Here is a 125,132-nt window from a genome sequence, read left to right as displayed (position 1 = left end):
ATAATGAAGTAACATTTACGTAATTATTTAACATATGTTTTATCATGCATTATTAAGTACATTTTATTTGATTTTATTAGGTACGTTTTACTTAAAAAAACAAGTACATTTTACTTCAAAAAAATTCGTGCAAATTGTTACTGTGGGATTTGATTTTGTTTTACTAATCGTGCTGTTTATAATCTTAATTCATGTGTATTATTACAATAATGGTTCCTGTGCTGAGTACAAGAAAGCTGTCTGTGTGTAAAGTTGAGAGGCTGTGGTTTCGGTTGGGGGAGAAATCAGCAAACGCTGATAACAAAGCCCTGAAGGGAAAACACGCAGAACAGATGGTTTCAATAAACAAGTTGTTTGCTTTATAACTATGTTATATTTAGAGAAAGTGAAAATTAGTATGTTTAACTAATGAATGCATTTAACCAATTCATGAACAATGGAGTACTGTTGTGTTGTTGAATAATTATGTTTTACATATTTACTGCCTACATTTCATGCTGATTGCTAAAAGTGTTAAAGTTACAAAGATGTCCAAATAAGGACTGTGGAAATTGATTTTGTTCCATTTTATATTTCTTTAATTAATCATTTTATTCTATAAACATTGTGTGTTTCATATATGCACTGAGCTATTATGTAGAAATGAGGTGTTTGTGTTTGAGAGTGGAAAGTTACCAGCTTTTGTGTGTGTGTAAAAAGCTGCAAGGAGGATTAGCGAGGAATTTACGCCTGGAGATGATCAAGATAAAAGAGGCCTGAGGGGGGAAAGTAAACAGGCAACCATGTTATTAACCAATGCTTTAATATTCACAGGATAAAATATGCAATGTATTTCTTACTTAATCAGTATTAATCATTGAATAATTGATGTAATTAATATAAGATGTTGTCTTTGATAAATTTGTATTAACCAATGAAATGAAGGTTGCATACAGAATAACTTAATGGGGGCATGGCAGCTCAATCTTGAAGAACAGAATCTCCTGTGCTTGTTCTTTGTGTGTGTGTGTGTTTTCTTCCCTAACAGATGGTTTTTAATAATGATTAGAGTGTTTGCTTAGAAGTAGTATTGCAGTAAAAGATTTAATATGTGTTTATCTATCTAAAGAAGTTAATGTGTGCCTTATTCATATAACCAATTTTACGAATAATGAAATGATGTCATGATATTGAAATGTGTTTTACATAATAATCACTTTTATCTTACAGCTTATGTTTTTTATGAATAAATGAATGTTTTATTAATTATTTGTTTTTAAGAAAGCATTATAACATGCTATGTGAAGTCAACCATATGTGAAGTGGAGGAGTACTAGGGAGGAACTGCAGGGCTCCCAGGGATGAGCGGAGAACAGTTTGTTTTTTCTTTGTCTGTGTGTCTGTCTTCACCGGTAGGCTGAAACTGGGTGTGGTAAGGGAGTCAGATTCACGAGGAAGAGCAGCCTTTGTGGGTGGAGATTCTCAGAAGAAGATCGACGTCACATATTTTATAAATATGCATGTTACTTCCTGAGCTGGTTGTTCGCCACTTGAGACGACCCAGCGCGCTGTTAAACTTTTTCATATCTGATCAATAAATATTTGAACTTAGATATTTGTATCTTGTGCCTTTCCTCTAAATTATGAACATGCAATGGACGCCTTAAAGTCCAACATTACGAGGATTTTTTAAAGTAAATTTTACAAAACACAGCGTGTTTTGTAAAGTGTTTTGTCAGTGTGGAAGAATTTGATTGACAGTCGGCGGGCCCTATCACATATTCGTTATTATCCGCTGTTCCCAGGCTTGACTTCATGCGGCGCCACAAGAACCCGCAGCCGGATGATGTCAAAATTCCGCGAGAGCAATTTAAAAGCAAACTCCTCAGTATGGTTTCGCAGATCACTTTTGCGGTAGTTTGACGTCACCCGGCTGTCGCATGAAGTCGAACAAGCCATCACCCAATGAAATCACCGCTAGCGATAGAGCCCAACCAACCACAGCCCAGAGTTTCTGTGCACGTTTGAATTCGGCTGGTTTGTATCTTTTGGTTTCTTAGCACAAACAAGAAATGATAACGCTTTAAATACCCAAACACTACAGCAGACACTTAAAGCAAAGTGCAGCAGTAAGTAAACACATGATTTTAAACGGTATGGATTGATCCTGCATATGTAATGATTGAGCTGTGTTTTGTCTGAAGTTTAGAGCTGCTGTGTGCATCATGCCATCCAGAACTGAAGCCCGGAAAATGCCGCTATAAATTATAATGTGGTTATAATGTAACGCTATAGCCTATAATGTAAGTGAGCATCTTTTTTATGTAATTAGACCTATGTGTATGTGTGTGTAGTCATAGCAGGGAAGACAGTGAAGTTATTTATATATTATGTCTTTATATTTAGTGTACTGAGTGCACTTTTACGTCCAGCCATACAACTAACTGGCTTAGCGATATTTCCAGCAATCACTGGATAGCGTTGTTACACAAATTTGACGCTGTGAGAATGAAAGGGACATGTTTTTATATTGACCAAATTAATGTATCTTTCGCGCTCTATTGCAGGCAGGGTGGACAGATAATTACTCAACATGTTTAAACTGAGTGATTTCTTAAGTTATTTACGCCTGCCGGCTGTGTAAAAACGTTGCTTTGTTCCGCTATTTTGTATGGAAGTCAATGGGAAGTCTGGTCTGTTTTCCCCCAAAAAGGGGCGGTGACGAAATTTACAGTCAAGTTCCCGGATGTGCCGGTAGTCCGTATGGTGCACTGTCACCAGTGCTATGTTTTTGTTGTGGTGCGCGTAGGCTATTTCTGATTTTGTCAGTCATCTAATGTCTCTATGATCCTATCCTATAAATTGTAGCCTGCTTGTGTCACGACTCGCTCACACAAAAAGTAAGATCCAAAAGCAGTTTTAATAGGGGTGATCCAAAATCATAATCCATACAGGCAGGGGTCAAAATCCATAAATACAATCCAGAACATAAATCCAACATGACACAGATACAGAAGGCGATGTGACTAACAACAAGGAATCCACAACAAAGACTGAACAGACAGGGCTTAAATACACAGACACTAACAAGGTGAGTGGAAACAGCTGAAAACAATGATCAATGATGACAGACAGGATTATGGGATATGCAGTTCATGGCACATGTGACAGTGAAGACAAGAGACATCTGGTGGCTAACTCGGGGAACAACACTAATACATATTACCAACACAGAGCACAGTTTGACACTGTGACAGTACCCCCCTCTAAAGGAGTGGCTCCCAGACACTCCAAACGACAAAACACAAAAGTTCAGGTGGGTGGAGGAACGGAGGTGGACCTGGGGGAGGGATGGAGGGTCTAGAACCCAGGGCGGGGCCGGCAGAGCAGGAGGCCAGGGCGGGGCCGGCAGAGCAGGAGGCCAGGGCGGGGCCGGCAGAGCAGGAGGCCAGGGCGGGGCCGGCAGAGCAGGAGGCCAGGGCGGGGCCGGCAGAGCAGGAGGCCAGGGCGGGGCCGGCAGAGCAGGAGGCCAGGGCGGGGCCGCGGGCGGAGGCTGGAACCAGGGCGGGGCCGCGGGCGGAGGCTGGAGCCAGGGCGGGGCCGCGGGCGGAGGCTGGAGCCAGGGCGGGGCCGCGGGCGGAGGCTGGAGCCAGGGCGGGGCCGCGGGCGGAGGCTGGAGCCAGGGCGGGGCCGCGGGCGGAGGCTGGAGCCAGGGCGGAGCCGCGGGCGGAGGCTGGAGCCAGGGCGGAGCCGCGGGCGGAGGCTGGAGCCAGGGCGGAGCCGCGGGCGGAGGCTGGAGCCGCGGGCGGAGGCAGGGACCCCAGCAAGGCAGGAAGCCAGGGCGGAACCGGCTGGACAGGAACCCAGGGTGGTGCTGGTGGTGTCAGGAACCTGGGTAGAGGGAGACAATAGAAAGAGGCCCTCTGGACCAGGTTAAATAGGAACGAGAGTTCACCCCTGGCCTTCTTGGACCAGGCAGTGAGGGCTGAGAGCTTGGGAACCGCCATCTTGCAACCGGCAGAGAGTTCAGCACTCGGCTCAGATGACTCACTCGGCTCAGATGACTCACTCGGCTCAGATGACTCACTCGGCTCAGATGACCCACTCGGCTCAGATGACCCACTCGGCTCAGATGACCCACTCGGCTCAGATGACCCACTCGGCTCAGATGACCCACTCGGCTCAGATGACCCACTCGGCTCAGATGACTCACTCGGCTCAGATGACTCACTCGGCTCAGCATCGTGCTGAACAAAAGAGCAAAAGAGCGACCACCCGCACCACAGAGCTATAGCCAACACGGGAAGCACGGAGTTAAAAGCACATACCTCTGGTGCCTCTTTGAGCACCGGTGCAGGTGTGATGATGGCTCTCCTGAGAGCAGGTGACTGTGAGGCTGTGGCCATCTGGAAAGTAAAGGCCGGTATAACCGTGGCGGTCTCAAACGTAGGTGTAGGCATTGTGACGGCCATCTTGAGAACAGCTGCTGGCTTAGTGGCGGCCATCTTGAGAACGGGTGCCGGCATGGACACAGCCCTGTTGAAAACAGTCCCCTCTACCACCGTGACCCTCTGATGAACAGGTGCGGGTTTCGTAGTGGCAGTCTCCAAAACAGGTGCATCCCTGTAGACTGCCATCTTATGAACCACTGCTGGCTTGGTGGCAGCCATCTTGTCTGGCATCGCGGGTGTGGCTGGATTATCCCACTGGCTGCATGCTCTAAGTAACGGGTGAACCCCCAGAAATCCAAAATTTCCAGTCCATTCATCTCCCACCTAGGTTAAGGGTCATCCAGGCAGGAATTAAACAGGTCCTTCAGTGCTGCATCATTATAGTTCAGGCCCCGAGCCAAGGTCCAAAACATTTGGGCCAGACAACCCACCGGTTGACCCTGCTGGCGTAGGGCCCTTACGTTGCTTATCCGCTCGACTCTCTCCCTAGCAGTAGTGGGTGGACTGATCCGGATCCCCAATCCGCTGGATCTTTTCATGGTGGATTCCTTCTGTCACGACTCGCTCACACAAAAAGTAAGATCCAAAAGCAGTTTTAATAGGGGTGATCCAAAATCATAATCCATACAGGCAGGGGTCAAAATCCATAAATACAATCCAGAACATAAATCCAACATGAACACAGATACAGCAGGCGATGTGACTAACAACAAGGAATCCACAACAAAGACTGAACAGACAGGGCTTAAATACACAGACACTAACAAGGTGAGTGGGAACAGCTGAAAACAGTGATCAATGATGACAGACAGGATTATGGGATATGCAGTTCATGGCACATGTGACAGTGAAGACAAGAGACATCTGGTGGCTAACTCGGGGAACAACACTAATACATATTACCAACACAGAACACAGTTTGACACTGTGACAGCTTGTGGACATTGCGTCATCACGTGCTGTAGTAAAGGGCCCGACTTGATAATCCTGCTTAGGGGCCCGGTGTTGGCTCGTTACGCTGCTGTGCTTGTGTATTTTATTATTAAAGAACCCAAAAAGAAAACCACAACAATATACACTGGATGGGTTAAATGCAAAGGTCACATTCCAAGTATGAGTTACCATACATTGGCAAATACAGTGAGGAAAATAAGTATTTGAACACCCTGCTATTTTGCAAGTTCTTCCACTTAGAAATCATGGAGGGGTCTGAAATTGTCATCATAGGTGCATGTCCACTGTCGGAGACATAATACAAAAAAATCCAGAAATTACAATGTATGATTTTTTAACTATTTATTTGTATGATACAGCTGCAAATAAGTATTTTGAACATCTGTCTACCAGCTAGAATTCTGACCCTCAAAGACCTGTTAGTCTGCCTTTAAAATTTCTACCTCCACTCCATTTATTATCCTAAATTAGATGCACCTGTTTGAGGTCATTAGCTGCATAAAGACACCTGTCCACCCCATACAATCAGTAAGAATCAAACTACTAACATGGGCAAGACCAAAGAGCTGTCCAGAGACACTAGAGACAAAATTGTACACCTCCACAAGGCTGGAAAGGGCTACAGGGAAATTGCCAAGCAGCTTGGTGAAAAAAGGTCCACTGTTGGAGCAATCATTAGAAAATGGAAGAAACTAAACATGACTGTCAGTCTCCCTCAGACTGGGGCTCCATGCAAGATCTCACCTCGTGGGGTCTCAATGATCCTAAGAAAGATGAGAAATCAGCCCAGAACTACACGGGAGGAGCTGGTCAATGACCTGAAAAGAGCTGGGACAACTATTTCCAAGGTTACTGTTAGTAATACACTTAGATGTCTTGGTTTAAAGTCATGCATGGCACGGTAGGTTCCCCTGCTTAAACCAGCACATGTCCAGGCCGTCTTAAGTTTGCCAATAACCATTTGGATGATCCATAGGAGTCATGTGGTCAGATGAGACCAAAATATAACTTTTTGGTCAAAATTACACTAAATGGTTGTTTTTTCTGCACATGGGACAGGGCGACTGCACTGGAGAGGATGACCGGGGCAATGTATTGCGAGATTTTGGGGAACAGCCTCCTTCTCTCAGTTAGAGCATTGAAGATGGGTCGAGACTGGGTCTTCCAACATGACAATGACCCAAAGCACACAGCCAGGATAACCAAGGAGTGGCTCTGTAAGAAGCATTTCAAGGTTCTGGTGTGGCCTAGCCAGTCTCCAGACTTAAACCCAATAGAGAATCTTTGGAGTGAGCTCAAACTCTGTGTTTCTCAGCAACAGGCCAGAAACCTGACTGATCCAGAGAAGATCTGTGTGGAGGAGTGGGACAAAAGACGCTCAACGCACTTACTTGTTTCTCCTTTGGCCTGTTCAGCAACATGGTGGATGCCACCACGGAGCATTTCTCGGAGGCGGTGAAGAGCTCTAAGGCTATATAAGGCTATATATTAAAATGTTTGTGTATTGAATGTAATAAAAACTGTTACTTTGTCACAAACAGAGCGTTCTCCCCCTTAGTTGGTTTCGGTTTTGGGCCGCTCGCCCCAGGGCAGCGCCTGTCCTCATCTAAGCGTGCACAGCAGGCCCCCCTGCTCGCAAACGCGCCCATGACGTACGAGTTGTGGAGAGAGTGGAGGCGGAAAGCAGTCCTCGGTGGCCAAGATGCCCGACACGCATAGGATACTTGGCAACACGGAGCGGATTAATCATTTTATTATCCAACGGCTGTTGCAGTGCTAAGACGAGTGGTGTGGCATCCCAGGAATATTGGATGATGAGCATCAATGGATACTCTCTACAGTTTCAACACAGACCTCTCCGTTTCAATGGCATGATAGCATCAATGGTCCGGGCGCAGGAAATCTGCAATCTCCTCGCCAAACAAGTGATAGATTCGGTTCCAATGCAGAGCAGTTTTTAAAACCAGTCTTGAAAAGAGATGGCTTCTCAGCACTTTAAAATGGCGACAGGGATTCCCCCGAGGGGAAGTGTTTAGGGGAGTTTGCGAGTGCATGTCTGAAACTGGAGTGGAACGCAGGACTAGTGGTGGGCAGAGCGAGGCTTTGTGCAACACTAAAACAGTTGAATCAATTGTGCCGTATGTTTCGAGGCTTCGAAACATCAATCCGAAACTAGGTTACTCGGTTTGTGATTGGCCATCCCCCCCCCTCTCTTTCTCCTCTACGCTGTCATGTGATGACAACCACGCATACGCATTTTTAGGCATTAAATAAATTATATTTAAAGTCGCCATGAAACGGAAGTATCAAATGCCTTATTTTCCCCGTGGTGACATGTATCCGAGTAAAACTGGCCTCTGAAATGAAATAAGGCAGGGCTGGATTTTAATTTGTCCATTGAGATCTGATTGGATCATTTGAAGTTGGGTCGTGTTGCTAATTGCTAATCGCAGCGATATTCTCCCGGACCCCGTCCACCTGCCATACATTATGACCGTAAGTAAAGAGAGATCGTTTTTAGAAGGGGAGGAGATTTGCATTTTGATTAAAGATTATGAGGGCAGATTAATTTTTAAAAATCATTTGTAAAAAATAACACAATATTACAAAACAAATTAGTTTTTTATTTTACTTTCATTGCGACTTTAATAACTTTAATATTTGATCCTCGTCTGCTATACATGCATTGTTTTTATGACTGTATGACAGTATTGAAACTGACACCTTTCCTATTTTTAGATCCCGCTGTATACCGTATTACTGCCCAAGCCTAGGTCTTAAAAGACAAATTTTTTATCACAGTTAAATTGATATTGATTCATTTTAATACTTACTTTTTAAAGAACTCATTTAAGTAGTCTACATAAATTATATAAAGTAAAATAAATTTTCCAGCATTAATTAATTCAATTTATAGTTTAAGGAGAAAAACGTCTGTGTCACGGTCCTGTCGGACATCCGTGCTAGATGTAGGTCTGAGTGCATCCGACAGGACCGTGGCAGTATCATGTTCTGTGTGGGGACATGTGGGATCACATTCTGTGTGTGGCTTCCACATGTTCCCGGTGTCTTGTTGCTGTCGTGATCTTGCCAGACCTTAGTATAGGTCCAGGTCTATGTTCTGAGGGCAAGGTCAGGGCAGCATTGTGTTTTGTGGGAACACGTGTGTTTCACATTATTTCTGTGTGACACGTGTTCCCCAGTGTGGTGTGGCTGTCATGGTCTTGCCTGACCTTGGTTATTATCCAGAGGGCAAGACCAGGGCAGCATTGTGTTTATGTGGGAATACGTGTTGATTCACATCATGTATGTGTAACACGTGTTCCCAGTGTCTTGTCACTTTTACCCTACTCCCTTATGTAATCATGTCTTAAGTGATTAATTATGTTCACCTGTTCCCCATTGATGTGCTGTCTATATAATGCCCTTGTGTTCTCTGTGTGGTGTGCGTGCGTTGTTGTAAGTTACTGTGTTGATGGTCCCCAGTTACCCATCCGAGTTATTCTCGTGTTCTGTTTATTTTGTGTTTCATCACAGTGTTTTGGTTCCTTTCTGTTTTACCCCCTTGAGGGTGTTTCAGTTTATTTGTAAATAAATCTTAGTTATTTTATACATCCTTTGCGTTTGGGTTCTCCTTTTGGTTTTCACTTCCCGGTGTAGAACCGGTCGTGACAGTTTGTTAATTAAAAAAAAGGTCAATCGGTTAATCTGATTAAATAATTAATGATGACTTTCTTTGATAGACGAGGAATTTGACAGAGCAGTTTCCTAAAGATTGAAAAAAGTAGGAAAAATCACCTACCAGGAAGTAATTATTTTACCTTATGCATTTACATTTATTAAAGGATAATTCCGGTATTTAACACTTTGAGTCTCATTTCTGGTTTGTTTTGGATGAACTACAATGATGGACACAGAAATTTTGACAATGGGTCGTGTCTTGATGGCGACAACCACTTTGCCGTATAGACGGTCACAATCGAGCTCAACTTCAAACCTAAGGCTGGTCACTGAGCCATCAAATATGGGAAAAATGTGTGCGGTCAAAAACTGTGGTACAATCCCTCGAACACGGTGTTGTCATCGGCTTCCTTACCACAACCTTGAACGACTAAAGTTGTGGCTTTCATTCCTCGGGTTTGAGATAAACACCCCTGTAGATTTTCTTCGAGAAGCTGACTATCGTGTTTGTGGCTTACACTTTCGGCACGAGGACTATGTTCAATATACAGGTACTCGAAAAAAGTCTCCGAAGAAACTATTTCTGAATAGGGCAGCTGTACCGACGATTAGTGGACCAACGCTAGACGAAGACGACCTCGGGGTAAGCTAAACAATATACAATGTTGTTATTTGTATGACTAGTTTAGCATGAACATCTGACTCAAAAGTTATACGGACACAAACTAAACTATAACGTACATTTTTGGAAAGGGTAACTTATTGTAGAAGGAGACAGAAAATCTACATTTACATTTGTCCAGATAAGAATTGTAAAACACGTCAGCCCCACAATGAGCCAAAAGCCGCTAATGTAAACATTGCTCCTTCTACAATAACCTTTCCAGACATGTATAGTGTAGCTAATCTCCCTAAATGACCCAACAAAAATAATTAGGGTTGCATAGCAATTCATCGCAACTAATTGTTTGTTAGAATACGCGTTTTTCTATACTTCATATATGTATATAATAATTATGTATGTATAAATACACACACACATACATGTATAATTTTAAGAAAAAATATATTTATAAAGCATTTATACTTGTATGTAGTATTAATTATAATTAAATAAATATAATAATGTATATACACATGTAATTATTTCTGATTTGTGTGTGTGTACCTGGTAATTATCACGTTGTGGGGACCAATTGTCCCCACAAAGATAGGAATACCAGTGTTTTTGTGACCTTGTGGGGACATTTTGAGGTCCCCATTAGGAAACAAGCTTATAAATCAAACAGAATGATGTATCTTGAAAATCTAAGGTAGCAGTAAGGTTTCTGTGATGGTTGGGGTTAGGGAATGGGGTAGGTAAGGGGAATATAAAATACAGTTTTTACAGTATAAAATGCATTACGTCTATGGAATGTCCCCACAAAACATGGAAACCAGAATGTGTGTGTGTGTGTATTTATATATACATAATTATTATACACAGTAAACATATGTAAATGATGTAAACAAAAACTTTTATTCTGTAAACGGTTAGTTGCGATTAATCGTTATGCAATCATAAAAATTCATAGTTTCTCTGGCAAATGTAGATAGGTTAACAATATTTCTCTAGAAACCATTCAAACCACTATTGAAATGGCAAAGTCTGAGCCATCATTACAACAGTGCTTCTATCAGTAAAGCTTCTATCAGTAATATTGATGAGATAGTGTGCTCTGCAACATGTTACAGGCTGTTGGTGGTGAAGAGCCCCTTGTTTTCAATGCTCCCCTTTCTTCATCTCCTGTGAAGGATCTGCCTTCTACCTCCAGCCTGTCCTTTGTTCTCACCAGCCCACAGCAACGGCCTCAACACTCCACAAAATTACCAAGGAAGTCCTTATCTGGCAGTTACCTTGCTTTCCCTGTGATCAGGGAGAGGCTGTCACCATCTGTAAGTTTGTATATTGTTTTGTCTTGTTGTGATGCAGTGTTTATTATCGCTAGAATTTTAAGCATTACTTTGTTTCACTTTTCAACAGCCAGATGATTGTGAAACTGAGATGCTTCAGATGGCTGACAGCATGTCCTCAGTCATTGAGGATGACCCAAAAGACACGAGCTTCAGCCTCAGTCAACAATCAGCATCAAGCGCAACCTCCAGTTCATGTTCCACAGAAAGGCAAGGGGAGTGGGATAAAAGAAAATGGATTGTGAACGAGTCTAGCCTCATGACACTGTTTAGAACATGCCATACATGTGCCGTACCCATCACTGATAAAAAAGTCACAACTGCAGGCAGCCAAATAAAGATTGAATGGACATGTATGAACAATCACCATGGCAGGTGGGCATCATGTCCTGATACAAGAGGAATGGCACAGAATAACCTGCTTGTTTCTGCTGCTATGCTTTTCTCTGGAACGACTTTCACTGAAGTACACGACTGGGCCAGAATACTAAACTTGCAACTCTTGCAGAAATCGCAGTACTACTCCATCCAATCACACTACCTTATTCCAGTAGTACACTTTGCATACAGGAATCATCATGAGAATCTCATCAAGCGCCTTATGAGACAAAAGGCTGAAGGCGAGTCAATAGAGCTGTGTGGAGATGCAAGGTCTGACTCACCAGGTGAGTGTTTTTTTTTTTAATACATGAAATTATGGATTGTAAGACCATTTTAGAAGTGTTCTCCTCCGGATACTAAGAAGGACTCACATGTTGTCACACTATTACATTCTACAGGCTACAGCTGCAAGTATTCCACCTATTCGTTTCAGCTTCTATCCACTAATGAGATCATCCACTTTGAACTACTACAGGTAAAACCAAAATTCTTCTTCTCTGATTTGTGAAACTATACTCTGGGTGACAGAAAGTATAGATAAAGCATAATTCAGTGAGTATTATATTTGTTTTCCCTTATCCTTTTAGGATCAAAGAGGACTGGGTGGCAAATGATCTCTAAATTAAAATGTATTGCACATTCATTCATTCATTCATTCATTTGTATTCTATTTCTTCAGGTAACGGAAGCTAGCAGTTCAGTTGCCATGGAGTCCCAAGGCTGTAGGAGAGGCCTCAACCATCTAATTTTTAACGAAGGACTAGACATAGATCTCATCACTACAGATCGGGCCCCATCAGTTCGGAAAATAATGAGGGAGGAATTCCATATGATTCATCACGAGTTTGATACTTGGCATGTGGCAAAAGGTTAGTAGTTGTATCAAATTGTGAGTGACTCAATTACAATTACTATCAAGAACCAAAACATACAAGCTTCGGCTTCATCTTGCTCCTTTCGGACTTTTTTTTGTTGTTGTTGAAAGTGTAATGGGAATAGCACATTTTTATTTTTTTATATTATTTGTAACAATGGATTGATATTGTTATTTTTCATTGGAGTATTGCTACGCTTTTTTTATTTTGGTTATGTGTATGTGTGTGTGTATGTATGTATGTGTATATTACATACACATAATCAAAATAAAAAATCTCTCTCTCTCACTCTCTCTATTTATTTTATTTTTTTCAAATAAATAAAGACCCGCCATGTCTCAAGACACCACATTTGGCACACCCACATTTCATTTGTTAATTTTGTGTTTTTCATTACTATTATACAAAGGCATAAAGAAATAACTACTAGCACTCGCCAACAAAAAGGAAAATCGGGAACTGAAGGGCTGGCTTCGGTCGATCCTCAATCACTTTTGGTTCTCGTGCTCCTCTTGTGGTGGGAGTGCTGAGGTAATAACCCAAACGTATAAAGATAACCAAGTGGCACTGAAATCCAGTCAGCAGATGAACAAATAATCTTGTTACAAGTTGTTTTACTAATATATTCTGTAGGAACTGAAGCGACGGTGGACCTCAGTCCTTCACCACAGCTGTGGGGAGCACACATGGGAGCAAGATGGTAGAAAGTGGGCATGTTTTCACCCTGCTTTACACCCAGATGAGCAAAGGACAAAGCGATGGCTACACCCAGAGTCTCAGGTGTTCAAGGCTTTACGGACTATTGTAGAAGATAAAAGACTTCTGAACGACTTTGAGCAGTTGACTCGCTTCAAACACACAGGTATGTAGCTTTATGAAACAAGTATGTAACTTTTCAACCTGTGTAGTCAATGTCTAATGAAACACTTTAATTTACAGGTGCTTTGGAGGTGTACCACAGCATTATGCTAAAGTATCTGCCTAAACGACTGCATTTTGGATACGACACCATGGTAGCTCGAACACAACTAGCCATCCTGGACAACAATTACAATGTTGGCCGAGAGCAGGCAGAAACTTCTGAAGGTATTGAGATTTCATAATTAAAGGAATAGTCTACACTTTTGCCATATTAAACTATGTTATTACCTCAACCTAGATGAATTAATACATATCTATCTTTTTTCAATGCTTGCACTGTACAGCGTGTCGTGAATGTGTTAGCATTTAGCCTAGCCCCATTCATTCCTATGGTACCAAAAAAAAGTTTTATTTTGTGGCACCATACTTACTAGTATAACTAAATGCTAACACATTCACGACGCGTTGTACAGTGCACGCATTGAAAAAAGATAGATATGTATTAATTCGTCTAAGTTGAGGTAATAACATAGTTTAATATGGCAAAAGGGTAGACTATTCCTTTAAGTCCCTAATTGTGTTTGTGTAACAAGTTGACTAAGAAGTGATGTTCTCTGTCTAGGATTTCCAAGATACAGTATGACATTCCCAAAACAAAGCAAGGAATGGATAGTCAAGAAGATCTATGAGCCTACAAGTCAGGACTTCACGAAACACCTCATGGAACGCGTGTTGGAGAGAAAGGAGGAAAGAGCACCGGAAAATATGCCACATGTCCAGCATCCTCCTAACATTGCCACTAAGGAGAGACCCCCCAAAGAAGATCTCATCAGGAAACATAAATCCAGATTCCCTTGCCACACTGATGCTTGAGAAACTAAGGGCCTCCTTACATTAGGGATGGGCGAACAATTACAGTTTGTGTTTGTGTCCTGTGTGTAATTAGTATGTACAATAGAAATACACACATTCATGTATGTATTTAAAGGAACACGCCCACATTTTGGGTATTTAGCTTATTCACCGTATCCCCCAAAGTTATATAAGTCCATACATACCTTTCTCATCTCTGTGTGTGCTGTAACTCTGTCTGACGCAGCCCCCGCTAGCTTAGCTTAGCACAAAGACTGGAAGTGAATGGCTCCAGCTAGCAAACTGCTCCCAATAAGTGACAAAATACCGCGAACATTTTCCTATTTATGTGTTGTGATTTGTGTAGTCACACCATATACAAATAACAAGGTCATATGAGACACAGCCGTCTTTTAACAGTATACATACTGGGAACTATGTTCTCAGAAGGCTAAGCACTGCTACTTGGGCAGAGTGATTTGCTTGCAGCACCCGAGAAGCCACCTGGTGAGGAGCAGAGAGTTCGGTCAGAGTTGTGCAAATCACTCGGCCCAAGTAGCAGTGCTTCGCTTCTGAGAATATAGTTCCCAGTATGTATACTGTTAAAAGATGGCTGTGTCTCATATGACCTTGTTATTTGTTCACGGTGTGACTATACAAACCACAACACATAAATAGGAAAATGTTTGCGTTATTTTGTCACTTATTGGGAGCAGTTTGCTATAGGCATGGGCCGGTATAAGATTCTGGCAGTATGGTAACCTTTAGCAAAAATACCACGGTTTCACGGTGTTACGGTTTTGCCATTGCAACACTAAAATGTGTTTATTTTTTCAATGCCAGGTAAAAATAAAGCCTTTAAATTATAATATGCTTTCAAAAAATATAAAATTTTTGTAATGTATATTAAATGTAAACATCAAATCAATCACATGACTTAATGATTTAATGAATTTTGTATAAACACAGCTCATACCTTGGAGACGGTATCACAGAATATTTCAGTGGTTTTGAAACCTTGACTGTTTAAAACCTCGGTATACCTTGAAGCCGGTAATCGGCCCATGCCTAGTTTGCTAGCTGGAGCCATTCACTTCCAGTAGTGTTGTTTTTGGCGGCCTGTTTTAATTTTAGTTTTAGTCTAGTCTTTGTGTCAAGCTGACATTTTAGTTTTTATTAGTTTTAGTCCGTTCATACTCTTTTTAGTCTAGTCAAGTTTTAGTCGACTAAAAGTCTGGGCATTTTAGTCTTATTTTAGTAGAATTATCCTTGACTATTTTTGTCTAGTTTTAGTCAACGAAAACTGGTGACATTTTTAGTCTAGTTTTAGTCAATGAAAATTGTATTTTAGTCTCTTTTTAGTAATGGAATTCTATTTAACCCAGTCAATATAGTATAAGTACCTAGCAGTAGTATAGACAAAACTAAAATTTTCTTTTAGTTAAACCCATTAAAAAAAGTTATCTTGTTATATTATACCTTATAGATATAAGAATACATCCATTTCAGACATGGAAGATGCTCTGATTGGAATTTACTTGATTTGAAGATATATATTTTACTTAATTTTATTTAACCTCTGAGTGAGTGACTTGACTGTAGGTAAAGAGTCTACATTAAAGTCTACATAATCAAAACAGAGTAGTCTAAGCAGAAACACACACACAGGGCCACTGCTGGTCAGATGGGTGCCATAAGCTGACTTTTACGGTGGTGCCACCTTTAGTTAAAAAACAACAACAAAATCACAACTATAGTAGGCTATGTGTGAGAATAGCACTTTATTAAAATGCTATAGCACTTTATTAAAATGCTATTGTTATCATTTATAATTGTATTTTGACAGCAACACAAACTACAATTATACAAATATGCAATATAGTATATCTGTATTTGTGTAGCTAATGGCACTATAATGTGACAAAGCTCATTTTACATGTCAGTATAAATCCAAGCAATTTTGGAGAATAACTAAATATCTTTCTTGTAAGTAAATTAAAAGCCAGCTTTAAGAAACATCAGATGTCTATTAACAAAAGCAAAAGTTTGTATGTATGGTTATGTTCTTAATAATACAGCTTTTTGATTGATTTAACACTCAAGCATTCAGTTAAGCAAGTTTAGTTAATTCAAAAAATAAATAAGGACACAGACCCTTGTTGTTAGCATATAAGTTATAAAACAACGTCTTTAGCATATATATATTTACCATGCTTCAAAACACAACGCAGCACATGTCATTTAAACGATTGAAGATGCAAACTGGTACATTGTTATATTATTTAAATCACACAGATAAGTTTGCGGTGCCAGCAGTCAACGCTATACATATTAACAGGCTTGTGAACTCACCTGAAAACGATGCACAGGTTTCATTTTGGACTTTTCATTTCCATTTGAAGACTTGATGCGTCGGTGTATTCGCGGGCGCAGCTGGCCATCAAACGTGACGTGTCGCGTGTTACTGCGCAAACGCATTGCGTATGATATCAAAGCATCGCGAGAACAGACTGCTCTGCATGCTTTCTAATCGCTCTCGCGGTACGTTTACGTATTTTTGCGGATCGATTTGCAGAGCGCCATTGAACACACATGATAATTTGCAGTCAGGTGGCGCCGTGGCGGGGTGACAGGAGATGGCTAGACGAAATAACGTTATAACATTTCGTCTCGTCTCGTTTTGGTCAACAAAAATGAAGACACATTTTAGCATAGTTTTTATTTAGTAAACCACTTTTAGTCTCGTTTTTATTCGTCAACAATATTGTATTATACATTTTATTATAGTTTTCGTCACATGACCAGCATTTACGTTACGTCTCGTCTCGTTTTCGTCACGTGATAAAGGTTCGTTAACGAGGATATTTCGTCATACTTTTCGTTGACGAAAGCAACACTAACTTCCAGTCTTTGTGCTAAGCTAAGCTAGTGGGGGCTGCGTCAGACCGAGTTACAGCACGCACGAAGATGAGAAAGGTATGTATGGACTTATCTAACTCTGGGGGACATGGTGAATAAGCTAAATTCCCAAAATGTGGGAGTGTTCCTTTAAAGGGATACTTCACTTTAAAATGAAAATTCTGTCATCATTTACTCACCCTCAAGTTGTTTCAAACCTAAATGAATTTCTTTCTTCTGCTGCACAGAAAGATACATATTTTGATGATGGTCAGTAACCAAACAGTTAACTGGAACCATTGACTTCCATAATATTTTTTTTTCCTTCTATGGAAGTCAATGGCTCCAGTTAGATGTTGGGTTAATGACATTATTTAAAATATTTATCTTTCTGTGCAGCAGAAGAAAGAAATTCATACAGGTTTGAAAAAACTTGAGGGTGAGTAAATGATGACAGAATTTTCATTTTAAAGTGAAGTATCCCTTTAAGAAACACATGCATATATATATTTTATATAAATGTTAGAAAATTATATATAAATGACATTTTTATTAAATTCATACATGTTACTTTTACACATACTATATGAAAATGTTTATGCGTAACAGACTGGTTTGTACTTTGTAAATAAATGCAAAGACAAGTGACATAAAAGAAAAATAGCATTTTATTTTAACATTTTAAACAGAAGCTGAATGCAATGGTAAGTGGGAATAAGTCAGTATAAGTCCTCTATCTCGCTTGGTTTGAACCCCGCATACTGTCCAGTTGGGGATGGGAATGCATCCCGAACAGCCCACACCACGCAACTGGGCAATGCAATTCTACTTCCTCGTCCAAGTGGTTGGCCTTTGAGGGCCCACTCCAGAATTACACGATAAGCCACAAGTCGGTATTGCCTGAGGATAACATAACAAAGCATAAACTGCGTCAGCGACTAGGAAATGCAATATATCAATGTAGCTTACCTTTCTGACAATTGTCCATTCGGTCCTTCGGGTGTGGGGCGTTTCTTCCAGTTTATCTTTGGTACCCAGAAGAAAGTTTCCAGCACGGGTTTACACATTAGCTGGCGCACTTCGTTGTTTGTGATGCATACCGATCTCCTTTTCTGTATATTCAGGTTCGAAACGATATCCTCGACCGTCAAACTCAAAATCAAATGGGTCATCCAGAATCCACCTTTCATAATCCATTTTAGATGTAAGGATTTTTTAAAAAGTTGATGTTTGTTTATTTCGCTACTCCGAGGGCACAGTTGCTGTGCTCACGCTAGCCTTCTGAGAGAAACTGAGCGAAAAAACTACAACCGCAGGTAAACATACCCCGTTTCCGGCGGCGGAGTGATATATCAGCGAGCAATGAGTCTTCCAAGACAAGTCAATGGAATTTTACAAAATGCCAAATAAAACACGACAGAAACTGTATTTTCCCTACCCTACTTGTTTTTAATCATCAACGAACACCACGAACCACTCGGTGAGTAGCACGTTTTTGAAAATGAACGTTAAGTGTTGTTTTAATGACATGTTTGTGCATGGTCATTGACTTCCATTCTGAAGCAGTCAAGAGACGCTTCTAAACGAGTCAAAAACTCAAGACACGACCCATTGTCAAAATTTCTGTGTCCATCATTGTAGTTCATCCAAAACAAACCAGAAATGAGACTCAAAGTGTTAAATACCGGAATGTTCAGCAGAAACCTTAAGCCCACATCAGCTATGAAGACTGCTTTTGGAGACTTAGGACCAGTGATTAAATTAACAACCTACTCGTTTTGTGTAGGGAAAATAGAATTTGCAGGCTAGAAGCTGCCCACAAACTCTATGAAAGATAAAGAAGGGACTACTAGTCAACGGAGAATTCCACTTAAACCTTGTTGGATTTGAAACCGGGTCTCCCATACGGGAGCATTAGTGCTCTAACCCCTAGACTACTCAGGAAGTGTTGAAGCTGGGCTGCCAAAATCTGGTCCTTTGTATTGCTGCCTATGCTCAAACTGTTGGCTGGCTGGTACAGTCAGAGTCAAAGGCACAAATATATGAAAACTATCAGATCTAAAGATTTGTTTGCATCTTTCAAAACCCAAATACACTGTTGGCCTATGCTGTTTTATTTGTTAATTTTATGTCCAGGAATCTTTCTTAAATTGGAACTTACATGAATACATTTTGCTTGAAAGCACTACATGTTATGTCCAGTACTCTATCTTAAATTTGATCTCAGATGTCCAGCAGAAACCTTAAGCCCACATCAGCTATGAAGACTGCTTTAGGAGACATAGGACCAGTGATTAAATTAACAACCTACATGTTTTGTGTAGGTAAACTAGAATTTGCAGGCTAGAAGCTCCCCACAAATTCTATGAAAGATAAAGAAGGGACTACCAGTCAATGGAGAATTCCACTTAAACCTTGTGGGATTTGAACGTGGGTCTCCCATACAGGAGCATTAGTGCTCTAACCCCTAGACTACTCAGGAAGTGTTGAAGCTGGGCCGCCAAAATCTGGTCCTGTGTATTGCTGCCTATGCTCAAACTGTTGGCTGGCTGGTACAGTCAGAGTCAAAGGCACAAATATATGAAAACTATCAGATCTAAGGAAGATTTGTTTGCATCTTTCAAAACCCAAATACACTGTTGGCCTATGCTGTTTTATTTGCTAATTTTATGTCCAGGAGTCTTTCTTAAATTGGAACTTACATGATTACATTTTGCTTGAAAGCACTTAATGTTATGTCCAGTACTCTATCTTAAATTTGATCTCAGATGTCCAGCAGAAACCTTAAGCCCACATCAGCTATGAAGACTGCTTTAGGAGACTTAGGACCAGTGATTAAATTAACAACCTACTCCTTTTGTGGATTTAAAATAGAATTTGCAGGCTGGAAGCTGCCCACAAACTCTATGAAAGATAGAGAAGGGACTACTAGTCAATGGAGAATTCCACTTAAACCTTGAGGGATTTGAACCCGGGTCTCCCATACGGGAGCATTAGTGCTCTAACCCCTAGACTACTCAGGAAGTGTTGAAGCTGGGCCGCCAAAATCTGGTCCTGTGTATTGCTGCCTATGCTCAAGCTGTTGGCTGGCTGGTACAGTCAGAGTCAAAGCCACAAATATATGAAAACTATCAGATCTAAAGAAGATTTGTTTGCATCTTTCAAAACCCAAATACACTGTTGGCCTATGCTGCTTTATTTGTTAATTTTATGTCCAGGAATCTTTCTTAAATTGAAACTTACATGAATACATTTTGCTTGAAAGCACTACATGTTATGTCCAGTACTCTATCTTAAATTTGATCTCAGATGTCCAGCAGAAACCTTAAGCCCACATTAGCTATGAAGACTGCTTTAGGATACTTAGGACCAGTGATTTAATTAACAACCTACTCGTTTTGTGTAGGTAAAATAGAATTTGCAGGCTAGAAGCTGCCCACAAACTCTATGAAAGATAAAGAAGGGACTACTAGTCAATGGAGAATTCCACTTAAACCTTGTTGGATTTGAAACTGGGTCTCCCATACGGGAGCATTAGTGCTCTAACCCCTAGACTACTCAGGAAGTGTTGAAGCTGGGCTGCCAAAATCTGGTCCTGTGTATTGCTGCCTATGCTCAAACTGTTGGCTGGCTGGTACAGTCAGAGTCAAAGGCACAAATATATGAAAACTATCAGATCTAAAGATTTGTTTGCATCTTTCAAAACCCAAATACACTGTTGGCCTATGCTGTTTTATTTGTTAATTTTATGTCCAGGAATCTTTCTTAAATTGGAACTTACATGAATACATTTTGCTTGAAAGCACTACATGTTATGTCCAGTACTCTATCTTAAATTTGATCTCAGATGTCCAGCAGAAACCTTAAGCCCACATCAGCTATGAAGACTGCTTTAGGAGACATAGGACCAGTGATTAAATTAACAACCTACTTGTTTTGTGTAGGTAAACTAGAATTTGCAGGCTAGAAGCTCCCCACAAATTCTATGAAAGATAAAGAAGGGACTACTAGTCAATGGAGAATTTCACTTAAACCTTGTGGGATTTGAACGTGGGTCTCCCATACAGGAGCATTAGTGCTCTAACCCTTAGACTACTCAGGAAGTGTTGAAGCTGGGCCGCCAAAATCTGGTCCTGTGTATTGCTGCCTATGCTCAAACTGTTGGCTGGCTGGTACAGTCAGAGTCAAAGCCACAAATATATGAAAACTATCAGATCTAAAGAAGATTTGTTTGCATCTTTCAAAACCCAAATACACTGTTGGCCTATGCTGTTTTATTTGCTAATTTTATGTCCAGGAGTCTTTCTTAAATTGGAACTTACATGATTACATTTTGCTTGAAAGCACTTAATGTTATGTCCAGTACTCTATCTTAAATTTGATCTCAGATGTCCAGCAGAAACCTTAAGCCCACATCAGCTATGAAGACTGCTTTAGGAGACTTAGGACCAGTGATTAAATTAACAACCTACTCCTTTTGTGGATTTAAAATAGAATTTGCAGGCTGGAAGCTGCCCACAAACTCTATGAAAGATAGAGAAGGGACTACTAGTCAATGGAGAATTCCACTTAAACCTTGAGGGATTTGAACCCGGGTCTCCCATACGGGAGCATTAGTGCTCTAACCCCTAGACTACTCAGGAAGTGTTGAAGCTGGGCCGCCAAAATCTGGTCCTGTGTATTGCTGCCTATGCTCAAGCTGTTGGCTGGCTGGTACAGTCAGAGTCAAAGCCACAAATATATGAAAACTATCAGATCTAAAGAAGATTTGTTTGCATCTTTCAAAACCCAAATACACTGTTGGCCTATGCTGCTTTATTTGTTAATTTTATGTCCAGGAATCTTTCTTAAATTGAAACTTACATGAATACATTTTGCTTGAAAGCACTACATGTTATGTCCAGTACTCTATCTTAAATTTGATCTCAGATGTCCAGCAGAAACCTTAAGCCCACATTAGCTATGAAGACTGCTTTAGGATACTTAGGACCAGTGATTTAATTAACAACCTACTCGTTTTGTGTAGGTAAAATAGAATTTGCAGGCTAGAAGCTGCCCACAAACTCTATGAAAGATAAAGAAGGGACTACTAGTCAATGGAGAATTCCACTTAAACCTTGTTGGATTTGAAACTGGGTCTCCCATACGGGAGCATTAGTGCTCTAACCCCTAGACTACTCAGGAAGTGTTGAAGCTGGGCTGCCAAAATCTGGTCCTGTGTATTGCTGCCTATGCTCAAACTGTTGGCTGGCTGGTACAGTCAGAGTCAAAGGCACAAATATATGAAAACTATCAGATCTAAAGATTTGTTTGCATCTTTCAAAACCCAAATACACTGTTGGCCTATGCTGTTTTATTTGTTAATTTTATGTCCAGGAATCTTTCTTAAATTGGAACTTACATGAATACATTTTGCTTGAAAGCACTACATGTTATGTCCAGTACTCTATCTTAAATTTGATCTCAGATGTTCAGCAGAAACCTTAAGCCCACATCAGCTATGAAGACTGCTTTAGGAGACATAGGACCAGTGATTAAATTAACAACCTACTTGTTTTGTGTAGGTAAACTAGAATTTGCAGGCTAGAAGCTCCCCACAAATTCTATGAAAGATAAAGAAGGGACTACTAGTCAATGGAGAATTTCACTTAAACCTTGTGGGATTTGAACGTGGGTCTCCCATACAGGAGCATTAGTGCTCTAACCCTTAGACTACTCAGGAAGTGTTGAAGCTGGGCCGCCAAAATCTGGTCCTGTGTATTGCTGCCTATGCTCAAACTGTTGGCTGGCTGGTACAGTCAGAGTCAAAGCCACAAATATATGAAAACTATCAGATCTAAAGAAGATTTGTTTGCATCTTTCAAAACCCAAATACACTGTTGGCCTATGCTGCTTTATTTGTTAATTTTATGTCCAGGAATCTTTCTTAAATTGAAACTTACATGAATGCATTTTGCTTGAAATCACTACATGTTATGTCCAGTACTCTATCTTAAATTTGATCTCAGATGTCCAGCAGAAACCTTAAGCCCACATCAGCTATGAAGACTGCTTTAGGAGACATAGGACCAGTGATTAAATTAACAACCTACTTGTTTTGTGTAGGTAAACTAGAATTTGCAGGCTAGAAGCTCCCCACAAATTCTATGAAAGATAAAGAAGGGACTACCAGTCAATGGAGAACTCCACTTAAACCTTGTGGGATTTGAACGTGGGTCTCCCATACAGGAACATTAGTGCTCTAACCCCTAGACTACTCAGGAAGTGTTGAAGCTGGGCCGCCAAAATCTGGTCCTGTGTATTGCTGCCTGTGCTCAAACTGTTGGCTGGCTGGTACAGTCAGAGTCAAAGGCACAAATATATGAAAACTATCAGATCTAAGGAAGATTTGTTTGCATCTTTCAAAACCCAAATACACTGTTTGCCTATGCTGTTTTATTTGCTAATTTTATGTCCAGGAGTCTTTCTTAAATTGAAACTTACATGATTACATTTTGCTTGAAAGCACTTAATGTTATGTCCAGTACTCTATCTTAAATTTGATCTCAGATGTCCAGCAGAAACCTTAAGCCCACATCAGCTATGAAGACTGCTTTAGGAGACTTAGGACCAATGATTAAATTAACAACCTACTCCTTTTGTGGATTTAAAATAGAACTTGCAGGCTGGAAGCTGCCCACAAACTCTATGAAAGATAAAGAAGGGACTACTAGTCAATGGAGATTTCACTTAAACCTTGCGGGATTTGAACCCGGGTCTCCCATACGGGAGCATTAGTGCTCTAACCCCTAGACTACTCAGGAAGGGTTGAAGCTGGACTGCCAAAATCTGGTCCTGTGTATTGCTGCCTATGCTCAAACTGTTGGCTGGCTGGTACAGTCAGAGTCAAAGGCACAAATATATGAAAACTATCAGATCTAAAGATTTGTTTGCATCTTTCAAAACCCAAATACACTGTTGGCCTATGCTGTTTTATTTGTTAATTTTATGTCCAGGAATCTTTCTTAAATTGGAACTTACATGAATACATTTTGCTTGAAAGCACTACATGTTATGTCCAGTACTCTATCTTAAATTTGATCTCAGATGTCCAGCAGAAACCTTAAGCCCACATCAGCTATGAAGACTGCTTTAGGAGACATAGGACCAGTGATTAAATTAACAACCTACTTGTTTTGTGTAGGTAAACTAGAATTTGCAGGCTAGAAGCTCCCCACAAATTCTATGAGAGATAAAGAAGGGACTACTAGTCAATGGAGAATTCCACCTAAACCTTGTGGGATTTGAACCCGGGTCTCCCATACGGGAGCACTAGTGCTCTAACACCTAGACTACTCAGGAAGTGTTGAAGCTAGCTTCCAAAATCTGGTCCTGTGTATTGCTGCCTATGCTCAAACTGTTGGCTGGCTGGTACAGTCAGAGTCAAAGCCACAAATATATGAAAACTATCAGATCTAAAGAAGATTTGTTTGCATCTTTCAAAACCCAAATACACTGTTGGCCTAATTTTATGTCCAGGAGTCTTTCTTAAATTGAAACTTACATGAATACATTTTGCTTGAAAGCACTTAATGTTATGTCCAGTACTCTATCTTAAATTTGATCTCAGATGTCCAGCAGAAACCTTAAGCCCACATCAGCTATGATGACTGCTTTAGGAGACTTAGGACCATTGATTAAATTAACAACCTACTCGTTTTGTGGAGGTAAAAAAGAATTTGCAGGCTAGAAGCTGCCCTCAAACTCTATGAAAGATAAAGAAAGGACTACTACTCAACCGAGAATTGCACTTAAACCTTGTGGGATTTGAACCTGGGTCTCCCATACAGGAGCATTAGTGCTCTAACCCCTAGACTATTTAGGAAGTGTTGAAGCTGGGCTGCCAAAATCTGGTCCTGTGTATTGCTGCCTATGCTCAAACTGTTGGCTGGCTGGTACAGTCAGAGTCAAAGCCACAAATATATGAAAACTATCAGATCTAAAGAAGATTTGTTTGCTTCTTTCAAAACCCAAATAAACCTTTGGCCTATGCTGTTTTATTTGTTAATTTTATGTCCAGGAATCTTTCTTAAATTGAAACTTACATGAATACATTTTGCTTGAAAGCACTACATGTTATGTCCAGTACTCTATCTTAAATTTGATCTCAGATGTCCAGCAGAAACCTTAAGCCCACATCAGCTATGAAGACTGCTTTAGGAGACTTAGGACCAGTGATTAAATTAACAACCTACTCGTTTTGTGGATTTAAAATAGAATTTGCAGGCTGGAAGCTGCCCACAAACTCTATGAAAGATAAAGAAGGGACTACTAGTCAATGGAGAATTCCACTTAAACCTTGTTGGATTTGATCCCGGGTCTCCCATACGGGAGCATTAGTGCTCTAGTCCCTAGACTACTCAGGAAGTGTTGAAACTGGGCTGCCAAAATCTGGTTGTGTGTATTGCTGCCTATGCTCAAACTGTTGGCTGGCTGGTAAAGTCAGAGTCAAGCCACAAATATATGAAAACTATCAGATCTAAAGAAGATTTGTTTGCTTCTTTCAAAACCCAAATACACTTTTGGCCTATGCTGTTTTATTTGTTAATTTTATGTCCAGGAATCTTTCTTAAATTGAAACTTACATGAATACATTTAGCTTGAAAGCACTACATGTTATGTCCAGTACTCTATCTTAAATTTGATCTCAGATGTCCAGCAGAAACCTTAAGCCCACATCAGCTATGAAGACTGCTTTAGGAGACATAGGACCAGTGATTAAATTAACAACCTACTCGTTTTGTGGTAAAGTCAGAGTCAAGCCACAAATATATGGAAACTATCAGATCTAAAGAAGATTTGCTTGCATCTTTCAAAACCCAAATACACTGTTGGCCTATGCTGTTTTATTTGCTAATTTTATGTCCAGGAGTCTTTTTTCAATTGAAACTTACATGAATAAATTTAGCTTGAAAGCACTACATGTTATGTCCAGTACTCTATCTTAAATTTGATCTCAGATGTCCAGCAGAAACCTTAAGCCCACATCAGCTATGGAGACTGCTTTAGGAGACTTAGGACCCGTGATTAAATTAACAACCTACTCGTTTTGTGGAGGTAATATAAAATTTGCAGGCTAGAAGCTGCCCACAAACTCTATGAAAGATAAAGAAGGGACTACTAGTCAATGGAGAAAACCACTTAAACCTTGTGGGATTTGAACCTGGGTCTCCCATACGGGAGCATTAGTGCTCTAACCCCTAGACTACTCAGGAAGTGTTGAAACTGGGCTGCCAAAATCTGGTCCTATCTATTGCTGCCTATGCTCAAACTGTTGGCTGGCTGGTACAGTCAGAGTCAAAGCCACAAATATATGAAACTATCAGATCTAAAGAAGATTTTTTTGCATCTTTCAAAACCCAAATACACTGTTGGCCTATGCTGTTTTATTTGCTAATTTTATGTCCAGGAGTCTTTCTTAAATTGAAACTTACAGGAATACATTTTGCTTGAAAGCACTTAATGTTATGTCCAGTACTCTATCTTACATTTGATCTCAAATGTCCAGCAGGAACCTTAAGCCCACATCAGCTATGGAGACTGCTTTAGGAGACTTAGGACCGGTGATTAAATTAACAACCTACTCGTTTTGTGGAGGTAATATAAAATTTTGCTTGAAAGCACTTAATGTTATGTCCAGTACTCTATCTTAAATTTGATCTCAAATGTCCAGCAGAAACCTTAAGCCCACATCAGCTATGAAGACTGCTTTAGGAGACTTAGGACCAGTGATTAAATATACAACCTACTCTTTTTGTGGTAAAGTCAGAGTCAAGCCACAAATATATGAAAACTATCAGATCTAAAGAAGATTTGTTTGCTTCTTTCAAAACCCAAATACACTTTTGGCCTATGCTGTTTTATTTGTTAATTTTATGTCCAGGAATCTTTCTTAAATTGAAACTTACATGAATACATTTTGCTTGAAAGCACTACATGTTATGTCCAGTACTCTATCTTAAATGTGATCTCAGATGTCCAGCAGAAACCTTAAAGGCACACAAGGCAAGTCTGAGTATTATCTCTCTACTAGCTCCCCCTAGTGTCTGGGAGTAAATGCGTTCTATATCTAAGACTATACGAGACTGAAGGACACCGGGTCGGATACAGCGAACTTGCAAGTGGGGTATTCTTCCTACAGACGGTAGGGGCGGGCGAGAGAGTCTTCATTCGTCATGTAATGAGTCATTTAACCATATACCGACTTATGAAGATGATTTATTAACATAAAAATGCTGCCTTGTGTCCCTTTAAGCCCACATCAGCTATGAAGACTGCTTTAGGAGACTTAGGACCAGTGATTAAATTAACAACCTACTCGTTTTGTGGTAAAGTCAGAGTCAAGCCACAAATATATGGAAACTATCAGATCTAAAGAAGATTTGCTTGCATCTTTCAAAACCCAAATACACTGTTGGCCTATGCTGTTTTATTTGCTAATTTTATGTCCAGGAATCTTTCTTAAATTGAAACTTACATGAATACATTTTGCTTGAAAGCACTACATGTTATGTCCAGTACTCTATCTTAAATTTGATCTCAGATGTCCAGCAGAAACCTTAAGCCCACATCAGCTATGGAGACTGCTTTAGGAGACTTAGGACCAGTAATTAAATTAACAACCTACTCGTTTTGTGGAGGTAAAATAGAATTTGCAGGCTAGAAGCTCCCCACAAATTCTATGACAGATAAAGAAGGGACTACTAGTCAATGGAGAATTCCACCTAAACCTTGTGGGATGTGAACCCGGGTCTCCCATACGGAAGCATTAGTGCTCTAACACCTAGACTACTCAGGAAGTGTTGAAGCTAGCTTCCAAAATCTGGTCCTGTGTATTGCTGCCTATGCTCAAACTGTTGGCTGGCTGGTACAGTCAGAGTCAAAGCCACAAATATATGAAAACTATCAGATCTAAAGAAGATTTGTTTGCATCTTTCAAAACCCAAATACACTGTTGGCCTAATTTTATGTCCAGGAGTCTTTCTTAAATTTAAACTTACATGAATACATTTTGCTTGAAAGCACTTAATGTTATGTCCAGTACTCTATCTTAAATTTGATCTCAGATGTCCAGCAGAAACCTTAAGCCCACATCAGCTATGATGACTGCTTTAGGAGACTTAGGACCAGTGATTAAATTAACAACCTACTCGTTTTGTGGAGGTAAAAAAGAATTTGCAGGCTAGAAGCTGCCCTCAAACTCTATGAAAGATAAAGAAAGGACTACTACTCAACCGAGAATTGCACTTAAACCTTGTGGGATTTGAACCTGGGTCTCCCATACAGGAGCATTAGTGCTCTAACCCCTAGACTATTTAGGAAGTGTTGAAGCTGGGCTGCCAAAATCTGGTCCTGTGTATTGCTGCCTATGCTCAAACTGTTGGCTGGCTGGTACAGTCAGAGTCAAAGCCACAAATATATGAAAACTATCAGATCTAAAGAAGATTTGTTTGCTTCTTTCAAAACCCAAATACACCTTTGGCCTATGCTGTTTTATTTGTTAATTTTATGTCCAGGAATCTTTCTTAAATTGAAACTTACATTAATATATTTTGCTTGAAAGCACTTAATGTTATGTCCAGTACTCTATCTTAAATTTGATCTCAGATGTCCAGCAGAAACCTTAAGCCCACATCAGCTATGAAGACTGCTTTAGGAGACTTAGGACCAGTGATTAAATTAACAACCTACTCGTTTTGTGGATTTAAAATAGAATTTGCAGGCTGGAAGCTGCCCACAAACTCTATGAAAGATAAAGAAGGGACTACTTGTCAATGGAGAATTCCACTTAAATCTTGTGGGATTTGAACCTGGGTCTCCCATACAGGAGCATTAGTGCTCTAACCCCTAGACTACTCAGGAAGTAGTAGAGCAGTGCTGCCAAAATCTGGTCCTGTGTATTGCTGCCTATGCTCAAACTGTTGGCTGGTTGGTACAGTCAGAGTCAAAGCCAAAAATATATGAAAACTATCAGATCTAAAGAAGATTTGTTTGCAACCTTTCTTAAATTGAAACTTACATGATTACATTTTGCTTGAAAGCACTACATGTTATGTCCAGTACTCTATCTTAAATTTGATCTCAGATGTCCAGCAGAAACCTTAAAGCTCACGTAACACACGCTGTTTCTGCATTTCTGATATTAATCTGGAGTACCTATGGAGTAGTATGACATCCTTTATATCTCTGAAGAGTCTTTAGTTTAATCAGATTTATAAAAGAAAGATTAGCTTTACCGAATCTTTCCGATAACGTACGAAAAAATGAAGAAGGAGGAGTTATAACACGGGAGGAGCGAGTACGAGTCATGCAACACTATACAACACTGTTTTAACTTATGATTCACTACATGTTCGTGTCATTTATATAATATACACGAGCCTATTTCCAACATAAGACAGAAGTCTTACTTACCACGTGTAACTCGTCATGAAAATCCACCGCATCAAACACACACACAAAACTCCGCTGCTAATCCGGATAATAAACTATATCCATTGTTTCCATAAGGCTGGATGTCTTCTCCTTACATCCAAAAACACACTTCTTGTTGTGCCATTGTTGACTTTTGAAATTAAACAAAGCTGAGTGGCGTGATAAGCTGTTAGCAAGCTCTAGCGTCTCCCGCTGACTGACGGCTGGGCGGGGTTTTCCGGGGGAAGTTTTCCGGCGGAAGCCCATATAAAGAAGTGATACGTATCGAAAACCCCTGAAACGTCAGTTAGATCCGTAATCGAAAAAAATTAGCCGAAACTTGTACGAACCCTGGCGAAGTGCATTCGGCACAGAAATACTCTGAAACACGCCCAACTGCATTTTTGACACTTTGCCTACGTTTAGCATGAGGAAACAACTCTATAACTGTGTTAATAAGTCAGAATGCTTGAAATACCATTAAACCCCCCCTTTAAGCCCACATCAGCTATGAAGACTGCTTTAGGAGACTTAGGACCAGTGATTAAATTAACAACCTACTCGTTTTGTGGTAAAGTCAGAGTCAAGCCACAAATATATGAAAACTATCAGATCTAAAGAAGATTTGTTTGCTTCTTTCAAAACCCAAATACACTTTTGGCCTATGCTGTTTTATTTGTTAATTTTATGTCCAGGAATCTTTCTTAAATTGAAACTTACATGAATACATTTTGCTTGAAAGCACTACATGTTATGTCCAGTACTCTATCTTAAATTTGATCTCAGATGTCCAGCAGAAACCTTAAGCCCACATCAGCTATGAAGACTGCTTTAGGAGACATAGGACCAGTGATTAAATTAACAACCTACTCGTTTTGTGGTAAAGTCAGAGTCAAGCCACAAATATATGGAAACTATCAGATCTAAAGAAGATTTGCTTGCATCTTTCAAAACCCAAATACACTGTTGGCCTATGCTGTTTTATTTGCTAATTTTATGTCCAGGAGTCTTTTTTCAATTGAAACTTACATGAATAAATTTAGCTTGAAAGCACTACATGTTATGTCCAGTACTCTATCTTAAATTTGATCTCAGATGTCCAGCAGAAACCTTAAGCCCACATCAGCTATGGAGACTGCTTTAGGAGACTTAGGACCCGTGATTAAATTAACAACCTACTCGTTTTGTGGAGGTAATATAAAATTTGCAGGCTAGAAGCTGCCCACAAACTCTATGAAAGATAAAGAAGGGACTACTAGTCAATGGAGAAAACCACTTAAACCTTGTGGGATTTGAACCTGGGTCTCCCATACGGGAGCATTAGTGCTCTAACCCCTAGACTACTCAGGAAGTGTTGAAACTGGGCTGCCAAAATCTGGTCCTATCTATTGCTGCCTATGCTCAAACTGTTGGCTGGCTGGTACAGTCAGAGTCAAAGCCACAAATATATGAAACTATCAGATCTAAAGAAGATTTTTTTGCATCTTTCAAAACCCAAATACACTGTTGGCCTATGCTGTTTTATTTGCTAATTTTATGTCCAGGAGTCTTTCTTAAATTGAAACTTACATGAATACATTTTGCTTGAAAGCACTTAATGTTATGTCCAGTACTCTATCTTACATTTGATCTCAAATGTCCAGCAGGAACCTTAAGCCCACATCAGCTATGGAGACTGCTTTAGGAGACTTAGGACCGGTGATTAAATTAACAACCTACTCGTTTTGTGGAGGTAATATAAAATTTTGCTTGAAAGCACTTAATGTTATGTCCAGTACTCTATCTTAAATTTGATCTCAAATGTCCAGCAGAAACCTTAAGCCCACATCAGCTATGAAGACTGCTTTAGGAGACTTAGGACCAGTGATTAAATATACAACCTACTCTTTTTGTGGTAAAGTCAGAGTCAAGCCACAAATATATGAAAACTATCAGATCTAAAGAAGATTTGTTTGCTTCTTTCAAAACCCAAATACACTTTTGGCCTATGCTGTTTTATTTGTTAATTTTATGTCCAGGAATCTTTCTTAAATTGAAACTTACATGAATACATTTTGCTTGAAAGCACTACATGTTATGTCCAGTACTCTATCTTAAATGTGATCTCAGATGTCCAGCAGAAACCTTAAAGGCACACAAGGCAAGTCTGAGTATTATCTCTCTACTAGCTCCCCCTAGTGTCTGGGAGTAAATGCGTTCTATATCTAAGACTATACGAGACTGAAGGACACCGGGTCGGATACAGCGAACTTGCAAGTGGGGTATTCTTCCTACAGACGGTAGGGGCGGGCGAGAGAGTCTTCATTCGTCATGTAATGAGTCATTTAACCATATACCGACTTATGAAGATGATTTATTAACATAAAAATGCTGCCTTGTGTCCCTTTAAGCCCACATCAGCTATGAAGACTGCTTTAGGAGACTTAGGACCAGTGATTAAATTAACAACCTACTCGTTTTGTGGTAAAGTCAGAGTCAAGCCACAAATATATGGAAACTATCAGATCTAAAGAAGATTTGCTTGCATCTTTCAAAACCCAAATACACTGTTGGCCTATGCTGTTTTATTTGCTAATTTTATGTCCAGGAGTCTTTCTTAAATTGAAACTTACATGATTACATTTTGCTTGAAAGCACTACATGTTATGTCCAGTACTCTATCTTAAATTTGATCTCAGATGTCCAGCAGAAACCTTAAGCCCACATCAGCTATGAAGACTGCTTTAGGAGACATAGGACCAGTGATTAAATTAACAACCTACTTGTTTTGTGTAGGTAAACTAGAATTTGCAGGCTAGAAGCTCCCCACAAATTCTATGACAGATAAAGAAGAGACTACTAGTCAATGGAGAATTCCACCTAAACCTTGTGGGATTTGAACCCGGGTCTCCCATACGGGAGCATTAGTGCTCTAACACCTAGACTACTCAGGAAGTGTTGAAGCTAGCTTCCAAAATCTGGTCCTGTGTATTGCTGCCTATGCTCAAACTGTTGGCTGGCTGGTACAGTCAGAGTCAAAGCCACAAATATATGAAAACTATCAGATCTAAAGAAGATTTGTTTGCATCTTTCAAAACCCAAATACACTGTTGGCCTAATTTTATGTCCAGGAGTCTTTCTTAAATTGGAACTTACATGAATACATTTTGCTTGAAAGCACTACATGTTATGTCCAGTACTCTATCTTAAATTTGATCTCAGATGTCCAGCAGAAACCTTAAGCCCACATCAGCTATGAAGACTGCTTTAGAAGACATAGGACCAGTGATTAAATTAACAACCTACTTGTTTTGTGTAGGTAAACTAGAATTTGCAGGCTAGAAACTCCCCACAAATTCTATGAAAGATAAAGAAGGGACTACCAGTCAATGGAGAACTCCACTTAAACCTTGTGGGATTTGAACGTGGGTCTCCCATACAGGAGCATTAGTGCTCTAACCCCTAGACTACTCAGGAAGTGTTGAAGCTGGGCCGCAAAAAACTGGTCCTGTGTATTGCTGCCTATGCTCAAACTGTTGGCTGGCTGGTACAGTCAGAGTCAAAGGCACAAATATATGAAAACTATCAGATCTAAGGAAGATTTGTTTGCATCTTTCAAAACCCAAATACACTGTTGGCCTATGCTGTTTTATTTGCTAATTTTATGTCCAGGAGTCTTTCTTAAATTGAAACTTACATGATTACATTTTGCTTGAAAGCACTTAATGTTATGTCCAGTACTCTATCTTAAATTTGATCTCAGATGTCCAGCAGAAACCTTAAGCCCACATCAGCTATGAAGACTGCTTTAGGAGACTTAGGACCAGTGATTAAATTAACAACCTACTCCTTTTGTGGATTTAAAATAGAACTTGCAGGCTGGAAGCTGCCCACAAACTCTATGAAAGATAAAGAAGGGACTACTAGTCAATGGAGATTTCACTTAAACCTTGTGGGATTTGAACCCGGGTCTCCCATACAGGAGCATTAGTGCTCTAACCCCTAGACTACTCAGGAAGTGTTGAAGCTGGGCCGCCAAAATCTGGTCCTGTGTATTGCTGCCTATGCTCAAACTGTTGGCTGGCTGGTACAGTCAGAGTCAAAGCCACAAATATATGAAAACTATCAGATCTAAAGAAGATTTGTTTGCATCTTTCAAAACCCAAATACACTGTTGGCCTATGCTGCTTTATTTGTTAATTTTATGTCCAGGAATCTTTCTTAAATTGAAACTTACATGAATGCATTTTGCTTGAAAGCACTACATGTTATGTCCAGTACTCTATCTTAAATTTGATCTCAGATGTCCAGCAGAAACCTTAAGCCCACATCAGCTATGAAGACTGCTTTAGGATACTTAGGACCAGCAATTTAATTAACAACCTACTCGTTTTGTGTAGGGAAAATAGAATTTGCAGGCTAGAAGCTGCCCACAAACTCTATGAAAGATAAAGAAGGGACTACTAGTCAACGGAGAATTCCACTTAAACCTTGTTGGATTTGAAACCGGGTCTCCCATACGGGAGCATTAGTGCTCTAACCCCTAGACTACTCAGGAAGTGTTGAAGCTGGGCTGCCAAAATCTGGTCCTGTGTATTGCTGCCTATGCTCAAACTGTTGGCTGGCTGGTACAGTCAGAGTCAAAGGCACAAATATATGAAAACTATCAGATCTAAAGATTTGTTTGCATCTTTCAAAACCCAAATACACTGTTGGCCTATGCTGTTTTATTTGTTAATTTTATGTCCAGGAATCTTTCTTAAATTGGAACTTACATGAATACATTTTGCTTGAAAGCACTACATGTTATGTCCAGTACTCTATCTTAAATTTGATCTCAGATGTCCAGCAGAAACCTTAAGCCCACATCAGCTATGAAGACTGCTTTAGGAGACATAGGACCAGTGATTAAATTAACAACCTACTTGTTTTGTGTAGGTAAACTAGAATTTGCAGGCTAGAAGCTCCCCACAAATTCTATGAAAGATAAAGAAGGGACTACTAGTCAATGGAGAATTTCACTTAAACCTTGTGGGATTTGAACGTGGGTCTCCCATACAGGAGCATTAGTGCTCTAACCCTTAGACTACTCAGGAAGTGTTAAAGCTGGGCCGCCAAAATCTGGTCCTGTGTATTGCTGCCTATGCTCAAACTGTTGGCTGGCTGGTACAGTCAGAGTCAAAGCCACAAATATATGAAAACTATCAGATCTAAAGAAGATTTGTTTGCATCTTTCAAAACCCAAATACACTGTTGGCCTATGCTGCTTTATTTGTTAATTTTATGTCCAGGAATCTTTCTTAAATTGAAACTTACATGAATGCATTTTGCTTGAAAGCACTACATGTTATGTCCAGTACTCTATCTTAAATTTGATCTCAGATGTCCAGCAGAAACCTTAAGCCCACATCAGCTATGAAGACTGCTTTAGGAGACATAGGACCAGTGATTAAATTAACAACCTACTTGTTTTGTGTAGGTAAACTAGAATTTGCAGGCTAGAAGCTCCCCACAAATTCTATGACAGATAAAGAAGGGACTACTAGTCAATGGAGAATTCCACCTAAACCTTGTGGGATGTGAACCCGGGTCTCCCATACGGAAGCATTAGTGCTCTAACACCTAGACTACTCAGGAAGTGTTGAAGCTAGCTTCCAAAATCTGGTCCTGTGTATTGCTGCCTATGCTCAAACTGTTGGCTGGCTGGTACAGTCAGAGTCAAAGCCACAAATATATGAAAACTATCAGATCTAAAGAAGATTTGTTTGCATCTTTCAAAACCCAAATACACTGTTGGCCTAATTTTATGTCCAGGAGTCTTTCTTAAATTTAAACTTACATGAATACATTTTGCTTGAAAGCACTTAATGTTATGTCCAGTACTCTATCTTAAATTTGATCTCAGATGTCCAGCAGAAACCTTAAGCCCACATCAGCTATGATGACTGCTTTAGGAGACTTAGGACCAGTGATTAAATTAACAACCTACTCGTTTTGTGGAGGTAAAAAAGAATTTGCAGGCTAGAAGCTGCCCTCAAACTCTATGAAAGATAAAGAAAGGACTACTACTCAACCGAGAATTGCGCTTAAACCTTGTGGGATTTGAACCTGGGTCTCCCATACAGGAGCATTAGTGCTCTAACCCCTAGACTATTTAGGAAGTGTTGAAGCTGGGCTGCCAAAATCTGGTCCTGTGTATTGCTGCCTATGCTCAAACTGTTGGCTGGCTGGTACAGTCAGAGTCAAAGCCACAAATATATGAAAACTATCAGATCTAAAGAAGATTTGTTTGCTTCTTTCAAAACCCAAATACACCTTTGGCCTATGCTGTTTTATTTGTTAATTTTATGTCCAGGAATCTTTCTTAAATTGAAACTTACATGAATACATTTTGCTTGAAAGCACTACATGTTATGTCCAGTACTCTATCTTAAATTTGATCTCAGATGTCCAGCAGAAACCTTAAGCCCACATCAGCTATGAAGACTGCTTTAGGAGACATAGGACCAGTGATTAAATTAACAACCTACTCGTTTTGTGGTAAAGTCAGAGTCAAGCCACAAATATATGGAAACTATCAGATCTAAAGAAGATTTGCTTGCATCCTTCAAAACCCAAATACACTGTTGGCCTATGCTGTTTTATTTGCTAATTTTATGTCCAGGAATCTTTCTTAAATTGAAACTTACATGAATACATTTTGCTTGAAAGCACTACATGTTATGTCCAGTACTCTATCTTAAATTTGATCTCAGATGTCCAGCAGAAACCTTAAGCCCACATCAGCTATGAAGACTGCTTTAGCAGACTTAGGACCGGTGATTAAATTAACAACCTACTCGTTTTGTGGAGGTAATATAAAATTTGCAGGCTAGAAGCTGCCCACAAACTCTATGAAAGATAAAGAAGGGACTACTAGTCAATGAAGAAAACCACTTAAACCTTGTGGGATTTGAACCTGGGTTTCCCATACGGGAGCATTAGTGCTCTAAGCCCTAGACTACTCAGGAAGTGTTGAAACTGGGCTGCCAAAATCTGGTCCTATGTATTGCTGCCTATGCTCAAACTGTTGGCTGGCTGGTACAGTCAGAGTCAAAGCCAAAAATATATGAAAACTATCAGATCTAAAGAAGATTTGTTTGCAACCTTTCTTAAATTGAAACTTACATGAATACATTTTGCTTGAAAGCACTACATGTTATGTCCAGTACTCTATCTTAAATTTGATCTCAGATGTCCAGCAGAAACCTTAAGCCCACATCAGCTATGGAGACTGCTTTAGGAGACTTAGGACCAGTAATTAAATTAACAACCTACTCGTTTTGTGGAGGTAAAATAGAATTTGCAGGCTGGAAGCTGCCCACAAACTCTATGAAAGATAAAGAAGGGACTACTAGTCAATGGAGAATTCCACTTAAACCTTGTTGGATTTGAACCCGGGTATCCCATACGGGAGCATTAGTGCTCTAACCCCTAGACTACTCAGGAAGTGTTGAAGCTGGGCTGCCAAAATCTGGTCCTGTGTTTTGCTGCCTAGACTACTCAGGAAGTGTTGAAGCCAGCCAGGGCCGGAGTGGGGCCACTTTTCAGCCCGGGAGTTTCAGGCCCAAGACCGGCCCACTTTTTCCATAGTGTTATTACAAATTAGAACTTTTTTCAAATTGGATAAATAAAGCAACAGTTCAGCTCTTACTATAGTGTTTATTAATATCATTGTTCAACAAATAAGGTAAAAGTTAAATAATATTTCACTTAAGATGAGAAGTTAACAAAAATATTCCTCTACAGTCTAGTCTTTAGAAACAATTCAATAGGTTCATTCACTCTAAAAAAAACCCGGTGCTATATAGCACCAAAAGTGGTTCTTTGCTCGTAATCATAGAAGAACCGTTTTTAGTGCCATATAGCACCGGAGAAGCACCTGTGTAGAACCAAATAGTGCTATGTAGAACCAGTGCAATGTGCTTCACCGGTGCTATATGGCACTAAACACGGTTCTTCTATGATTACGGGCAAAGAACCACTTTTGGTGCTATATAGCACCGTGTTTTTTAGAGCGTTGATAAGAGTCAGATCGTTCTTGAATCGGACATTGCTATCGCGTTTTGGAGCGTGCAAGCGAATTTACTCACCACTGTTATTAATGTTGATGACAAGGTTAAAATTACATTTAATGTGGTTATTACAATTATTTCCTCACAACAGTCAATGTTTTAGGTGAAAGAGACATTTTTAATCAAATGAAATTAGATCAAAGCAAAATAAATATTTTCTCGTACCCCCTGGAAACTCTTCTCATACCCCGTGGAGTACATGATGAATCACTGCCCTACAGAGTTCATTTTTGCTCCTCTAAAAAACATAAAATGTTGACCTACTGTTTGTCTTCAAAAGAACAGTTAAATATTTTGTTCCCCTTTGTACCTTCACAGTACATTTATTTCTGACAGTGCAAATGATGTCTTAGTGTGATAGAAATCACTTTCTCTTTGTTCCACAAGAAACAATGAAGAGAAGTTTTTCTGTGTGTGAACCTGCTGCTTTATGCTGCTGTTGCAAACTTTATCAAAATGAGACAACAGTGGATCAAATTAATAAAAGCCCAACAGTGCATAAGTGCTTTGAAACTCAGCAGTATATATATATATATATATATATATATATATATATATATATATATATATATATATATATATATATATATATATATATATATATGTATATATGTATATATATATATGTATATATGTATATATATATGTATATATATATATATATATATGTATATATATATATATATATATGTATATATATATATATATATATATATATGTATATATATATATATATATATATATATATATGTATATATATATATATATATATATATATATAATATGCCTATTACAGTTTTTTACAATCACTTTGCTACTATTTTCAGAACCTTGATGTCATTTTTCACAACTCTAGATACAAAACTCAAAACGGTAATCACTTGTAACACAGGCTGTCTAGTGTTCAAAACATTGCATTGTGCATTCACATCTTTAAAGACATCTTGCACTTGCACAATCATTGTTTCAAAACACAAATTTACTGTGAAATACCATGGAAACATAACTATAGATCACCCACACACAAGCAACTGATAGTTTCACTAAGTCATTGTTTGTACAATCATTAAGTATTGTAGAACAAAATTGGTGATACAGATTTCATTATGGTACATGTAGAGCAAATACATATCTGTAAAAGTTCTGCAGTAGTAGAGAGAATACGACAGACACATTGGAATCATTGAACAAAGTTTGTAATGTATTGATGAAAACACTACAGTACAATCACAACATAGGTCACATCATTTCACAATCTGCACTCAATCATCAGTAACAAGTTGGCAGAATTGGACAAGCAATTACAAGGGCCTGCATCTATACAGTACAGTGATAATTGGTTCATGCTCCATGCTTATTGGTTACAATGAACCTCATTATCTTGAAACTTTCATGATTTTCAGTAAACATGGAAGATTCTTTGTCTGTTTCCATACAACTATTACGAATACAGTTTTTTTTATTCGCTTTGGTACTATTTTCACAACTATGTGGTAAAATTTCACAACTGTTAGTACAAAACTCAAGGCAGATCATCAAATAGTCAGTTTTTTCAAACATTTAATCACATGTTCAATTGACTTAGTACAACACACAAAATTATACATTCACTTTTTCACCACACTTAATCATTGTGTCATCAAAGAAATACCTTTCATATGAAGTAATTGTCTTTCACAATGCAATGCTCACAATACTTTTGATATGCTTCTCATCTCATTTGCGTAAATACATTTGACCAGCACTAAATCCAACTGATCTTAATGGTTAATCACTGAACCATTTGGTAAACCTATATATTTTCATTTCAGCAATATACAGTATATGGATTTTGAGAACTACAGAAATAAAACCTCTGTTTGCACGAACATATAAATTATGTGTAACCACACATGATAAAATACTCTTTATTGCAAATTGATTTTACAGTTTTTTTTATTCGCTTTGGTACTATTTTCACAAGTAAGGTGTACATTTTCAAAACTCTTAGTACAAAAATCCAAACTGATCACACTTGTAACGCAGCTAGTCATTCTTTCAAAACTGGATGTAATGCTTTCAGTAAGTTGCACATGTTTTCAGTCCACATAATCATTGTTTCAAATGCAAGATTATTGTAATATGTAATGAGAACATTTGGTTTAATCACCGAAACACAACGGTATGATCTTCTTTCAGTTTAGTACTTTTAACAATCAGTTCATCCAACAGCAAACAATGCAAGATACATGTTTCAAATCAGCCTTAAAAGTGCTGAAATTAATATGCTACAGTACTAAAAAAATACATATTACACAGTTTCACATTAGGCAATACACTTACATTACTTACATAATCTATAATTTCCAAAATATCCATCCTATGTGTAATCAAGTGAAGGATCAATGAAGACATCCTCTACAATCATTTGAGCAAATTACAGTAGTTTTTATTTTTCAGATATAATTGTAACATAGCTATACTTTCTATAATGTAACTGGATGAAAACATAAAATTTAGTGCACACATTACATTACAGTAATTTGGATCAAGCCTGTCTTGAGCATTTGGCAGTAAATTTTCGTCCACCTCTTTGACCTCTCTGTGGGTGCCCATGCCCACCTCTTTGACGGATCCCTTGTCCACAAGATCTTCTTATTCCTTGCTGTCTGTCCTGCTCCATGTTGAAATAAATGGCCAGTGTTTCACCCCCACTTTTACAGTAAACTGTTTCTACAGGACTGTAATGACCAATTTTGGTTACCACTATGTAAAATCAATTTGCAATAAAGAGTATTTTATCATGTGTGGTTACACATAATTTATATGTTCGTACAAACACAGGTTTTATTTCTGTAGTTCTCAAAATCCATATACTGTATATTGCTGAAATGGAAATATATAGGTTTACCAAATGGTTCAGTGATTAACCATTAAGATCAGTTGGATTTAGTGATGGTCAAATGTATTTACACAAATGAGATGAGAAGCATATCAAAAGTATTGAGAGCATTGCATTGTGAAAGACAGTTACTTCATATGAAAGGTATTTCTTTGACGACACATTGATTAAGTGTTGTGAAAAAGTGAATGTATAATTTTGTGTGTTGTACTAAGTCAATTGAACATGTGATTAAATGTTTGAAAAAACTGACTATTTGATGATCTGCCTTGAGTTTTGTACTAACAGTTTTGAAGTTTTACCACATACTTGTGAAAATAGTACCAAAGCGAATAAAAAAAACTGTATGTATTTTTTTAGTACTGTAGCATATTAATTTCAGCACTTTTAAGGCTGATTTGAAACATGTATCTTGCATTGTTTGCTGTTGGATGAACTGATTGTTAAAAGTACTAAACTGAAAGAAGATCATACCGTTGTGTTTCGGTGATTAAACCAAATGTTCTCATTACATATTACAATAATCTTGCATTTGAAACAATGATTATGTGGACTGAAAACATGTGCAACTTACTGAAAGCATTACATCCAGTTTTGAAAGAATGACTAGCTGCGTTACAAGTGTGATCAGTTTGGATTTTTGTACTAAGAGTTTTGAAAATGTACACCTTACTTGTGAAAATAGTACCAAAGCGAATAAAAAAAACTGTAAGAAGATCTTGTGGACAAGGGATCCGTCAAAGAGGTGGGCATGGGCACCCACAGAGAGGTCAAAGAGGTGGACGAAAATTTACTGCCAAATGCTCAAGACAGGCTTGATCCAAATTACTGTAATGTAATGTGTGCACTAAATTTTATGTTTTCATCCAGTTACATTATAGAAAGTATAGCTATGTTACAATTATATCTGAAAAATAAAAACTACTGTAATTTGCTCAAATGATTGTAGAGGATGTCTTCATTGATCCTTCACTTGATTACACATAGGATGGATATTTTGGAAATTATAGATTATGTAAGTAATGTAAGTGTATTGCCTAATGTGAAACTGTGTAATATGTATTTTTTTAGTACTGTAGCATATTAATTTCAGCACTTTTAAGGCTGATTTGAAACATGTATCTTGCATTGTTTGCTGTTGGATGAACTGATTGTTAAAAGTACTAAACTGAAAGAAGATCATACCGTTGTGTTTCGGTGATTAAACCAAATGTTCTCATTACATATTACAATAATCTTGTATTTGAAACAATGATTATGTGGACTGAAAACATGTGCAACTTACTGAAAGCATTACATCAGGTTTTGAAAGAATGACTAGCTGCGTTACAAGTGTGATCAGTTTGGATTTTTGTACTAAGAGTTTTGAAAATGTACACCTTACTTGTGAAAATAGTACCAAAGCGAATAAAAAAAACTGTAATGCAACAGTTACTTATCATTTTGGGCAGTTGTATTGATTGATAGTTAGATCATTGTAAGAAAATGAATAGACACTTATTTGAAATGTGATGTGTGAATAGCCTTTTGAAACAGTAGTACTTTGATGTTAAGTTGTGTCATATTGAACATGTGATTTTGGTTGAATGAACAAATGATCCAAGTTTTATGTGTATTGTATCCAAGCAATTGAGAAAAGAGTTAAGAGTTTTGAAAAATGTGCATTTTGATCTTTGGTTGTGAGTTTTGTGTCTAGAGTTGTGACAAATGACATCAAGGTTCTGAAAATAGTAGCAAAGTGATTGTAAAAAACTGTAAAAGTTGCAAAATTCAATTCAATTCAATTCAATTTTATTTATATAGCGCTTTTCACAAAAGTCAATTGTTTCAAAGCAGCTTTACATAAATAGAAGCAGTGAAAAGCACAGAAAAATGACAGATAGCACAACAAAATACATGATAGCATGAGCAGTTAAATTTGCTGCGGCTATGACTCAATATTATAAGTGCACGTATTACTAAAGCAACATATAGAAGAGGAAGCTAGGTAAAGCCCAAAAAGGCTGCCTCCCCGGGGTGAAAAACCCCCTAGGAGAAAAAAACCCCCGGGCTTTTATCCGAGGAAAAATAAGTCCTAGGAGGGAAAAACCCTTGGGAGAACGGAAATGGAGATTTAGCGGAGATTAAGCGGTTCTGCCGGTGATCGTTGGTCAGGCATCAGCTGGGCATAACGTTGAAGGACGGCCAGTAGATCAGAGGTGTGCCGACTTTCACATCTACCGGGACTGGGTCTGTTTGTCTCGTTGTCCTCGGGTCGAGGACGAGACAGGGAGAGAAAAACAAAATCGTATTAGCGTAGCGGCCGTTCATATGTATTGAAGTGTCACACAGTGATGTGGTTTAACTCAGCTTAGTTCCAGACAGACTAAATATTGCGGCATAATTATGTTATCCACAGTTGAGGATTTAGCAAATTGGGGGCCCAATGCGAGGGTATATATGGTAAATAAGGGTCACCTTCCGATCTTTAAGAGAAAAATGAAACCTGACGACCCGTTCGACTAAGGCCTAAAGCCCCACTGTCGTCGTTAATGCAGGTTCAGTGGCAAACGGGTCTATATTGTATACCATTTACAGGACCAGGAGAAAACGCCAAAAAAAATCGCAACCCGACCATACGTGCTAACCCGGTTTGACTAAGGCCGGGAGCCCCACTGTCGTCGTTAATGCAGGTTCAGTGGCAAACGGGTCTGTATGGCATACTATTCACAAGACACACGAAAGCGCGAAAAACGCAACCCGACCATACATACCAACCCGTTTGACTAAGGCTGGAGGCCCCACTGTCGTCGTTAATGCAGGTTCAGTGGCAAACGGGTCTGTATGGAATACTATTCATAGGACTTAAAAGCAGTAACCGGGAGGCGAAGACAACAACCAAAAACCAATCCTTGATCAAAACCCCACCACATGGCCGTCAAAGGAGAAATAGAAGTAAGTGCTATAATTGCAGGGTCAGGTGTTGATGAAAGAGGTGGGCCTTTAGTCGATTCTAGTCAGGGGGTACTAATATGACTTAGTTCACATTTTTTATTGGAGGACAGGCTTAAATCCTTACAGTACCTGGATATTCTTATATTTTCAGTGAAAATTTGAAGTGCAAATCCATGTTTTGTTTTTAAACACCCATTAAACATTCACTGTGCTGGAGGAAAATGTAAGTGAACCCATGCATTTAATAGCTTGTTGAACCTGCTGAATGAGTGTTTTTATCAATCAAACTAAACCACACCCTTGAAACTCATTTTATTTCTGACACAAATTAGCTTTCATTAAAGTAATTAGTCTATATGGGTTCACATTTTCCTCCAGCACTCTGAATGTTTAATGTTTTTTTTTTTTTAAGACAAGGAACTAGAATTATTTGTGTGTTGTCAGCTTACGAACATTGGGTCTATTATTGTGACCTAGATAAGGATCAGATCACATTTTATAGCAAATCAGAAAGCCAGTTAATTTCTAGGGATTCACATACTTTTTCTTGCCACTGTAAAATGAATAAAGAAAAATTGAAATGCAGGAATATTTTCACCTGTGTGATTGTTAAAAAAATCAGTTTTGACCCAAGAGAGACATATGATTTATACGACACAAAAATAAATAAATTAGTACATTTATTATATGAATTAACTATCACAATGTATGTCTAGGCAACAATTGTCAATTTCGTAATGTGTTACAAACTATTTTCAACCCTGTTGTAATGTGCTATAGGTTCTTTTAACCCAATATGCAGGGTTGTTTTAACCCATTGTATAAACATTTTCTGTGTTAATTTAACCGAGTGACTGGGTCTGTGACTGAAAACTGGGCTAAAAGAAGTATTAATAAAAATGTTTGAGTGTATTATGTTCCATTATTTGCATAATCATTTGCTACACATTAAAATGTATACACTTTTCCCTAACAAAAAGAGTACTTTTGTGCATAGTACTGTCTGTGTAAAGCCCCTTTCACATCTCCAGTGATGAGCAGTGGCAAAGCGACATGATCTCCAATAAAAGTTCATTTATTATAAAACATTTGTACAGATTTACACATACTGTCTATTAATTTGATCTCTCTTGTTAATGTCTTTACAGAAATATTCAACATTTATTCTTAACTTTCTATAAGACTAGAATCATTATTAGATTTATTTATATTAATTTGATTTAATCTGTAACTATGCATTTATTCTAATTCATCTGTAACAATGCAGAATCTGTTTATAGTCTTAAAACAATCATCCTTAAGTTATTGCTGCCCTACAAAGGCAAAAGACCTTAACTCGCTAGAGTGTGAAACTGAGAAAAATGACTTTAAAGTTTAGACTTATTGGGCCCTATCTTGCACCCAGCACAATTGACTTTGTCAGTGACGCATGTATCATTCGTATTTTGCACCGGCGCACAGCGTGTTTTTCCCTCCACAGATGCACGTCGGCAAACTAGGGAATGAACTTGCCCTCCCTTGGACGGTTCAGTGCAAAAAAAATAGGCGTGTTCCGGCGCAAACCATCCCTGATGCTATTTTGCAGTTTCAAAAAACAATTGCGCCTCTGACCAGAAAAAAAAAGTTTAAAGTCAGTGGCGCGTTGCGCGTTGTTCATTATGCTACACTGTTAACGATTTCCCTGTATTTTTACAGTATGGTACTGGCAGCACGGTTGCCAGTAAGTTACTGTATTTTGGTTTTACAGTACTGTACTGTAATATAATTTTACAGTACACAAACTAGTACCATATAGTTACAAAGCAGTACTTTACTGTATTTTTACAGTAATTTACTGTAATGTCTATATTGACCCATAAATACTATTTATTACTTATTACAGTTAATACAATAATGTATTATAGCTAGATATTTAGGTTTAAATCTATACCTATAATATATATATATATATATATATATATATATATATATATATATATATATATATATATATATATATATATATACACTATAATATATATAATCTATATCCATCTTACCCAATCCAGCTTACAAGCAATGGTAAGACTGTAACAAACGCAAATGTTACAAAATCTGTTAGCCATAGAAAGTAGACTTTATATATAATATATATATATATATATATATATATATATATATATATATATATATATATATATATATATATATATATATATATATATATGAGTGTTATTTTCTTACAGTCTATTGTTATATATAAATATGGTCATTACTTACAGAAAACATATAAACCACAGAGCAAAGTGGAGCAAACTGTAACGTTAGAGCTGTAACAAAAAGATATGATGTGTTACTGGCTGACATTTTGAAAGCATTCTGTTTATTATATGATGCATTCGGGAAATACCCGTCAAATAAGATTTTCAGAAAAATAATTAAATAAGTCAAATGTAACTTTTGTCAGAATTGGGTTTTTATTAAATTATTATTCTATAACATCTTGTCTACAGAAAATCTCTGAAAATATCTCATTTAGTGCAGAAAATAGTGATTTATAGTGACAAGGTAAAAAGCCTGCCTCTTTAATGTTTAACCCGGACCGGCGGCGGTGTAACACGACTATTTCACGCAAAGTTTTTTTTTTACAAAGTTAGTAGCTGCTCACTTTAAGGATTAACATGATTGCCGGAATTTGAGTAATTCTGTTGATGCCAGTGTCTTACACGATGTTATAATGGACTATTTTACATCCAGATATAAAGGATCAGATGACAGACGAGAAGACAAAGGTACCTATGCCCATTCTCTTTTCGTGCATTGATTTGAGGTGTTTTGGAAAATTATAAATACGGCATGTAATGCATCTGAAGTGGTGGAAACAATATGCCATACAAAATGTATCGGACAACTCATTGGGCGTGTAAAACGCTTTAAAGAAGATATTCTTTGCGTTTGCTGATATACCGTAATGATAACAATAAGCGCGGCAATCCTTTTCATTCATCTGATAATAAGATGAGCCCATGTCTGAATTATATTTGGCCGCAGTTATAACTGCGATGATTGCGATGCATATATCCAGTTAAATATGAGGTTTCTTTGGTTTCACTTCTGTGGAGAAGTTCGTGTCTGCTGTGTTGAATATTAAGTTTACGGCGTGTCGAGTCCTGTCTATTTACATATGTTGATATTTATATTCAACTTTTCACATTTGAAAAAGACGCAAATACAGATTAATGATTGATATATGAAAATGTTGCTTTTTCACGTGCACAGCTAACGTTAACGAGTCAGCCTTGCCAAACACTGAACAGATAAAACACCGAGATAAATGACCATATGCTGCTGGGACCGCAAGACCGCGCTGGCGGGTTGTCTTAGTCCATTTTGTTAAAAATAGTTTCATTGTCACCACACTTTCAACAAATATAAACTCACCAAAACCGTCATAATTTAGTTAAAACAACCCTGTATTCATTAATAAGGATGTAAAGCGAGTTAAAACAGCGGTAGATGTGTAATGTTAGCTTACTTTCTGAGGGAGATTAAAACATTGTTGGCGACCTTTTTCTCTCTCATTGCACGTTTAAAACAATGTGACAACTATTGACAAAATTCTTATACTAAAAATTAAGTTTTCATGAAACAGAAAATATACCAAACTTACCGAACTGACAGAAATCAATCGTCCTCCTTCAGCTGCAGCCAGGAGTTGTGCTCCCCCTCTGTCTGTGTGATTTGACGTTGGCGCACTTGATTACACTATCACTGTATTATTGCATGGCACATTACAGCAATGGCTACAGCAAGGTTACATCAAGACCAAAATATACTGTAAAATTTTCCCGCTCAAACAAATTTACCCAGAATGCACTATGAACTGCAGTACGTTACTGTAATGTACACATACAGTATAGTACTGTGGATTTTTACAGTAATGTACTGCTAAATCTACAGCGACATCTAACAGTGTATTTTAAGGGCGCATGCTTGACCATAAAGTATAGCGCATACACTTTGCTTATCTAATCTACACAGATGCAACAGTTATTTTTGCAAATCATAAATTGTTACACTTAAAAATATTAATACACTAGATAAGGGGAATCATAGTGGTGAGCATTGTGGTGATAGTTTTTATTTATTGTGTGGCTGCGTTAAAAAATTCTCATGCAAATAACGATTAAAATATTTTCATAAGTTTGTTGTGTGGCTGTATTTCGTTTATTTTATGTAAATAATAATTAAAATGCTTTCATAAGAAACCTTAATGTATATGAACTTGATTTGTAAGAGTACTTTGGGGTTGGACCTTGCTTGCGTTTCTTGGGTCCGATTTCAAAGCCCCCAAACCCTTTCAGCGGTGAGGGTGGACGCAGCGATGTCCTCTGCTGGCGTCTGTGTAGAGGCAGATCCACCTCCCGTTACACGGCGTGCCCGATTTATGCTGGCAAGCTTGGGATTCCCCCGTCTCCTGACATCATTGTTGCGCTTGTCGCGGGTTTCTCCTATGCCCATACAAAACAACTTCTCTGTCTTTGACTGCTCTTACAAGAACGTCGGTCTCCTCGGCTGTGAACCGCTTCTGGCGTGTACCTGGTAAATCCGTCATAATAATAGCAACCCGCCATGGAACTTGCGCCCTTGCGTTTAAAGGGAATGTTGGATGACGTTCTGATTGGTTTATTTGACGTTACGCCCAAACCACACCTATGAATAATAAACCTACTTCAGACCAACCCCTTATTGATTTGCGCCCGGCGCAAGAGTTATTTCTCACGCCGGGAAAATAGCAACAGCGCCCAAGATCCGCCCACAAACTCACTTGCGCGTTGCGCTTCGCACTTGCGTTTCAGATCGTTAAAATAGGGCCCATAGTGAGTTTCAGTTATCAGTTAATTTCTTCTTTATTTTTATTTTCTTGAAAAAACATAAAATTGACTCAAGATACTAATGCAAATAATAAAAGAGGTCTTTAATGTTTTAAAAATATCAATAAGTAATTTTTGACCGAAAACGAAGTAACTGCCTTTTGCCCTTGTAGTGTGTTACACAAATTAAAATTGAGTCAGATATAACTGTATGAGTGGACTGGTGTATTTACAAGACTCACAATGAACATTTAAACAACACCTAAACTCAGATTGCTAAAAGCATGGAATAGGTTAAAACCACACCCTAAAACAATCTTAAAAAGTCCAAATGTGAAAGTGTCCAATGGTGTATAATCAAAAGTAGTGAAATCCAAAGTCCATGAAATATTACTGAAATGGTAAGTCCACAAACAAAACACACTCAAGCTCAAGTACATTACAACTATAGCATAGTTTATGTCAAAACACACAAACATTAAACCTTTGCAGTGGTTTGGGGTTAGGGTATAATATATGTTTCTATAAGATCAAAAAGTCCTGAAATCTAACTACTGACGGACTCGAAACAAGTATTTATTTAGATTCAAAGGCTCATGTGCTTATAAATACTGTTTACATTTACGCATTTAGCAGACGCTTTAATCCAAAGCAACTTACAGTGCATTACAACGTATACATATTTTGTGCTCCCTGGGTTTGAACCCATGACCTTTTGCGCTGCTAATGCAATGCTCTACCACTGAACTGTGCAGGAACATAAAGAAGGGAGCTTATGCTCTGATATTGTATACGTTTTTTTGCATGAATATTTTTTAAGTAAATTTCACACATATGGAAATTAAGTACACTGTAAGTAAAAATAACAATATTATACATTATATTTTAAGCACTTTTAAAGTCTTACTTCTTAAATGGAATATTTCTGATTTAATCCTGTAAAATGTCTTATTTTCTTTACATATTTATTATTATATACCACATTATGATGAGGAAGTAAAAAGAGACTGGTCTCAGTACTGGCATTAGCACAGTTGTTCATCATTGAGTGAATTAACACACATCATGATTTCATTGTGTCACCTAAAGTATAAACACAAACAGCACTCTTCTGAATGCTGGTAACCTCAAAACTCCAAGAAGAAACAGAAACTCTTATTAATCTCAAAGATAAATGAACATTAAACACTATCAAGTCTTTCGTTTTTAGTTAAAAACACATAAAATAGCATTTAAATTCAAATTTTACTCTCCAAATGCAAAGCATTCTGGGAACTGAAAGTCCACTGCCTAAATAGTTTACCAAAATCATTCATGTCTTCTAACAAAAGGAAAATCCAATTCCTAAGTGGATTATACATAATACAATTAAGTTGAATTTACTCAAAAATTTACAGATTTTTTTTGATTGGCCAGCTAATCTGCACGTTGTGATTGGCCTGAATACCTCTGAAGTCAGCCAGAAATGTGACGCTCCATACCATGTTTAAAAGATTCACTCTCAATGCGTCCGAAGTGGGAGGAATTATAATAATGTCAGTCTTGTCTACATCACCAATCCCAGGAAGTAAACTGTTGCCTAAAATCCGTGTGTGTGTGTGTGTGTGTGTGTGTGTTGTAGTCCAAGAAAAGAGATTTACGTTGGAGACAATAACTTGTGTCATCGTTTACTTTAGGATTTGTACCTTTTGCATATCGTTAATATGAACTAATACACACTTACACACCAAAGGAAATGTAAAATCATGAATTGGATAATATTTGCTCTTTAACTCATTTTATTTCATTCAATCTACTAAGGCACATAATAATATTTTACACTCCATGTATACAAAGTGTTTAAAAGCATGCATCTTTGTGTGACAGGGTCACAATCTATACTGAGAGATCACACAGTTTGACCAATGATTTATGACCAATATAAAACCCAGGATAGAGAGGTTGAGTGAATGTTGTCTGGAGACTATGGATGAGGGTCATTGTGTCAGAGACGCTGTAAAAGGACAAAGATCCTGCACTGTGGTCCACATAAACTCCTATTCTACTGGATGTGCATTTCACAGGGAGATGTGTGTTTCTGTTATTGTGCCAGAATGAGTAACCTGAGGAAGTGCATAACAAACACCATGACTGATCATTATATCCAAATCTACACTCATCTCCCCCTCCCTTCCTACTGATGCTCTTATATGACACTGATATACACACACCATTCTTCCCAGTCCACTCAAGCTCCCAGTAACAGCGTCCACACACACTCTCCTTACACAACACTTGCAAATAAAAATCAAATCTGTCTGGATGATCAGGATACTGCTGGGCTGTGCCAGTGAAGGTTATCTTTCTGTTTCCTTCAGACAGACTGAGGTGTTTATTCATCGTGTTTAGATCCAGAGTGAGCTGACGGGAATCTATGGAGACAAAATAAAGGAGAATTGTGAATTGAAACAATAATTATAGCAAGCTAAACGCTACTTCCACATGCGGTGCTGCACAGATCGATCAACACAAGACTGGCGAGTAAATTCATTTTTCTAGGTTAATTTAACCTAACATCTGGGTTTGTCATTTTTGTGATGCAACATGACCCAGTATTTTTCAGGAAACACATAATAATGTGGACATGATCATTTGATAAGCGACCCTATGAACAGATGTGTAACGCTGGTTAAAACTAAATTATCCAGACTCAAACATTGACTATGTTTACTTGTACCCCAATACTTTATTTTCAATAATCAGAGTAAGTTAATGGCAGTAAGATGTTAAAATAACCTCACCAGTAGCAAAATGATAAAAACATCCTGTGTTGGTTAAATTCTGATATGCGTTGTAATAAATCGGGATAAAACAGAGGCAGAGAGTTTCTGTTCAAAATTCATGAAGAGTTGACAAGATTTCATGGATTTTAACAAATCGATTTCATGGATTTGTGGTTTCCGTCCAAACGTTTACGAACCGTAAAATGTTACGAATGTGGTAAACTTTGATTAAATAAACATTAAATAGGATCATTGTGGTAAGAAAGGATAAAGAGTGTGCTAGTCGGATCATTGCTAGTGGTTTCGGACCAAAAGCGGCGTCATGTTCATCTTGAAAGAGCATTCATGGTGATTGTATACATTTTGACAGATTCTGCATATCAAAGCTTCATTTGATGGCAGCTAGAGCTGAGGTCCTCAACTGGGTCGTGGACAAGTTGCCACGGGGGTTGCAAGAACGGCCTAAATTTTTTTTAATAATAGCCACGTAATAGCTTACTCGGATATTTTGTCCTTTATATTATTTTCAAATAACACTGATCATTTCTACAGAGCCGCGGTCTCTCTTTTTCTTAATCTCTCTCTCTACCAGCCCATCAGCGATCACATAATGCTGTCATTAGAGTTTGAGCATACAGTACTTCTAAAACACAATCGATCAAAGAATTGCAGAGATATGATTTTATGAATCATTTGGAAATGTACCTCGCAAATAATGGCAATACATGAAGACGTTTAACTCAATTTCAGAATTATTCAGTGATCGTGACACCATGATCAAAATAAACTCTTTTACTGCAGCAATATTTAACGGGTACACTTTTATAACGTAGGTTTGAAAGGGACCTTAACATTTAGTCATGTGTCAATCATCATTAAAATCATACTGTAAACGGGAGTCTCTGTGCCTCCGCGCCCAGTGTTACATACATCAACTCAACTTTGATCAAAGTTTACTAGTTAACCATTGCCAGATTTATCCTGCCTTTCACACAGCTGTATCTCAGGTTTTCTTAGGATGTTAACCTGAGAACAATGGCTTTCTCCGTGAAGATTGATTTTTGGAGGCTAATGTCTCTGTAGTAAGCACTAAACTGTGGAATCGCCCATTACTGAGATATTGTCTGTTTATAAATACTTAAAAAGCTCATATTAATGCATGATTCTGCAAAACCTTATTCTACATTCTTAATCCTACCCAAATCCTACCAATACTTAAACCTAACAGCTACTTTACTAAGTATTAATAAGCTGTAATTAGGACTATATTGAGGCAAAAGTAGTTAAAAACCCCTTAACTGTCACCGTTCCTCTGGAGGAACACCTAAGTTTACTCTAATATTTCACATTTAAATTTCAATCTAATCCTGACAAATTATATATTTTCGGAAAGGTCTAAGACTCTAGAATGTATATCTGACCAGAGTTTTATAATATATTTAATGTAGGAACAGTAATTGATTCATTTATGACAAGAGTGTGCAAAAAAATTATTATATGCATCAAAATGTCACTGTTCCGCCAGTGGAACACTGAGGTTTACATCAATATTTTTCATCTAAATTCAATCTAATCCTGACAAATTATATATCTTTGGAAAGGTCTAAGACTCTAGAAAATATATCTGACCAGTGTTTTATAATATAAATAATATAGGAACAGTAATTGATTCATTTATAACAAGAGTGTGCCTAAAAATTATTATATGATACAAAATGTCACCATTACGCCAGTGGAATGTGTGTGTGTCATGAATCAGAATAATAAAACATATTTTGTAATAAAATTTGTAGTGGTTTCTGCTATCATATACCAGTTGGTTTGTTGGTTCAGTTATCTGGTCTAGAAAAGCCCACCCTCACAACTTTATGTCCAATAAAAGAGAGACAAGACAGTCTCAGTCAACCCAGTCTCACCCCATTTCGTCAATATTTGACGACACTTGACCATTCGTCATATGTTGACGTGAAGGGTATACCTTTCGCGTCATTTTTTGACGAACTGGGGACTTCAATACTATTACGTCCGTTGCATTCTCTTTCCTATTTTATTACCATTTGCGCGTCGGTTTAGGGTTAGATTTACATAATGACATCCCTACCCAAACCTAACTCTAACCCCAACGCCAGGTGACAACTGTTTCTAACCCCAACGCCAGGTGACAACTGTTTAATTTCGCGTACACTGTTTAATTTCGCGTACACTGTTTAATTTTGCGTAATCTAACCCTAAACCGACGCGCAAATGGTAATAAAATAGGAAAGAGAATGCAACGGACGTAATAGTATTGAAGTCCCCAGTTCGTCAAAAAATGACGCGAAAGGTATACCCTTCACGTCAACATATGACGAATGGTCAAGTGTCGTCAAATATTGACGAAATGGGGTGAGACTGTGTTATCTCAGTAGCCAAATAGAGCTGCCTTAGCTGTTACTGGGCTCCCTGGATATCAATTATCCAATAATCTTTCTTTCAACATCACTATCATCCAATCCAAACTTTGTTATTCAAATAAGGTGACACCTGTTTGGAATTGCTGCTGATTGTTTGTAAACGTTCAAGGCAGAAAGCCCAGACACACAGACTGCACTTCTCATTTGGCTTTTCACACAAAATGGCTTCGTCAATGCCTAAAAAACGGTATACAGTTTCAGAAGTTGTTCAGGAATTGATGAAATCCAGTGATGAACGAGTTTCTCAGTCTAGTGATGATGAGCCAGACATGCTTTTACCGGACGGAGAGATGTCTGATTCGGCTCTAGTTTGGTAAGTTTATACATCCTTTATTGTTCCTAATACACTCCTTACCTTTTTAGTGGTCTAGTAAATGTAACATATAATTGTGTATAATTATGTTTTCACATATCATTTCATATAATTATGTGAAATTGATAAAATATACTGTATAGGTCTGTATTTATTGATTACTTGTGTTTTACCTATATTTGGTTTTTATATCCAGTTTGTTCTGTATTGTTGCAATAGGAATGAACATGAAAATTTGGCAGAGGCCTCACATGGACCAGTATCTGCTGAACCTTCAACTTCAGCTCTTTTCAGCAGTAGTGGTAATGAAGAAACCGAACAAACAACAGAGAGAACACAAATAAGCAGAAGAAGAGAAAACAGAGGGCAAGAAGAAATCAAAGGAAGACTCAGAGAAATAAGCGGAGGAAGACTCAGAGAAAGAAGCAGAGGAACAGGCAGAGAAAGAAGCAGAGGAAGTGGCAGAGAAAGAAGCATAGAAAGAGGCAGAGGAAGAGGCAGAGAAAGAAGCAGAGGAAGAGGGAGAGAAAGAGGAAGACTGACTCAACATGCTAGCCCAGATGAACCAAGATGGCACACCCCAGATGAAGCAGACATTCCACCACCTAAAACTGTTTTCAGACCCGCTCCAACTCCAGGTCCTCAGCTTATTTCCACAGAATCATACAGTCCACTCCAACTGTTCCAGCTCTTCTTTTCATCTGAGGTGTGTCAGACCATCATGCGCAACTCAGATGCTTATGCAGCTGCACATCAGGAATGCACAAGAAAACCATGGCAGAATATGTCCCTAAAGGACTTCTACTCTTATCTCTCCATCGTCATTTATATGGGTCTTGTAAAAGTTCCAGCTGTTTCTGACTACTGGAATGGATCTAGGCTTTATAACATTAGCTTTCCTGCCACTGTTATGTCAAGCAGGAAATTTCATGCTATAGCCTTAGCCCTTCATCTAAGTGATCCTAAGATGGATGCTGAGAATATAAAGAAAAAAGGCACCCCTGCTTATGATCGGCTTGGGAAACTGAAGCCGGTGTACCAAAGCATACAGAACGCCTGCAAGACCTTCCATCATCCATATCAAAATATTTCCATTGATGAAAGGATGGTGGCAACCAAGGCAAGAATAGGGATCAAACAGTACCACAAAGACAAACCAACAAAATGGGGGTACAAGCTCTTTGTTTTAGCCGATTCTGTCCATGCCTACACCTGGAATTTTTTCATTTATGAAGGCAAGTCTCCCGCTCCAAGTGAAGAAAGCAGGGGGCTGAGCTATGAATCAGTGGTGGCACTGATTGACGAAAGGATGCTGGGAACTGGCTACAGGCTGTATGTAGATAACTTCTACACCAGCCCAACATTGTTCCGGGACCTTCGGCAAAAGGGCATCTGGGCATGTGGGACAATATGAAGCAACCGTGTGGGCTTTCCACGTACCATAACCAACAGGCTGCCCCGAAATTCCCCCCGTGGAAGTATGCTGTGGTTTCGAGACCAAGATTTGCTCTTTGTCAAATGGAGATCACACCATCAAAAGAAGAGTGAGAACAGGAGACAGGGAATGGAAGGAAGGGACGGTTCCAATTCCTCCTACAGTGTATGACTACAACAAGTAAGTCAAATTTATTCTATGGTTATGTGTAAAAAAAATTATTTACTTTGTTGTTCTTGCATTTAGATTTGAATTATGTCCTATTATTTGTCCACACAGGAACATGGGCGGAGTAGACATGTCAAATGCACTGATATGCTATTATTCTGTTCTTCGAAAGACCAGGAAGTGGTACCGATCTCTGTTCTACCACTTTGTGGACATTGCAGTGGTAAATGGATTCATCCTTCACCAGCAGATGGCTACATTACAGAACCAGCAACCAAAATCACAGAGAGAGTTCCGGGAAGCACTGGTATTGGAATTGGCAGACTGGATGCCCAACAATGAAACATGCTCCAGTTCTGGTCCTCCTGATCTAGTTCCCCAAAGCAGACCTACTACAGTACACCACAGGCCAAAATGCATGCCCGAATCTCGGAGAAGAAGCTAAGTGTGCCATCAGAAGACCACTGTGTTCTGCCAAGGCTGCGACTTGTTTTTATGTTTTCTGCCAACACGGGACTGCTTCAACCAATATCATGATGCACATAGTTTGTAGTTGTGTAGAAGAAATTATAAAGTTTGAATTACAGCTATAAATAGTTAATTGGTATAGTTTATAACAATATTTTTATACTCCCATTAGTTCAAAACTTGTAAATAGTTCTATGTTTCTATTATGTGTTTCAGTGTTCTAATATGTTTTATTCCTTATATATTTTATTTATTTATTTATATAAATATATATTTGTATTTTTCAATTCATATGTATATTCTGTTATACATTTGTGTGTTATCCATTGTGTTGGTGTGTGAGAAAGTAAAAGAAGTTAAAAAAAGTGTCTCCATATATGTGAGGGAAATGTAGACCCCTAGTGGAAAAATGGTTTGTTGAAACCTAAAGTCATGCAGAAATCTCATTTTTTGTTATTTCAGGCTCAAATTCAGAACACAACTTGGTAAGACCTGTGGCTTTCACTTTCAAGCAGTTTTAGGCTAAAATAAATTATTTAAAAATGTATATACACATTAAAACTTGTATAAAAATTATTAATATTTTCATAACAATCAATTTAAACGCATACAACTTATTAATAGTTATTTATTTTTAAATAATTCCACTTCAGCAATAATTTGCCTAGTGTTTTCTTTAAAACAAGACCAAACTTAGGTCTGTAGACCAAAGCATTCATGAATTATAACCATTTTAGTCTGGATAATGCATTTTTATGCATATGCTCAAAAAGGGCAGTGACAGTTATGGGGATAAGAGTTATTTAATAGTGAGAATTGGACCTTAAAAAGTGTGCCCAGAATAATTTATGTACTTTAATATGATTCATTCGAGCAGTTTCAATCTTTGTATCATTTACTAAATAGGATTTAGAAGTGATTGAAGATGCTTATTGTCAAGTTAGCCAAAGGATTAATCAGCGAATCCAAAAAAGTATTATTAGATTACATGATTAGATATCAGTTCTGGAGGCCCTGGTTATTTTTGTGTAATGGAGTGTCTCATTATGTTTCATATCTTTTTCCATAAAAAAAAATATTCTAGAGAAGGTACTTTAGCTATTTATTTTGTTATTGTGTACAGTTTTTTGTATTTGTTTGCTTAGTGACTTACATTGTAGGAACTGCTTTCTAACCCTGGAGACAATGGTGTTGTACGTCACTGTGAAAATCATCAGATATAAATTAGTATAAATCAAATATAAATGAAAAAGACAACTGCCTCTATTCAACTTGTCTATAAGTTTTTCTACATAATATTAGATGGTGTATCATATATGCTTTACCTGAGATATCTTTTGTCTCCTCTTGGCAGAAATCCTGCAGTTTCCGTCTCAGCTGATGGACAGATTCTCTCATGTCATCAAAAGAGACCAGGAAACTAATATTCATTTTGTCTGTAGACTTTGGTGGTACAGAGAGAGATGAAACACTCTACAGAAAACAATAAATCACACAAATAACCTCATTACTTCAGATTTCAGACAATAACCTGAACCACTGTCTAATTTGTACTTTTGTTCACTTGACTTTACAAACCATTAAAACATTTTGTTAACTGTTTTTGAGTTTTAATTTGAGTATTTTAATATCACAGTCTTTAAAGTTCATTTAAATAATATACAGACATGACCAACTGGGTGAGTTTCACTTTATTGAAAATGCTGATGTGTTTAGTCTATTGAGATTTTAGCGTACAAACATTTACCAAAAAAATGAATGCACACTTTTCAAAACATCTTTAAGAATGACACACTAAATATTTTTCATGTAATTAAATATATACTGTATGTTGGTTTGTGTGCATGTATGATGTATAAAAGCCTTTAAGGGATAGCTTACCTAAAATTGAAACCCTAAGATTTACTCACCCTCAAGTCATCCTCTCTCTCTCTCTCTCTCTCTCTCTCTCTCTCTCTCTCTCTCTCTCTCTCTCTCTCTCTCTCTCTCTCTCTCTTAAACGAACACAATCAGAGTTAAATCGGAAAATGCGCATTCACGAGAGAGTGTGTTTCCAGCTTATATAACGTAGGACGTAGTGACAACCCGGAAATGCAAAGAGCAAAACAAAACACCAGTCAGGAAATCTGCGAAAAGTGAGTTGCTTCAGCTACATTGTAGATTTTTATTTGGCTTAAAATAGTTCGTTTTTGCGTCTACTGTATCTGAGAAGCTTTTCGAGTTCTTCATTATGCCACTACATCTTGTATGCTAAATCCTACATCATATGCTGAAAAAGCAATCTATCGTGAACACGCTTCGGTCATTACCAGAAGCTAAGTTTTAACTATTTTTTTACAAAATCGCTCGATTGCACTCAGAAGGCTTTATTAACCCCCTGAAGTTGCATGGATTACTTCTGTGAAGGATAGATGGACTTTTTTGGTCAAATCAGAAGCACAATTTACTACCATTATAAAGCTTGGAACAACAGCCAGACATTTATAATCTAATATAACTCCAATCTTCTGGAAAAAGATAATCTTGGGGGTGAATGTTTTTATTTTTGGGTGAACTATCCCTTTAAAGTTTAAAACCTTAAAAATTTACCATTTGAACTTATATACAAAATATTCCCCTTTAGCTAATCAAACATCTTTTATAACATTTATTTCGAATAAGTGCTTTTCTAATAAAACATTAATATGAAGTTGATTATGAAAATATGTATGGAATACAAACTTTGCTGCAGGTTGTTTAACCAGGACTATATGAACATTTTTGCATATTTTGCATCTTTGAATCATAATAAATGTCCCTAGCTTTACTAATAAGAAAAACCTTTTTCCCAACATTATCCATCCAATAGTTACCTGAAGGAAGTGGATGTCATTGTCTGTATATGAAAGCTTCTCTAGGTCAGTGTTTCTCCTCTTCAGATCAGCAATCTCTTGTTGCAGTTGCATTAAGAGTCCTTCAGCTTGACTTACTGCATCCTTTTCCTGATCTCTGATCAGCTGTGTGACTTGAGATCGACTTCTCTCAATGGAGCGGATCAACTCAGTAAACATCATCTCACAGTCCTCCACTGCTGTCTGCGTAGAGCACTGTTAAAACACACACACACACACACACACACACACACACACACACACACACACACACACACACACACACACACACACACACACACACACACACACACACACACACACACACACACACACACACACACACACACACACACACACACACACACACACACACACACACACACACACACACACACACACATTCTGGTTTCCATGTTTTGTGGGGACATTCCATAGACGTAATGTATTTTATACCACACAAACTGTATATTCTATTCCCCTTACCTACCCCAATCCATAACCCCAACCATCACACAAAACTTTCTGATACTTCACATTCTCAATAAACATAATTCTGTTTGATTTATAAGCATGTTTCCTCATGGGGACATCAAAATGTCCCCACAAGGTCACAAAAACACTGGTATTCCTATCTTTATGGGGACAATTGGTCCCCACAATGTGATAATTACCAGGTACACACACACACACACACACACACACACACACACACACACACACACACACACACACACACACACACACACACACACACACACACACACACACACACACACAGTGTCATAGTGAGCTTTAGTAAGACTAAAGAGAATCCTGACTGAGCCTCAAACATCTTTTATTCTCAGATCTCACCTTATAAGACTTCACAGCCACTTTCAGCATGTGAACATCTTTCAATCTTTGCTGGATTCTCTGCTGGATGTCTATCTGTGCACCCTTCAAGTGCATCTGTAGGAAAAAGTAAACAACAAACTTGGGAAGTGTGTAAAAAAAACCTTGAAATCCCAAAATCATCATGCAAAATGTGTTGTTTGAAAATAATTATCTTCCCTTTAAGGGAGTTTTGTGATCATGCCCACATTTGAATTTAGGCTATTTTTACAAAACAAAGATGTAGTAAAACTTTTACACGGATCTGTGAAAACAACAAAAAATGCTGTATTATGGTTGCCGTGTCAGTAGAGGGCGATGTAACTTTGTAAAGAAACACTTGATGCAGCTGCATTCTTCTACATAGTCATAATACAAACACTCAAGCTGGTGAAAGCAGTTTTGCTTAGAAGAACTACGAGGTAAGTTTACTACTACAAGTAACCCCGTCCTATAAAGCACCAAAAGTTTGTAAAGTTTGTTGGAGAAGCGTTTAATAAAGCCTTGTAGGCTGCCATTGTTTTTTTTTGGTTCGCACATTCCTATACACTGACTTAACACATGCGCGTTTTGATTGTTATCACAGATTCACGTTTATTTAATTTACATGATTGACAATCGCTGCTTAGAGTTACAAATGACCTCCTATTAACATCCGATCGTGGTGAAATCTCAATCCTTATATTACTAGACCTTAGTGCAGCCTTTGACACAATAGATCACAGAATCCTACTCAATAGACTAGAAAAATATGTTGGCATCTGTGGTCAGGCGTTAGCCTGGTTTAGATCGTATCTAACCAATCGATATCACTTTGTTTATGTAAATGAGGAAGAGTCCTATCACTCCCCCGTTAAATATGGCGTACCTCAGGGATCAGTTCTAGGCCCTATCCTATTCTCGTTATATATGTTACCTCTAGGAGACATTATCAGGAAACATAACATAAGTTTTCACTGCTATGTGGATGATACCCAGCTTTACATCTCGTCACATCCTAGCGAAACCCACCAGTTTGCTAAGCTAACAGACTGCATTAGTGATATTAGGGACTGGATGGCACATAACTTTCTTATGCTAAACTCCAATAAGACTGAGATACTTATTATTGAACCAAATCGCTCCAAACATAATATGTCAGATTACAAGTTGCCCATAGATGGCTGCACGGTGGTGCCATCTTCCACGGTTAAGAATTTAGGCGTAATGTTTGACAGCAATCTATCTTTCGATAGTCATATCTCCAACGTCTGCCGCACAGCATTCTTCCATCTTAGAAATATCTCAAAAATACGCCATATACTGTCTGCATCAGATGCAGAAAAGCTTATCCATGCTTTTACGACCTCTAGAATAGACTATTGTAACTCGTTACTCGGGGGATGCAATGCAAATCAGGTAAACAAGCTACAGCTGGTTCAAAACGCCGCCGCAAGAGTGCTTACTCAATCTAAAAAGTATGAACACATTAGTCCAATTCTGGCATCTTTACACTGGCTTCCAGTTAAATATCGCATACAATTTAAAATATTACTAATCACCTACAAAGCCTTAAATGGCCTAGCGCCCTTGTATATTAAAGAACTACTATCAGAATACAATCTACCACGTAAACTGCGATCACAAAATTCTGGTTACTTAATTATCCCTAGAATATCAAAAGTGTCTAAAGGTGGTAGATCCTTTTCCTGCTTAGCCCCCAAGCTCTGGAATGATTTACCAAATAATGTTCGAGTATCAGACACAGTCGAGCAATTTAAATCTAAACTTAAGACATTCTTCTTTAACAAAGCATTCACATAGAAAGTCCAGTAAATGTACTTTTCCCGCAGAAGTTATTTTATCTAGAACAAAGCACTCACATACCTCATATGGGTAATTTACTCTTGCCGCAATAGTTAGCCTGTCTGGAACCGAGCTGAATTAAACCACTATAATGTATGACACTTGCATTACATGCGAACGGTCCCTACGCTAATAGAATTCTGTTTTTGTCTCCCTGTCTCGTCTTCGACCCCGAGGACAATGAGACAAACAGACCCAGTTCCTGTTGCTGTGAAGGTCATCGCACAACTGATCTACTGGCTGTCCTTCAACATGATGCCCAGCCGATGCGCGACCAACGACCACCGGCTGAACCAGTTTAATCCGCTTACCCACTTCCTATCCATACCGTGTCTATATATTATAAATATAAATATTAATTTCTCCCTAGGGTTTTTTGTCCTTCTAGGATTTTTTCCCATTGGGTTTTCTCCTAGGTTTTTTTTTAGTGTATACGTTACATTATTAATACCCTCGCTTAGACGGTTTATCCTTAGCCGCTATATTCTACTTCTTATACTATGTATTGATTTTCAGTGTTCTCCTCTACATCTACTCATGTAAAGCTGCTTTGCAACAATTAACAATTGTGAAAAGCGCTATATAAATAAAATTGAATTGAATTGGACAATGCATTGTTTTCAAAAACCTAAATAAAGCTGTATGTCGTGAGTCAGCATACCGAACAACGAGTGAGTGAGGAGCACCGAGTCTGAGGTTACCATGGCTCAGTGTGGTGGTGCTGTTTCTGATCCAGGCTATTTGAAGTCTCTTTGCCAAAAGTCCAGGATCAAGCTGCAGAGGAGGTGTTTAGGCCCAGCTCAGTCAGTTTTGCAATCAAATGTCTTGAGTAATAATGATGACTAATAATAATTGCATTATATGCATTTTGGATGGGACAAAAAGTGTGGGGAATAGGGCTTGGGCGCCACACTGCATTCTGGGATGTGGCAGCCATGTTGATGTAAACATACAGCAAGTCGGACGAGTAGAAGCAACAGAGTTGGGAGAATGAAAAGAAAGAAAAAAGATGTTAAAATCCCGAAAAGTATGTGGAATTTACTGGGACCGGTATGTGGACAAAATTGGAACTATTAACGGTTTGGATCCATATGAAAAAAAAGGGTGAATAATGAGCCTTTTTAAGGTAACAGCGTGGTTGTTGTGAGAGCACGATTTCATGCCAATCTGTAAGCAAAGTCACATATGACCTAGCTTCACAACTAGCTTAGTTAATGCAGCAGTTTTTGTAGTACAGGTGTTTTTGCTGTCAACAGAGGGACAGCAACAAAAAGAAAAATATTGAAATTTTCCTGGATTTTGGGCAGGTAAACCGGGACATTTTTCTTATTTTCAATGTTCAATGTTGATTTAAGCTATATAAATTAATATTCAGATGTTATACTATACTGTTGTATATATAAATGTCATTTATATGTCATGTATACACATTACTGAGGAGTTGAGGTTAATGTTTGGTTTCCTAAATTGAATAAAACATAATGAAGTTGTCCTTATCGGTCATTGTTAATGTAAATTACTTTTAATGTGTTACTTTATTATAAATATGACAAGCCTCTCGAAGCACTTAATATGGGTGTGAGCGAGACAAAATTGTAGACATTGAGTATGTTGACATGCCAGGAATAAGCGGATAATTATCAAAAATCTGCTTATTACAGAAACCACTTTTTGGTGCATTTACATGCAAGTCAATAAACAGGCTAATGAAAACTGCATTACATGGGATTTGGAGATTTCTCAGATTTCTCGCAGGCAGTGACGTCACCGCCTATAGTACATATAGTCACTCAAAAAGCAGATGGGAAATCTGTCTTTAAGCTATACTGTTGTATCTCTTCTCATGTTTACAGAACCTGTACATGTAACTTGAACTTTTATTTTTGCAGTTTCCCTGCCAACTGCTTGGGTCGAGTGTAGACTTTAGGCTTGTTTGAGATGGGCCTTGCCACGCCTGAAATATCGGCAAAAGTAGGCGGCTGCAGTGAAGGGAGGAGTGAAAAAATTGCAGGCAAGACTCCCTGAATCTCGCTGTGTTGTGGACTGCAAACGTCAGCAATAGAGATTGCGTTTGTGTATTTTATCGCGAATTAAATAGATGCAACTGAAATACCAACAAATGCATTTACATTAAGATGTTTATAAGGAGAATCAACAATGGTGAACTGTTCATTACTGGAAAAGGCTACTTAGTAAATGTTGATGTATAAATCTAAGTCTAGAGGTAATACAAATTCGTTTCGGTGTGAAATATAAAGAGCTCACAGTACATATAATTCAGCACCAATACAAAAGTTTAAAGGAATTCATTAAAAATATAAACGTCATAAGTCAAGAACAAGTAGAAAAAATATAAAAACTACTACAGGAAGTGGAGTTTTTAGAATAAAAAAGTCATCAGCTGACATTCCTGGGCCAATGAGCATCAAGCTGTGTCGTCAGCAAGTCTTTTCCCATCATGCTTTTCATCAACACAGTCAGTGGAGAGCAACTGCGCTCGACTGCGGAATCCGACACATCCGCCTTGCGCTCGCAAGAGTTTTTTGACATACATCAGCATCACATCAGAGCAAGGCGGACCACCCTCGGACACAATTCTTACTGGCATGCATCTTGCGCTGATCACAGGTGATCAGTTCTGCACAGATTTTACTTTGCACGTCAGGCTGCGTCGCTGTACAAAGATTAAAAGTGCACGCATTGACAAAAGATAGGGATGTATTAATTGGTCTAAGTTGAGGTAAAAACATAGTAAAATATAAAAAAACTGTGGTGTTTTCCTTTAAACAGAAAACACACAGGGGTGGTAGGACTTCAACCAATGCTCAATATTTCCAGTTGTATGGTTATATTAAGGTGTGTGTAAAATGGTGGTGTTTTCATCACATTGCCTGTATTTGTTTTCATTATGTCATCTGTGTTGTGTGAGCACATGGCCTTTATTTTTCAATTTTATGTTTTGACACGGCACTCTTTTTTCATTGGTAACTTTTAAATTATTAGTTGATCTGCCCCACATGGCATCATTCATTACCAACTTCTTTTCCTATTTTAGTCTACATTAATGTCAGTAGCACATGCTGAAGTCGAATATTTGTTTATTTATTACTAACCCTGTAATAATAATAGTATCATTCTGCACACTAATGCATTGTTTAAAAACTCAACATGCTCTAAAAACTCTTATGCAAGCATTAAAAAAAGTGTCAACATTGATAGCTTATTTCAAGGTGAAAGCCCAATTCATACCTCTTTCTCTTTCCTCTGTGCTGCAACTAAAACAATATCATGGTTTTTATGTTCATCCATCATACACAGCATACAAATGCACTCCTCATCAGTACGACAGAAAACCTCCAGGACCTTATTATGTTGACTGCAGAAGATCTCCTGGAGTCGTCCTTTAGCATCAATGGTTTTGTGTCGCTTGCCAGGGCGAAACTCCTCGTGGCGCTCAAAGTGAGTTTGACAGTAGGACTCGAGACACATCAAGCAGGATTTGACAGCTTTGCGTTTTCTGACAGTACAGATGTCGCACTCGACATCTCCGGGAGCAGCAAAGCACGAAGCAGGTTTCCGATTAGTCGACTTTAGTTTCTCTACCACTTGAGCCAGCATGGTGGTTTTACATAAAGCAGGTCTTGTATTGAAGGTCTGTCTGCACTGAGGGCAGCTGTAGATTCCCTTCTGATCATCCTGATCCCAGCAGTTTGTAATACAGCTCATACAGTAACTGTGCCCGCAGGGAATGGATACTGGATCCTTTAAGAGATCCAAACACACTGAACAGCTGAACTGATCCACTGAAAAAGTAGCTTTTGCCATTTTACTACACGTGCATAACAAAATATACACGACAGCTCAATAACAATCTAAAAGTTCCGGTTTTCTTGACCTGAGTTTCCTGGTTGTGACGTGCGCAAAACAGGTGTGTCTCTAAATTCACTTAATGAAAGACTCCACTAGGTGTCGGTATTATACAGGCCTCGAGAGATATTTACACTGATTGTGGCACAGGAAATCTATCTACCGTGATCAATAGAACTTACTGGGAAAATGTCTGGAAACGAAGATTGAATAAGAATACCTTTAAAATACGAAACACAACCTCTGAAAAAGGCCATAAACAAAAGTTCAAGTGTTATCTTAATTGTTGATTTTTAGTGTTATTGATATGATTTAAATAGAATGATCTTCAGACATACAGTATGAGTATCAGAAGATTGCAAGGCTTCATAATGTGGGTGCAGTAAAAGACCCTTACATCTCATTTGGGAAATGAACGGTGGGATCTAAAGTGTTATTATTTCAATAATTTGTAACCTGTACATATCGGTTTATATTTAAATTTGTTTTATGACTCTTGCAAATAATTAAAATTTTGTGCTTTCAGAATAAAGATTGCAAATTGAAAAAGAAAGCAATTGATCCACTAGAGGGGGCGTTTTCATTATAAAACCGGCAAAGGCTAGAGGGGATACAGCTACGGCGGCTGTATCTCTTCTAGCCACAATTAATAAAAACCGAGCCGTGATCTCTGATCATTTTTAACACAGCTACATATTTTATTTTATTTTATTTTATTTTATTTTATTTTATTTTATTTTATTTTATTTTATTTTATTTTATTTAAAAAGTTCACTTTTATCCTTTTTAACTGACCATGCATGAATTAAAGTTATTTTACAAGTCCTTACCACATTTTGCATTTACTAATACTAATAATACTAATACGTTACTAAAACATCACATTGTGTAATAGTTAATTCCATTGAACCAACATGAACAATTGTACTGGCATTAACTAACATTAACAAAGATAAATTCTGAAACACTATACTTTTGTTTATTCTTAGTTCTTAGTTAGCTAATGCATTTACTAATATTAACAAATACAACCTTAGCCTGAAACTACAGGTATAGTATAAATTATGAGTGTTATGCATGAGTGCTAGATATACAGTAGTTGCCTATAATTAGAATGATCAAATTTCTAAATTAAAATTGATTTCTTTTTGAATTCTAAAATTGATTTCTTTTTTAATTTACATTAAACTTAAATTTTAAGTTTTTTAATTTGTCTTTAGCATTCACAATAGATCTAATTCATGCTTATAATGATTACTTAAAGAATAAAAGTAATTATAATGGATGACCTATTACACACACAAGCTATTAAGCCCATCGCAAACATCAATGTGACCTTTTACATGGCATCGGTTCACACCTTAGCAGGGAGACTCAATTAACCTCTGTACATATGGCCGAGTTGTCCTCCAGGATACTGTGGAGCTGAAGGTTATTATTTTAAGCCATAGAAATGTAGAGGATCCCCCTGAGATGTCTGCATGTTGCCCACCAACGATGAAATGTGTCCAATTCAGAGGTCCACAGGCTATACAGTACAATCACTCAATGTGCAGAGACTCCAGGGACAACTTCTGACTTACAGAAGATCAAATGATATTTGTGTGGTCATACAGTTATTCTTTCGTTCAACTTTATACACTGCGGTGGTTGGCACATATCATTTTTTTCATTATACATTACTTTCATAAAAAGAATCACTCCCACGTCCCGCACAACTCTTATTACCAATGCAAATGGGAAAATATCTCAAATGGTAATATTTCTCTTTAATGTAATGCAAACAAAAAAGTGTTTTTTTTTACCCTAGGGTAAATTCAAACTGGGTTTCTGCCACAAAAGCTCATTTGGGATATTTTTTATAAACAGAAAAGAAGCATGGAAGAGAAGAATCTGGGGAGAGATAAAAACATTATGGAAGTGGATTTTAAAATGATGTTGTTACAGACACTGGCCTGCACATTTCTGCCCTAATTGGGCTGGATGCTGCAGGCAAAAATTGAGGTGGCATTTTCGCAGAAGAACTCCCCGGGCTCGGCTACGATGAGCTCGCCGTATGTGTGTCACCGTGCCTTCGTTTATCAATGTCTGCCTGCTTTTGCTGAGTAGTTTGTTTTTGCTGTGTGCACCATATATCACCTGTCAGGTCTAATGGTGTCTAGTGAGGGGGACATATGGCTGCAGAGCATTCCCATGAGCCTCTCTTCTCCTCCTTTAGACTGAGCACAGATGTATCCTCTTACAATGTATGGTTAATTGATTTATAATTTACAACAGCATACGATCTATTGCAAGGGCATTTTCAAAGGTTTAAAGAAAAAAATCTCTCTTGCAGATGTCTCGGACAAAGATGCTGAACGTTTTTCACTGTCGATAGTGTTTTGGCTTCAGGCAGCATGTCAAAAAGAAACACTACAGACAGAAATCATCAGCATGTGTGTTGAAGTGCCTTTGGTTGGTGTTGAGAATCTTCTTTGATCTTATTGTGGACAATACAAAATTTTTGTTCCATTACAGAAACGAGACACTAATAAAGCACATTTATTTTTATGTGTAAATGCACTACGTGTTGTACTTGTGAAAATAGTTTATTAAAATGAATAGTTCACTCAAAAATAAAACTTCTTTTAACAATTGCGCATGCATTTTAAAATATCATGTCACATGAGTATTCCATGTAAAAGTATATTATATATATATATATATTAAATACTATTTAATTTGTTGTTTATTGTAATTTTTGATGCACTCAAACAAAAGTGGTTCACTTGCTCTTAATCATAGGGGAACCACTTTAAGGGTTGTAGTGGTGCTACTGTATATCACCCTGTATGGTTCTTCATAGGTGCTATATAATATGAGTGTGGGCCTGTAGGGCTTTGGGTATGAGAAAATGTCTTTTGTAAGACATTCAACATTGTTAAAACCTCTGTTGTCATAACTCCATTTGCCTAGTGCTTCTTATGTCCCTAACCAAATTATGTAGTGAAAAAAGATTTTCTGAGCTTTAATTTAGCTGAGCGAGCTAAATGTAATGAATGAAAAAATATTTCTGAGACCCATGGGAGAATTAAGTAACGTTAAATAATAATATTACCAACGTGAATTCAAGAACGTTGACACAGAAACTACTTAATTCAGTAGTTCAATGTGCTTGGAAAAAAAAAACCATTACATTTAAACTTGTATTTGGCTCACTCTTTAATTGGGGTGGCAAATGAGAGACAGTGATTGTAAAAATACTTGTTTGTTTTCTTTTAATATAATGTATTGTTATGAATTTAAATTTAGTTTATTATGCTATATCCATTCAAATTAAAGCTTAATAACATTTGATTTAAAATAATTTTTTTAAATAAAAAGCACTGGTGAAACATCCACTTATGTCTGTGGTGTTACTTATATTTGAAGTAGAAAGACAGTAACACCACAGACAGTAACACACCAGACAAATTAGCTTTAATCCAGTCTTTTCTAAAATGGAGGCCGCCATAATGATGATTTCAAGATCAGGGGGCATTTAGGAAATATTAATAAGTATGTATTAACGATCTATGAAAACATTTGAAAAATCTGCATGTTATCACCATAACACAACAGACTTTAAGAAATTCATACACACAGGAAGTTGTCCAAATAGATTTACCTCTTTTCTTAAAATGACTTTTTTCATGTTTAAGTGCTATAATTGTGTCCCCAGTGCTGCTATCAACCTAGACAATGTGAAAAAGATCAACCCAGTAAAGTAGTTTTGGTAAACCATTTCCTGCAAGCATGTGAAAAAATAGCTAATTGAACTGTGGCTCCCCTTTTGATGTCAGAAGGGGATAATACTGTCCCTTAATCTGCACTATCCAACCACAGCACTGCCATTTAGTGCAGAGATCAGCTCATTTGCATTTTAAAGGACCCACCCAAAAATAATAAATTTTTGCTCACCCCTACATGTTATAATAAATTATCTATATGATATTTTGAGCTACAACTTCACGTATTCATATTCACATATTCATACTTTATATTCTGGGGACACCAAAGATTTATTTGACATCTTATAAAGTATTTTAAAATTTACCCTTTAAAGGGGCGACATTCATTGTTGTAACACCACAGACATGATTTTGAGGGACACTACTTTTTTCTTAAATATTACAAAATATTTAAAAAAAAAATTATTACAATTGTACATGTTAAATAAAATCTATATTCACATTATAACCACTTCATTTGTGTTAAAAATTGTATATTGTTGCAATTACAATCCATAATACCTCTCTGATGTATTGCGGGAACATGCAATCTCTCAAACTCAATTAAATATTTTAAAACAAAAAATTAATTGTTAATAGTGCACGAATTGTGTTTATCCTACAAAATACAAACATTGAAAGATTTTATAATTTATTGGTATTTAAAGTTAATTTCAACTGTTAGAGGGACACCACTTGCGACCACAAATAAAGAATGACCCATATATGCATGCAAGCCTGTGTGCGCGTATATTGTATGTATTTACTCTTTTTTTATTTTTATTTTTTTATCGCACTGATTGACATTAACCATACATACAAATCTATGGATATTAGCTACCTAGCGCACATTTGCAGTTCACTCAAGGACCCCGGAAACGCGCTGCTCCTGTCGAGAGCGCGCGCTGCAGCTTTCAGGAAGCGGAACGCATGAAGTTGATTTCTCACAGCTGGTGATGGCGGATGCGATCGACACAGACTCCATGAAGAATTATAACATAGCGTTTGAGAGGATAGACCCGAGCGCGAGCCGCTACCCCTACTGTATCGTGTGGACGCCCATCCCCGTGCTGTCGTGAGTGATTCTCGCATCCGCTGTTACTTTCACTTCGTGTTGATGTTTCAAAAGCGACACAGTCCCACACATACAAGCAGCTTTTGTCTATGGGTGCGTTACAGCCTGTAGCCTATACATCGCAAGATATCGTCGCGTCACTGAGCGCTTGCAGCTTTGTTGGTTTTGGGAGCGTTCTCGTGTGTCGCGTCGCGTTGACAGCTGTAAAATAACTGACTCTGCAGTTTGTCCTGAACCTGTTTCCCATCATATGCCCGACTGTTTCTTTTTTTAAAACAACATTTATCCCAATGTTGTCATAATTTATTCATCATCACTTCCTCAAAACCCAAATTGATGATTTACCTTCTTCGCTAGTAGGACTTTAAAAGTAGATATTTAGAAAAATGTTCTGCTGCTTTCCATTTAATGAAAGTGAATAAGGCTTTTTCTTTTATTAATTAATTAATTAAAAGTTGCTTTGAAATAATCAAACACTTGTGCTATATAAATAAAATTGATTTGATTTGGCATTTAAGCTCCAAAAGTAGTGTGATGTGCTGTTTACAGTAGCATTATTCATTGGAGTTGCACAGGGTCTGTTGTCCTACATCCAACCATACTTCTCTGTGAATTATTATTTATGTTATATTTACTTTGATGTATTTGGCAGATGCATTTATCCAAAGTGACATTCTAGTGTACAGTATATGTATTTTTATGGTTTGTGTGTTTCCTGGGAATCAAATTCATGAACCCATGCTGCTAATGCAATGCCATAGGCTACCAGCTGAGCTACAGAAATGTGCTTCCAGCTATGTTAAATTGCATTATAACATTTATCTGGCTTGTATCTATTTGGTCTGTCTATGTAAAAGTAGTGGTACAGGTATTATCTATTTCTATTATCTGGTTAATGTTTGCTTGGGAAGTTCATCAGGCAGTGTGTTTTAATTCCCAGCAGAGAGAATGGACTTTGCGTTCAGAGGTCATTTAATCTTTCTGGATAGGCTTATAGAATAAAATGTACATAAATTACACTTTTGAGTGACATAAGAAGATATTTACACTGTTTTCCTGTATATTAGTGTAACGTGATAATGCAGAGAAAAGATGCATTGTATTTATATGATACTCCAAGAAATACTATTGTATTGTTGTGACACTCGTATAAAACAACACTGTCATTGCCATAGTACAGTACATTGTTTTGGTGCTTTTTTATTCCTGTGAAGTTGGCTTGACATTTATTTTGCGATGCATATCATCACACACAGTAGTTATAAAAGTTACACTGACATCTTTCATTAGTGACAATAAATTGCCAAGATGAAACCTTTGAGGACTTTGATTGTAGATGGACCTTGCGTTGAGGTATTGATACAGATTATGTTTCACCTGGTATCAAGCCCATCATGATATCTCTATTCGATCAGAAGTAATTGATTAGAGCTGATCTTGGAACAGTCCCCTGATTTCCTCCACTCCAGATTATCTCTGTGTGAGCATATCTCGCACCTGGTTTTCTTGTTCTCCTGAATTTGGGTCGGCGGCTTGCCCTATAGGATGCTCAGTGATGAATATGCACATAGACAGGATCATATCTGGGGTGTTGGCGCGTGCCCTACTCTACTTCAGAGGCTCAGCTGGTGCTGTTTTATCCAGGATATTCATACTGTTATTCATATTACACCTTGAGAGCACTGCCACTAATACTTTTTTAATCACTTTGAGAATTTTTGTCTGGTGTCCACGTCCTTATCTGGTTGTCCTGCTGTTGCCCTGCTTGAGTTTCAAAGGCAAAATAACATAAATATGAATCAGCAGAAGTTGGATTTTGGCCAGGTGGATGAAATTGAAAAGGATACTGGCTGGTAGAAGTCTTGTGGTCATATAGCTGTTCTGCCAACAACCCATAAACGTGTGCATTGTAAAAATGTAGTAATATTAACAGAAAAATCATGTTAAAATGAAACTAGTGCTTAAATTGCTTGCTTTAATGATTATTGTTGCTATACTTTGTGTAAGGGTATTGTACATTATCCAGTCATTATAGTTTTGGAGGATCCAGGCACCAAGTATATTAAACTTTTACCAAACCAGTGAATGGACGTAATATATAGATTTTAGTGCAGTTATTTTATTATGTGACATGAAAGAGCATGCAGACCGAGAAAAATCTTAGAATTGACTGCTTTATTTTGAAGTTTTTGTGTAAAGATTTTAATCTCTTTTTTTTTTTTTTTTTGAAGAGTCTGCATATTTCTGTTTATTACATTTTTATCGCTACCGGTCAAATAGACCAAAATACTGAAATGTTTCTTCTATAACTTGCCCTTTAGAATTAAAGTGACCCTAAATTATAAGCATATAATTTGACAGCCCTTTATATGGACATCAACACTATCACAATGTTGGTCTCTTTATTCTTGGTTCAGGTCTTTCTCTTTGTATTTGTCCATGGTTTAAGCTGTCAAATGTGCCAGGCAGTATGTAAAAGGTATTCGTCATCATTAAAAAGTTAACACTGGGATACACGTACATTTAATATTTTAGTGGGACTTTAAATTAAATTTCTTTTTTTGTACTTTTTTAGATGGCTGTTTCCATTCATTGGACATATGGGCATATGCACCTCCACTGGAGTTATCCGGGACTTTGCAGGGCCATACTTTGTCTCTGTAAGTACAAGTTCTCCAAAATATCCTTACGTATTCACTGAAAATATGCAGTAGTTGTATTTATGTAATTTTTATTACCACTGATATAGGTTTTTACTAACTGATTCCAGATCAATTCTTGCCCAATAAGATTCGAGAAGCTGTATTACACCTGGTCACTTCATGTATTTTCTATGATCAGATAGCTATCCGATCGTAAAAAGACCAGGTGTAAATGCCCTCCGAAACGTTTTCGAGACGGATTTAAATCCGATCGCTTAAACCACTTTAGGAGGTGGTCTGGGACGCATTTCAGACGAAACTGGACAAGTGAAAATACATCTGGTTGATGAAACCACATCTTTCAGCGCATAACTCCTCCCAAACACAAACACGTCACCCGAAAGTAAGCTGGCAAACAAACAAAGTGACATGCTTATTGCTTTACGGAGCGAAGGCAGCGGGTAAAAAAGCTTTCTAGAACCAATAATTGACAAACTCGAATGACATTAAACAAAGAAATAAAACTTTGAAAGAGAGTTTTGTGAACGCTTTTCCCGTCATGGATCTGTACGATAAATCATCGTGCCGTCACTCTCCTGCTACTCTGTACTGCGCGCTTCAGCTCATGTTGCATAAACGCCGTCTTAAGTTTTTTAAAGTGCCCATATTATGAAAAACTCACTTTTTCTGGGTTTTGGGGTGTTATTTTGTGTCTCTGATGCTCCCACACGCATACAAACTTGGAAAAAATCCATCCATGCTGTTTTGAGTGAGATACAGGTTTCTGAATGTCCTCTGCCTTGAGTCTCAGATTGCGCGAGTTAAAACTAAGCTCCGTTGTGACGTAACAAAAAGTTTCGTCACATTCAGTTTGAATTTTCCCGCCCACCACCCCACTCGCAGGTCTCCACCCACCAGGTAGCTAGAGAGCATAGAGCAGTCACTTGAATGAGACCCTCTGTGCTGTTATCATGTCTCACGGAAATAACAGCGCTATTTGGATATTATGGATTATACTCCCGCCTACTTTTAAAAACAAAGTTTTAACGCGTGGTTATTGGAACCCGGAGTAATCTTATATACAGTGTGTTACGACGCAAACAGTCCTCAGATTGTAGGCGATAAGACCTTCATGCGAAATCTGATGTAAACAACAGACTATGTATCTATATTTCACGGATTATACGCATTTGTGGACAAAAATGGTAATTGGATGTATTTTATTGGACTTTCATGGATCATTCACACATCTGAAACAGACTGGATTCGATTCGCGATCGCGTTGTATCATCACAAAAGGTACGTTAAGTCACGTTATATTTTGTATGTTGTCATCTTCTGTCACAAAATACTACATTTATGATGCTAGATCTAAAAGCTTTTTGCCAAACTAACCGAGACCGTACGGCCCGGCTTTTCTGACGAGGCGAGCCTCTAATAACTTTACGGTCCGCATAGATATATACACGGTCCGGACCTTCCGCTAGCTTCTAGCAATTAGCACGCGGTCCACAAGCAGTATACATCCCCGCCGGGTCTTAATTTCTGTAATTTGCGAAAATAATGCGTTTGAAAATGTTTATAACGGGAATATGTTAGTATTGTCCAGGGAAAACGAGTGTATTGTTCAGACTGCTACATCACAATTTACGCTGGAATCTTTGTGTGTCATGATGAGTTTGACACACCGAGACCGGGCCTTGCCGCCCCGGCTTTTCTGACGAGGCTAACCCCCGAACGGTCCGGACCTCCCGCTAGCTTCTAGCAATTAGCACGCGGTCCACAAGCAGTATACATCCCCCGCCGGGTCTTAATTTCTGTAATTTGCGAAAATAATGCGTTTGAAAATGTTTTATAATGGGAATATGTTAGCATTGTCCAGGGAAAACGAGTTTATTGTTGTGACTGCTAACGTAACATCACAATTTACTCTGGAATCATTGTGTGTCATGAGTTTCTTCTCCTGTAGTGTACTTATTAGTGATACTTTCCTGCATGATTTGTCTGTTGGCAACATAAACCGTTAATAATAATATATAAAATAATTACACAGTATGGTCTGTACTGCTCACGATACCACTGAGCATGCGCACGGGGACATGACGTTAGTAGTGGGGCGTGATCAAAGGAGCAGCAGCTCATAAATATGTAAGACTAGCTCAAAACGGCACAATCTGAGCTGCCCTGAAACAGAGGCTACTAGAGATGGGTAACAATCTTTTCCTACAAGCTATTTCGAGCAAACAACTTTTTTTTACACCTATATAACTTGTGGAAAAGCAGTCATAAGATGGGCACTTTAAGGTGGAGTAATCAATAGTGTATTTGCATTTTGGGGGGAAGTAGAAGATCGGTTTCCTATCCGTTTTGCCAAGACATGTGGCCAAATGTAAATGGAACAGTTTTAACAAATCAGATAGATATCCGATCAGAGAAAACGCATGAAGTGACCAGGTGTAAAAAGGCCCTTAGTCAGGGCTAAGGGTATTGCACAGCTTCCAGTGTCTTATTGCTTTTGTAAAATAAAACATTTTAGACACAAATATTTAAGTATAATCATTAAATGTCATTCTTCTATTACAAGTTATTGGTATTAAGATCATAGCTGTGATTGATTGTGAAATATGACTATTTAACAATCCAATACATCATCCAAGACATTTTACTACTGGAGCCTGAAGTACTGTCTACATTTGTTTTTTTTGTTGTTGTTTTTTGAGTCTGTCAGTTAACTACAAGTAACCTCTATGACAGAAAACATTTTTAGAGATTGAATCCAGGGATCTTCAGACATAAGCATAAAAGTTAACCATTATTACACTTTAAAACAAAAACATATTTCAAGGATATCATTATTAAAAAGACATTTTAATTGCAGCAAGGAACAACTTAGCCTTGTTTTATGCAGTTTGTGCTGGCATTTTTATTACTGGCACGTCTAAAACCTAAGGCAGCTGACTTGGGGGCATGAAGGCAGCTCCGGGAAACGCCTTCAGACAGCCTTTATATAGCCTGGTTAGCCAGACCTACATCAAGATGTAAGGTCTGGCAACTCTTCACACAAACGGCTCAATGCAAGGGGCGGGATATAAGGTTGTCCCTCAAAATGCCTCTGCACGCAATAGGATAGCGCTATGACGGATCAGAGCAACGAAGAAGGTGACGTAGTTACCGTAACCAGTCGACAAAACTCCAAACACATCTTTCTTGCTTAAAAAGGACTTCAGTAGGGTTTATTTGCTCTTCTCTCAAAGAAAAACATAAGTCTAAGTCCTCCAGAGTCGCGACCAAAGCCGCTTCAAAAGATAGCTGTTCGCCAGCAGCAGCAGCCATTCTCTGTTTTCAAGTAGGAACCGTTGCAGCTCTGTCGTCATCATGTTAAGCCCGCCCCACAGACGCTACACACGATGTGATTGGCCTGACCAAATTTTGGTTTTTGGACCGGTTAAGTGTATTGTGAGTGCCTAGACTAAACCCTGGCAGCAAATATATTTTGCGGCCGCTAGGGTGCGTCTAGATTTCTAGGCTAGCCTTTATAGGCAGCGTAATGGAATTCCGTTTGAAATTTAAACAGAGAGCGCCTTGTGATTAACTAATCCTATATTTGAAAACTGCATACTAATTTCTCACTGATTTCTCACATCAAAAGGTGTAAATTATAACTTTATTTACACTAAATTTGTAATCCAGCTGCTTTCTTGGACATTATTTAACCTGACATGCACAGAATAGTGGGACAAGTTGATGAAAGTATCTCAGGAGACAGGAAGTAAAGCAAACATTGGATTCAAACATGCCTTGATGCCTTCCTGCCTTGAAATGTTGCCTCTGAGGCTTCTGTGTGAACAAAAACATGTCTGGTAAATGTTCTGATATTGCTCCAGTAAAGAGGACCTAGTAACATTGCCGTAACATACACAGAAAGCGTTCTGTGTGGACAAGAGGCAGAAACAATGCCATAACTGACGTGCTGTAGTGAGGACGCTCATGTCATCGCAACCAGACGTTATGGCTCAGCGCTTTGACACTGAGGGCCCTATTTTAAAGATAGGTCTAAAGCGTACGTCTCATCTCATCATCATGCCAATTCCCTATTTGGCTAGCGCAATTTGTAAACTGATAAACTAAGCGGAGGAAGAAGACCACCAGTTTAAGAGTGATGTAAAACACAAAATTTTATTTGTATTGAAATTGTTATTTTTTGTATTAAACCTTTGGTTCTCTTTAAAATTTATTTTCTTTCAGTCATGGAAGTAAAATTAGCAGCCTTTCTATTGCTGATGATGATTAATAGGACTGAAGTCATAGGATCATGGTGGTCACATCTTAATTTCTTTCTTATTTTATGCCCATATGCATTAAAATAGTCATTGATGCTTTTGGCAGCATGGGATGGCGTATTATCCTCCATGAAATTACATTTATTTCAGAAGACATGATTACCTTTAAATCCCATTGTGACGACACCATATTTTAAGAACTGTACATAATCTTCTAGATGTCCTTTTGACACCCTCAGGGACTCTAAAGGGACCTATCATCTTACTTCCCAATATTCCCTCTCCCTAATGTTACAGTCTTGTTTGAATATAGTGACTGTTCACCAACAATCCAGAATGACAATTATCTCTACTATTCAGTGTTTTATGGCATGTGAATGAATAAAACTGTGCGAAAATAGTCTTGTATTCTTAGCTCATAGCCAATGTTTCATTTTTGCATGTTTTGGTTTGGGAGATGGGTAAATATATAGCTTTATGCACTAAAGTATCCTGTATTAAAGGGGTTCTTGGGATTCCAGAGACACCAGCAGGTTTACATACATGTTTGCTTCTTAACGGTGGCTTTTTATTGCTGCCTTTTCCTTATATTTTCCTTAAAAAAAAGCCTTTAGTCAAATCTTTCTGTACTGTGAATCACAATAAATACAGGAAAGTTAGGCTAGCTAGTGGATTATATCAAAAACCATCAGGACATCAACATGGCCATAATTTAGTGAATCCTCACCTCCAGATGAAGTAATAAACTGGACTGATGATTTAAATGTTGATATAATCATGTGCGTTGTTAACTCTCCGGATTTTGTTATGTTTCGTAGCTCTGCTTCACTCGTTTATTTCTCCACAGGGACTGTTTGGTTAGTGTCGTGTGAGCTGCAGACTGCGAGCAGATTGGATTTCATTTGGCGCTACGCAGACCGCTTGGTGATGTCAAAGTACCGCGAGAGCAATTAGAAAGCGGACTTCTCTGTGTGATTTCTCGAATCGCTCTCGCGGTACTCTGATGTCATTCTTTTGGCTTTTGTTGAATACACCCGTCTGCTTTACAGTCACTTTTGCGCTGTGATAATTTGATTTCATATGATCGGATCGCGCAGTGCCGCATGAAGTCAAATGCACCAAATACCAAATAGCCGACTGTATATGAGGTTAAACCTGCCAAAGTAGCAAGTGGAGCATGCGAATGGTGAGTGATTTAGATGTCAATTTATGAATGAAAGTGTCAAAGGTTTGTCACACACTGTTGAGTATTTTCACGCTTTTTAAAAGGGTATACGGAAATCCTTGACCATTAATGGGTAAATTGCGTATAACGGCGTATTACGTTAGATTACAAACAAACAAGAAAAAACAGAGTTACAAGACCATAGCCTACTCTAGTAATCTTTTTCATACTGAGCGCTTCATTTTCGCGTTGCTCTTTCTCATTATCTGTAAAGCTCATTCATGACTCCCATTTCGCGTATTCGCTATTATACTAGCATCTATGGTTTTCAAAAGCGGTAAACTCAGCGCGTCATATTCAGCATCAAGATGACTGACATGGCCGGGGCCCCTGGGCTCAAGCCCAATCAAGCCCAATGGTAAGTCCGGCCATATAGTCGTGCGTAGGTCCTACGGTGTAGCAGCGCCAGCGTAGGTTCCGTGTCGGTTTTCATTTATACTTTTGCGTCGTTGTCCACGTCGACGTGCAAACACACGCTTGACCGCTGGTAGGCAGTATCCACGCGTGTAACCACAGTAGCAGCACGACCGGCAATGAAGAAGCTTAGCAAGTTAACCCACAAACGAAGAAGAAACAGCAACTTGTTGTGTATAATTTGAGAAGACCAGCAATGTTGGAAGTAAATAAACAGCGACTTTTGATGCAGTTTGAGTTCAATCACTCCTCAACTTGGCTCATCTTTGTTTTCCCCGTGCAAACGGAAATACGTATGACGCAGTTTTTTTTTACCTGACGGGAGGGGTTCTGGTGGACCAATCACAGCGCTTGCGGTCCGCGTAGATCTGACGCGCTGTTAAAATTTTTGCGAGGTGCGCGTCAGGCTGCGCAGAGCTACGCACAGGAGCTACAGCGTAGAACCTACGCACGACTATAAATCGCCCTTTACTGACTTTATAGGAAAAATAAAGAAAAATGGCATGTGCATAATAATTTGGAACACAGTGTAAATCCTTTGCTAAGTTAATAAGAATAATGGTAACACTTACTAGTGTAGTTTACAATTCCCACTATTAACTGGTTGTTTATTAGCATTAAGGGCGATTTATAGTCGTGCGTAAGTCCTACACCGTAGTCTGACGCGCACCTCACACAATTTCTAACAGCGCGTCGGCTCTACGCGGACCGCAAGCGCGTTGATTAGTCTACAATAACCCCTCCCGTCAGGTAAAAAAAACTACATCATATGTATTTCCGTTTGAGACTGTGAAAACAAAGATGAGCCAAGTTGAGGAGTGATTTAACGGAAACTGCAACATAAGTCACTGTTTATTTACTTCCATCATTGCTGGTCTTCTCAAATTATACACAACAAGTTGCTCTTTCTTCTTCGTTTGTGGGTTAACTTGCCAAGCTTCTTCTTCTCTGACGGTCGCGCTGCTACTGTGGTTACACGCGTGGATACTGGCAACCAGCGGTTTTGCGTGTGTTTGCACGTCGACGCGGAGGACGACGCAAAAGTATAAATGAAAACCGACGCGGAACCTACGCCGTCGCGGCTACGCCGTAGGACCTACGCACGACTATAAATCGCCCTTTAACATTACTATTAATATTATTGAGATATTTATGAATACTTAAAAAGCACATATTAATGCCTTATTCTACATCTTTAATCTCACCCAATTCCTACCAATACATATAGTATGTTTGCACGAAAACAGAGATGACGTTTTTTTGTGGACGGAGCCTAACTGGTTGCAGAAAGTGATTTCTCCGCAGTAGCTGTGAGAACTGTTTTAGCATTAAACCGTGATTTTTGTGGATCCGGTGTTCTGTTAAAGTCTGATTCCCCTATATTTCCCTTTAGTGCAATGTTTCTTATAGTGTTTTAATCACGTTACGTTTATTTTTTAGATAAATAAAAAGTTTAAATGGCTTGGCTACTGATATGCATGTATGTAATGTATATGTATTGTTCTTTTTTGCCAAATCAATAATTTTACAGTCTGAATCGCTAAAATACATATAAAAGCAATACTATCATGTATTCAATATAATAACGTTTATTAAATATTTCATAATTTTCTTGTTTTCTATTATTTCTTCCTTATATTTATAGCCTACGTGTTTGTTCTAAAACTATTATAAAAGTATACACACAAATTAAAAAGAACTGTTTATATATTAATAACACTTTACATCATGTGTGTGTGGGGGGGCTATATTTATATATTTATTAAGTATGTAAACACAATAATTTTAGAACAAACAGGAAGAAGACATAAGCTAAGATATAAGGAAATAAAAAGAAATGATAGAAAACGAAAACAATTATAAAATATAAAAATGTTTTGATATTATATACTTTTTCAGTACAAAACAAAACATTTGTTCTAAATAAATTATAAACATAACGTGATAAAAACGCTATAAGAAACACATAGAGGGAACAGACTTCGACAGAACACCGGACATCTTCTCTACTTAATTTCTATTCTAATTATTAAAAGATTTCCAGATAATTTCATCGCTCCAGTCTGTCCGTTTAAGGGCTTATTGCAAACATAAACACCTACATTTATCTTCAAATGGTGTCTTCGACAATGGTTTTCTATAAAAATGAAGGTCATCTTTTTTGGCATTCCTATTCTGACACTTAACAGCACAACAGGACATTTTTTAGTGAGTTATCTTGCTCGTTTCACTCGTGTCTAATTCATTTCCACTGTTTTTCTGCAACCACATTGCGCGTGCAGCTTGAGGTGACGTAACTGTGACGTCTACTCGAAGTTGGTCTATACCAACAACTATAATGATAATCAGAAATTAGGAGTAGTTAATAGTTAGTAAATAATGAGAATTGGACCTTAAAAAGTGTGACCAGCAAAATGAATGCACTTTTACATGTTTTATTCAAGCCGGTTCAAACCTATCTTTGTATCATGTACTAAATAGGATTTAGAAAGTAATTATTAATAAGTAATAAAATACTTTTTGGAGAGGTTAATTTGTACAGTAATCAAATTACATGGTTGAGTATGTAATTAGTAACAAGTAATTAATTACTTTTTTTGAGTAAGTTACCCAACACTGCTTCTTATGATCTTGCCATAATCTAAAGTGCAGAAATCAGATATAATTAGCAAACTTCAGGCACTTTGTAAAAATATGTTACATGTGTTTACAGGATCTTTACAGTATGAGTGTGAATACATGCACAGATTACGGAAAATCATTTGGCAGTGTGAATGAACCAAAAATCAAACCATCCAGGACAAATCCTGGACCCATTTTCTGTAATCTCTGTGTGAAAAGGGCTATGGAGAACATGCAAACCCCACACACCGAAAGACCTCCTGGCTTAAACTGGGATCTTCTTGCGAGGCAACAGTGAGGCACTGTGACATCCACTAACAGTCTTGAATGATAGCAAGTAAGATGTGCACATATTGGCTAAACACTTTCTTGGTACGACATTTACACCCAAATTTCTGATATGAGAATACTGTCAACATGGCCAAATATGATTGTATTAATACAATCACATGCTGATGTGGAAGTGCTGTGTATCTGATGGTAGAGAAGATTGTTCCTCTAGATAAAGCGCTCTAAAGTCCTATAAGATTCCTATAAATTCCATTCATTAAATTTAATTCCCACTGGAAATCACTAGAAAGTTCAATAGGCCTCCTGCTGACCTTGCATAGACACGTCCCGTTATTTCCAAAAGGACAATCTATACCTGTGCACAAAGGTGCTGAGCAGAGGAGGTTTCTTACTTGTAATGGGACGTGTGATAAAAGTGTTACGCCTCCATGTGTGTGTTGTCTGTGGTTTTAATGGCCATGTTCTTAACCATTTCATTTGAGGGTCTTCTTGTTAAAAATAACTGACATTATCCCAGAGTTGACCTTTAGAATAGATCTATCCCATAATACATGTGATATTAAATAAAACCATGTGGCAGATATAGAGGCTTGTTTATAAATTTCAAGAGGATAAGCTGTTCAAACTATAATACAGTGTTTAAGTTTGGAGAATATCTTTTAAACAGATCCCTCTCAGACACACACATGACAGGAGCAAAGGGAAACGTCTTAAGTAAAACAGAGCCAGTAAAAAGAGATGGTTATTTGACCTGCTTTGACACGGACCAGCACACATTGAAGCACATCGCAGTCTAGTGCACTTAACTTTGATTGTGGCAGACAGAACTAAAGATGGTCTTGCATGTGAAACGAGCGGGACAGTGTGTGGTGTCAGGTTATTCAAAAAATTTTATGATTCTTTAAAAAATGTTTTTACGGGATAGGGATTTCAAAATTTCTGGATCTAGAGCATCTACATAAATACAATCTTATCATTTTTATAGCTGATGATACCAGGATATCTTGAGACAGAAAGGATGTTTTACACTTGGTATTAAGATCCACAGTGTTCGGCTCGATCTTTAGCCTTTCAATGATAAAACTAAAGCGGGTGCTCTCTGCCTCTTTCATTTTTGTTTCATTTTGCAAACATCTGAAAGTTGCGCAAACTTATTTCATCAATTACTCTGAAATATCTAAGAAAGCTCTTACATATATATGTATAAAACTCTGTGCAGCATGTTCACTAACGTCAATTTAAACCCGGAATTTCTCCCGCTCGTGCTTTAACGGCTCATCCACAGACCATCACCTCAAGTAATCAGGACAGAAGCCGTCGAAAGTGGACTAAAGAGACAGGTTAAAATAAAAGGTGTGAATAGGAATGTGTCACTCTCATCCACTTGTGATCCAATCGACTAAAATGCATCTTAATACCAGGTAAACTGGGCCTCAGAGTCTTGTATCTATGGTGCTGTCTGGACTAATAAAATTAGAAATGAGCATCCCTTACTTCTGTTTAGTCTGAATGGCAGAAGCCTTCAAATGGAGACTGTGTAGGTATTTGTGCTGTTGTGTCTCAGAATGTTGGAACACACTTGGCAAGGGAAGCAATAAAACAAACTCCATCATTTTCTCATTTTTCAATTCTCAGCATCATTTACTGTGTACACATCATTTGTCTGGGGGGCTTCATAGGCACAAAAACGTTGTTTGTAACTCGTCAGGAATAATGTTTTGAGTCACAATTTCTGCATCTATTTAAGAAGGGTCACAAATTGTACATTTGCCAAATAATTGTGTTTAACCCGAGAGGCAACCTTCCGAACTCTCTGATGAAGCCAATATGGAAGTGACTTTAACTGCAATTCATTGATTGGCCGCTTGAGGCTGGCTCCAAAAGGGATGTTAAAATGCCCAACTTTACAGCAGAAAATAATATGTTTAAAGCCTGGTACAAAAAATGTTTTAGGTCTGTATAGCTCATTTTGCCCTTAATGACATCTTTTTTTTGTTATTTAAGCCTTACAGTTCTGCATAATTTAGGGCGTGGCCACTTAAGTGACTGGTGAACAGTCACTGCTGTCATTACCGTTGAGATAGGCGGGGGTGCTTGCGAGTGATGCATGGTGATGTGATGCCAAGATGGCGACAGCAGGCTCTGCCAACTATTGGCTCCAAAAAAGCTCTTCACAAACCAGTGGGTCACATCATGGACACTACGTCCATATTTTTTACAGTCTGTGGTTTAACCTTTTGGCCACCACTTCAAGTATATTTGCTAAAATGTGTAAGTCGTCTGATGTCTTTAAAGTCTAAGTTTAACTTCCTGTTTTTGCAGGAGGACAACATGGCTTTTGGAAGACCAACAAAGTGAGTTTAAAAACATTTGTTTTAACATCCTGAATATCCTAAATATCTTTCATTAACTCATTCCCTGCCAGCCATTTTTTGAAAAGTTGCCTGCCAGCATTTTTTTTGTGATTTTTACAAAAGTTTTACAAAATGCCTTCCAGAAAAATGTTCTTCTAAAAATATATGAAGAGTTTGGTTCCAAAACACAATAAGTCTATTTTGACTAATTTCGGTAAAACGTGTTTTCTATACCAAGAAAGTGACAAGATGACAACCACTATTTTCTGTTACAAATTTTAACATTGTATCCTTAGGTTTTATAAAACAGTTAGTTCCAATTCTTGATTCTGATTGGTCGATAGGTGTTCTTTATTCACGATAAAACACTGCTATGACTGCTTCACCTAACGGTTCTGTTCCCTATCGAGAGCGGTCTCTCGACATTGCGTCCGCTGACGCTATGGGGTTAACTCCTCCCACTTCACCAAAACTGAAATCTTATTGAACAACGCCATTGCAGGGCACTGGCCAATCGTCGCTGACCGCGGGAAAGCGGGAGCCTATAAAAGGCAGTGTAAGAGCGACGAACATCAGAATTCTCTTCTTCACTCCAGATGAAATCAACTAGCAAGTCAACTAGCATGTCAATGATCTGCATTCTCTGCGCGGGACCCCACGAGCACTGCATCGCCTGTCTGGGATTGGCGCACGCCGAGGCGGCTCTCGCGGATTCTTCGTGCGAGCACTGCGCCGACCTCCCAGCACGCGTGCTCAGGAATAGGAGAGCCGTGGCTCAAGGTCTCGCTGGGGAGCAACCCGCTGCCACCTCTGGGTCGCAGGCGGGTCCCCCCCTCTGATTCTTCCCTTGCTCCCCGCCAGGATGGTAACGACGGCGGGAGCTCCTCTGGTGGCGCCCGCTCTTCGGAACCTAAGCGCTCTCCAGTGGAGTTCCACCCGGATGTTTTCCGCCCCCCTTCTGCTTCGGATGTGGCTGTCTCGTTTGGTATTGAGGACGAAGAAGACAACATGTCTCTTTCTGCATCGACCAGCTGGGCTGAGGCGGAGCGGGAGCGCCCGTCTCACGTGGATTTACAGTCAGAGATGTCCAGAATTATGGAGATGGCGGCAAAGGAGCTGGACCTCAGCTGGACTTCGCCCGACGAAGCAAACTGGATTCATGGTTCCTCCAATCAGGCCGCCAGCAGGCCGCTCCGAGGAGGAAGACGCCTTTCTTCCCTGATGTTCACGATCAGGTCTCCAAGACATGGTCTGTACCCCAATCGGCGCGCGTCCATGCACCCGGTATGTTCTCGCAGGTAGACGGCGGGGAAGCCCACGGGTACGTGCGCATTCCCCCCGTGGAAGAGAACATCGCGGCACACCTCTGCCCTTCCTCCGCGTCACTCGGCGCTGAACGCGGTCTGCCGTCAAAGCCGTGCCGTATGACAGCCCATCTGGCGGACAAGGCTTATGCATCATCTGGTGAGGCGGCGGCGGCGCTACACGCTATGGCCGTTTTACAAGTCTTCCAGGCGAAGATTCTGAAGTCGCTGGATGATGATGTCGACGCTGAGACGGTACGCAACCTACGTGCCGCCACGGATTTTGCTCTCATGGCAACGAAGCTCTCTGCCCAGGCTATCGGAAAAGCTATGGGCTTCATGGTCGTCCTTCATCGCCACCTATGGCTCACCCTGGCTGAGCTGAAGGACAACGAGGGTAAAGCGTTGCTGAATGCTCCGATTACTCCCGCCGGCCTCTGCGGTGACACCGTGGAGTCAGTCGTCGAGCGTTTTTCAGAGGCACAAAAGCGCTCACGCGCTATGAGTCAGCTGCTTCCCAGACGCTCCTCTCAGCATGAGGTGACTAGATCGCGCTCTTCTTCAGCCCCGCGGTCAGCACAACGCCCTCCAAGATCAGCTGGTTTCTCCGCACCACCACGTCAGGAGCCAGTTGTGCGCCCTAAGAACTGGCAGCCCCGAGGAGGTCACGGTCGGGGCAGGAGCCCTCGACGCCGCGGCGGACAGCATCAGGCTCGCAAGCCTTCTTCCTGATGGAGAGGGCGAGAGGAGGAGATCGCTCGTGAGGGGGCAGGCGTCTACACGCCGGGTTCCTCTGCCCCCCTCTGTTCCTGTGGGCGACATTCATTGCTCAAATACCGTTGTAAATACTGTAATGAATACTGTTGTGTGTGTAAATGTAATAAAAACACAAACATCACCACAAAAAGAGCTTTTTCCTCCTCACCGCCATCATATAGCGACCGAGGCCCTGCCGTCAAGCAGCGCGAGGTTGAGAAATGTACAAAGTGCTTATCAGTTAAACTCGGACGCCGCCACCGAGCCGTTGAACGAGAATCAGCTTCTACGTGCCGCCCCGCCGCTGACATTTCTAGCTCCGCAAGGGCCAGGCTCATTTGTAGAAAACATGTCGCAAACGTTAATGCACGGTCAGCTTCGCCCGCTATGCCAATTTCTAGAAGCTTGGAAGGCGATTCCAGGTGTATCAGATTGGGTACTAAGCATCATAGAGAACGGCTATTCTCTACAGTTCAGACGCAGACCGCCCCGTTGCAATGGTGTGGTACCGTCATTAACAACACCTGAGACGGGAGATACAAAACCTGCTCGCGACAGGAGCGATAGAGCGTGTCCCTCACGGCGAGTTAAACATCGGATTTTACAGCCGGTACTTTGTAGTGCCCAAGAAAGACCGCGGGATGAGACCAATTCTGGACTTAAGACCTATCAATCGTGCGCTACGCAAACGTGTATTCAAAATGATAACCGTGAAACAGATCCTAGCGCAAGTGCGCCCTGGGGACTGGTTTGCGTTGATCGATCTACAGGACGCTTACTACCATATTCAGATATCCCCCCGTCACAGGTGTTTTCTGAGATTTGCGTTCGAGGGCGCAGCTTATCAATATTCCGTCCTACCGTTCGGGCTAGCTTTAGCCCCGCGCACGTTCACGAAATGCATGGATGCGGCTCTTTCCCCCCTCAGAGCAAGCGGGATGCGCATTATGAACTATCTGGACGACTGGCTGATTTTAGCTCAATCTCGCGATCTATTAATCAGTCACGTAGAAGCATTGATGCCCCACTTGGAAGCGTTAGGACTCAGAGTCAATGTACAGAAAAGCAAACTCATACCGAGTCAATCAATTTCTTACCTGGGAGTTCTGTTGGATTCTACATCGATGCGCGCTCATCTCTCGCAACAACGTGTAGAAACATTAACGCTGTACATTCGCCGTTTCAGAACCGGCCGGTTTGTCCTCCTCAGAGAGTTTCAAAGGCTGCTGGGTCTGATGGCATCAGCCGCTCCAGTTTGTCACTTAGGCTTGCTTCACATGCGGCCGTTACAAATATGGCTGAAAGATCAAGTCCTGATGAATATGTGGGCTTCAGCGTTTTTGCGGATTCAGATAACACACAGCTGTATCAGCGCGCTAAGTCCGTAGCGCGACCCGACCCTGTACAGTATCGGAGCCCCACTAGGACAGGTAGCCTCTCGTATAGCTGTCACCACGGATGCGTCGAGGTCTGGCTGGGGAGCGGTATGCATGAGCACACCGGCGTCCGGTGTGTGGCCGGATCCAGTGAGCGTTTGGCACATAAACCGTCTGGAAATGAGAGCGGTAATGTTAGCGCTCAAGACATTTCGTCCGCAACTCGAGCGTCAACATGTTCTAGTACGGACGGACAACACGACGGTGGTTTCATATATAAATCGCCAGGGAGGTATTCATTCAAAAGCCCTATTCTCGCAGGCGGCCAGCCTTCTTCTATGGGCGGACCGTCATTTACTCTCCATCAGAGCAGCACATATCCTGGGCATTCTGAACAGAGGAGCGGATATGTTATCGAGGAACAGCCTCCCCAGCGGAGAGTGGAGGCTCCATCCCGACTCGGTTCAGCTGATATGGAGCCAGTTTGGGAGGGCGTCGATAGACCTGTTCGCGACCAGCGAGAACACGCACTGCCCGCTGTTTTTCTCGCTCACTCACTCCCCGCTACAAGGGGACGCGTTGACATCGCGCTGGCCGGAAACCAGACTGTATGCTTACCCTCCGAAAAAACTCATACCCTTGGTGTTATGCAAAATCAGGGAGGAGAGAGCCACGGTAATTCTAGTCGCACCAGACTGGCCGAACCAGCCATGGTATCCGAACCTGAGAGAGATGTTATTAAACCCTCCATTGCAGATTCCCTTAAGGAGGGACTTACTGACTCAGGTGGAAGGTTCAGTATGGCACCCCAACCCAGGGCTGTGGAACCTATGCGCATGGCAGGTGAGAGGAACATAACGTTAGATAACCTTAGCGATCTCTCGCATCGGGTGGATAACACGCTGACTGAGGCGCGAGCGCCGTCTACGAGGCGCTTGTACAATCTTAAGTGGAATGTGTTTCTAAAATGGTGTCATGGCAACGGCATCGACCCGTTAAACTGCCCGGTGTCGGACATTTTGCTTTTCTTACAGCATAGGATGGACGCCGGCAGCTCGCCGTCGACGCTTAAAGTCTACGTGGCGGCTATTGCGGCGATACGCCCCCCCTTGGAAAGGCACTCGATAGGAAGACACGCACTTGTTGTCCGATTCCTGAGAGGAGCGAGAAGACTAAAACCCCCTCGCACCCCTTCAGTGCCGCCTTGGGATATAGACGTAGTGCTTAGTGCACTTTCACGACCGCCGTTCGAACCACTGGAGTCTTGCTCTATTAAAGACCTGTCTCTTAAAACGGCTCTTCTTCTCGCCCTGGCTACTACGAAACGCGTTGGGGATTTACAAGCGTTTTCTGTCAACGAGGACTGCTTACGCTTCGGCCCGGGAGACTGTAATGTCGTCTTGAGACCCAAGATTGGATTTATACCTAAATCTCTTTCTACTCCCTTTCGCGATCAGGTAGTTTCCCTATCTGCGTTATCTGCAGCGCCTGCAACATCTCAGAACGCATCTAACCAGGAGGCTATTTGCCCTGTCAGAGCCTTGAGGGCATATGTGAGCCGTACTGCTGACTTTAGAGCATCGGACCAACTCTTCGTGTGCTTCGGTGGCGCTACTAAAGGCAGAGCGGTGTCTAAACAGCGGCTCTCTCACTGGTTAGTGGATGCTATAACGCTAGCTTATGAGAGTGGCGGATTGGAGCCCCCTTTTAACATCAGGGCACACTCTACGAGGGCTATTTCCTCATCATGGGCTTGGTTTCAGGGTACTACTGTGCAGGATGTGTGTCGCGCGGCTGGTTGGGCTTCACATAACACCTTCGCGAGGTTTTACTTGATCAATATGCATTCACTAGCCGCAAAAGTTCTGTCGGTGAGTACTGAACATTCTTATGCCTCTAAGTTATAGCACCCTGGTTTCTCTCAGGTCGTCTTGGCTTCTAAGCAGCTACCTGTATGTATGTGTGCTTGTGTTACTCTCTTAGAACGCTGCACTCCATCAGGTCGTCTTTACTAAAGAGGTTGTGGGTTTAACGGCGTTACCGCTGCGGCTGTTAACTCCGTGTTGAGACATAACCCCATTACTTCTATCAATTTTGCTTTATGTTGCCCGGCAAAGCGGTGCGTGCTACTATTACTGCGTGTATTCACTCAAATTACTTGTCTACTTGCCCCGTAGCGGTGCAGTGATGAGTATTCACGTTTCTTAGGTTTGGATATGCAAATTTCATACCTCAGGAATATCCACATCCTATTGGCCGGACACGCCCCCCTATGATATGGGCGCCGCGTGTCAGGGTTTTTTTTGGTTGTGTTCTAGACAACATTGCGTTGCAGGGGTGGCTTTACCCCTCGCTCGGCGTGGTTGTACAATGTTCCCATAGCGTCAGCGGACGCAATGTCGAGAGACCGCTCTCGATAGGGAACGTCTCGGTTACTATCGTAACCTCGGTTCCCTGAGAGACGGGAACAAGACATTGCGTTACGCGCCCAGCTTGCGGCTTGCCAGCCATATTCGTTCAGTCGAGTTTCTGATGTTCGTCGCTCTTACACTGCCTTTTATAGGCTCCCGCTTTCCCGCGGTCAGCGACGATTGGCCAGTGCCCTGCAATGGCGTTGTTCAATAAGATTTCAGTTTTGGTGAAGTGGGAGGAGTTAACCCCATAGCGTCAGCGGACGCAATGTCTTGTTCCCGTCTCTCAGGGAACCGAGGTTACGATAGTAACCGAGACGTTTATCACTGTGCCCTTAGCAACACCCTTAGCAACCACACGTATCCATTTGTTGTTTTTATTTGAGCTTTCATGCATATTAAACATTGGAACACATTTTTGTTCATGGTCAGGGACAATTTTTTCTAGCGGAAGGAATGCTTTTTATTGATTTAACTTCATGAAAGTTGCACTAATATTTTTTTTACTTTAATATTATGTGGTAACCATTTTATAAAAGCAATAAGGTACTTGAGGCAAGTGCTGTATCGTGAATAAGTAACAACTGAAGGGGTTGCAGGCACTCCGCTCTGCTTTTTTCTCTGCTAATAAACTCTTAAATATGGGTATTTTTTAGCAAAAGGATGAAATAATTGCATTTTTGTGAAGGAATTTTGTTAGAGATCAGATTTAAAACGATTGTCAAAGCATACATAGAGTTTAAAATTAGTAAATACTCTTTTGGCTTCGGGTTTTTTTCATAAATAAGGTTAAGTGCGCCATCTAATGGATAATCCCGGTTTTTGCAGATTACCATAAAAATTCTTCATAAACACTTTTTTATGCAAATGTTTTTTTCTTTTAATTGAGATAACTTGTCAATGGCGAGGAAAGAGTTATGAGTTTATAATGAAAATGATAAGCCTATAATTTTCTGTAATGTTAAGAACTTTCATAATACATTTTATTATACGCATACTTTTTACATATTTCAGTAATGCCTTTTTGTTCAGGTATTGGATGTTGGACGCAAGTAAAGTATATGCTAGCGGATCAAACGCCTGGGATACGGCAGTTCACAATGCCTCAGAAGAGTATAAACAGAGAATGGTAATGTGTGTGTTTCTACATTGGTTTTCATTTCCACAGTCCAGTGTGTATGTGAATGAACTACTATTTATTTTGTGATGCTTCTCTTTCCTTCAGCACAACCTTTGTTGTGACAATTGTCATTCACACGTGGCTATGGCGCTGAACTTGATGCACTATGACAACAGCACCTCGTGGAATATGGTGAACCTTTGCCTGCTCGCTCTCATTCATGGCAAACACGTCAGGTGAGGACATCAGTGATAATGTTTTGCAATTTTAAATCCAATAACGCTGTCGTTATTTAATAATAATGTTGTGTTTCGTCAATGTGGTATAAAGACTTGACTACAAATAGTGGGTCCGGCTGCTTCAGCAAAGAAAGTCCCGCCTTCCAGTAAAAAGAGCCAATTGTTAAAGACTAAAGATTCTTTAGAGGTGGGGCTCTGTACAGAGTAACGTGAAGTATTTAGGTGTGTTTGACTTCACGCGGGGCTGTGCAGAACGATCGGTGGCCGAGCTGAAGAAGTGCATGCCGGTTAGAAATTTTGTCCGACTTGAGCTAGCGCTGAAGTCATGTGGTTTTAAGGTACAGCGAGACCGTTTCAAGAGCAGACGACACAGCTCTTCATAATTGATCACCTCACTGATGACAACGATCACATGCTTTTTCATATTTAATCCAACCTTTAGTTCCAATAAATAGTTTTTATAACAAGTAAAACTCGTTAATATGCAGAAATATGTTATATTGTTTAAAAAAATATAAAAATTAAAAGAAGTGAAATACGAAACTATTGGTATTTTAATAATATAAGCTTATGTTTCATGTTATTTTCTGGTGTACATTATAAACAGCAACTAAAATATTCAATATAAAGGATTCCTTGTTGTAACTTTTAAAAGATAAGTCTTTGGCAAATTCACCATCCTTTCCACTTCATTTGAGATTAAAAAAAGGAATCACCCACGCTTGTGGGAAACACCCACACCCAAGATCGGTTTCGCAATTGAACTATATATAATTTGGTCTTGTATCATTGAAACAGCTGCCCAGAGGCGCTGCAGATATGGACCTAATTGGGCAATTAAAATTGTAAGATAGGTATGCTATGTTTTCACAAAGGGTACATATAAACTCATCCTACATAATGAACATTTTGTGAAAATATAACCTTAATATCTTTAATATTGACTGAGTTAAATCATGTCAAAGATTGAAATCAATGTAAAAATTAATGAGTAAAATTAAATGTTGATGCTTGTTTTCTCATAATTAGATTGAGACTTTAGCGGGGTTTGCATGCAGGGTCACAAATTTAAAATTCCTTGAATTAAAAGAAAAGGTTTTGCCGTAGGTTATGTAAAAAAAGCATGAATTTGGAGCCCTTGAACAAAAGTCTCTGTGTACGTGGCCAGTCTTCATGTAGTGAATTGCATTCTGGAACTGAATCTATGGCTATGTGACAACATTTACATGAAATCCAAACCACATTTTGGGTGTCAGTGTGGATTCTAGTTTGATCCAGGTTTAAAACTGCAGCCAACTTTAGTGATGCATTTTGTAACCCTCTCTACTGCAGGAGTAGACATAGTTTAAGACTGAAAATTGGGCCCAGTGCGCTGTTTTGGATGTCAGCAAAAAATGCCACGACACCTGAAACTGTCCACTCAAAGTCTAATGAGGGATTGTTCCGGACACAACTCTTTTTTTTCCAACTTCTTTTTTTTGAGAGCCAGATGCTATCCGAGCACCACCATGTGCAGTCATTAGGGACAGAGGTACTTAAGAGTACACTCCTAAAAATATAGGTTTTGGTTCTTCACAGTAATGCCTTAGAAGAATCAAAGTAACGTAAGGAACATTAAATATTAATTTCAAATATTTTATTTGCTTATTTTTAATGAAGGCAGACCTTCCGCGAGGAAAATACGTTAACTTCTGGTTTTAAGATCGGACAAGACATTCAAATGTCAAAAACACACCATTTGGTTTAATCATTTGTAGATATAATGTCATATATGTTACTAAACATCATTTTTGTGTAATATTAAACTGTACCTCTCAAAATGATTTGCAGCATCTGGGTTACCGTGTGTTATTAGTTTCAGGCGGTTGTTATGTAAAAAATAATTGATGATGGACTATTGAATTATTTGAAAATAATGCACATCCAATAAGGTAATGCGGCATGACGCGAAGTGTGCATCATTTTCAAATAATTCAAAGGAGTCAATTATTCCTCTCTTAAGGGGGTCGCACACCGGACGCGCAGCGCTGCGTTGCGTCTGACAACTCGGGAGTATCGTACATCGGAAGTGCACATTAAATAGCGCGAGCTTAGTCATATAGCGTCTACTTCAAAATGCAAAATATACACTAGCAGCCAATGTTAATCGTTAATGATTTGGGACAAATAAGATGTTATTTAATGTTAAACTATGTGACTGGCGCTCTGTGGCACGACAGGGATTTTAGCAACTTCCTGAGTCGTAGCTGGGCGCCGCGGACAGGTGCCACCTGTCGGCGCCGGTGTGCGTATACTCATAGAAAACAATGTGTTCAATTTTTATAGAACAGCGCGGGGCTAAGCTGCGCGTCTGGTGTGCAACCCCCTTCCAGCTACGGTTACCACAGACATTGTTCTGGTGGTTATTTTAAGACGGGTTAGGTGTGCGCTTATCAAAAAATAATCAACACCAATGGAAATTTTTTCAATCAATCAGAATAAAGCATTCAACACGTCCAAGGTATAACTCGGAATAACATACCTTGCAATGTTGCGACTGACCAATCAGAATCAAGCATTTTAGAGTGCCATGACATGTAATAAAGGTTCTGTAAATAACCATTTTCTTCATACCTTTATGTAATCAGATTTTATATTGAAATTTATTTAAAAAAATTATATTTTAAAAGAAAAATGTTCTTTGGATGTTAAAGATTCTTAGTTCTTTATATTGTAAATCATTTGATTTTAGTGGTAGCTCTCAGGTGTAACTGAAGGTGTTGAGTCTTTCAATAGCATTTATTTCTAATGATTCAGTAACGCTGTAATGCTTTAAAGCAATAATTATTGCTCACACTGAGAGCTTACTGGTACAGTTTGTCACAGAACTGCTCAGAATACCTAAACTAGCCTAGCAAGCACCCTATAGCATCATGGCGACACCTCTCAATGATCTAGTGTCGTATACCTTTCTTAATATCATTAATCCAACAAATGCATCTTTGATTTTCAACAGTTGTGCAGGCTTTCTAAAGACCTGGCTTCCGTTCTTCATCCTAACCAGTGTCATCCTGGCTGTGGCCCTATCTCTAAACCTGCGATGACCCAGCATGCTCCGATAGAGGTGGGGTAGTTCAGGATGGGTTGGTACAAAGCCTCGCGTCCTGCAGGAGATCCACTTTTGCAGCTAAATGTGGGACTCCAATGAATGTCAACTGAACCAGAGGTGGTGGTGAATACAATCCAGTCCAACTCTTCAGAACATATAGAGGAGCTCAACCTTAAATGCTGGTCCTCTGTGTCGTAGGATAGGGACAGCAAATACACCATGCCTTCAGTGTGTTGTGGTGATGTACGACATGCTATTTCCTTAAAACATCTTCCAAAGGCATAATCTGGTGTAACTCTTTATGGTGCTTAGTTATTGTTTGATTAGATGTTGATCTCTATATTATTATATTAACACACATAAAAATAACACCTTAAATTTATAAAGTCTTTTTTAAACACTACACTATACATTTCTAATCATTTTATGATTATCATAGAACAAAATGCATGGAGATAAAAATTGATTTCCTTTAAAAAGAATTTAACATGAATATTCTCATTTTTAATATTTAGTTTTATTTAGCAAACCTCTTTAATCTTAATAACAGTATATTGGCATGCTTTATTCAGTGTAATTTGTTCTATTTTTATACAAAAATATAATTGTGTATGGAGATTAGCACTAAAAAAACTTATTGTTAGTTACTGTGTTAATTATTAAGTCTTGTTTGCATTACGTATATTTCAAATCCATAATTTGCAACAAAAATGCCTGGCCAGCTATTATTATTTTGCATTATTTAGTCAACATGAAGTTCACAATCCTTTTTACTTCTGTAATTGAATTGCTGTTTGTCATTTGGAAATACAAGAAGAAAAATGTAGGCCACATGCAGGGTCCACATCAGAAATTTAATGCATAACAACAGTTAAACCTATGAGGTTAAGCCCTGCTGAGAAAACTCGCACAGAGGTGGAGCTGGTGTAGGTGGAGTCTTTCTTTATGAATTGCGAAAAGTTTTATTTTTCACATTCTCTGGTGAATCGTATATAATGACCAGGAACATGTTTTGAAGTATAAAGGGTCAATAATTCATGTTGACTGCAAACTAAGAAATCTTTATTTATTTAACTTTTTTGAAAATGTTCTGTGTTTATAAATTTTGTTTTGACAAGAAATATCAAAGGACATGCTGTTATCATAACTGCTGGTTTTAATAATCGTATGATATAAATGATAACACAGTTTGTGTTCAAGATGGTCAAAGATTTGTGTAATGTTTATGAAGAATCTTAAGTAGGTAAATAATAGGCACAAAACATGTTAATGTTATATTTTACTGTAAAATCAAAACAGTCCAACTCCGTTAAAAATAAATAGAAATTGTTACTGAGCAAATTACATAAATAAATTGTGCTAAATGTCATCCTACCTAACCCAGTTCGCAAAGATTGGCTTATAAAAACAGTTTATCATTTGGTCTGCATCGATTTTCACAGGTAATATCAGTTTGACCAATTTTTTTTACGTATTTATAAAAATACCTGCGCAGGTAACTTGAAATGCATGTTTTAAATAGAAATGCTGGTAGAGAGGCAAAAGTTACAGACTGCAGCTTTAATTGTCCTAAAAACAACTTAAATCATTTTTTGCTGTTTTAATGACTTGGACATGCTTTCCTAAGATTCATCCATACAATTCCTTTAGTCTGATAAGTGTCTGATCTTGGCAAATCCTATGTATTTTACGAGGTGGCTAATTTGGGTTAATTCATACGACCAAATTCACATTCTTTGGTATGATTTGCTTTGCCGGAGGGAGGACTTTTTTGTAGGCAAACCCATAAGCAAGCAGGGCAGTGGTTCCCTCATTAAAATGCCCATTAATTTTTCTAAGTCTAAATGCATTTAGTAGAAATAAAAAGCTTACCTTAGGCTACAAGCAAACTTCACCACAGTCGATCAACATCATCACCACTAAGATTCCGACAGCTCTTTTAAATTTTATTCAATGCATTTATAAACATGTTCCCTGGTACGGAAATACTCTGTGGCTAAATCTTTTTTGGGAAGTTTGCCTATGTTGCGTTGTTTTTTAGGGCACGCACACATTATCCAAAACCAACCAAACTGCGCCCTAGTTCGATTGCCCTCCACTCACCTGTACTCTCAATGTACTTTTATCGATGCGAGGCTGTGGGGGTCAAATGTACCTCAGGTGCGGTTTGGTTGGGATAATGTGAATGCCCTTAAAGGAGCATTTCACCCGTAGAAACATTAATCTTTATTGAAAGTGTGTCATATTTGTAGTCGAAATTTAACATACATTTAGAATTTGGTGCCTATTTGACCGAGAAAAGGGTGTTTGTAGTCTCACTCCCTCAACAAAGATACTGGACTTCCTTCTTTCAATGATGCAAAATGATGATTTTTACATCATTGAAAGAAGGAAGTGCAACACTGAAATCTGTATTTCTCCTGTCTCAGCGGCAACTGAGGAAATGATGCACGACCATTCAAAAAAATGACTGGGGTTCTAACTATACAAAGCTTAATGCAAATGGGTGAAGTGTCCCTTTAAGTCCCCGACAAAGTCTGTAGTCCCATGTAGCAACTTGTTAGCAACCCCCAATTAAAGACACTTGAAAGCTTTAAAAAGTCATGAGTGGGGGTAGTATTGGTGTTTTGTTTTTTGTCGTGGAATAAAAATGTGAAAATATATTGGGCTTGGTCAAGATCTTATTTAAGGAGTTTAACCAAAATCCCTTTAAAAAAAAAACACATTGCTAAATTGCTAACTTGCTTTCGGCTTTTGCCTACAAAAATATTCATCCCTGCATCTATTGAGCTTGGGGCAGGGTAAGGGGTGTTGTTTCATTGTTGTTTTTTATAATAGCCACATGTTTTGGACAATTTGCTTCGTACGAATTCAGACAAATTAGCCAACTCGTAAAATACATTTGATGTCCTCTGAGATCAGGCTGAAAATCTTTAAAAATACTATGGTTGGACAAATGTTTATGTCTAACCCCCCATTACCGCAATCCCCAACACAGCTCCACTTTTATGGTAAATCCTGTTAGAGTTTTGTTTGCTTGTATCAATGAACTTTTCAAAAACCACACAAATTGATTTATGCTGTAATCTAAAGCTATGGTCTGGACACCAGCTCTGTTACTATAGCTCCTGTGTCTGAATTAAATCCCTCCATTGTTTACAGAAAAATCACTGAGCCTAGTACTTCCCACATTTTCCTCTTCACTTATTTCACACTCTTTCTCTCTTTGGAAGTATCGCCAACACCAGCAGGTAGCCAAGTATCCTAAGCTCTTTGGAGACTTACTAAAGATCTTAAGATTGGCTGGTTTGTGTGTGATGACTGTTGCCCCTGCTGGGACCGGCTAGAGCTGATCAGATTAGAGCGACGCTGTGAAATATCATTGACTCTCACTAACGTTCTTTTTCACTGGTTCCCTGTCTTCAAAGATGGGAACTGGGGGATCAAAAGCAATGATTTTATTTCTTTAAAGTCCCCATCCTGTTTGTAATCTCTAAAAGATAACCATAAAGTACAGGTTTATACTTTTGTAAAAATATTTATTCATTCACTGATAAAATGTATGCTAATAACGCTGGCTATGTTAGATGTAACTTATTAACAGGACACACCATATCAGCAGTATGATAGATGTTTAACCAAAACATAAACATTAGGATGATTCACTAAATTAAGATGTACTAAACAAGTGATTTGTTTGAGGTTTGCACCACTACACCAAGTTAAAAGTAACGTGGCTTTAGATTTCAAATTAATTCAACATTTTGGAGGTGCTAGCTAATTTGAGATCCTGCAATGGTATGATTGCTGCTTCTTATAGATAATGTACATCCAGATGGGTGTTTTAAAAAAATTAACCCTAAAGGGGTTACCCAAAGTTGAAGGCTATAACAACCTACTGAATGTACATTGTCCCACTTATTACACTGCTGCTTGCCACAAGAAAATAAGTTGACAAAAATATTTTAATGTAAAGGTATTTTCTGTTTATGTTGGAGTGAGAAAAGAGGCAGCAGAGTGATAAATTAAACATCAGTCATGATGACTTAATGTTATCGAGGTAATGTAACCCTCTTAATGCCTGATCATGCAATAAAAGAATAACATTTGCTTTAAACATTGTTAAAACGGTAACAGGGTTAAGCACTTCAGCTGCACTTAACAGTTTTGTAAAGAATATAGTAAATACATCTCAGCAGGCTGTAATGAATTGAATATCAAATCCATCATGTTGATGAACTTCAAATCAATAGAATTTTTACTTTTATATGATTGCATTTATATACACTGGTAAATGTGTGTGAGAGTTTATCTGCATGTTTATGTTTGTATATAAGAATGCCAACCCCCAAAACCCCCTTACCTATAAACTTGTGCGCATGCATGTCTATGATATTAAGAATCTGATACTGCTGGTTAGTACTTAACAGTTGGTATTATTATTTTTGCTATAATCCTTACTTTGAATCGCATATTTACTTTTAAAACTTCTTTGTTAAGGTGTTTATGCCCATAGAAAACTGACTGGATGTTACACCAGCTTGATTAGATGCAGTTTTACAAATGGCTGATGAGTGTTAGATAAGCAGCAGAAAAATGTTCTTCCAAAAAAATTATTTCAAGCATTCTCCTATAATGGCAGTAGAGCGCATATCCGAGAAACAACGTGGTTAAATCTGACTTTGTACCTATGAAATAATTTATATTCACAAGGCAATAACATTTCATGCGGCCAACTTTTTTGCAATATTAAAAGCTAAACAAGCATAGCATATGGCTTAAGGAAGCATTGTCTGTCTTCATTTAACCTAAAACGTTTAAATTACTGTTCAACATTTCTTTATATTTTCCTAATAGACTACAATCACACCAGTGCCAGAGTCAATATAGTCATTAAAACCACAAAATCACTTTCTGTGTATTGCAATTTTTTGCTATTTGTTGTTTTTCCACTTCTGTCAGTAACAATATCATCAATGCTTTTGTTGTTTAACACTATTATTAATAATAATAAAAATATTTTTATTATTATACGTTATGGCTTATCTTTCTTTAATTGGGTCTATTGTGTTTTACAAACCAACTGTTGATCTCATGTAATCCTGCAAAATATTTTAAAATCATGTATATTGAAAGATAATTTTACGGGTACACATTTTTTAAATAAGGGCAGAGCGCGCGCTCCTTTGAAATGGTTGCCTTGGAAACCTTTAATTGCGCAAGAGGACAAATGACTCGACGCTCGGCGGCCAAAAAAAGAGCGATGTGTTGAATTTATAGTTTATTGTCCCTCAACACTTCAACAGACCCCTGCCGAGTTCAAAGAGTCCCGCGGAGTGTGCTATATGATAAATGTTTACAACTTTGACCTACAAAAACATTCTAGTAGTTTATTTATCACTCCTAAATTGAGCAGTAATGCCCTGTAAAGTCATTACATAAATTATATCTAAATAAACGATTAAACGCATGCTAGGTTTTAATCTTAAATAGGCTATTAAAGCTAAAATAATTTAATAAAAATACAGAGACGGCAGAACAGACCAAAAGTCAACTATTGCCTTTCAGATTATGCCTATAGTCCGATAATGGCCTTAATCTCGATTAACCCACTATTAATTAAGCCTATCAATCATTACGATGAGCTCAAGATCTGAATGATCCTTAGATTAGTCTATATTGTGAAGTTTATTGTTTTCGAGGAGGGGAGAGTTGTTGTCCTATAGCTCCTCCCTCGTGATTGTTAAGAGCCGAAGTGATTCAGTGTCATTGTTTGAGAGGAGCGGATCAAACACCTCACACAGAGAGCCTCCTTTTCTCATGAAAATAAAGTGTCTGCCTCTCACGGATGAAGTTTCTGTAATGCAAAGAAGTCAAGCACACGGGGACAATTGCTGAGGGAAGCAGGACTGAAGAGCGCGCGGGACACTTTCGAGATAATAAACCACATCCTCTTACAGCATCTGAATGAGGACGATCGTTAAAAGTGGCGTTATTCCGTGAGATTTAATGCGGTACTGCTGAACATGTTTTACTCTGGACTGTGTACGCTTGTGTTCGGGCTGCTGTGCGTTGTGCGCTCCGCGGGCGCATCGGGGTGTCCGTCGGGGTGCGAGTGCTCGGAAGCCGCGCTGACGGTCAAATGTGTTTCTAAAGATTTGCGGGACATACCGACTGGCATCCCGGGATACACGAGAAATCTTTTCATCACCGGAAACCACATCAGTCGTATTGGTCCAGAGTCTTTCCAGGGACTGGACAATGTGACAAATTTGGCACTGTCTAACAACAGGTAACGCGATTTGATGCATTAAATATAAAGCATTTTCATTATATTCGCATTGTTTTGAAGATAACTCTCGCAACTAACAACCATAGTAAAATAGTTTGCACTAAATGTTTTTAATACCATTGTTGTTATTTATATAAGACCTTAGTGAATAAATAGTGAAATGCTTTAAGTGTCTATGTTTTTTGGAATGGAGAAGATGCCAAGCCAACAGATTTTTTAACCCCAAGTTCATTCATCTGATTGTTTTTATTTAGAAATCAAAATGAGCCTTGTTTTACATGACACTATAGAAAAGAAGTCAGTATGACATTTTTTTCCCTGTTTCTGTCCAGGATCTCTGAGGTGAAGTCTCATGCGTTTTCTAGCCTGCGAAGTCTCCGGTCGCTGGACCTAAGCAACAACCAGCTGGCTCTTATCCATCCCGAGGCATTCACTGTCAAGAGCCGCACACTGAAGGAGCTCAACCTTAGCCGAGCTCTCTACAACCATTCTTCTGTCATTGATTTAGCCACGTCTCTTCGCTGGAGCAGCCTGGGTGATCTGCTAGTGCTGGACCTGTCCAGTAATGGCCTCGTCTATTTGCCCCCTGGCATTTTTTCTCATCTTGTTGGCTTGCAGAGCCTTCAGCTCGGTAATAATTCTATAGTTGCAATCCATAATGGGACTTTCGCAGGGCTGGATCATCTTCAGGAACTTGATTTAACCCAAAACGCCCTCAGAACGTTGCGGGACGAAGCTCTTAAAGAGTTGGAACACTTTCATATGGTAAGGCTCCGCTTGGCAGACAACCCTTACACTTGCGTCTGCGACATCAAGCCTTTTGCAGCCTGGCTGAATGTCTCGCGTGCACATGTGGCGGATGTGGAGCGCCTCACTTGCGTTTTCCCCGTCGAACTGCAGAACACATCACTGCTGACGGTGGGCGAGCTGGAGTTGGGTTGTCACAGGGTGGGAGAGACCGACAACATAGCACTGCAGACCTCTTACGTGTTCCTGGGTATCGTGCTGGGATTTGTTGGTCTCATGTTTCTTTTTGTTCTCTACCTGAACCGCAAGGACATTAAGAAACGGATCTACGAAATGCGAGATGCCTGCCGGGAAGTGTGGGAAGGATATCATTACCGATATGAGATGGACTCTGATCCCAGACTGTCACAGGTCTCCACAACGGTCGACGTGTGACCGGGCGCAAGCTCTTCTTGTGTGAACTTTTTTTACTGCATTAATATGTGAAAAATGTACATTTGTGTTTCAATATTTAAGTAGTCCTCCATATGTACTCTAGCATGTAAAGTCTTGTTTTTAACAAGCACACCTCCCCCTCAAACTCAGAATTGGCCCTCGAAAAGCATTTGCTTTTTAATCATTACTGGATGCTGGAGGATTAGCCCAATAAAGGGCAGAAGCCATAAAGTAAGTCTGACTACCACCAACAAACCCCCCGCCACCTTCCATTGTACTGGAATATAGCCCTCAACCTTTTTGGTTCAACTACAGCTTAAGTGCCTTGTTTGTAGGATTCAGGGGGCTGAACAGAGACATGGGCGACTCCGATATGTACGTGTGTATACTATAGTGTTTATAAAGTCGGAGGAGCCGTATATCGCATGCTTTCGCAGACCTTTCTTTATAGATTCATATGAAGTCTGAGAGACCGAGCAACAGAATTGGCCGTTTTCTGTGGTCCTTTCTGTCCTTCTATCCACAGGGAGTCTGAGAAGAATGTGCCGGATTTTCTCTCCAAAAGCATTCCAACATGAGGATCACCTCCTCTAAGCTCTAGAAGGAGGGTCTTTTGAAGAAAGAGCCCCAGTTTGTTGAAATATCTGGCTCTTTTTTCATTCAAAAGAGACATTTGGCTTTGTTTTTATTCTGCTCATTTTTATTGTCAGAATGATGAGAACCAGCCCTTACGAGGGCCGCTGAGCGAGACCCCTCCTCCTTAAACACTGCAGAGAGGCTGCCGGCTCTTTGAAGGCTCGTTTTCTCATATGTTCCCCAGCTTTTTCTGTTTAAGGGACTTTACAGTGATAAGATACAGATGAAACTCGGGCTGTTGTGCAGAAGGGTCTCCTGCTCTGTATTGAGTACTGCTTCTAACTGTAAAAAGACTGAACCTAAGAAAAGAAAAGTCTCTGTGTTGTCAACTTTACTTGTGTCTGATGTTTTATGATACAATGACATGTTTGGACGCAGTGTTTTGGATTGAGAAAAAAAATTATAATCTGTGGAAAAATACCATAACTTTTATTGTGATAATGAAAATGTATTTGTGCCTAATTAATTAATTACCTGTTAAGATATTTGGTACAGGAAGTTTGGGATTGTCTTCCATTGTGTTTTATAGCTTTACACTTATATGATTCATTTAAAAATAAATGAACCTTTAACATAAAAGAGACAACCTTGTATGGCAAAAGCAAAATGTTTACTCTTAAATTTTCAAGGTATCCAGCAAAAGGCAACAAACTGTCATGCATTAAGTTTGTTTTGCATGCTTAAAAATAAAGGTTTTTTAAATTGAAAACTTAAATTAGCATGTTGCTTTAGAGCTGTAATTACTTTTTGTTAACAGTACAGCTCGTAGCCATAACCTTTTGAGTTTCTTAACAGAATATTCCAGTTTCAATAGTATAGCAAGTTAAGCCCACACTGTAAATGATTGTGTGTAGAAATTACAGAATTAATGTCAGCTGTTTGCTTACTGTAGATTTAATTTAATGTTATTTACTGGCAACAGTTTGTTCAACGTTAAATGAACATTAACAAGTCTTTGTCTTTAAGGAATAAAACTAAACTAACAAACTCATGCAAAGCATTCTGGGAACCAAAATCTGAAGGGAAAAAAACAGAAAAGGGTTGATGAGGATTTCTAGCGCTTTGCATGAGGCTGTTATTTTAGTTTTATACTGTAATGATGAAGACATTTTAATGTTTAATCTTCATTTAACTTTGAACAAACTGTTGCCAGTAAATAACATGCTGTAGATTTATATTTAAGTTACTGGCAACCAGCTGCTTAACTACAGCACATTTTTTATAGTGCTAACAGTCAACAGCATTTGTGTTATAATGTTGATTGGTTGCCAAAGATTGAGATTACAGTTAGTATAGAAATGTAAACATTACAGGTGTTCACGTGATTTTAGTTGGCAAAATTTGAAGTTGTATCCAAAAATATCTTTACACATTTGGCCGAGGCTTTTTTTCTGAACGGGTAATACTGCGTTCAATCTCTACATTTCTTTAATCATTACATGTGTCCAGCTGGGATCGAACCCATGACCTTGGTAATACTAAACCACAATAAATTCAACATGTATTTTGTTTACATCATTTTTATAAAAGCTTGGCTGTAATCGTAATTTTACTTTTAAATAATAGGACGTGTCTTTTGACATAATCAGCATTATTCCACACATGCTGACAATTAACCTTAACTTGTGTTGATCCTGACATATATATTGTGTGCCGCTACAGCAAATACTCCTTCCTTGTGTCCAAATACACCTCATACTGTATGCAAAAAATCCTCAGTGCTGTATTTAAAAAAAGAAACAGTAGATTAATGTTTGGATGGTCTGCTGCTTCTGATAAGGTTTTTAGGTGCACTTTTTGGGTGGATACTTTTTATTCCCACAAGGTCAAATGAAGAAAGACAAAAACTAACTTACTGTTTGCCAGGCAGCTCTTTTTAAGTGTGTTATATATACTCAGAAATGTATACTTTGTATGTCTGTAGCACGCACGCACGCGCACACACACACAAGAACATACTGTTTTATAACTAATGCAGGGTATGTACTTTCACAGTATGCAATTTTGTACGTAAGGCATGAAACATGCAATCTATTGCTATTTTCCTACTGTCATGATGTCATTATTGTATGGAATTGTATGTCATCATAATGGTGTCCCTTACAATTATAAAACATTAACTTAAAGGGGATAAATCATGTAAATCTGACTTTTTCTATGTTTAAGTGCTATAATTGGGTCTTCAAGTCTTCTATCATACTATGTGAAAGAGAACAACCGAGCATGTAAAAAATAGGTAGTTGAAATTTGCCTCCCCTTGTGATTTCAGAAGGGGATCTTATTATAATAGTACCACCCCTAACTGCACTATCCAACAACAACACTGCCATTTAGTGCAGAGCGAAAGAGAGAACAATTAAAGGCACAATTGAGTTTCAATTTCAACAAACCAAGAACACAGGCGATCAGAATTTGCATTTAAAAGGAAAGACCTAAAAACTGCATTTTTGCACACACCTATAAAGTGGCAATTTTAACATCTTGAAATAAATTATATGATATTTTTAGCTAAAACTTCACATACGACCTCTGGGGACACCAAAGATTTATTTTACATCTTAAAAAAGTTGTGAAAAGTCCCCTTTAAAGTGCACCTATTTCATTGCTAGAAACAACATAATTTTTTGTATAATACAATGTGTTTGAGTGGTTAATGGTTCAAAAACACATTATTTTCTACATTCTGTGCATTGTTGTAGCTCCAGAAATCCTGCCTTCCTCAAACGCATTGATTTTGTACAAAACTCATTGATCTGAAAAACATTGTGTCACTGATTGGCCAGCTTAATCTTTGTACAGCGCGTCGTGAATTTAGCCTAACCCCATTCATTCCTTAGGATCCAAACAGGGTTGAATTTAGAAGCCACCAAACACTTTCATGTTTTTCATATTTAAAGACTGTTACATGAGTAGTTACATGAGTATGATGGCACATAATAAAATGTGGCGATTTTTTTAAGTGGATAAAAATGAAAACTATATTGTATGGCGGAAGTGCACTTAGTTTGCAGCACTTCAACCTTGACACGCTGTAACATCAACAATCCTGACTACTCCCCCTCTCGCTCAAACTCAAATGAGGGGTGTGATGATGTTACTGCAAGTGCTGCAAACTAAGTGCTCTTCCGCCATACAATCTCATTTTTATCCGCTTAAAAAAATCGGCACATTTTATTCTGTGCCACCATACTCATGTAACAGTGTTTAAATATGGAAAACATGGAAGTGTTTGATGTCTTCTTAATTCATCTAAGTTGAGGTAAAACATTAGAAAACGGTGTGTTACTAATACACACTTACACACCAAAGGAAATGTTAAATCGTGAATCGGACCATAGTTGCTCTTTAAAGAAACTGCTTACACCAGGAACTTGGAGCACCCTATCAGTGTTTCATATTATAATAATGTGTTTAAAGTGATGTTAACGTTTAAGCCTACATGTAGTCAATAAGCTACATTAAAAATTAATTGAATTTCTTCTTATAAATGATCTGTGGTTCAGAGCAAAGCTCTGTGACTCATTTAAACAATATTGGCTGATCACAGTCTAGTTTGTTTGCTTATAACATTGATTAATAGGCTTCATTATTAGTGATTCAAAAGCAATTGAAAGTCATTTATTTCAATATGAACAATAATTAAGCAATGATCATTTATTGTGACAAAGCTGAGCAAACCTAAAGTCACATAAAAACACCTCAACACAGTTTTGGTGGCAATAGCCAGGGTTCGAGTCCTAGTTTATGGGCGTTTCCTAACTTCTGTTCCCCTCTCACACCTTGCATGATTGTCTCTTCACCGTCTTATCTACACTTAACATATCCATAGTTTTGTTGTTTTGTTCATGTTTTTTTTTTATTGTGAAGCCTCGTTAAGGTTTGTTGAAAGTCAAAATATATACAAAATTATGATTATTATATTACAAAAGCTGTAATGGGCAAAAATTATTTTCAAATCGTCTTGAGTAATAAGTATAAAGATATACTTGTACTTTATGGGGCGGTTTCCCGGACAAGGATTAGTTTAATCCAGGACTAAGTCTTAGTTTAATTAGCAAATATAACTAGTTTTAACAAACATGCCTTACTAAAAACATTACCTGTGTGCATTTTGAGGTAAAACAAAGGGTACTGATGTATTTTAAGATATGTCAGTGCAAGTTGTTTTCAGTTTGGAGAGCTCTCAAAAGTGTTTAAGTCTAGGACTAGTCTAATCCCTGTCCGGGAAACCGCCCCAATAAATCATAAAGTGAGAATTCTCCATCTTAATATTATAGCATTTTAAAGTGAAATCACATGCTGCAAAGTCTTTTTCTACAGTAGTTAAAGTCAAACTTTGTTGAATCATTTGATGTGCGCGTTGCCAAGTGTCACTGTCACTCATGCTGTCATAAAGCATTAAAATTCAATGACCTCCGGTCTCCTTATTACTGAAAATCACAGCATGTGTCTCATTGCATTATATTTGCTTGTTGCTTTATCGCATGTCTAGGACACATTGTTAATATCATTGATTCAGAACATAAGGACTAAGAAAGCAAAAGGGTTCTTAAAGTTTCTCTTGTTTTTAACAGCTTCTTGCAGATGGGCTTGTTAAAAACAAAGAAGAAATTTACCCAATTAGTTATAAATTTATGGTTGTCCTGAGGGCTCAGACCTAGGAAAAATGATATTTTGCCAGCATCATCGCGCCGGACACCACTGTGCCAGAGAGCGGTACTGAAGATGAATGTAATCTCCTCTCCCCCTCACAGCGAGACTACAGAAAAGACAAACTATATCACACAGGTCTGAATTTCCCTTGTTTCCCTGTTACTCTCAAGCTCACTGGCAATTTACCAAGAACAAAGACAGTTCATGTGACCGCTTGCTGTTCATGAGACCCACTGGCTTTACTGCCATAGTGTTATTTTATCTTAATGGTCCTTCGGTGAGGTTTTGCTATTAAACAAAAACGCTCTAGGTATGCTACTGACAAATGCAGCTCTTTTGTATTTAGTCATTCATTTGCAGAGTTATAATGTTTTCCTGTCTGGCACCATTAAAAAAGCATTTAATAGCTCGAATTTATGCTTGTCAGAAATGAGCCTCACATCTCAGAGGAACTAAATCTATTAAAAAACAAACTCGTCAACTTCAGCAATTTAGTGGTATTTATCCCACCGGCTTTCTCTCTTAACCTAAATCACTGCTCAATCTGGCCGCATTTTATCCAAGTTTTAGTTGTGCTTTCTAAGAGCTGTTAATAATAATAATAATAATAATAATACCTTACATTTATATAGCGCTTTACATATGACTGGGGGAATCTCCTCAACCACCACCAATGTGCAGCATCCATATTGCGCCAGAACACACACCAGCTTATTAGTGGAGAGGAGATAGGGTGATATTAGTCAATTAGTATGAGGGATGATTAGTAGGCCAACGGGCAAGTTTGGCCAGGATGCCGGGGCACACCCCTACTCTTTTTCGAAAGACATCCTGGGATTTTTAATGACCACAGAGAGTCAGGACCTCGGTTTAACGTCTCATCCAAAAGACGGTGCTTTTTGACAGTATAGTGTCCCCATCACTATACTGGGGTGTTAGGACCCACACAGACCACAGGGTGAGCACCCCCTGTTGGTCTCACTAACACCACTACCAGCAGCAACCTGGTTTTCCCAGTTGGTCTCCCATCCAAGTACTGACCAGGCTCAGCCCTGCTTAGCTTCAGTGGGCAAGCTGTCTTGGCTACAGGGTGATATAACTGTTAGTCATAGTTTTTTTATTTTTTAGTGCACAACACCAAGCTCCTGCACAGCAAAATCACCAGTTTTAAATGTACACTGGGGGCGGCACAATGGCTCAGTGGGTAGCACTGTTGCCTCACAGCAAGAAGGTTCGAGCCCCGGCTAGGGCAGGTGGCCTTTCTGTATGGAGTTTCTGCATGTTCTCCCTGTGTCAGCGTGGGTTTACTCCGGGTACTCTGGTTTCCTCCCACAGGCCAAAAACACGCAAGTAAGGCAAATTGGAGATACCAAATTGTCCCTCCCCCAACTTGTGTATAAATCAACTTGTCTGAATAAACTTGTGTATAGATTACCTGGTTCTCGCCATAAATATAGCCGTAGATGCTGGAATGGAAGAAGAAATGTACACTGCTGGTACTCATAAACACCAGCAGTGTACATTTAACACTAATGATTATGCTGTGTGCAGGTAAACTCTACTAGTTATCTGATTATTTGTTTAGTGAATGATACAACTGGTAAAGAAATCTTTGATTAAAGGTGCCATAGAATCTGTTTTTACTTAGATTAATAATAATAATTTTGTACATTGTATTATTGATATATTGTTAGTCTCAAACACAATTGTTTCCTCCTTATGTAAACTTATGTTTGCACACATGTCACAGATCGGAGCGGACCACAGATGACGTGAGTCACGCCCCTTCCTAGTTTCCACCTCGAGGAGGTCCCAAGAACACCCCAATAACCAGACACACAGAGAGCGTAAGTATAAATAAAACAAAACTTTATTTAAATTACTTTAAAATATGGGGGAGGGGAAAGGGAAAAGCTAAAATCCACTTGGCTGGCACAGTTTCGAGTCTCCTTGACTCCGTCGCAATCAAATCCCAGGTTGGTCCTTCTTTTGCTTATCTCCTGGTGTTGCGACGACAAACAGTTTATCCACTGGTTTTCTTTGTTCTGCTTACAGCAGCCCGGGGCACTCTTCTCTTCCTGGGTATAAGGAGAGACAGAGGGTGAGTATTTGGAGGCTGGTGTATTGGTACCTGCACTTGTACGTGTCCAACTCCAAGTCGGTCCCGTAGGGGTGTCCCTACTCGCCCTACGGCCGGATGAGCAGCGCCTCTGCTGCCGGGCTCGGCTCCGCCCGTCGGTTGGGAAAGTGAGAGGTTGTTGCTGTGATCGTTCCGCTGCTCCCTTGGATGGTGGCACAGGTAAGTACTGCAAGAGGGAGGTCGCTCGATCTGGGATGGAAACGCAGGTAAGTCAAAACTTTGCAGATGGCTGGGGCTTTGGTTTTCTCTCGGGCGGCTTACGGCCCAATCTGCTAGTCTACTGCTATGGACAACGGGTAAGTACTTTGCAGATGGCTGGGACTTTGCTCCTGCTTCGGATAGCGTACAACTCACACTGCGGGTTCTTAGCTTTAAGCAGAAGGCAAGTATTTTACAGAGGACTGGGGCTTTACGGTTACTTCAGGTAACGTATGACTAAATCTGCTGTCTCTTAGCGTTAGGCAGAAAGGTAAGTAATTCACGGGTGACTGGGGCTTTACAGTTACTTCAGGTATTGTACAACTCACTCCACTGACTCTTAGCGTTAGGCAGAAGGTAGGTAATTTAAAGATGACTGGGGCTTTACAGTTACTTCAAGTAACGTACAACTCGATCTGCTGGCTCTTAGCTTCAGGCAGAAAGGTAAGTAATTTGCACTTGACTGGGGCCTTATAGTTACTCTATGACTTCTCAACAACAGGCGGGTGCTTCACATACATCACTCTTCCTGGGCGGTGGACTCTTGGTAAGTAGACTGCGAAACAGTAAGTTAATGGAGCTTACAGACCTTAATCGACGAGAGTGTCTTCCACTGGCCCACGTTGAGGCTCCACGGACAACGGTTGAGCTGGAAACTGCTGTGCCGAGCCGAACGCTTCCCTCTCCTCTCCTCCAGCTGACGGGACAGGGATCAAGACAGGTGCGAACCTTTGAAGGGGCTCCACAACAGGCTAGGTTATCCACACAGCTAACTTTCCTCTCGCAGCAGCCAAGCTTTCTCCTTGCAAATATATACTTCCCGCTTTACTCACGCCAGTCTTTCGTGCTTGGTTAGTTCACCACCGCCTCCACAGGCACAGGAAGATACAGGATGTCGATGCAGGACGTCAATGTAGGGTATCCATGCAGGAAGTCGCGAATGGCATGTGAATAAGATGTCACCTCACCAGCCTCGACGTCCACTTGTTTCACCACGACTCACTGCAATAACAAGGACTCACCCACGGCACTCCACACACTCTAAGTGAAATAAGGTCAGAACCACGGCTGACTAGGATTCGTCCTGGGATTCACTGGGCGCTAATTGCAACGGAGGGTCGAAATGTGGCCGTCGCGACCCCCTGTGTCTTCCTGTACTTGTGATCCCCGGTTCACCCACAACTCCTTTCTACAGTGGGGCCGCTAACCTGTATGCTAGAAACTCACAACACTCGCTGGATAGTTTACTCTTCAATATGATGTAATATACAAATGTTCAGAGTTACTCACAAGCGGTGATAACACTCTTTTGTCTCCTCCTTTTAGCTGTCGGATACTCTTCACACCATCGGTAACCAAACGCTGGCGGTCTCCCTCGGCGACACTTCCGGTAAGTATTCCTATGACTGTTACTCAGAGTATATTATTGGTTTGCATGTGTTGTTTCACAGATCGTCATTTAAATGTAATATACTCAGCCCAGTCACTAGTGTCCTTAACTCCTTCTTCATCCAGTCAATAGTATCCTCCGCCTTCACAATGCTGACTTCGCCCAGACCTCGACTCCTCTCATCAGATTGGCTAGAATAAACTGCCCCATTTGAAACTTCTGAAGCTCTTTATATACTCCTCCTCTTCTCCCCGTTGTCCAATCCAAAATCGCCACATTCACTTCACACACCTGTGCCTGATAAAGCCTAATTTTCCTCCCAGAGTTTCCTGGAAGTGCCGGTGTTTGCGTTTTACGGTCCGGCGAAACCGATTTCCACCAACTTTAGTTCTGCCCCAAAAAGTCACTGTGTGACACACACACAGAGCTACTGAAATGAACCGCTCTGAGAAACAGCCAATCAGAGCAGAGCTCAAAATCATCATTCATGACCCTTTTAAATAAGGCAATAATAGACCATTTCATTTTAAAGGCAAATCCTAGGGTTGTAAATTGACATGTAAAACTGACTCTGGATCATTTTTGCACTTAATTATATATATATATAGATATCAGAGAACAATATAACAGATTATTTCAATGCATTCTTTGGCACCTTTCATATATGGAACGGAGGCATATAGGGACCAGAATATCACTCAGATTTAAAGTACCCCTTCACCCTAAAAATTGCTGGATTATTTTAACCCATAATGGGTTAATTTTGGACAGAACACATGCGGAGTTAAAAATTACCCAATGTTGGGTTGTTGTTATGTAACCATGGGGTATAATAACCCAGCAGTTGAGTTAAAACAACCCAGCATTAGGTCACTTTTAACCCAGCGGTATGTTCTCTCCAATATTTATCCATTATGACCAAAAATAACCCAGACATTTTTAGTGTGTTTAGTGAAAAAAATATGCTTTAAGACAAACCATGTGCAAATTCGTCATTTAACACCATTGCTGCATATTTTCTCCATAAAATTGGAGTCTCAAAACCAAAGTTTGAAATCGCCTCAGTTCACTACATCACAAGCATTTAACCAATCACATCTGAACTAGTTGATTAGCAGTTTAAGCCAAAGATATTATGTATGGATGTCACATAGATTCTGTGCTGAAACGATTGCAATGCAGCTCAGCAGTACTTCTGTGACGCTCACATGTGCAATGTGAATGCTCTAACCTGTTAACATCAGGTTAACTGAAACACACAGTTCATGTATGCATTGTGTGAAACTCTGTGGACCCTGTACCGAGTCCAAAATTACTTATTATGACTTAATATAAAATATTCCTTTAATTTTTAATGGTCTGTCATGAACCCCAGTACCACATATGAGATACTGTTTGAAAGCTTAGAATCTCTACTTTCTCTACATAAATGAGGCAAAGGTGCAGAGTTACATTCAAGCTGCTTGAAAGCATGAAAAAATGACTGTCACAAAAAACTTTTACAAATGCTATCATGATGCTCAAAGATGAGTTTTAAATGATACATTTATGGACTACATGGAGACTTTAAATCAGTTCTTTTGATTTAATGCCCAATAAAAGAGGTCTCCACAAATTTTAAGACCAAGATCTCTGACCACAGCCTTGATAAAAGAAATATAGCTATACCAATTTAAGAGTTGAGAGATAAAGACAGCTAAGAATTTTACTTCAGATCTGAGGTCTGTTATTTAGGCTTATTGTATTTGAATTTATCAAACTGCTTTGGTCCAACTTAAAAATAAAAAAAACTCTAACACGTGTAGTGAGCAGATCGTACACTGTAAAAACTAAAAGTTAGATGAAAAAATTACTTCAATTGGTAACACCTAAAATATTTAAATAGTGAAAACAATTTAGGTTGAAAAAACTTGATTGAAGTGTTTGAAGTTGATCCAACTTTTACTTTTTACAGTCTGTGAATTGTCTTGTTAACTGTTATGCTCATCCACTAAAGCTTTACAATGTTTATCATTAGCATTTAATAACTTTCTTACTTAACTTGGTTAGTTTTTGAGGTGGTTTCCATTCCCAGACAGGGATTAGTTTAAGCCAGGTAGGCCTTAGTTTAATTAGGAAATATAACTAGTTTTAACAAACATGCATTACTAAAAACATAACTTGTGTGCATTTTGAGGCAAAACAAGTATTGATGTATTTGTCAGACGGCTCTTAATTTTTTTAAGTCTAGGCCTAGTCTAATCCCTGTCCGGGAAAACCAACCCTTTATGTTTTATTTTTAAGCAAGTTTAGTTTGTATAGAAATGTACAATTTATAAAGTGAAGTGCGGAGCCGCTTGTGGCTATAGCCTGTAATAATTTACTTATGTATGATGATACAACCATGTTCAATTTAATTCTATTATGTTTATCATAAAATATAGTTAAGAATCTGTATATATGTTTGTGTATATATTCTTATAAACTAAAACCTTCTGCAAATCCTAACTGCAAGTAAGCAATAAATCATCTCAAATGGCCTTTTTAAACACAAAGACAAAAATTTAAGCATTTGGTTCTTTCCCACAGTACTAATTAATGATCAATTCACACAATTTTTTCAGCTACGTCTGTTTCTGTCCAGTTTTTGAACCAGATGAATAAAAGCAAGTTTCTGCTCCCAGTGGCGATGTCCCATTGTTCAGTTGTTGAATGTTTGAATTTAAGAGAAGGTGGTTGTTGTAGCTGGAGGAATAGCCATAATGCATCATCTACTATATTCATAGCTTCATATACTGTAGTTGTAGCATCATTTATTATAATGAGTAACAATCAATACAAACTCCCATTACACAAAGATGGCTGCTATGTTAAACTTCCATATTCCTGCATTTAGCAGACACTTTTATTCAAATCAACTTACAAATGACATTTAACAATAAAAGGTTGGAATTGTTAAGGGTTAGTTAGGTGTGTTTTCAATATGTTTTAAAAAGTAGTGGTGGTCTAAGCAGTTGTGGTGGAGGCCAGAAGCTCCAAACACCAAAACAATAAAGACTTAGCCTGAAGAACATACAAGGACTTTTTGCATTATGACATTATCTCTACATAACATAGCACATGTTTTCCTCTCATTACTGTAATGTGTAGTACAACAGATACTACAAAGACATAAAAATACTTATGTACTCTATATATTTATTTTTAACCAAAGAATAAGATTTTTGCATTACAGTATAATGAGAATTGTGTGTGTGTGTGTGGTTGGGGGGGTTGTAATGAAAATGTCAAAACACAAAAAACCCTGCAATGGTCATTAAATAGACTTCATTTTCTTTATACAAAATATAATTTACTCTTTTTCATTTGACAGGTTTCATCAAGGGCTATGTCGAAAGACCGTAAATCAGAACGATTGTTTACTACCATAAATAAGGAACGGATGAGTTTGAGAAACTTTCTATGACACAGCGCTTGACTTTTTTATGGCCCCTCACACACAGAGCCAATCAAGACGTGGGATCCAAATGAAAAACAAATGCACGTAGAACCCAATAACCCCATCACCAACAATACGACAATGACTCTGACATCCAAAACAACGAAAGACCCATCAAAGCTCTTTTATCTGTGAATGAATCCATGCTGTGTAACATTAATGTACTACAGTCAGAAATTATTTCATTCCTCTGGGTTTTCCCTCATCCTTTACCCAGCTGTGGTTGCTGTTATGTGGGTTTTGTTTCTTGTGTTGCCTCGCTGTCTGCTGGTGTGTCCGACCATTAGGGCTTGGAATGACTTTTAGTTGTAGTCATCTTCTCAAAGAGAACAATTCCACTGGTTGAGTTGTAACAAAGTGTGCGGTTATAAATACACCATATGTGACTGGCAATTTATGATACATACTGTACAGAACATAAGACATCAATATGTGTCTATATAACAGCGTTGTATCTTTTGACAACTGTAATTTCAAAACCATGTTTATTCAGAAAGCCGACCATTAATACTGTTCTCTATACAGCGATTTGTGTGTCTGTAGCTTGATTGTTTTTGGATAAAAGTGTCTACTAAATGGATAAATATAACTCTGAAGTGAGCAGCCCTGGGGAGGGTATGAGTATTACCGTTTAATAGGAGAAACGCCATAACTTTGTGCTTTATATGTGATGTCTATTTCACACAGTTCTAATAAATCATTTACTAATTAAACAAATATTGTAATATGATTTTTGTGACATATCCTCAAACATTTACATTTTTTTAGGATACACAACTGCTTTTGGATGAATTTTATTGAAGAAAGATGCTTCCTGCCCACATAGCACCTACTGAAGATGACTAGTCAAACCTTGAAGATTAAAAATACGATTATATCACAACAATGATACTGAAAACAAGTTTGTCCTTGTTCATACGGATCTGCAAAAGCAACTAAAACACTGTATTATGCATGCCAGGCCAGTAGTTGGCGATACACGTATGTATACACATTCTTCTGCAGATTAATCAATTGTACCTGCGTTCCATTTAAAAGGGCTCATCCCTATGCCCTAAACCCTTCAAAAGGTTTATCCTCCATAGTGAGGGATGAAAGGTGTAGGGGGTGAAAAACGAGACATGGCTTTGTCGCACATTTGTACACTGGTTCACAAACAAGATGCTTGGATATGGGCTGATAGGTGAATATTTTGTAAGCTGCATGTTTTGTTTTGTTTGGTGCTCACTTGTTGGAACCATGTCCAATGAATTTGACTTATTTTTTTAATTTGTTTTTTATGGATACAATTTGACTATCGATGATTCCTGCTCATGCAGTTACGCACCCATGCACCCTTAAACAGTCAAGATGGTGAAAGCAATTTGGTTTGGACATTCGATGAGGTTTGTTTACAAGTGACACTATAAAGTAGCATATTGAAAGCTTTGTTGAAGAAGGGTTGATAAACTCAGTATATTGAGCAGCACAAGTCTTCGCCTCAGATGTCATGCCCATGAACAATTGGCTGAACGACTGATGCATATGCATAAGTCATCCTCTGATAAATTATAAAGTCCACTGGCAAACAACACAAAGTCAAAAACTATGCACGGTCCATGGCATAAAGTCTTTAAAAGACATCAAAGAGTTTTACTTGACACAATTAGTGGAATCCAAAAGAGATAATTTAACATGTTGGTTCTAGTTGTTATGAACTTCAGAGACATTTGTGAATGAATGATTTACTCTGGTTGCACACCGGTCTGTTATTGTGGGGACATTTCCTCGGCCCTAAGCATGATGGGGCACAAAGTGAATAGTGATTGGTTGCTTTATGTGTCAGTCTTATGGCCTCTTGGGCGGTCCTTGGCCATTCAAAGCGGCTATGTTTTCCAGGCCTTCAGTATGCTATGCGAGACTACACAAACACAGTCATCTAGGCCACAAGTGTTCTTATGGTTGTCCAGTGCTTGCACATGCCTGTAAACTAAACACACAATATGCTGTTTCGTTTCGTTTTTTAAAAACTTGCACTTTGAAAGGCAAAATTTTCAAAGGTTTGTGTTATCAAGGCTCTAAAACAGAAAAAATGCACAAAAGTGTCTCCATTTCGTTGAAAACATTGACATGTAAACATGGCCTGTGTCATACAGATTACTGAATTTCATATGATCGGCCCAAGTTTAAAATGGCTTTGTCTTACAACCTTGAATGTTAGTGGAAGTGAGCATAAGCCTGAGAGGGTTTTATCTCTGTGAAGTGTTTTTAACGGAAGATCCTGGTGTGAAAGACCTTTGGTTCCCACTGAGCATTATACGTCCATTATGACTCCAGTTATTGTTTTTACGTACGTTATTCAAGACGACCAGATGCCTGAGCAGAAGGGGGTTCTAAGCGTGAAGCCGAGGATGGCTGTGCAGGATTGGCCAGGATGTGGAGAACGTTCTAGAGGTCAAAGGGCAGATACTTCCAAAGTGAAGATACCATCTGGCCCACTGAAGCCTCTGAATGCATCTTCCTGTCAATGAGAAAAATAAAAATCAGACTAACGGCAATAAAAAGCCACATTTTAACAGCTCACCAACACGTTTGCAATGTTACATAAATGTGTCAGTGTTTGTAAAGACACAGAAGCCAGTGGAGCTAAACTGTAGCCAAGTTTCCATCACCATGATTTTTTGCGCAATTTGAAGTATTGCATCAAAAACAAGTGATAGAAACACCAAATTTTAATTAAAAAAAAGTTTTATGCTCGCTTGAGGTGGTTTTTGACTTATTTGAAAAAGACAAAATGCGAAAATAATAGGAGATGGAAACGCATTTGCCGAATAAATTCTGACATAACGAACATTAAACCCATGGGACTGACCGTCTAGCTGTTTCCGCTGGAGTTGTCTTTACCATATATCGGGCTCAACGTTGTCTTCTTGCTGCTTTCTTCTTATTTCTTCTTATGTGAACTGCATTCAGTTTGGCAATTACAAGCTGCACTACTTATAAATGAATAACTTGCCCCATCGTGACTACACGCAGTCATGTCTCCATTTTCTACGCATGCCTTGTTTTATTTACTGTTGGTTAGTAGGTTATCAATGCCACCGTCATTTGCATGAACAACTTGATGGAAATGCACCCAATTAAAAACAAAATTCACATTTTGAAAAGATGTTTGGATGGAAACCCAGTTACTGACGCTAATGTTTCCATTGTGTTCTGCATAGCAATGCACACTTGCATGAGCATTGGCTCTTTATTCAGTTTATTAAATGTTGCATTGACATCTTTCAATTGCAAGGTTGGTCCATGCTGGTTCAAGCTGGTTTAAACTGGTCTTCATTAATGTATTGTTGCATCTGGGGGACAAGCAAAGCAATGTTGTTAAACAGCAACAAAATGCGTATGATCTGCTATGCAGGTCTTTTTAAATTGTAATGTGGACAAACTAAATGCCTTCTGTTAAATTTAACACCCTGTTTACAATACAAACATTGTAAAATAGTTTGGCTGCACAGATCTGATTCCTTGATTTAGCAGGATGTGCAGAGGTGCGAGATGGTGCCAGGGGCCCCCAGTTTTATGGCATTTAATATAATACAGTCATTTATTATAAATTCTGTAATTAAAAATCAGAAATATAAGGCCACTAACCAACAGCACTACATCCCAGGTGAAAAAGAAGTACACTTCCATAGTGTACTTAGTGCTTTTTGCGCACTAATTTTGTACTTATACAAAAAACTTTCTTTAGTACTTCTTACAATAATCTTAAGAACATCTAAGTGTACTTCACTGTGCTATTTTGAGACACCGTTAATATGAACTAAAATGTGCAAAATAAATTTTTTTTATTTAGGCACCACTTATACACTAGTCAACATTTGAAGTGGATCAAAACCTTTCCTAAAAGTTGCCTTAAAACCAATACCCAATATCCGTTCTTGTCTTACGACAACTTGGATGAAAGTTTTTGATCCACTTCAAATGTTGACTAGTATAGTAAACTTAAACCCATGTTTGTATGAAAGTGGGGTTCAAGATTAATACAAGTAAATACATTTCTTTAAGACAGAGATAGTATGCTAAAAGCACAGTTTAGTTCATATTCATATTCAGCACAAATAGGTACATTTAGATAATTTTAAGATCTTGGCTAACTCTGCGGACCCTGTACAGGGTCCAAAATGACTTATTATGAAATATTTATTTAATTTTTAATGGTCTGTCATGGACCCAGTACCACATAAAATACTGTTTGACACCTTAGAGTCTCTACTTTCTGCAGATATGCATCACTTTGAGATATGTTTTACTGTAAGAAAGTTATTTACACTTAATTTACACTATCACCCCCCCCATATTTTTTATATAATTTAATATTCACATATTTCATATTTTTCAAATATGACAAACATGGGCAAGTCTTATATCAAATGAAAGCTCTCACTCTCAGGCATAAGGCTACAGCATTATTTTTGTTCTATTATCATCAAATATCCAATAATCATCGAATGAATAATGAGGTAAAAGAAATCGTCTTTTGTAAACGTATGTGAAACTTGAGTGTGAACTGATCTCAGAACTCAGTTTTTTAAATGTTTTTTCACACTCTTCAGTAAAATAAGAATAACTTTCCACTGTATGTGGTTATGGGGACACTTTAAATAGTTTAAGGCGGAAATTGAATACATAAAGGGTAAAAAAAAAAATTTCCTCTGTAAGCTGACATTTGCTGGAATCAAACAAAACTATCCGCAGGTTTCGTGACCACTTATACACTTTTAAATACAGACTTTAGAAAAAAAGCACCTTTTTGTTTTTGTGTTTAATAGAAAACTGACAACACATACAACCATGTTTAGCACTTTCAACAGTGTTTTATGTAATTTCAAAGGGTTTCCTGTAAAATGATACAAACTTTTGTATGTACACCTCTGCATGTGGTTATGGGAAGCTTTTAAAATTGGGTAGGCCAAATTCAGGCGGAAATCCTCAAAATAGCCTCAGAGATCTTAAGAAGTACCAAAGAAGAATTTGTAGTATATTAAGTACAAAAAAGGTGTGTAAAAGAAAAAGAGCACTTTAAATACAGTATAGAAGTGTACTACTTTTAAACCTGGGATTGTATCAATTAATATGTTCTGTTTAATTCAAGTTTGAGATTGTTTTATGCAATGAATTATGCATTGTCTATGAAGGTTACTTTATGTAAACCTGCAGAATCTGACCAGGCAATAAGCAGACAGTTTTGAACCCTAATCATTTATTTTGATTGCTCTATGGATTGCAGCTTTAACGGGTTACAGTATTCACAATGTAAGTGTTCTTTAGCAGCACAGATATGTGTAATTTGGCACTAAGCATTGCACACAGTAGTAAACACATAAAAATGAAATGCCATGTCAATCTCTTTATCAGCACCACATTTTGCATTCAGGCTTCAATTAAACAAAATAAAAATTAAGTTGTGTCTTTTGTATGGGTTGCTGTAAAATGCTCATACAGCACTGATTCACTAAATTTAACTGAATCCAGATGATTCAGCCACACTGTGGTAGATTAGATTTCATGGTGGTCAGATTTGTTGCTGATATCAATGACACACTTTTAGCAGATAAAAGTCTGAGTACAGTATGTTTTAATGTGTTGTTTAAATGTATGTTTAAACGCTCACCAGAACCTGCTGTATATATATATATATATATATATATATATATATATATATATATATATATATATATATAGCTTAAATGGTAGAGGGGATTGTTTTAAAGGCCAAATAAGGATTAGTTGTTGTGGTGCACAATGCAAGAATAATTGATTGGAAAATATCATATTTAGCTGGTATTATCTTGTATTTGCCATGATAAATAGATTCACACCTCACAATGGGATACTCTCTCCTGTATGCTGCTGCTTCCTAGGGAGATTCTGCTGACGATGGATTTTGCCATGTGTGGCTGTGCTTTATTGATGTGCTTTCTTAAAATTTCCCCCATAATGCTCACTAAAACAAAGAATACAGCACTCCAAAGGCTTGATAAAGTGTTCACTTTCTGATTAATGACTCATTGTGATTGAAAGAACCTTTGTTTTATTTCTTTTCATTGTTTCTAAGTCATTCTTCACCTTTTGTTGTGCGACTGATGATTTTCGCTTATGCTAGCAAAAAAAAAAAAAAACATGTTTTTTCTTTTACTCCGTGTAGAACAGTGTCAAACTTTTCAGCATCCTCTTGATATTTCAGCATTCACTATGACAAACTGATCTCAAACTTAGAACTTTATCCTTATTTTTCTTAAATTTGATTACACAGATTTTATGTTAAACTAATATGTTTCATAAAACAAGGTCCCCTGTCACCATCTGGCAGCCTCCAGTTTGAAAACCACTGCTGAAGAGCAAACATCTTAAAAAATGTTTTAAAAAAATCTATTCTTTGGCTCTATTAATGTTTTGGAGCTTCCCAATCAGGAACTTTGCCTCAACCAATGGCAATCATATGTCCAGGTAACCAGATATTACACACTTTCAAATCAGGCATTCATTTGAACTTCCTTTATGAACATGTCAGAAAATACTATAAAGTAAATTAATAGCCATCCAGTGACCTTTATACATCTTAAAATTAACCTGATGTGACACATGAAGTGCGAGTTTCTGCTTACACTCAGGAAACTACACAATTCCAACATTAGATTATGGCTTCACTCTGGTTTGGGGAATAATGAAGGACAATGCATGGAATGAAATGACATGCCAAGGAAAAGTAGGCCGACGTGACAGATCTTCTCACTATTTGGAGTAGCTGGAGACAGACGGATGTTTCTCCCTTCTGCTGACTGTGGGAGAATGACACTAATGATCTCTATCTATCAAATGTGCACTGCTGGGAATGGGCAAGTGTCAGAGCTGTGGGTACGAGTACGGGTATGAGGGAGGGCTATACATTAGATTACATTCATGAGTTTCATACCTGCTAAAGGTACAGCGAAACACATGGCTGTGGTTCATCCATTAAAATTATGAATCCTAATGATACACTGTAAGAAAATTCAGCATTTTTGTCAAATCAATGCTTTTATATTACTTCAACTTAACAAATTGAGTTACCGGTAAACAATTTCAACTTGTTTTTATGAAATATGTCAATGGTCAAAACTTAAAATAGTGTGTTGAATTGACTCACGAAACCAAGTTGTTTTAACTTTGTGCTGCATTTTTTTACAGTATAGATCCTGACCTTTGCTGCCAAAAATGCACAGTGAATATTTTGCAATCCATATTGACTCAAACTCTGAGCATAAACTCACTAAAATGTTAACTTACTAAACAGTAAGCATAAAGCATATATACTATCTTATATAAATAAGTTTTTGTTATGCTAAATGTTTTAAAAAGCAGTTTATCGGTAGCTATATTGTTGTCATATGCACATAGGTAGAGTCCAATAATCATCTATAGGCTATTGGTTATTTTCCATTTGTAATTCAGTTTTGTGCAAAGATGTCTTTCATCAAGAGGTTTAATCAAATCAATTTGTGTTAGATTTTGTTACCCTAAAAATTAAAACATGTTGCATATTGGCATACTGCTGTGTGCTTTTGTCATACTGCCCATTTTGGAAAAAATGTAGTAGGCCATCAAAGTGAAAATCTGCATAGTATGCATACTACATACTGCAGATGTTTGCGTAGTGATGTAGATTGCTATTTGAAACAAAGCCAAAGTAATAATTGTTAGCAGCTGCAAACATCAGGTTGTCTGTTCATTGATTGGTTAATGGTAAGGAGTGCAGTTTATAAGTGATTCCTGATGAGGGTTAAGTCAGAGAAAGCAGAAATCATCACGTGAAGGGGTTGTAGTTATTAGCTGATTAGTTTCTAGGGTCTTTGTAGGAGATCTTTCAAAAATGTGTCCTGGATACTTTTTGGGGTGAGCACAAAGCTGACATTCTTCCGGTTTAACTTTGTAAGAGGTCTTAAGTTGCTTAATAACATTTAGTGATATTACTTTTCAGAATTCTAGTTGCCCTGTTTTCTGCTTATGTGAGTTGTTTGGGGAGTTATGAAGGTAAGCCTCTGATAAGACCGATACTTGTCTTATGCTTTGTGTACAATACTAAGTGCTGCTTGTTTGTTTCAAACAGAAAATATGCCAACCACTAATGTGCACAGTGTTTCAGCACATACTTTCCCAGAGATTGGTCCTGAGGTAAAACGAGTTGGAAATTGGATCGGCTCTGCTACCTACAGCTCTGTTCTACCCCACCAAGATGCCCAAAGACTTCATGCTAGTTTTCAGAAAGAGAGACCGTTTGAGGGATCGAATACAGAATCTGATTCAAAGGGTTGTCAAACTCATGCTGAAAGTGACAATCAAGACAAAATGATGAATTTTAAGCCCCCTGCATCTGCTCCAAACTATCCTTTGTTAGGTTTTGGTAAACCTTCGTATGCGTCTCGTTCAGCTACTGATGTCTTCAAGAATGTCCAGCCTGTTAGTCAGATGGCTTATACTTCATCTCAGGGAGGATCCACTTTTAGGGAAACCCCACAAGTTCTTGGTTCAAAGCGCTTTAATCCGAGTAGAGTTGAGTCTAGTTATGAAATGCCTAAATTTTCAACTGTTGGATCTAGCAAGATCTTTGCAGTGCAGGCTCCTAAACATGTATATGGCCATATGACATTTAAGCCTCAGGATACTAAAGATTCCCAATCTACTTCTATTTCAAGTCAGACGTTACATCAACGTGGATCTTCTCAAGAAAGCCAGAGCAGTGGGAAAATCCAGACATCCAGTAGCGCATATGGTCCAATCTTAATGGGAGCTCCTGTGCATTCAGGTGGACCTAAATATACAAATGCTAAGCCTGCAATTGTTAGCTCTGGGCCAATTGTATTTCAGAGTGGTGAACGTACCCAAGGTCTAGGGAGCTACAGTAAGCATCCAAATTTTGTAAAACCAAGCAATGTCGACTCCAATCAATATGCGACCTCTCAAATCGCTCAGACCTCCAGTGCCGCCCTGAATATTAACAGTCAACCTAATAAGTTACTGAACGTACCAGTTTACTATTCCACAAGGGGTGGTCAAACTGGTGCTGGGAAGCCCCTAAAACAGTCTGGAAACTGTAGAGACAGTTTTGGTCAAGATTCAATTGCAAGTTCTGGTGAGATTCATTTGAGGGCCCCGGAAGGTGCTGAAAGAAGCAATTTACTTCCTCACTTTCAGTCTCAAAAAGACGTTTGGCAACCCAGAAAACCTCAGAAGACATTCAATATTGGTGGCCCACCCCAGACTGGATCTCCTGTCTATTCTGTAAGTGGAAGTAAACCCAATCAAATATTTAGGCCCATGCACCCCACCCGAAGTGAAGTTCAGCTTAATGTGGCAAAATCCTCTATTGCCAGTTCTGGGGAGATTGGCATGATGCATGTTCCTGCAAATGTTCAAAGTAGAACACAATCCAATAATCCGCAAATTGCTTCAAAACCACAGCCTATCTTTCAAGAGCGTAAGGTAACATTTCCACCTGGTCAGGCAGCACTACAATACCAGCTTTATGAAGCTAGACAAAATACTAGGAATGTCCAGCCAGCTACTGGCAATTATGCCAGCCCACCACAGAGTGCTTATCAGGTCTTATCTTCTAAGGGAAAACCATACAAACCAGGAACGGTACCCTCAAAACCTTTGATCGAATCAAGAGTTAGTGCCACTAAACCCTCCATTTCTGAGTCTAATGAGATCAGTGCAGTACGTGTGAGGCACAATAAATTGCCCATAAGCAGCTTTGGTAACCTACAGAACCAATGGGCTTCTGGAGGAGGTGTTGGTGGTTCATCTGCTTACAGTAGTGCTTTACAAGGCTTACCATCACCAAATTACCTGGGTCAGAGGCGAGGGCAAAATGTACAGACACCTGTTATGTCTTCAGTACCTCAGTATCAAAGTTCCAAAGGAGTCCAAATACAGTCATCTGCCACTCAAAATTTAGGTTCCACTACACATGACCCCACAATTCCAAATGAGTTTGCCAAAGGTGTCATCCGAAGGATTTATCCTACAATTTTCAGAAACTATAAACCAGGTTTGATTCAAATGTAACACAGTTAACTTGAAGTTTTAAAATACTTTAAGGGATTAAATGCTGTTATTGTTCTTTCTGCCACAGCTCCACAAAATCAAGCTCAGGGAGTGTATACCTCTACCTCCGGATGTGAAGTGACCCGAAATCACCCCTCGGGTCTCGGTCAACAGGGCCCAGTCAAGTTTCAGGGAGTGAAACCCTTTTCATCTAGGAGCAGTTCCCAGCGTTTGCTATAAAGTATGTACAATTCCTTCACTTACAGAATTTACACTGAAGCCCCCCATTTACAGTATCCAAACTATTAGGCCAACCTTGTATGGGTAAGGATATTTATGCCCATTTTCAGAGTGGCATATTAAATTGCTTTCCTTATTTTAGTTTGTTAAAAATGGAATCTCAAGGGCATAGCATTGTGAATACAGTATTCAACCTAGTGTACATGGCAACTAGCCCAGAAGGTTTTGCAGGTATTTCGGGGATATAGAAAATGTGCTTATTCTGTATAAAATACGCAGTGCAGAAATGTGCTATTCTGAACATTGTCTAAAAGCTGGCCTATTTTCATGAGCTATAATATAAGTGTGCATGATGCCTGTATGCCACCTTAATGGTTTCTTTTTAATTTTTTGTAGCTATGATCAGGTTTGTGTCTGGGAATGCTGTCAGTCATCAAACTCTGGTCTCTGCGAGGACTCGGAGGCTATGACTGATCCGAGCGCTGCTGTTCCGCAATCATTGAAATTGAGGACACAAAGAACTGTCCTGGCAATTTATGTTTGTACCCTTTAATGCTCCACCCTCTTGCCAAGACTGTATATTTAATGTTAATAAAAACATTACATGCTAATGCCAATTTATCATTGTTCTCTGTAGTGTGAAGAATATTCATGACCGCATGTTTCAAGAGCTGTTTTGGGGTCAATCCATGACTTTTATTGCAGTTATGGCATTTATAAAGATTTTATGTAATATAAGAAATGTGTAGGTGTGAA

At 38.7% G+C, this 125,132-nt stretch overlaps 3 protein-coding genes across 4 annotated transcripts; 2 read left to right on the top strand and 1 right to left on the bottom strand.

Moving 5' to 3' along the window:
• Window positions 1–49,729: 49,729 nt before the first annotated feature.
• LOC135749612 (tripartite motif-containing protein 16-like) lies at window positions 49,730–65,185 on the bottom strand. 2 transcript variants are annotated; one of them, XM_065268201.2, is made up of 6 exons: window positions 64,650–65,185; window positions 59,424–59,519; window positions 58,551–58,784; window positions 57,024–57,171; window positions 56,852–56,899; window positions 49,730–50,510 (listed from the first exon to the last, which is right to left on the bottom strand). In XM_065268201.2, exons 1-6 carry the CDS (start codon window positions 65,109–65,111, stop codon window positions 49,975–49,977), a joined length of 1,524 nt encoding a protein of 507 aa, XP_065124273.2. In that variant the 5' UTR covers window positions 65,112–65,185; the 3' UTR covers window positions 49,730–49,974. The 2 variants fall into 2 exon arrangements, with proteins under 2 accessions (XP_065124273.2, XP_065124272.2); XM_065268200.2 differs by having other exon boundaries at window positions 49,731–50,510; window positions 64,536–65,185.
• A 4,374-nt stretch (window positions 65,186–69,559) lies between these two features.
• On the top strand, window positions 69,560–99,129 carry tmem222b (transmembrane protein 222b). The gene is made up of 6 exons (XM_065290820.2): window positions 69,560–69,977; window positions 72,553–72,637; window positions 83,774–83,805; window positions 90,685–90,781; window positions 90,878–91,008; window positions 94,007–99,129. The coding sequence occupies exons 1-6, from the start codon at window positions 69,859–69,861 to the stop codon at window positions 94,092–94,094; spliced, it is 552 nt and encodes a 183-aa protein (XP_065146892.1). The 5' UTR covers window positions 69,560–69,858; the 3' UTR covers window positions 94,095–99,129.
• A 179-nt stretch (window positions 99,130–99,308) lies between these two features.
• On the top strand, window positions 99,309–104,358 carry tpbg1b (trophoblast glycoprotein 1b). Its single transcript, XM_065290819.2, has 2 exons — window positions 99,309–100,391; window positions 100,724–104,358. Exons 1-2 carry the CDS (start codon window positions 100,126–100,128, stop codon window positions 101,571–101,573), a joined length of 1,116 nt encoding a protein of 371 aa, XP_065146891.1. The 5' UTR covers window positions 99,309–100,125; the 3' UTR covers window positions 101,574–104,358.
• The last annotated feature ends 20,774 nt before the right edge of the window (window positions 104,359–125,132 follow it).

The sequence above is a fragment of the Paramisgurnus dabryanus genome, chromosome 19, assembly GCF_030506205.2.
Source record: "Paramisgurnus dabryanus chromosome 19, PD_genome_1.1, whole genome shotgun sequence".
NCBI classification, from domain to species: domain Eukaryota; kingdom Metazoa; phylum Chordata; class Actinopteri; order Cypriniformes; family Cobitidae; genus Paramisgurnus; species Paramisgurnus dabryanus.
The sequence above is the reverse complement of the archived record's forward strand: the minus strand, read 5'-3'. Positions and strand labels throughout refer to the sequence as shown.

Excerpts from the sequence above, each read along its gene's own strand:
- tmem222b (XM_065290820.2), top strand. The coding sequence starts at position 69,859 with ATGGCGGATGCGATCGACACAGACTCCATGAAGAATTATAACATAGCG. Across the intron at positions 72,638-83,773 it reads CAGGGCCATACTTTGTCTCT|GAGGACAACATGGCTTTTGG; the intron begins GTAAGTACAAGT and ends CTGTTTTTGCAG. Across the intron at positions 90,782-90,877 it reads AAGAGTATAAACAGAGAATG|CACAACCTTTGTTGTGACAA; the intron begins GTAATGTGTGTG and ends TCTTTCCTTCAG.
- LOC135749612 (XM_065268200.2), bottom strand. The coding sequence starts at position 65,111 with ATGGCAAAAGCTACTTTTTCAGTGGATCAGTTCAGCTGTTCAGTGTGT. Across the intron at positions 59,520-64,535 it reads CACAGAGGAAAGAGAAAGAG|ATGCACTTGAAGGGTGCACA; the intron begins GTATGAATTGGG and ends TTTTTCCTACAG. Across the intron at positions 58,785-59,423 it reads TGGCTGTGAAGTCTTATAAG|TGCTCTACGCAGACAGCAGT; the intron begins GTGAGATCTGAG and ends GTGTTTTAACAG.
- tpbg1b (XM_065290819.2), top strand. The coding sequence starts at position 100,126 with ATGTTTTACTCTGGACTGTGTACGCTTGTGTTCGGGCTGCTGTGCGTT. Across the intron at positions 100,392-100,723 it reads TTGGCACTGTCTAACAACAG|GATCTCTGAGGTGAAGTCTC; the intron begins GTAACGCGATTT and ends GTTTCTGTCCAG.